The sequence below is a fragment of the Coregonus lavaretus genome (genome assembly GCF_964263955.1).
Source record: "Coregonus lavaretus genome assembly, chromosome: 12".
NCBI lineage: Eukaryota > Metazoa > Chordata > Actinopteri > Salmoniformes > Salmonidae > Coregonus > Coregonus lavaretus.
Window position 1 is genome coordinate 45,910,254 of NC_139999.1, and position 144,179 is coordinate 46,054,432.

General features: G+C 43.4%; 3 protein-coding genes across 7 annotated transcripts in view; all 3 read left to right on the top strand.

The window, feature by feature from the left end:
- The window catches only part of wnk2 (WNK lysine deficient protein kinase 2), a gene marked incomplete at both ends in the record, with an annotated part of 72,745 nt that extends 42,491 nt beyond the window's left edge, over positions 1 to 30,254 (top strand). The window contains 10 exons of the mRNA XM_084173236.1: positions 11 to 909; positions 1,259 to 1,316; positions 1,459 to 1,532; positions 3,382 to 3,989; positions 4,554 to 4,780; positions 5,078 to 5,296; positions 5,803 to 5,901; positions 8,350 to 8,394; positions 10,059 to 10,402; positions 29,910 to 30,254. Coding sequence (XP_084029362.1) covers positions 11 to 909; positions 1,259 to 1,316; positions 1,459 to 1,532; positions 3,382 to 3,989; positions 4,554 to 4,780; positions 5,078 to 5,296; positions 5,803 to 5,901; positions 8,350 to 8,394; positions 10,059 to 10,402; positions 29,910 to 30,254 — 2,918 coding nt within the window. The remainder of the gene's footprint in view (positions 1 to 10; positions 910 to 1,258; positions 1,317 to 1,458; positions 1,533 to 3,381; positions 3,990 to 4,553; positions 4,781 to 5,077; positions 5,297 to 5,802; positions 5,902 to 8,349; positions 8,395 to 10,058; positions 10,403 to 29,909) is intronic.
- Positions 30,255 to 43,990: 13,736 nt separating this feature from the next.
- On the top strand, positions 43,991 to 92,365 carry LOC311138524 (inter-alpha-trypsin inhibitor heavy chain H3-like). Of its 2 annotated transcripts, XM_084173237.1 has the most exons (24): positions 43,991 to 44,098; positions 60,017 to 60,180; positions 60,373 to 60,477; positions 60,854 to 61,016; positions 61,207 to 61,317; positions 61,605 to 61,733; positions 61,817 to 61,933; positions 62,096 to 62,264; positions 63,832 to 63,942; positions 64,072 to 64,253; positions 68,753 to 68,932; positions 69,157 to 69,278; positions 75,343 to 75,569; positions 75,894 to 75,926; positions 81,290 to 81,325; positions 86,924 to 86,953; positions 87,078 to 87,128; positions 87,216 to 87,281; positions 87,410 to 87,478; positions 87,683 to 87,790; positions 87,938 to 88,112; positions 88,457 to 88,605; positions 91,815 to 91,896; positions 92,063 to 92,365. In XM_084173237.1, the coding sequence occupies exons 1-24, from the start codon at positions 44,021 to 44,023 to the stop codon at positions 92,175 to 92,177; spliced, it is 2,772 nt and encodes a 923-aa protein (XP_084029363.1). In that variant the 5' UTR covers positions 43,991 to 44,020; the 3' UTR covers positions 92,178 to 92,365. The 2 variants fall into 2 exon arrangements, with proteins under 2 accessions (XP_084029363.1, XP_084029364.1); XM_084173238.1 differs by lacking the exon at positions 86,924 to 86,953.
- Positions 92,366 to 92,461: 96 nt separating this feature from the next.
- Positions 92,462 to 109,422, top strand: LOC311138526 (interleukin-17 receptor C-like). 4 transcript variants are annotated; one of them, XM_084173240.1, is made up of 14 exons: positions 92,462 to 94,198; positions 100,382 to 100,550; positions 100,734 to 100,843; positions 100,939 to 101,050; positions 101,149 to 101,190; positions 102,129 to 102,265; positions 102,375 to 102,431; positions 102,608 to 102,674; positions 102,816 to 103,048; positions 103,261 to 103,314; positions 103,465 to 103,516; positions 103,797 to 103,898; positions 104,366 to 104,404; positions 104,653 to 109,422. In XM_084173240.1, exons 1-14 carry the CDS (start codon positions 94,091 to 94,093, stop codon positions 105,279 to 105,281), a joined length of 1,911 nt encoding a protein of 636 aa, XP_084029366.1. In that variant the 5' UTR covers positions 92,462 to 94,090; the 3' UTR covers positions 105,282 to 109,422. The 4 variants fall into 4 exon arrangements, with proteins under 4 accessions (XP_084029366.1, XP_084029368.1, XP_084029367.1 ...); XM_084173242.1 differs by having other exon boundaries at positions 102,141 to 102,265; XM_084173241.1 differs by having other exon boundaries at positions 100,942 to 101,050.
- The last annotated feature ends 34,757 nt before the right edge of the window (positions 109,423 to 144,179 follow it).

Below are 144,179 nucleotides of genomic sequence, written 5' to 3' on the forward strand. Positions count from 1 at the left end.
TCTCCTGCAGTATCAGCGTCATCCTCCATAGCTAACTCAGTGTCTGGGGGGAGTGGAGGCTATGGCCTCTGTAGCCCTCCCATCCTGTCCTCCACAGACCCTCTCCTCCTGGCCATGTCCCATGTTCCAGCCCCCTCTGGCCCCCCATCTGTCCACCCAGGACCTCCTCCAGAGGGCCAGGCCCACAGCTCTACCCTGCCCAGGGTGCATCACACCCAGCCAGCCTCGGCTCCTCCAGCGGCCCCCTTTGGAGGTCTCCGCAGCTCCCTGTCCGGAGAGGAGCACCAGGGAGGAGGGCGTCTGGGTGCCATCTCCCCCATCCACGCCGCCCAGCAGATGGCAGAGATGGCGTGCGCTGCCTCCATGGTGGAGGAGGTGCCCTGTTGCCCGCTGGTCATGCCCCTGTCCCTGAACGTGAGTTGTGATGCCCAAGGGGGCTCAACTCCTCTCACCCCTCTGCCCCCCCAGGACCCCTCTACTTCCTCAGCCAGAGAGTCCCTACAACTCTCCTACCCCTCCATTTCCCGCAGCGACCGCTCCCAGCAGCCCGTGGTGCTCCAGCAGCCTTTCTCCTCAGTGGGCGGAGCCAAGGTCCCCTCGTTGCCCCAGAGCCCCGCCCCCCACCAGCACACGGCAGGGGGGCCCAGTGAGTCGGACGGGGAGGGTCGAGGGGTGGGGGGTCGGGGGGGCTTTGTGGACAGCACCATCAAGACTCTGGACGAGAAGCTGAGGAACCTGCTGTACCAGGAGTACGCCCCCATGTACCCATCAGGCACTGCTGCGGAGACACCTGGCTCAGGGACAGAGTACGTCCAGTCCCCTCCTGGGCCCGACAGTGCCACCCTGGGGTCAGGAAACAGCACCCCTGGACCCATGGGGGAAGGGCGCTACCGGACAGGGGAACAGCTGGTAAACACAGAACATGTCATCCATAGAACTCATAGAAAACATTCCAAATGGCACCATATTTTCTAAATAGTGCAGTACTTTTGACCAGAGCCCTATGGGCTCCATTTGGGACTCAAACATACTTTCCGTTCTGAGATTATATATTTTTTCTTTACCCACACCCCAGACTACATGTAAAGTAAATGCAATCTATCGATACCATTCATCCTTACATGTTGGCCATTCTCCCTTTAAAACGACTGCACTATATTCTCTCCCTGTCAACCCCCACTCCATACCCTCTCTTTCTCTGCTTCAATCTTTTACCTTCTCTCTTTTCTCAACCCTCCCTCACCACTCTTTCTTTCAGCCTCAGATTCCAGAGAGGATGGACAGTTTAAGCGCCTTGAGTGATTCTGCCGTGGGTGGTATGTACACTACTGTGTTGTATGTAGGCTACAATATTATAGTGATCCCTCTAACAGCTGTCTGGTGTGAAAGTGCAAAATCACAATATATTGTAGTTATAAAGAGAACCTAGACAATCTCTCTCATTCTCTCTGTCTGCAGTCCCCATGTCTAGGAGAAAGAACATACTCCACTCTACCTCCTGCTCTGGCTCGGGCTCCCGTGGCCGGTCTAAGGTACTTTACTGTATTACATATGTGACAGACCGCCTCGATTCGGTCTTATGTAGCAACATTTGAAATTGTGTTTTTTACATTGGATAAAAGTAGAGACTGTATAAATTGTATATCATACACTGCAGTTGAGGAACAATGGGAAAGTAATTCTGCTTTGAAAGTTGATAAACTTGTAACCCCACTTTTGAGAAAATGGCCCTTGAATGTTTTGGTAGACCTACTGGAGAGCTCTTCTTTGTCTACACCGATTCAGCATCGTTCACACCCTCTTAAGCCTTAGCCCCACTCATCTCTTTAAGGATTCACATGTGAGGCCATGTGGTAAACACACGCTGTATCAAATAAAAGTTTATTTGTCACATGCACAGGATACAGAAGGTGTAAACGGTACAGTGAAGTGGTTACTTGCATAGTAGCAATATCAAAAACAGAAAGTGTCCAGATAAAAATATTTTATACATATTTTATCATTATTAGATGACGCTTACCCGACACACTTGTCTAAATTGATGGGTCATGTGAAGGAAATGCTATAACCACACCCCAGCCACATCTAGCTAAGTGGATTGGTCACCATTGTCTAGACATGTACATCTGTTCATGAAATACAATAGATGGCTGTAATCAACCCCAGACACACCTGGCTAATTTGATGGGTCATGTAATAATCCGGCCGAAGGTGAGTATTTTGTTTAGACAGGTAGCTAGCTAAACAATGAACCGGCATAATCCCAACTCATACTACTACCAATACAAACATTGTCATAGCTGTAGTATGAATCTACAGGTAGCTAAAGCTAACAAACTAGGTTCAATGTTAGCTATGCAAATGGATTTCTGATTCGAATTATATTAATACACATATCATACACGTAACGTTAGCTAGCGAGCCAGCAAGCTAATGTTTGCTAGCTAACTAACAGTACGCTTTTTAACTTTCTGACAAAATTAGGAATTTATATCTGAAAATGTAGCTAGAGTCTTACCCATATACATGGATGAACTCTTCACGGTAGACTGGAACCATTTAACTCAGTTTTGTTTGGACCTACATCTTGTTTGGCCAGCATTGTGTCACGTCACTCCGGTTCACACTGACCGTGGCGTGTGCAGAAAGTAGCCCATCACTTTTTCCAACTGATCTGTCGATAGCGCCTGCTAAATTCAGGGCATCAATGTTGTTGAGAAAAGTAGCAACACTTTTGTAGTTCGATGGCTAACATTATATCTTTCAAAAACAGCGCGGTAGAAAGGACTGTCAACACATACTGAGCAGCTCCCATTATAAACAGAAGCATGCTACATGGCAGACCGATCCAAACTCATCTCCCGGCATGTCCAGCCCATCCATTATCTCAGCCAATCATGGCTAGCGGGAAGGTTGCTGTCTTTTCCGTGACTAAACCAACTAGGCTCCTAATTTAACAATTTTATTCGTATTCATGGATGGAATACAAGTTTGTTATTGAGACTCATGAAAGTTCACATGTTCCAGAAGCCTTTTCTGCCAAAAAACGCAGTTTACGTTTAAATGCCGCTCCTGTGAAGTAGTGAAGGGTGACATACGCCTAGTTTCCTGAAACAAGTCACATATTTGTTCCCAATAGTCATTATCCACTACTACCTCTAGAGGTGCAATACCTCTTAGTCACGCCTACATACAATGCCCGACTATTGGACGTTTTCAAATATAACTTATTTTTTAAAACGTCTTATAAAGTTTGTTTTGTAGAGTAAACGGCCAATGTGGTATTTTAGACCGATATTATAATTACCTGCAAAGGTATTAACTTGTAAGTGGCTCTTTAAACAATAACTTTGTCATTGCTGTTGTCATCCATGTCTTTAGATTATCATAAGCCCTCCTGACATGGTGACAGGAGGAGAGCTGAAGCAGAGGAGTTGGAGCAGCGCTGCCTCCCCGGCACACCCTGCTGGCCACTTATCAGACCACCGCAGCAGTGCCCAGGCAATGGCCATGGCCCCCTCCACCACCATCGGACGCTTCTCCGTGGTCAGCATCGAGGACGACGTCACCCTGAGGACCCGCGGCAGCCGCTACTCCGCCCCGCCCGATTTCTACCTGGATACACCCCCCTCCATGGCCAAACGGGGGTCGCTGCCTCGCGCCTCCATTACCACTTCCATGTCTGTTGATGTTACAGTCCACGCACACCCACGCTTCCTGTCATCGGACTCGGGGGCGGAGAGTAGTCCCGCCAAGCTGGCCCCGGCCACGCCTTCACGGCACGGCCGCTTGGGGGAGCGGAGAGGAAGTGACCTCATGAAGAGGGCGGTGGCCTTCCTGCGCCGTTCGGGCCGCAGTAGTAGTGTGCAAAGCTCTGATTCGCCGAGCCGGCAGGGGGGCGTGCATGGCTCGGCCTATGTCAGTAGTGATAACGACTCAGAGATGGAGGACTCGGATATGAAGAGAGAGCTGACCAGACTCAAGGAGAAGTAAGTTGTGTGTGTGTGTGTGTGTGTCTAGAACAGGGGTTCCCAAACTTTTTTGCTTCGTGACCCACCAATTGAAGTGTCTTTTGAGTCGTGACCCACATAGGGGTTGAGCGGTGAAAAAAAATACACAGACCAAAGAATAATAAAAACAAAATTGCAGTTTCAAAGCTAGTCTCTTGCAATTCCACACAATTCTATAAAAACATTTTTTAAGCTAATTTCGTACGGTCTACGCATTTTGACATGGCTAATGCTGTGTTCTTATTCTTAAACATTATAACAAAATCAATGAGGGACTGATTGTCTAGCTTTTACTTTGTTGATTGTAAATTCTCAAAGAATAGCTCCAATTATCTTTTCTACATACTTTCTATTTGGTTCTAGTCATTTATGTTTACACTGAAAGCGTTTTTCTTTCAGTTATTTTATTTATATTTTTGGGGGCAATGTCATCCCGCGACCCACTTTGGACCCCTGCCACGACCCAGAAGTGGGTCCCGACCCATAGTTTGGGAACCACCTTACCCTTTATCTAAACCTTTCTCTCCTCCCCCTCCCCACCAGGCATTTGAAGGAGATCTCGGAGCTGCAGACCCACCAGAGAGGGGAAATAGAGCTGCTGTACCGCAGGCTGGGTAAAGCCACTCCACCCCCCCTAGGTCTCTCCCACACAGCTCCCCCCAAGAGGAAGAGCAAGCACAAGCACAAACTGAAGGCTGGCAAACTCCTCAGTCCTCTGGTACAACAGCTGAGGAACGTCACCACCAAAACCAGTGATTCTAGCAAAACCAGTGAGTATGAGGGCATCGAAACCAGTCACTCCACTGATGGTGTTGAACTGAGAGATACGCCTGGGAATGAACCTGGCTTGAACCCAGCTTGTCTGCGCAACTTAAGATTGCATCAGCCAACTAAAGCCTGGGCAGGTCCTCAGGTCTCATGCAAGTGAATAGAGTAGCAGAGTTAAGTTGTAATATATGGGCCGTGGTCAAAATAATTGCACTAAATAGGGAATAGGGTGCAATTTGTGATGCACTTTGTCTATCTGTGCAGGTTTCTGTGTGTAGTATTTATATTGGTCTGTGTAGGTGAGCCTACAGTGAGTCTGAATGGGTCTCCAGCAAAAGCTCCAATCCAGTCAGACATCAGAGCCCGTTCAGGTACCAGTCACCTGGCTACCTCCACCTCTGAGTCCGTCCAGACCCAGCAGCCCTGCTCCCTCAATGGCTCCCTCTCCTCAGACAACATCTACGCTGGAGCTGGACTACACGGAGAGGGGACAGCTCCACCCACTCCACCAAGCCAAGGTGACCCACAAACTACATGTCCCAACATGCAAAAGGAGACACTATCAGTAGAGTTTCCAAATTCCGGTAACTTTCCCAAAATTACCAGGTTTTCCAGAAATGCTGGTTTGAGGATTTCAGATTTCCTGTTTATTCCCTCCTGATTCTGTGAATTTTCCAACCGGGAGTTCTGGAAAACCTGGGAATTTGGGGAATGTGATTGGAATTTTGCAACCCTAACTACCTGTTTTATTACATTAATTTCACCCAAATTACAAGCAACAGATACAGACATACTCATGTTTAGAGGAAGGGCTGCAATGGGATGCCTTAGCAAATATGTTTTATATGATGGAACACAAAGTTACATTGACCTTTATCAGGCATCTGCAGCCTTTAACATATGGTTCTGATAGGTTGCTGTTCAAACTCATCTCTAATGCAGGTTCTGGTCAGAGCTGTGTGCTCTTCTTACCCTGGTGTTCTGTGTCTTCTCTCCTCCTTTCCTCTTCTCCTCCTCTCCACAGGCTGGTCCGCTTACCCTCCACCGCCTGAGAGAGTGACCTATAAATCCAGTAGCAAACCACGCGCTAGATTCCTCAGTGGGCCTGTGTCTCTGTCTATCTGTTTGTATCTCCTCCTCTCCTCCATTGCTCCACCACTCCACCACTCACTCTGCTTCTCGTCCTCCTCCACTGCTCTCCTTCCTCTCCTCCTCTTCTCATGTCTTCCTCTTCTTCTCTCCTCCTTGCCTCTCTTTCTCTTTACCCAGAGTCAAATGACTTAGAAAATATGTTTTAAAAAAACACACACACAAAAACACTGTTTTCCAGACTTTGAGATTACGTTTATTTTCTGTTCTGAATGAAAGTTGAAAAGACGTATTTTCCGGACATTGAAAATACATTTTTTTCTGGGCAATGAAAATATGTATTTTTTGGGTTATTGTTTCTATGGCCATATTTCAACCGTACATAATTGTACTTATATGTAAATGTTAATGAAGAAAGCAATATATCACATTACAGGAAAATTGAGCAAAATGAAGATTGCAGTATAGAATGAGGTAGTCCCCTGGAATGTATTTCAATTAACAGGTGTGCCTTGTTAAAAGTTAATTTGTGGAATTTCTTTCCTTAATGCGTTTGAGCCAATCAGTTGTGTTGTGACAAGGTAGGGGTGGTATACAGAAGATAGCCCTATTTGTTAAAAGACCAAGTCCATATTATGGCAAGAACAGCTAAAATAAGCAAAGAGAAACGACAGTCCATCATTACTTTAAGACATGAAGGTCAGTCAATCTGGAAAATGTCAAGAACTTTGAAAGTTTCTTCAAGTGCAGTCGCAAAAACCATCAAGCGCTATGATGAAACTGGCTCTCCTGAGGACCGCCACAGGAAAGGAAGACCCAGAGTTACCTCTGCTGCAGGGGATAAGTTCATTGGAGTTACCAGCCTCAGATTGCAGCCCAAATAAATGCTTCACAGAGTTCAAGTAACAGACACATCTCAACATCAACTGTTCAGAGGAGACTGCGTGAATCAGGCCTTCATGGTCGAATTGCTGCAAAGAAACCACTACTAAAGGACAACAATCAGAAGAAGAGACTTGAGCTTGGGCCAAGAAACACGAGCAATGGACATTAGACTGGTGGAAATCTGTCCTTTGGTCTGATGAGTCCAAATTTGAGATTTTTGGTTCCAACCGCTGTGTCTTTGTGAGACGCAGAGTAGGTGAATGGATGATCTCCGCATGTGTGGTTCCCACCGTGAAGCATGGAGGAGGAGGTGAGGGAGTGCTTTTCTGGTGACACTGCCTGTGATTTATTTAGAATTCAGGGCACACATAACCAGCATTGCTACCACAGCATTCTGCAGCGATACGCCATCCCATCTGGTTTGCGCTTAGTGACCCAAAACACACCTCCAGGCTGTTTAAGGGCTATTTGACCAAGAAGGAGAGTGATGGAGTGATGCATCAGATGACCTGGCCTCCACAATCACCCGACCTCAACCCAATTGAGATGGTTTGGGGTGAGTTGGACCTCAGAGTGAAGGAAAAGCAGCCATCAAGTGCTCAGCATATGTGCAAACTCCTTCAAGACTGTTGGAAAAGCATTCTTCATGAAGCTGGTTGAGAGAATGCCAAGAGTGTGCAAAGCTGTCATCAAGGCAAAGGGTGGCTACTTCGAAGAATTTCAAATAAAAAATATATTTTGATTTGTTTAACACTTTTTTGGTTACTACATGATTCCATATGTGTTATTTCGTAGTTTTGATGTCTTCACTATTATTCTACAGTGTAAAGTAGGAGTGTCCAAACTTTTGACTGGTACTGTACGTCTATGATTGGTTCACATTTGGTATGATCAGGACTAAAATCAACGTCTATGGACGCTGAAATCAAGGCTGGTTCTGGGCCGGATCAAATAACGACGTCTGTGGATGTTGAAGTCAAGGCCTTGGTGTACTGACCATTTAAAAAATAAGAAGTCCGGATGTCCTCATCCTCTAGCTCGTTTTTTAAAGATTTTTTTCATCCCACCCTCTCCCCTGTGTCCCTCTGATTCTCTGAACTACAGTGAATTGTCTCTCTCTGTCTGTTGTGCTTGGCTGAAGAGTAGTGGATGTACGGTATAGTAGTAATGCACTGCAGCAGTACTGTGTGCTCAGCTCACTCTCACTCTCTGCTCCTGTCTGTCTGTCTGTCTGTCTGTCTGTCTGTCTGTCTCTGCCTCTCTGCCCTTGCAGTCCTGCCTAGTGGACCCTGTCTGCATGGCTACACACAGCCACTGTTATGTTGCGCCCTGTTGGTTACGAGCTCTCTCTCTCTTTTGTTCTCTCTCTCTCAGACCTCTCACCATTCTGTGGCTCACTTCTAGAGTGACTGCATGATAGGCTGTCCAGCCGTATTCAGATAGTTGTCTAAACCGTGCTTTCCCACAGTGTTATGTATATGATGATGTTGCATCTGGCTTTTGAGCAGATCTTTGTAGCAACGTGACTGTATGTTTGAACTCTATGTGTGTTTATGTCTTCATGCTGCATGGAGTCCTAACTCTGTTTGTCTCCTAGGGTCAACTCTGAAACGACTCTGCCTTGGTAAAGAGCGTGGTAGGGGTAAGTATAACTTGCAGCAAAGACATTAGCCATTTGGAGAATTCCTAACTATTTGTTGTATTTATTTATTCATTCATTTATTTATTATTGTAGCTAATCATGTACCCTGTTTTCTTTCCTCAAAGTTCCTCTCATAAGTAAGAGTACAAGGACATTTCATTAGATTAGAATGCATTTTATAAACAAGAGGAGCCATCTAGTGTTCATTTTAGCTACATTTACTTAGATAACATGTTTCAGCAACAGGGCTAGTTGGAACCAGAGTATGTGATCAGAGTTGAGCAGTCGGAAATCCCGCTCATCTCTCGCTCATGTCCTTTCCAACCGCTCCAACCACTCCGATAAAAACCGCTCCTCCCTTACAGGAAGAAAAGCTGCCGCTCCATTCATTAAAATCACCATTTAACCAACACCCATCCAATTCTGTGACTACCTGGACCTACCATTTGGTTTTGAAGTATTGAAACCAAACCATATGATTTGAATGAAAATTATTTTAATAAACAACATGAAAAGGTGACTGTAAGAAGTGCTCATCATTTGAAATAGGCTACATATACACACTGTAAATAGGTCAGGAGCCAGACAGGTCGCCTAAGAAGGAACGGAAATGTATTATTTAGGCTATATTATTAGCCTATTATTTCAAGGCTATAGCCTACAAAGAAATACATTGTGAAGCATTTGCGAGTACAACACACTAGGCTGGCAGGAATATTATAGCGCTCAGCATTTAAACTACATTTCGTTGTATTAAATCATTATAGTCTATAAATTGTGCATATAGGCTGTGACTTACTTAGAATTAAATCTAAATGAAGCGAAAAATGCCTTATTAGGCTCAGTCTACAGTGCCATTGAATTCATTTTTAGAAACACGAGTTTGGCCAAAGTCTGGCTTCAGGCTCATGCGATGGTGCTGTAGACTGAGAATACCCTCTCCACGCTTACAGAGCCACTGGGGATGCTACACACTCCTCAGGCCACTCTTGCCAGGCTGGGCAGGGATGCAGAGTTTTTAATGTATTTTTCTATAGGTAGGCCTAAAGGTTTTTAGGCAAAATAACCCTATCAAAACAGAAAGCTCCTTGAAATAGGTATTGTAATATGTCAGGCCTGTTGGGCCAAAATCAATTATAGCCTATTGTATAGATAATATGACTTTTAAGAGACTTTGCTACAATGACACACTTAGCTAGCTACCCACCTCATTCCTTTCTGTTAGCATGTGCACTTGGTAAGTACACCATCATGCTTTCGGGATACATGTCTTTTCAAATTCCAAAGTTATTCTTTAGTTGTGGACACTACATCACCACACTCTCTCTCTTGCTCTTGGTCCTCCTCATCTTTGTAAGTCACCTTGTTTTTGCACCTGTGTGTTTTATCAGTTTCTTTATAAAAATATTTACCGAACTCCATGACAGCAAGGGGCTATAGCAGCACACAAGTAGCCTACAAATGCATGCCAGGCCGGGCAAGCCCTGAGCTCCTGAAGCGAGCGGTAATGGAGAGAAATTGGAGCGGGTGAGATGGCCGACGCTCCAGCCTTTGGGAAACTCGCTCCGCGTTCCAAATTGCGCACTCCTAGCTCTGCTCCAGCTCCGCTCACATACTGTGGTTGGAACTTGAGGCAGGGTCTAAACAGTATGTCCATCTCCCAGGGACTGGATCAGGCCCAGGTGCATCCAACCAGCCGTCCCAACAACAGACAGCCAGCTCCACCCCTCCTCCCCACCAGCCAATAGCAGGGTTGGCCCAAGCCCAGGCCAACAACAGCAACAACAAGACAGGCACCTACACCGGCACTTACCCTGGCGCCTACACAGGCTCCTATGCAGGGTCCTTCACAGACGACCTCCACAGGCTGGTAGATGACTGGGCCATGGAGGCCCTGGCTGTCTCCTGGCGGCCGCGGCCCAGTTCCCTCAGCCTCAGTTGGCAGCCGCTTTGGAACGACGACCCCATGGGGCCCAGAACCATAGCCAGACTGGCCAGCACTCCAGATGTGAGTAGTTGTTGGATACGGTATGTATCTGTGTTTAACTGTTTATGTACTACGCATTATTTATTAGTAGGGGTGTAGCTAAATGGGTTCAAATAGTGTTTGTTTTCTTTAAAATTATAAAATTATTTAACTGCACTGATCATTTCTGGCACAATAGAACCAGGGTGGGAAATGTACTTTTTGGTCTACCAGCCACTGTGGTAGGTAGATGAAAAAATCTACCAGCCACTCAGATTTTTCACCAGCCAAAATATTTTCCTGCCATAATTACACACACACAAAAAAAAAATGATCACCATGCTTTGTAATATTTGTTAAACAAGAAATGTATTACCAGTAATAAGTAATGTGTTATATTGCTCAATTAAATTAAATGTTTGTGGCCAGAATATTTTATCCAATGTACAGTATGTTAAAATAAATAATTTCAAAATCAAATCAAATCAAATCAAATATTCTTTGTCACATGCGCCGAATACAACAGGTGTAGACCTTACCGTGAAATGCTTACTTAGAAGCCCTTAACCAACAATGCAGTTCAAGAAATAGAGTTAAGAACATATTTACTAAATAAACTAAAGTAAAAAATAAATTAAAAGTGACACAATAAAATAACAATAACAAGGCTATATACAGGGGGTACCAGTACTGAGTCAATGTGTGGGGATACAGGTTAGTCGAGGTAATTTGGACATGTAGGTATGGGTAAAGTGACTATGCATAGACAATAAACAGCGAGTAGCAGCAGTGTAAAAACAAAAGTGGGGGAGGTGTCAATGTAAATAGTCCGGGTGGCCATTTGATTAATTGTTCAGCAGTCTTATGTCTTGGGGGTAGAAGCTGTTAAGGAGCGTTTTGGACCTAGACTTGGCCTTCCTCTGACACTGCATAGTATATAGGTCCTGGATGGCAGGAAGCTTGGCCCCAGTGATGTACTGGGCCGTACGCACTACTCTCTGTAGTGCCTTATGGTCGGCTGCCGAGCAGTTACCATACCAGGCAGGATGCTCTCGATGGTGCAGCTGTATAACTTTTTTGTGGATCTGGGGACCCATGCCAAATCTTTTCAGTCTCCTGAGGGGGAAAAGGCGTTGTTGTGCCCTCTTCACGACTGTCTTGGTGTGTTTGGACCATGATAGTTTGTTGGTGATGTGGACACCAAGGAACTTGAAACTCTCTACCTGCTCCACTACAGCCCCGTCGATGTGAATGGGGGCGTGTTCGGCCCTCTTTTTCCTGTAGTCCACGATCACCTCCTTTATCTTGCTCAAATTGAGGGAGAGGTTGTTGTCCTGGCACCACACTGCCAGGTCTCTGACCTCCTCCCTATAGGCTGTCTCATCGTTGTCGGTGATCAGGCCTACCACTATTGTGTCATCAGCAAACTTAATGATGGTGTTGGAGTCGTGCTTGGCCACGCAGTCGTGGGTGAACAGGGAGTACAGGAGGGGACTAAGCACACACCCCTGAGGGGCCCCCGTGTTAGGATCAGCATGGCAGATGTGTTGTTGCCCACCCTTACCACCTGGGGGTGGCCCGTCAGGAAGTCCAGGATCCAGTTGCAGAGGGAGGTGTTTAGTCCCAGGGTTCTTAGCTTAGAGATGAGCTGTGTGAGCACTATGGAGTTGAATGCTGAGCTGTAGTCAATGAACAGCATTCTCACATAAGTGTTCCTTTTGTCCAGGTGGGAAAGGGCAGTGTGGAATGCGATTGAGATTGCGTCATCTGTGGATCTGTTGGGGCGGTATGCGAATTGGAGTGTGTCTAGGGTTTCCAGGATGAAGGTGTTGATGTGAGCCATGACCAGCCTTTCAAAACACTTCATGGCTACCGACGTGAGTGCTACTGGGCGTTAGTCATTTAGACAGGTTACCTTCGCTTCCTTGGGCACAGGGACTATGGTGGTCTGCTTGAAACATGTAGGTATTACAGACTCAGTCAGGGAGAGGTTAAAAATGTCAGTGAAGACACTTGCCAGTTGGTCCGTGCATGCTCTGAGTACACGTCCTGGTAATCCGTCTGGCCCCGCAGCCGTGAATGTTGACCTGTTTAAAGGTCTTGCTCACATCGGCTACGGAGAGCGTGATCACACAGTCGTCCAGAACAACTGGTGCTCTCATGCATGCTTCAGTGTTGCTTGCCTTGAAGCGAGCATAAAAGGCATTTGGCTCGTCTGGTAGGCTTGCATCACTGGGCAGCTCGCGGCTGGGTTTCCCTTTGTAGTCCGTAATAGTTTGCAAGCCCTGCCACATCCAACGAGCGTCAGAACCGGTGTAGTAGGATTCAATCTTAGGCCTGTTTTGACGCTTTGCCTGTTTGATGGTTCGTCTGAGGGCATAGCGGAATTTCTTATAAGCGTCCGGATTAGTGTCCTGCTCCTTGAAAGCAGCAGCTCCAGCCTTTAGCTTGGTGCGGATGTTGCCTGTAATCCATGGCTTCTGTTTGGGATATGTACGTACGGTCACTGTGCGGACGACTTCGTCGATGCACTTATTGATGAAGTGACTGAGGTGGTATACTCCTCAATGCCATTGGATGAATCCCGGAACATATTCCAGTATGTACTAACAAAACAGTCCTGTAGCGTAGCATCCGCATCATCTGACCACTTCCGTATTGAGCGATTCACTGGTACTTCCTGCTTTAGTTTTTGCTTGTAAGCAGGAATCAGGAGGATAGAATTATGGTTGGATTTGCCAAATGGAGGGCGAGGGAGAGCTTTGTATGTGTCTCTGTGTGTGGAGTAAAGGTGGTCTAGAGTTTTATTTCCCTCTGGTTGCATGTGACATGCTGGTAGAAATGAGGTAAAACGGATTTAAGTTTGCCTGCATTAAAGTCCCCGGCCACTAGGAGCGACGCTTCTGGATGAGCATTTTCTTGTTTGCTTATGGCCTTATACAGCTTGTTGAGTGCAGTCTTAATGCCAGCATCGGTTTGTGGTGGTAAATAGACGGCTACGAAAAATATCGATGAAAACTCTCTTCGTAGATAGTGTGGTCTACAGCTTATCTTGAGGTACTCTACCTCAGGCGAGCAATACCTCGAGACTTCCTTAATATTAGACATCACGCACCAGCTGTTAAAGACAAATAGACACACACCACCACCCCTCGTCTTACCAGACGTAGCTGTTCTGTCCTGCCGATGCACGGAAAACCCAGCCAACTGTATATTATCCGTGTCGTCGTTCAGCCACAACTCGGTGAAACATAAGATATTACAGTTTTTAATGTCCCGTTGGTAGGATAGTCTCGAATGGAGATCATCCAGTTTATTCTCCAGTGTTTGCACGTTGGCCAATAGAATGGATGGTAGAGGCGGGTTACCCACTCGCAGACGAATTCTCACAAGGTACCCCGATCTCCACCCCCCTGTATTTCCGTCTTTTCTTCACGCGAATGACAGGGATTTGGGCCTGGTCTCAGAGAAGCAGTATATCCTTCGCATCGGACTCATGTCGTGGAAATTCTTACACAGGGACACTCGAAGTCAATCTTAAATCAATCATTGTTTATTGTCAGCGCTGGAGAGGTTCCAACAAACTTAATGCACCATAGTGAACGTCTGTCAGAACCTCTAACGGGGCAGTCCCGTTAGTTCCCTTATATACTGACAAGTCATATTTGCATGATTTAGCTTATTCATCATTAATTAATCATTAACGTTTGCTTCATTCATGTGTTCTGACCAATACTGGGTCATACATGTGACCAATACCTCACAAGGCTTCTTCTCTCTAAGCTGAGACCTTGAAACTGAGATATCCCTTTCTCTAAACAAGGTTCTGGGCATAATGCCAAATTGCAGACACTGATAGTGAGGATTCGTTCAATCAGTCACTTGCATGAACACAGAAATTGGTTTATAGAAAAGTACAAACATAGAACATAGAAATTGGTAAATAGAAAAGCACCAACATAAACATTTCCATCACACTCTTTAAAGAAAAAATCTTTGTCCAGTTCGAGGTGAGTAATCGCTGTTCTGATATCCAGAAGCTATTTTCGGTCATAAGAGATGGTAGCAGCAACATTATGTACAAAATAAGTTAGAAACAATGCGAAAAAACACACAAAATAGCACAGTTGGTTAGGAGCCTGTAAAACGGCAGCCTTCCCCTCCGGCGCCATTCTCTCTATTAGATACAATCGTTTTTACTATTAGATACAATAGTGAAAACAGATAAACAGTTCTATAACTGAGCATTAAGAATCAACAAAGTGCCTGCCCTACCACACAATGCTGAGTGATACGTCTTATTTATTATTATAAACTGGGTGGTTCGAGCCCTGAATTCTGATTGGCTGGCAGCGGTGGTGTATCAGACTGTTTATGGTAACCAGTTTATAATAGCAATAAGGCACCTCAGGGGTTTGTGGTATATGGCCCATATACCACATCCCCTTGGGCCTTATTGCTTAATTATAGTCCAGGGCTAAGCTGCCATTTTTTACCAGGACTACATAAATTGAAATTTAGAAGCACACAAATAAGTATAGGAGCACAATAAAATTATTTTGGTGTTTTAATGATAGTCAAGCACAATGTACCCCCAAATATTTGAGTCATTAGGGGTGTGTTCGTAAATTCACTCTGGAGTGCCATAGTGCGCTCTGGCAATTCATAAATTCAGAGCTTTGTCAGATTGTCCATTAGTAAATTCAGTGCGTTTCACAGGGCCGGTCCTTGCCGTTCTGCCGACATAGGCGTGACAAAAAAATGCCGCACCCCGCAAAACTAGAATAGTCCCAGTAAGCAAAATGACGTTGAAAAACCCCCCCTAAAAGACGTATTTTCCAGACGTTGAAGTTAGGTTCAATTTAGGTTCTGAATGAAAGGTGAAAAGAAACTTGATGTACTGTAGTACAAGTCTGTCAGGAGCTCTCCCGGGGCAGTCCCGTTAGATCTCATATATACTGGTTACAGACACGTTAAATAGGCATAGTTCATAGGGTTGGTTCCGGCATGTGTCTGGCACCGTCTCCTATCTTAACTTAAATCAAATCAAATCAAATCAAATGTTTTTGGCCACATGAGCCAAATACAACAGGTGCAGACATTACAGTGAAATGCTTACTTACATCCCTGAACCAACAGTGCATTTATTTTTAATAAAAAAGTAAAATAAAACAACAACAAAAAAGTGTTGAGAAAAAAGAGAAGAAGTAAAATAAAATAACAGTAGGGAGGCTATATATACAGGGGGGTACCGGTGCAGAGTCAATGTGCGGGGGCACCGGCTAGTTGAGGTAGTTGAAGTAATATGTACATGTGGGTAGAGTTAAAGTGACTATGCATAAATAATTAACAGAGTAGCAGCAGCGTAAAAAGATGGGGTGGGAGTTGGGGTGGGGGGGCAGTGCAAATAGTCCTGGTAGCCATGATTAGCTGTTCAGGGGTCTTATGGCTTGTTGAAGCTGTTGAGAAGTCTTTTGGACCTAGACATGGCACTCCGGTACCGCTTGCCATGCGGTAGCAGAGAGAACACTCTATGACTAGGGTGGCTGGAGTCTTTGACAATTTTGAGGGCCTTCCTCTGACACCATATTGGTATAGAGGTCCTGGATGGCAGGAAGCTTGGCCCCAGTGATGTACTGGGCCGTACGTACTACTCTCTGTAGTGCTTTGCGGTCGGAGGCCAAGCAGTTGCCATACCAGGTGGTGATGCAACCAGTCAGGATGCTCTCGATGGTGCAGCTGTATACTTTTTTGAGGATCTGAGGACCCATGCCAAATCTTTTCAGTCTCCTGAAGGGGAATAGGCTTTGTCGTGCCCTCTTCACGACTGTCTTGGTGTGTTTGGACCATGATAGTTCGTTGGTGATGTGGACACCAAGGAACTTGAAGCTCTCAACCTGTTCCACCACAGCCCCGTCGATGAGAATGGGGGCGTGCTCAGACCTCTTTTTTTTCCTGTAGTCCACAATCATCTCCTTTGTCTTGGTCACGTTGAGGGAGAGGTTGTTATCCTGGCACCACATGGCCAGGTCTCTGACCTCCTCCCTATAGGCTGTCTCATCGTTGTCGGTGATTAGGCCTACCACTGTTGTGTCGTCTGCAAACTTAATGATGGTGTTGGAGTCGTGCTTGGCCATGCAGTCATGGGTGAACAGGGAGTACAGGAGGGGACTGAGCACGCACCCCTGAGGGGGCCCCCGTGTTGAGGATCAATGTGGCAGATGTGTTGTTACCTACCCTTACCACCTGGGGGCGGCCCGTCAGGAAGTCCAGGATCCAGTTGCAGAGGGAGGTGTTTAGTCCCAGGATCCGTAGCTTAGTGATGAGCTTTGAGGGCACTACGGTGTTAAACGCTGAGCTGTAGTCAATGAATAGCATTCTCACGTAGGTGTTCCTCTTGTCCAGGTGGGAAAGGGCAGTGTGGAGTGCAATAGAGATTGCATCATCTGTGGATCTGTTGGGGCGGTATGCAAATTGGAGTGGGTCTAGGGTTTCTGGGATAATGGTGTTGATGTGAGCCATGACCAGCCTTTCAAAGCACTTCATGGCTACAGACGTCAGTGCTACGGGTCAATTAGGCAGGTTATCTTAGTGTCCTTGGGCACGGGGACTATGGTGGTCTGCTTGAAACATGTTGGTATTACAGACTCAGTCAGGGACATGTTGAAAATGTCAGTGAAGACACTTGCCAGTTGGTCAGCACATGCTCGGAGTACCCGTCCTGGTAATCCGTCTGGCCCTGCGGCCTTGTGAATGTTGACCTGCCTAAAAGTCTTACTCACATCGGCTACGGAGAGCGTGATCACATAGTAATCCGGAACAGCTGGTGCTCTCATGCATGCTTCAGTGTTGCTTGCCTCGAAGCGAGCATAGAAGTGGTTTAGCTCGTCTGGAAGTCTTGTGTCACTGTGCAGCTCGCGGCTGTGCTTCCCTTTGTAGTCTGCAATAGTTTTCAAGCCCTGCCACATCTGACGAGCGTCAGAGCCGGTGTAGTACGATTCAATCTTAGTCCTGTATTGACTCTTTGCCTGTTTGATGGTTCGTCGGAGGGCATAGCGGGATTTCTTATAAGCGTCCGGGTTAGAGTCCCGTTCTTTGAAAGCGGCAGCTCTACCCTTTAGCTCAGTGCGGATGTTTCCTGTAATCCATGGCTTCTGGTTGGGGTATGTACGTACGGTTACTGTGGGGACGAAATCATTGATGCACTTATTGATGAAGCCAGTGACTGATGTGGTGTATTCCTCAATGCTATCTGAAGAATCCCGGAACATGTTCCAGTCTGTGCTAGCAAAACAGTCCTGTAGCTTAGCATCTGCGTCATCTGACCACTTTTTTATTAACCGAGTCACTGGTGCTTCCTGCTTTAGTTTTTGCTTATAAGCAGGAATCAGGAGGATAGAGTTATGGTCAGATTTGCCAAATGGAGGGCGAGGGAGAGCTTTGTATGCGTCTCTGTGTGTGGAGTAAAGGTGGTCTAGAGTTTTTTTTCCTATGGTTGCACATTTAACATGCTGGTAGAAATTAGGTAGAACGGATTTAAGTTTCCCTGCATTAAAGTCCCCGGCCACTAGGAGCGCTGCCTCTGGATGAGCGTTTTCCTGTTCGCTAATGGCCTTATACAGCTCATTCAGTGCAATCTTAATGCCAGCATTGGTTTGTGGTGGTAAATAGACAGCTATGAAAAATAATGATGAAAACTCTCTTGGTAAATAGTGTGGTCTACAGCTTATCATAACATACTCTACCTCAGGCGATCAAAACCTTGAGACTTCCTTAGTATTTGATTTTGTGCACCAGCTGTTGTTTACAAATATACACAGACCGCCACCCCTTGTCTTACCGGAGTCAGCCATTCTATCCTGCCGATTTGTAGCGTATAGCCCGCTAGCTGTATGTTGTCCATGTCGTCGTTCAGCCACGACTCGGTGAAACATAAGATATTACAGTTTTTAATGTCCCGTTGGTAGGATAACCGTAATCTTAGGTCATCCAATTTATTCTCAAATGATTGAAGATTGACTAATAGGATTGATGGGAGAGGCAGTTTACTCGCTCGCCGTCGGAGCCTTATAAGGCACCCCGACCTACGTCCACGATATCTCTGTCTCTTTCTCATGCGAATGACGAGGATTTGGGCCTTGTCGGGTGTCTGTAGGATATCCTTCGCGGCCACCTCGTTGAAGAAAAAATCTTCGTCCAATACGAGGTGAGTAATCGCTGTCCTGATATCCAGAAGCTCTTTTTGGTTATAAGAGACGATGGCAGAAACATTATGTGCAAAATAAATTACAAATAACGCGGAAAAACACACATAATAGTACAATTGGTTAGAGGGCTGTAAAATGGCAGCCATCTTCTCCGGCGCCATTCTAAATAAACATATTCTGGGCGTTCTGCCAGATGGTCTTAAGGAGGGGGTCATGTTTATCTTTACCAAGCACAGGCAGGAACCAAGGATTATTTATGAAACTAAAACAAGATTAACATTTTCAAGATACAATTTTCCATCACAGGCATCTTTTCCGGACATTAAAAAAATACGTATTTTCCAGACGTTGAAATCAGGTTCATTTTCAGTTCTGAATGAAAGTTCAAAATACTTATTTTCTGGATGTTGAAAATACGTATTTTACAGACGTTGAAAATATGTTTTATCCAGATGTTGAAAACAGACTAATTTTAGATTCTTGTAACATATACACAGAGAGTCAGGAAACAGGTGCAGAAGGTGAGTTGAATAATAATAATCATCATGAAGATAATACAAAACAGGAGAAGCGTACTAAATGTAACCAAAACCAATTTAGCCTGATGACTTAGGCTTAGTGAAGGCTATATGAAGGTAGAGTAATAAGGGTGGTGATGAAGTCCAGGTGTGCTAAACAATGGGGAGCAGGTGTGCGCAATGATGGTTGCCAGGTGTGCGCAATGTGGGTTGCCAGGACTGGGGGTTAGTAGACTGGCGATGTCGAGTGGGGGAGCAGGGGTAGATGTGACAGTACCCCCCGCATAGGCGGGGCTTCCCACAATGTCCAGGGGAGGCGGAGGGGTGTCGTGGGGGACGGCATCAGTCCAGGTGACCAGGAACCACCGGCCTGAGGAGGGAAACATGAAAAGAGTGTGAGATCCAGTAGTTAGTGGGGAGCTGTAATCTATATGTCACCTCGTTGACCCTCCGGAGGACCTTGAAGGGCCTCACAAACTGGGGGCTCAGCTTCTGGCAGGGCATGTGGAGCGGGAGGTTCCTGGTGGAGAGCCAGACGCGATCACCAGGATGAACACGGGGGCCTCAATGCAGTGGTCGTCCACCTGATCCTTATGACGGTAGATGGCGCGCTGGAGCCTTACGTGGGCGGAGTTCCACACCTCCTCTGCGTGCCGGAACCACTCGTCCACTGCAGTCTGGCTCGGAGTCCACGGAGCCAGGGCCGGCTGAAATCCCAGGACGCACTGGAAGGGAGTCAACCCGGTGGAGGAGTGACGAAGTGAGTTCTGGGTGTATTCCGCCCAGGGAAAGAACCGGGCCAACTCCCCCTGCCGGTCCTGGCAGGGCTCCTTAGGAACCTCCCCAGCTCCTGGTTGGTCCTCTCCACCTGCCCATTAGACTGAGGCTGATACCCGGATGTGAGGCTGACTGTGACCACCAATTTCTCCATGAAGGCTCTCCATACCCGTGATGTGAATTGGGGGCCACGGTCGGAGACTATGTCCTCCAGAAGGCAATAGTGCCGGAAGACCTGCTGGAACAGTGCCTCCGGGACCTGGAGAGCGGTTGGGAGACCAGGGATTAAACGGCAGGATTGAGGGAATATGTCCACAACAACCATAACAGGGGTGAAACCATCAGACGGAGGGAGATCCGTAACGAAATCAATGGACAGATGGGACCAAGGACGCTGAGGCACAGCCGTGATGGGGGAGGAGTTTCCCTGCTGGAGCGTGCCGGGAAGATTTGGTTTGGACACATAACGAGCATGAATTGACAAAGCGGGCGACATCCTGTGCCAAGGTGTCCCACCAGTACTTTGCAGAGATGGATCAAATAGTGTGGGTGATACCTGGGTATCCAGTGGCGAGGGATGTGTGCGCCCAGGTCAACAGCCGATCCTCCGTAGGGACGTAGATGCGCTCAGGAGGACAGGGAGTAGGCACGGGTTCCCTCTCCAGAGCCTGGCGGATGTCCATATCTACGTCCCAAAACACAGGACCAATGATATGCGAGGACGGAATGATGGGCTAAAGGGCACTCACAGGACTCTCAACCGACGTGGAACCACAAGGTAAGGGAAAGCAGGTCTTCCGACATCCGGGTGCCCAGGCGGTGATTTTCATCCTCGACCAGGATATGGTGGGGTATGACGTTGGAGCCACAGGAGGCCGAGGATGACTTTGTGTACAGGAGCAGTGATGATGAGGAAGGGAAGGCTTTCTTGGTGCATGGGTCCCACGGTGAGGGTGAGTGGTGCTGTGATGTGCATGATAGTACCGGATCCCAATGGTTGTTTATCCATGGCTTGGATTGGAAAAGGAGAGGAGAGCGGGTACACAGTGATGTTCAGGGAGGAGATAAGGGTTTGATCGATAAAATTCCCCGCGGCACCAGAGTCCACTAGAGCGGTAGAGACAACACCTGAGGGACAGCCAGCCAGTGAAATAGAAACCAGGTAGGGTATGGCGGAAAACGATGATGAAGGAATACTCACTTCTGGCCACCCTGGCTGGAGTTGGAATAGTCGCTCACCTCCCTCTCTGCCCATGGTAGATGGTCGAAGACCGCCCTGAACAGAGCCATGAAACCCTCGTAGGAACCCAGCTCTTCCTCTCCTCTCTCCCAGACGGCCGTAGCCCATTCCAACGCCCGCCCAGTCAGAAGGGAAATGACCGTGGCAACCTTGGACCTCTCGGTGGTGGGGGCTCCCGTCTGATGAGAGAAATAGAGGGAGCACTGGGGTAGGAAGCCACGGCATTTGGATAGAATCCTGTCATACTTGTCCGGGAGGGACAGATGGGCATCGCTGACCTGGGCGGACTGCTGGGTAGGCTGGGGGATTGGCTCGCTGGGACGACTCGTGGCAGAAGGCCCTCCGCTAGTTGGAGGTGAATCCTCTCGGGTGGTGTCGAGAAGGTAGGGCCTCATCCATAGCCGCACCCAGTTGTGCCAGTTGATCGTGGTGTTGGCGGATTAGGTGTCCTTGTTCGTCAACCATCTGAGAGATGTCCTTATCTTCTACTGCTTCCGTTTTTGAAGAGGCAGTATTCTGTAACTACTGCCTCTTCAAGGGCTATATGAAGGGAAAGTAATTAGGGTGGTGATGAAGTCCAGGTGTGCTAAACAATGGGGAGCAGGTGGGAACAATGATGGTTGCCAGGTGTGCGCAATGTGGGTTGCCAGGACCGGTGGTTAGTAGACCGGCGACGTCGAGCGCCGGAGTGGGAGTAGACATGACAGTTCTGAATGAAAGTTGAAAATAAGTAATTTATAGATGTCTGTGTTTGGGCCAATTCAAGGCTGGTCCTGACCTGACAAAATCGGAATCAAACATAGACGTCTATGCTTGGTTCAGATTTAGTCCGGACCAGAAAGCAATGTCCGTGGATGTGGAAATCAAGGCCGGTCCGGAACTGCACCAAAAAAAGACGTCCAAAAGGTGTCGGCGTCGGTCCGTGCTTACTGAAGTGGAGCCTACATTGTTGCTTGAAATTGAATGTTATGAATGCCCATTTATGTGGTAAGCCTACCATTTGTAAAACACCAAAAAACTACGTCCGGACAGGACCAAAAAAATATGTCCAAAAGACGTCAGCTTGTGCTTACTGGGGTGTAGCCTACTATGTCAGGCCCAATTTAATTTTATGAATGCCCATCCGTGTGGTAGGCCCACCGTTTGTAAAACAGGCCATTGCATTGGCTTTGTTAGTCCTGTTTCCTGTGACTAATCAATTTGACTATTTAAGCTCTGAATATCAGCTACCCAACTTTATCAGGAGTTATCGCGAGCCTATTTGCAATGTGTTTACACAGCGGGAAATGCAGAAGTATCTTCTTTTTCACTATGATCAGCTTGTCAAAAATTGACGGGTACAAACTTGAAACCACATATCATGAAAATGGGGTGACACTCCTGGACAACAGTTGTGATTGTCCATTCCATATTGTCCATGTTACTTTGACCTGTCCTGTTTTTTAGGGTATGTTGTTTGTTAACATAACGTTTTTATTTGATTGAGCGCCATTCAGTTAAGGCTATTTGATCGGAGAAACCTGCATGATTTAAAGTGTCTGTCTCATTACATTGTCATACATTTTATTTCCAGCCTGAAGGCTACAGAAAAGGCAATATCCTATATCTGCTACATGATTTATGTTTGATTATTTTTGACGGAACGTTGGTGGAGCGCTGCAGAGATGCATCTCTCCAACAGCACCCTGGAGAGGCGTGCTGGGAATGGACAAGCAAAATATTTTGCGCCCCTGCCTTTGAAAAAGTGGGCACAGCTTATCAAAGGGCAGGCATCATTGCTCACCTAAAAAGCCCATATGCCACTGGTTGAGAATTATGTGAGGTGTTATGTGTTGTTGTTGGAGGTGCGTCTTGGTCAGTTTAGCTCAGAAAATGCCGCCTTCTGCAATCTGCCGCCATAGGCTCAATCCTGCCTAATGAGCGGGCCGGCCATGGCGTTTCGCTCTCTGAGCGTTCAGAGCGCACACTGTAAGCTCTGGCTGAGGAGTAGGGTTGATCCGAGCGTTCTGACCTCACAACCGCAGTCAAGCACCCAAGCTAACTGGCTAAAGTTGACTAGCTTGCTAGCTACTTCCAGACACACATAAGAGAACACCTAACTCTGATCATTTTACTCACCCTAGCAAAGCTGGTTAGGCTGTTTTCATGTTATCTAGAGCGTTGGTGACTAACTGTGCTGCTGGCAACAATATAATAACTTTTTTTGCCTACGTTTACTAAACAGCGGTCATATTCAACGGGTGTTGCGCGTTCGTAAATTAATCAGTTATTCTGCACTCTTGCACACTCAGGCGAGAGTGCTCTAAAAATCGGAGTAGATAGCTAGAGTGAATTTACGAACGCACCCTAAGTGAGACAAAACATTTTTATCTGCCCCTTTAAGGGGCGGGCCGTTACCATCATAATAGGCACTCGGTGTCTGTCACAGATGAGAATCTCTGCATAGTCCCAGTCAGTGTTGACGTTTTTGTGGTTTTGTAGTCAAATTGGGCTACTTTGAAAACTATGTTGCGGGTGAAAATGTATTCGTGGCGGGTTTTGGGGCCACTTCTAAATTGCACCGTGGCCACCATGCCATTCTCTTTAAAAAAATATATATATATTTCACTGTTACCTGCTGCTGCTGACTATCAGGCAGTGAGCAGGCTGTTACTGAGTGAGTGAGTGAGTGAAGGTGTGAGTGAATGAATGGTGGGGAGGGGCGGGGGGGGTGTGTGTGCGTTGAGAGCAGAGGCAGCTGAGCCACGGAAACAGAGCAGCACGCGCGCACTTCGTGACAGCTGGTTACCAGTTGTAGGTAGGCTATTTAGATTGGTCATTATGGAGACACCCTTTTTCCATAAATCATATTAACGCGCAAGAACTGATATAACATCAACAAAGTATTGGTAAACGACTTTAGGTGCACTAGGTGGTTTAAAGTAAACTGAAATTCTAATGTCGACTCTTCTTATTGATAACCGTATCAAGCGATGGGTTTTACTCATGCTCAGTTCTAGGGTCTGGAGCGCTGCGCAAGTGGAAATTTGAAAAGAAAGTTATGGAACTCCCTCGCATGCTTCTGTTATGGGAGTAAGTCCACAATGAAATGATATTAAATGTGGAGAATGATATGGTACATTTGCTTCTGTTGGCCTTCAAGTTAGCTATTAATTTCTATGCCATTGTAGGCTACTGTAGCCTACCATTTGATACAATAAATATGTTGAAATGACAAAATCAAAGGAGTCATTGCAAATACATTTGTCCCACGTGTGTAGCCTACCTGGAGCTGGCAAACTGATTTAATAAATAGCCTATAACTCAGTTTGTTGTTGTAGCCTTGTGTTATTATGCAATTATTAATGGCCATGTTTAGTTAATTCAATTAAAAGTTATTCATTGGGATCAGGGGCGCAACTTTGGTTTTAGACGTGGGGGGGACATAATATATTTATATATACACTACCATTCAAAAGTTTGAGGTCACTTAGAAATGTCCTTGTTTTCGAAAGAAAAGCATTTTTTTTTTGTCCATTAAAATAACATCAAATTGATCAGAAATACAGTGTAGACATTGTTAATGTTGTAAATGGCTATTGTAGCTGGAAACGGCTGATTTTTAATGGAATATCTACATAGGCGTACAGAGGCCCATTATCAGCAACCATCAGTCCTGTGTTCCAATGGCACGTTGTGTTCGCTAATCAAAGTTTATCATTTTAAAAGGCTAAGTGATAATTACAAAACCCTTTTGCAATTATGTTAGCACAGCTGAAAACTGTTGTGCTGATTAAAGAAGCAATTAAACTGGCCTTCTTGAGACTAGTTGAATACAACATTAACAATGTCTACACTGTATTTCTGATCAATTTGATGTTATTTTAATGGACAAAAAAATGCTTTTCTTTCGAAAACAAGGACATTTCTAAGTGACCCCAAACTTTTGAACGGTAGTGTAAATATATTTTAAAATATTTTTTTATCCAATCGGATAAACACTCCAAACAGCCTACCCGACCACTCGGAGGCGTCCGCATGGTACTAAAGCACACCGTTGCCTCGTTTTGTATCACATTCCAATTATAAAACTGGGGGGAGGACAAAAATGCAATATCAGAATGTGTTTGGGGGGGGGGGGGGGGTTAGGCACGTCCCCAGTGAAAGTTGCGCCCCTGATTGTGATCATGGTCACAGCTCTATCACAAATGTAACATTCTCCACATTTAATGTCAGTTTCATTGTGGACTTTTCCCTGAAATGAGATGTTGGCCTATCAGGAGCTATAGGCTACCTGCATCTAGCTCAGCAAACCATGGCAAAGTTGAATTGCAATTATAAACACAGATTTTAGTCAGTAGCCTATGCCTGTTGAAATAACAAGTCAATCTCGCAAATAGGGCATTTATAACGGTTTGTAGTCTTAACATCTGGCACATAATAACGGCACAATTGCCCGAAAATAGCCTAACATTCATCCAAGTTTCTTGCACAGAGATTTCGAGATCCTCTGTCCAACTTTCATCACTCAAACTCTCCTGTCAGATTTATCTCTAGTTATACACATGTGAAAACAAGATTTATTTACAATTATAAACTGGGTGGTTTGAGCCCTGAATTCTGATTGGTTGAAAGCCATGTACCACGGGAATGACCAAAAACAATTTTTTACTGTTCTAATTACGTTGGTAACCAGTTTATAATAGCAATAAGGCACCTCAGGGGTTTGTGGTATATGGCCAACATACCATGGCTAAGTGCTATGTCCTAAGAACAGCCCTTAGCCGTGGAATATTGGCCATATACCACACCTCATCTGGCTTTATTGCGTAATCATAGCAGTCAAAACAAGTTGAATGGACATCCTTTGATGGAAAAGGATCTGGAGAGTTTAATAAGGGCAATTTATATTTTAGCTAGACCTGGCAACCGTGGTCCCAGTTGGATAGAACATCCTTGACCTGCTCGCCTTTTGGAAAACAACATGTGGTTACCGAGGTTACCCCATTGGTTCACAACAGAAACTTGACCTTTTTCAAAAACAATTTTCTTGTTGTCTGCATGTTTTAGTCAATTACAAAACTACATTTAAGAAAAGTACAACATGTCTAAAGATTACTTTTCAACATTTCCCTCTCTCCCACACCGAATAGCCTGATGCCACAGGGCTCTTCTTGCAGGCTCTATTTCCCTGTATGTAGGAGCATTGCGAACCGACCTGTAGGTCGGGATTTCTGACCTGGTTACATGTACATTGAACAACACAGCAGCTTTTCTGCATGTTTTGTTATTTCTGTATAACAAAAAATTGACTACGAAGTTGGCTCTTTCACAATGGAAGTCAATTGGAAATAATGTTTGTTTTCCCCAATTTGTGGGTGTGGTCGAGAACAATTCCTTGTTATTGTGGGAATATTGACTCAGACTATTTTTTTGTATACATATTTTTGAAGGGGGTTGATCAGCTTTAATATTGCAGATAAATGGTGGCTTCTATCAATGTAATTGTCTGCATAATTTCCAATCTCCCATATACAGTGGGGGAAAAAAGTATTTAGTCAGCCACCAATTGTGCAAGTTCTCCCACTTAAAAAGATGAGAGAGGCCTGTAATTTTCATCATAGGTACACGTCAACTATGACAGACAAATTGAGAAAAAAAATCCAGAAAATCACATTGTAGGATTTTTTATGAATTTATTTGCAAATTATGGTGGAAAATAAGTATTTGGTCACCTACAAACAAGCAAGATTTCTGGCTCTCACAGACCTGTAACTTCTTCTTTAAGAGGCTCCTCTGTCCTCCACTCGTTACCTATATTCATGGCACCTGTTTGAACTCAGTATAAAAGACACCTGTCCACAACCTCAAACAGTCACACTCCAAACTCCACTATGGCCAAGACCAAAGAGCTGTCAAAGGACACCAGAAACAAAATTGTAGACCTGCACCAGCCTGGGAAGACTGAATCTGCAATAGGTAAGCAGCTTGGTTTGAAGAAATCAACTGTGGGAGCAATTATTAAGAAATGGAAGACATACAAGACCACTGATAATCTCCCTCGATCTGGGGCTCCACGCAAGATCTCACCCCGTGGGGTCAAAATGATCACAAGAACGGTGAGCAAAAATCCCAGAACCACACGGGGGGACCTAGTGAATGACCTGCAGAGAGCTGGGACCAAAGTAACAAAGCCTACCATCAGTAACACACTACGCCGCCAGGGACTCAAATCCTGCAGTGCCAGACGTGTCCCCCTGCTTAAGCCAGTACATGTCCAGGCCCGTCTGAAGTTTGCTAGAGTGCATTTGGATGATCCAGAAGAGGATTGGGAGAATGTGATATGGTCAGATGAAACCAAAATATAACTTTTTGGTAAAAACTCAACTCGTCGTGTTTGGAGGACAAAGAATGCTGAGTTGCATCCAAAGAACACCATACCTACTGTGAAGCATGGGAGTGGAAACATCATGCTTTGGGGCTGTTTTTCTGCAAAGGGACCAGGACGACTGATCCGTGTAAAGGAAAGAATGAATGGGGCCATGTATCGTGAGATTTTGAGTGAAAACCTCCTTCCATCAGCAAGGGCATTGAAGATGAAACGTGGCTGGGTCTTTCAGCATGACAATGATCCCAAACACACCGCCCGGGCAACGAAGGAGTGGCTTCGTAAGAAGCATTTCAAGGTCCTGGAGTGGCCTAGCCAGTCTCCAGATCTCAACCCCATAGAAAATCTTTGGAGGGAGTTGAAAGTCCATGTTGCCCAGCGACAGCCCCAAAACATCACTGCTCTAGAGGAGATCTGCATGGAGGAATGGGCCAAAATACCAGCAACAGTATGTGAAAACCTTGTGAAGACTTACAGAAAACGTTTGACCTGTGTCATTGCCAACAAAGGGTATATAACAAAGTATTGAGAAACTTTTGTTATTGACCAAATACTTATTTTCCACCATAATTTGCAAATAATTTCATTAAAAATCCTACAATGTGATTTTCTGGAGAAAAAAAATCTCATTTTGTCTGTCATATTTGACGTGTACCTATGATGAAAATTACAGGCCTCTCTCATCTTTTTAAGTGGGAGAACTTGCACAATTGGTGGCTGACTAAATACTTTTTTTCCCCACTGTATATATTTTTTGTAAATATATTATTTTAAATATGTACATACAAAACAAAAAATCCTTCTTTATTATTTTCCCCTAACCCTATCACCCCTCCCGTAATTGGAGTAAACTAATGGACAACAATACTTAGGCTTCTACTTCCAGTCTATACATACTATATACCAGGGTTATCCAACCCTGTTCCTGGAGAGCAACCCTCCTGTATGTTTTCGCTCCAACCCCAGAACGCTGCAGCCCATCTGGTGTCCAACCTTCCCAAGTTCTCTCATGTCACCCCGCTCCTCCTCAGACTCCACTGGCTTCCAGTTGAGGCTCGCATCTACTACAAGACCATGGTGTTTGCCTACGGAGCTGTGAGGGGAACGGCACCTCCTTACCTTCAGGTTCTGATCAGACCCTACACCCAAACGAGGGCACTACGTTCATCCACCTCTGGCCTGCTAGCCCCCCTACCTCTACGGAAGCACAGTCCCGCTCAGCCCAGTCAAAGCTATTCACTGCTCTAGCACCCCAATGGTGGAACAAGCTCCCCCACGACGCCAGGACAGCAGAGTCACTGACCACCTTCCGGAGACACTTGAAACCCTACCTCTTTAAGGAATACCTTTAATAGTATAAAAGTAATCATTCTACCCCTCCCTCCCCCACCCCCCCATAAAAAAAAAGAAAAAGTGTTTGTCCCACGGCTATAATAAGTTGAATGCACCAATTTGTAAGTCGCTCTGGATAAGAGCATCTGCTAAATTATGTAAATGTAAATGTAAATGTGTTACTAACCTGATTAATCTTATCAACCTGCTAATTATTAGAATCAGGTGTGCTAGATTAGGGTTGGAGGAAAAATCCTACAGGACGGTACCTCTCCAGGAACAAGGTTGGGCAGTCCTGCTATTTACATTTTACGGACAGTATATTTTACAATACTTATCTTTTGTTTGTTTTTAGTCCCATCCTTCAGCTACCCTCAACCCCTCCCATCTGTCTCTGAAGACCATCCAGTTTAGGTTTCTAGCTGCCATATATTTTTCTGCTGTGCTGTGATGTTTCACAAAAGTTCTGAAACTTTCTATTCTCATAGTTTCTACAGATTGTAAATTAAAGAGACATTTTTTTGCTAAGAGTATTATTATATTTTGATCAATTGACTATGACTTTTCAAATCACCCAGTAGTGCTATTTGCAGAGTTAGCTCCATGTAAATGTTGTAATTTTTCTGCCATTCGGACTATCTTATTGCTAGCAGCAGACAGTTCCAGAAAACTCAAACCAATATTGAAAAACATAATAGCGTGTGAACAAAACACTGTAACTAGCCAAGAATACGAGGACAAAGTCACACTTTAGTAGCCTTTCGGGTCAATTTGACCAACTTCTACATTTCGACTTTTCATTGAAAGAAACTGTTCCCAAATGCTCTTTGTGACCACCCGCCAATGTGGCTCGTGAAATAGGCATTCTTACCCGCCAATGCCAAAATCTACCTGCATTTGGCAGCTGGCGTGTGTAAATTTCCCACCCAGAATAGAACCAATGGACTAGTCCCAAAAGTGCAAACCTCACCAGCTGGCACTCCAGACAGACTTAATCATATGTTTAATGAATTTTAAAGAAAACAAATACTATTTGTAGCCATGTCTGGAATAGTTAAGATGAAAGCCTGTCGTGACTGAAAGCTCACCTCTATATGTTTCTCCTCAGGTACCTGCCAGGACAGCCCCTGGCTTTGAGGGCCCCCAGCTCTCCCTGTCATGGCCGATGATTGACAGCCAGGCCCAGGGGTCAGGGATGAGGACCAGCTCCCCGGGACAGGCAGGGTTCCATCCTGGCTACATGGTGGCCCATCCAGGCCCAGACCTGTTTGGGGGGCTGCCACCTTCGCCCCTCTCACCCTTCTGTGTGAGCCAGTGGCCTGAGCTGCTGTCCTCCTTGGATTCAGGGGTGTTTGCTTTCCCTGTCGTGCCCCCAGCCTGGGGCACCCCCACCTCCGCCCCTGCCCCTGCTCCACCCTACGAGCCCCCCGACCCTAAAACCAGGACCCTCTAATCCTCTAACCCCTGTAGCATCATGTCTTCCAACTATGTTACCAAAAGATAAGTCATATGTAGTTAGAGTTGTGGTCTATTCTACGCACAGTATGTAAACTGTATATATTTAACCAGCATGTATGTATATAGTAAGCATTTGTATATATAGCCCATTTATGTTGTTATCAATGTGTGTGACATTATCAACCTCTATTTACAGTACATACCTCATATATATGTACATAAAGGACATATGTATATTTTATCACCTGTGTGAATGGGCTGTAGTGTATATAAGGTGTGTAATACATTCATTTTATCTGCATAATCCATTAATTTGTTTGTGCATATAAGCTTTCTGTGTATTTACATGATCTATTTCTATATTATATTATTCATTCCTACTGTAAGTCTTTGTACATAAACTGTTCATGTTTGTGTGTTTATCACCCATATGTGTGTATGTGTACCCCTGTGTGTTTGTGTGTGAGACAGGGTGTGTACAATATGTTATCCATATGTACAGTAGGTGCTGCAGGGCTCTGTCCTAACCCAGCAGAGAGCCATTCACCATCTTGCCATCACTGTGAAGCCTTGTCTACCTGGTTACCAGCCTGGTCTCCCTGGTTATGAGCCTTGTTACCCTGGTTACCAGCTGTGTCACCCTGGTTACCAGCCTGGTCACACTGCTGGTCTCCCTGGTTACCCTCTGTGTCACCCTGGTTACCAGGACCGTCTGCTTTATAACTCAGATATTTATGTTGTAATATACTTTTTTTTTTTTTTTTTTTTTTTTGTGTAATATACTTACTTCATTTTCATTGAAACTCTTACAACACTAGTGCTTGAAATAGTCCTAAGAAATGTGGAAGAGCTTGAACTTAATCTTCAGGAGAAATATCCTGCAAGAGTGCCTTGAACAGTAGTTTCAGTTAATTCTGGAGACAAGCATGAGGCCATTTGAGATAAATTAGGATACTGTGGTCATATTATGTATATGGTTTTGACTATAAAGGTACTCGATATATTTGTGTGATTCACATATGAATGTTATATTTAGGAAAAAAACAGGTTGGTTATATTCAGGTTGCCAATTTAGAATGTTGGGAGTCTGACCATGTCATTGGTTGTCTTGTGAATATTATAATAACAGATGGTACATTATCTAATTTAGTACTGTAAGATTCACACAGTGCACTGAAGCTATGTGTTGGTCTCTTTGTCCAGAGGCTTCAACAAAGCAGTAGCTACACGATTTTGCTCCACTAACCACAGCCTGCATGAACACACAATAAAGCTTGCACAGGATAGCAGTCGGAGCGTTAGACTTTAGGGCATTCTCTGGGTGATAGCTAGTGTTACTTGGCTGTCACAAACAGTGGATATTTCATACTGTACAGTATGAGTAGAACTAAAGGGTTTCTCAGTATGGACATTCCTACAGTATGCCTTATTGTAGGTTTGAATCATTCACTTGTGTGGTTTCAGCGTTAAGGGGTCATTCCACGAATAGTGCCTTTCATGTCCTTGTGACATTATGTGTGTGTGTACATCTTTATAAAACACTCAGTTTAACAGTTGGATCACATACTTGTCCGCTCTTACTAAGCTAAACCATGTTAAAATTCCAATAGTAGCATGTTTTCATGAAAGTAAATACGTTTTTTCCTCTGAATATTCCCATTTTGGCATGTCCCACATCATGTTTGACAGTTTTAACCCATCATTGTAAAGCCTTAGTTATTTTGTTGCTTTGACCAAGTCATTTCTGACAATTATTATGTATTTCATGTGATTAATAAAAATGTGTCCCTCAGGGTTAAGGTCAGCCCTGTTACATGAACTGAACTCTCGTTTTAATACAGTAAAACTATTCCTTTAAAGAACATTATTTGAAAAATAAAAATGTAACATCTAATAGTCAAATCATAGTGTAAAAGCAGGTGAGCTGGTTCCACTCTTTTTGGCCATTTCCGGTGTTTTGTGGTGGAAAACTGAGCGAGTCGAGCATAACACGTCAACCCCGTTACCCCTAGATAGACAGGCTAGACATTTTTTAACAAGTTCACATTTTTGGTTAACCTTGCATTGAATTGCGCCTCTCTGTTCCATACCTCCTCTTCACAAGGGGAGTTATGGCTGAATTAAGATGAAACCGTCAACACTGTTACTTTAATTGGCCCTTTTAAGCCATTTTTCTTAATTTAACCCCTGAGATGGGAAAACATGTTTTTATGTAGTTTAACATTTACTCTTTATGACAGAAATAAATCGTTTTTTTTATTTTTTTATTACACTACCGACAAGGCACTCTATTCGTGGAATGACACAAGTATGGGTTTTGTATATTTATTTTAGGGTTAATGCACAGTACCGTATGACATATATGAATGTTAGAGGCCAGTATGATATATAATGATATGTCATTTATTGCAGGACCTAAGCAAATTGACTCGTCTAAAGCCCATGTAGTATCTATCGGATAAAATGTGCATTTCATACGGTATCTGTGGAGGTTGTTGGTTAAAAAAGTAATAATGTTCAATAAGGAGTATGATCATTGATGTAAGATCAGTCATAATCTGTATTATAAGGATAATAAGTATACAGTTATACAGTAACTCATGTAGTGCTGTGTGTTGATGACAGAGAAGGGGCTATATCTTCTAACTGCACAGTTCTTCCACTTTAGTGTTCTGAGATTATCAGAATCACAAGACCAGCCTAGTGTGTATCAATCAATACTTATTTCATTTTGGTTTTGTGTTGTATGCCGCAATCATTTAAATCCAATATAACACACATCATCTTGTACAATAATACAATAATATCTATCAACACAGTTCAGAAATCACATGACCCTAACAATCCCAGCGAAGGCTCCATAGCCTGATTGTAAGATAATTAATGTCTGTCACTACTACTTGCATACAGCCAATAGCTTCATTTGCAAACCAGTTGGCAATTATTTGATATAACTAATTTACTTGTTATGGTTTGAAGCCCTTTCCTAACTGTTCAGTCAATTCAGTCTGAATTGAACTTTTGTAGACGAATAGTGCAGAATGTTCTGCTCTGAATCCAATCTTCCATCCCATGCAAAGCGAGACTTGTGTTCTCTTTAAACAGCATCTGGCCTATGCAGCTATTGACCAGACTCATCATGCGCTCACTATACACAGCAAGGCTTTCTCTGAACTCTGATCTGTGACGCTTGCACTAGAAGCTCTGCTCTGTGTATGATTGCTTTTGCCTGCTCTAGCTTTTACTCTCCCTGCACTTTCCTGACCACTGGTCAGTAGCGCTCATCTCGCTCACAAAGATTGTACATATTTGAAGACAGAAATAAATAATAAACTTGTTTTTGCTTGACAACATGTTTTCTCTGCGTCTGTTGTATTCAGTAGCGGTACGTGGGTAAAATCGCTGGGGAAGGTTCTGATTTCTCTGTGTGTGTGTGTGTGTGTGTGTGTGTGTATGTGTGTGCATTCGTGCAAGTAGAAAAACATGTTGACTCACCCTACTTGTAGAGAAATGCCAATGCCCCCTCCTCTCTTTGATGTTGACGAAACGGTCTGTCACTCTGTCATACAGTACACTCTATTATTTTTTGTTGTCCTAGGCTACCTGGCTAAAATGCTTGCTCACTAGCCTAACTTCCATTCATGGGCAACGTTAGCTAGTTAACATTAGCCTTCTACATCTAGCTACATATTGAACTTCCTTCGTCTCAGGCCAGGGACACAACAATGTTTGAATTAATGGTTGGATCAGAATCGCTGTTATAATCATTGGCCAGTACGGAGAATTAAGTAAAGTCCAAATCCCTATCTCCATCCATGGCTAATTTAGTAAAGGGCCAATTTTAGCTTGCTAGCTAGCCACCGGAGGACAACAACACAATGAGATGCAACAATTCAAGTCGTTTCTTTCAATGATGTATGCTCTCAATGCGATTTGACAGGAGAGATGCCAAATCCAAGCTGGCTTCCCTTGACACTTATTTTTTGGTGCACCAGGACCATTCACATTTGAGCTCGCTCAGTTTAGCTGAACGCTGATTGGCTAATTTTTTTATACTTTTTTTGTCAAGGGAGGCCAAATTCTCACTGGCTTCCCTTGCATTCAATGCTATGGGCGGCAACAATGTCATACTCGTTTGGACCAGACAGCATCAGATAGATGGCCTACACGTAGAGAGACAAAGGGGCGCTGTTTCGCTGGCTCGGATGCTTTCTCCTGTGAGATACATTCAGCCTCTTGTGAATTGAAGGAAAATTATGAAACACAGAGAGACGAAAGTTTTTATTTGATTTTTCTTGGTCAATGTTTGGGGGAAGCCTGGCTTCCCTTGGCATCCGTGAATATACGCCACTGGTTGTATTACTTCTGTAGTCCAAGTTTACACCCCAAGTGGCACCCTATTACCAAAAGTAGTGCACTATAATGGGTCATTCTACGGAAGTGGTTTAAATTGGGGGCTGGAAAAAAAATCATATTATGTCCTATTTTAATCAAACTTTCAGCACATATCTTTTATGTCAGATAGACATATCTATTGCATATTTTTTATATTTTATTGAATACCTTACCAGGCACAAAATGTGTCACTACTGAAACATAGTGAAGACGTTGCACTAAAGGGTGAAGCATTCACAGGATTGATCATTTTGACACTTATATTACAGATTAATTTGGGACATTTTATTTGCTTTCAAAATTTACAAAAAATGAATCATTTAAAAACTTGATTTTTAACTTGATTTTCAAAACCTTTAAACTGAATTTAGAGAAATATAATCTCTATTGTTCTCTGTAAAATGTTCAATGTTGATAGTAGCAATCTGAAATGTATTGATTGATGGAATTACTTATGCATCTAATCAATTATGTTGTTAGATGTTTAAATTGTCTCTTTTCCTATCTTTATTTTGGCAAAACAAGAGGTGTTTCGGTAGTGACCTGGTATACTGTATACATTGTGAACTTAGTTGCTTACTTAATTGATACCATAACTAATGGGGCACATGTGATTGACATATTATTATCACAATCAATAAAAGACATTAGTCTTTCTGCCCTAACCTGCTTCCTTGTGTTGTCTTTGACTTTACCTCCATCTTGCTCTTGTAGACCTCTGCTCCCTCTAAGATAAATATTGGTCTTTCCCTCTTCCTGTCTTTGTCACTGATGCCGCCGAGGCTGCTCCTCCTCCTTGCTCGGGCAGGCTTCGGCGTTCGTCGTCCCCGGAGTACTAGCTACTACCGTTTTATGTTTTCGATGTTTGTTTTGTCATGTCTAGTTAGTGCACCTGTTTCGTATTCTGTATTGATTATGTCACCTATAAGTTCCCCTATGTTATGTTTGTATTTTGTGTGTTATTGTCCGCCTGTCATGAATGTATAGGTTCGGTACCTTGGCATTGCGTGTGATTTTACGCACTCGCGTATTTGTTTTGCCTCTTGTGTTTTTGAGGTCGTTTATTTGTGTGTACCTATAGAGGTGATTAGTAAAGTCGTCATGGACTTATTCCTCTGTGTCCTGCACTTGACTTCACCACCGCATCCACATCAGCACCTTGACGGTCTTTTAGTATTTCCCATACCTTTTTTCAGATATTCTTAATATCGCACAGTGTGAGTGTGATGAGGTGATGTCGTAGGAGTCAGGCGCAGGAGGTTAAAGACTCCTGGAGCGGACCAGCCACCACCGGCCTGAGGAGAGACACATGGAACGATAGGTTAATACGGTAATCTGGAGGGAGTAATAACCTATATGTAACCTTGTTTATCCTCCTCAGGACTTTGAAAGGCCCCACAAATGGCGGTCTCAGCTTCCGGCAGGGCAGGCGGAGGGGCAGATTCCGGGTCGAGAGCCAGACCCGATCACCCGGTACTAAGTCCGGGGCCTCACTGCAGTGGTCAGCGTTGGCCTTCTGGCGACGCACGGAACACTGGAGGTGGACGTGAGCAGCGTTCCATGTCTCCTTCATGCACCGAAACCAGTCATCCACCGCAGGAGCCTCGGTCTGGCTCTTGTGCTACGGTGCCACAACCGGTTGGTAAACTAAAACACATTGGAATGGCGTTAGGTTAGTGGAGGAGTGACGGAGAGAGTTCTGGGCATATTCGGCCCATGGCAAGAACACCGACCACTCCTCCGGCCGGTCCTGGCAGGACCGCAGGAACCTACCCACATCCTGATTCACCCGTTCCACCTGCCCATTACTATCGGGGTGAAACCCAGAAACCCCCAGATGTTCCATGAACGTCTTCCAGACCCTGGATGTAAACTGGGGACCCCGGTCAGACACTATGTCCTCTGGTACCGCGTAATGCCAGAAGACGTGAGTTAACAGGGCCTCCGCAGTCTGCAGGGCCGGGGGGAGACTGGGCAGAGGAAAGAGGTGGCAGGCTTTTGAAAAGCGGTCCACAACGACCAGGATGGTGGTGTTACCCTGAGAGTGGGGAAGATCTGTGAGAAAGTCAATACACAGGTGGGACCATGGCCGTTGTGGAACTGGTAAGGGCTGTAACTTACCCGCTGGGAGATGCCTAGGTGACTTACTCTGGGCGCACACCGAGCAGGAGGAGACATACACACTCACGTCCTTAGCCAAGGTAGGCCACCAGTACTTTCCAGTCAGGCAACGCACTGTACGACCGATACCTGGGATACCAGAGGAGGGGGACGTGTGTGCCCAATAGATCAGACGGTCACGGACAAGAGACGGCACATACTGCAGCCCAGCTGGACACTGAGGTGGAGATGGCTCTGTGCGTAACGCCCGCTCTATGTCCGTGTCCATTGCCCATACTACTGGCGCCACATTGCAGGAGGCCGGGAGTATGGGGGTGTTGTCTATGCGCCTCTCCTCTGTGTCGTACAGCCGTGACAGTGTGTCTGCCTTCACGTTCTTCGTACCCGGAATGTAAGATAGTGTAAAATCAAACCGGGTGAAGAATAGAGCCCACCTGGCCTGGCGAGGGTTCAGCCTCCTCGCTGCCCAGATGTACTCCAGGTTACGGTGGTCCGTCCAGACGAGGAAAGGGTGTTTCGCCCCCTTGAGCCAGTGCCTCCAAATGGTCAGGGCTCGGACAACAGCCAACAGCTCCCGATCACCAACGTCGTAGTTCTGCTCCGCCGGGCTGAGCTTCTTGGAGAAGAAGGCACAGGGGCGAAGCTTGGGTGGCGTGCCCGAGCATTGAGATAGGACAGCACCTATCCCTACCTCGGATGCATCCACCTCCAATACGAACGGTACTGATGGATCGGGATGGGCCAGTACCGGGCTGAGGTGAACAGAACCCTCAGGTTGCTGAAGGCCCTGTCAGCCTCAGCAGACCAGCGAAGCTGGGACGGCCTACCCTTCAACAGAGATGTGATGGGAGCTGCGACCTTGCCAAAACCCTGGATAAACCTCCGATAGTAGTTGGCAAAGCCAATAAAGCGCTGCACCTCCTTAACCGTGGTTGGAGTCGGCCAATTGCGCACGGCTGAAATGCGATCTCCCTCCATCTCCACACCTGAGGTGGTAATGTGGTATCCAAGGAAGGAGTTGGACTGTTAGAAAAACAGACACTTTTCTGCCTTGGCATAAAGGTCATGTTCCAACAGTCAAGCCAGCACTTTGCGAACCAGGGACACATGCTCGGCACACGTAGCGGAATACACCAGAATGTCATCGATGTAGACCACTACACCGCGACCAAGCACGTCCCAAAACACCTCTTTCACAAAGGACTGGAAGACGGAAGGAGCATTCATCAAACCGTAATTCATCACCAGGTAGTCGTAATGCCCCGTGGTTGTGCTGAATGCTGTCTTCCACTCATCCCCTTCTCGGACGCGCATCAGGTTGTACGGACTCCGGAGATCTAATTTTGTGAAGAAGCACGCCCTATGCATTGACTCGATCACAGATGGAATGAGGGGTAGAGGATAACTATAACGTATGATCCCCTTGTTCAGTGCTCGGTAATCAATGCAAGGGCGCAGACCTCCGTCTTTCTTCACAAAAAATAAACCCAAGGAGGACGTATGAACCCCTGGTGCAGGGACTCGGAGACGTATGTCTCCATCGCCTCTGTTTCAGCCTGCAACAGGGGATACACATGACTCCTGGGAGGCACAGAGTCTACCCGGAGGTTTATCGCGCAATCCCCAACCCTCTGCGGCCATGAAAAGGTGGGGTTTTGTAATGCTAACCAGGGAAGACCTAACACAACAGGAAAATTAGGAGACTCAATAATAAAAAAAAGTGACTTGCTCTCTATGGGTCTCATGTGTAACCATGGTGACTGGTGCTGTAACTTCCCAAAGAACCCGGACCCTAATGGTCGACTGTTAAGCGCTCTGATGGGGAGTGGAATGGATACGGGAACCAATGTAATACCTAGATACAGTGGGGAGAACAAGTATTTGATACACTGCCGATTTTGCAGGTTTTCCTACTTACAAAGCATGTAGAGATCTGTAATTTTTATCATAGGTACACTTCAACTGTGAGAGACGGAATCTAAAACAAAAATCCAGAAAATCACATTGTATGATTTTTAAGTAATTAATTTGCATTTTATTGCATGACATAAGTATTTGATACATCAGAAAAGCAGAACTTAATATTTGGTACAGAAACCTTTGTTTGCAATTACAGTGATCATTCGTTTCCTGTAGGTCTTGACCAGGTTTGCACACACTGCAGCAGGGATTTTGGCCCACTCCTCCATACAGACCTTCTCCAGATCCTTCAGGTTTCAGGGCTGTCGCTGGGCAATACGGACTTTCAGCTCCCTCCAAAGATGTTCTATTGGGTTCAGGTCTGGAGACTGGCTAGGCCACTCCAAGACCTTGAGATGCTTCTTACGGAGCCACTCCTTAGTTGCCCTGGCTGTGTGTTTCATGTCGTTGTCATGCTGGAAGACCCAGCCACGACCCATCTTCAATGCTCTTACTGAGGGAAGGAGGTTGTTGGCCAAGATCTTGCGATACATGGCCCCATCCATCCTCCCCTCAATATGGTGCAGTCGTCCTGTCCCCTTTGCAGAAAAGCATCCCCAAAGAATGATGTTTCCACCTCCATGCTTCACGGTTGGGATGGTGTTCTTGGGGTTGTACTCATCCTTCTTCTTCCTCCAAACACGTCGAGTGGAATTTAGACCAAAAAGCTCTATTTTTGTCTCATCAGACCACATGACCTTCTCCCATTCCTCCTCTGGATCATCCAGATGGTCATTGGCAAACTTCAGATGGGCCTGGACATGCACTGGCTTGAGCAGGGGGACCTTGCATGAGCTGCAGGATTTTAATCCATGACGGCGTAGTGTGTTACTAATGGTTTTCTTTGAGACTGTGGTCCAAGCTCTCTTCAGGTCATTGACCAGGTCCTGCCGTGTAGTTCTGGGCTGATCCCTCAACTTCCTCATGATCATTGATGCCCCACGAGGTGAGATCTTGCATGGAGCCCCAGACCGAGGGTGATTGACCGTCATCTTGAACTTCTTCCATTTTCTAATAATTGCGCCAACAGTTGTTGCCTTCTCACCAAGCTGCTTGCCTATTGTCCTGTAGCCCATCCTAGCCTTGTGCAGGTCTACAATTTTATCCCTGATGTCCTTACACAGCTCTCTGGTCTTGGCCATTGTGGAGAGGTTGGAGTCTGTTTGATTGAGTGTGTGGACAGGTGTCTTTTATACAGGTAACGAGTTCAAACAGGTGCAGTTAATACAGGCAATGAGTGGAGAACAGGAGGGCTTCTTAAAGAAAAACTAACAGGTCTGTGAGAGACGGAATTCTTACTGGTTGGTAGGTGATCAAATACTTATGTCATGCAATAAAATGCAAATTAATTACTTAAAAATCATACAATGTGATTTTCTGGATTTTTGTTTTAGATTCCGTCTCTCACAGTTGAAGTGTACCTATGATAAAAATGACAGACCTCTACATGCTTTGTAAGTAGGAAAACCTGCAAAATCGGCAGTGTATCAAATACTTGTTCTCCCCACTGTATGTGCAAATGACCTGTCCATGAAGTTCCTAGCTGCGCCTGAATCTAACAGCGCCTTACACTGGGGAACTACCGTGTAATCAGGAAAGTCGATGTGTAGGGTACAGTGTGCAGCAGAGGGCTCTGAACGAGTGTGGGTGTTCGATACCTGGGGTGACGCGAGGGTGCCCTGCCTGCCGACTCCAGACCCAAAAGAATGCCGACGACAGCGTGCAGGAGAATGAGCCGGGCTGATGTTCGAGAGGTATAACTCCAGTTGTAGGAGGAATCCCTGACATTTACATTTACATTTTAGTCATTTAGCAGACGCTCTTATCCAGAGCGACTTACAGTTATTGAGTGCATACACTATTCTACATATATATATATATATATATATATATATATTTTTTAAACATACTGGCCCCCCATGGGAATCGAACCCACAACCCTGGCGTTGCAAACGCCATGCTCTACCAACTGAGCTACATCCCTGCCGGCCATTGCCTCCCCTAACCTGGACGACGCTGGGCCAATTGTGCGCCGCCCCATGGGTCTCCCGGTCACGGGCAGCTATGACAGAGCCTGGATTCGAACCAGGATCTCTAGTGGCACAGCTAGCACTGCGATGCAGTGCCTTAGACCACTGCGCCACTCGGGAGACTAGACAGAGGGCAGCTGTCCTGTCAAAATCCCGTGGTCGGGATATATGAATCCCTCTGGGTGCTGGGGTGTGGGTTGCTGGATCCGGTCGCTCAGCTGGTCCCGAAAGATCCATTGCTTCTCCCAAGCTGGCTAGTGTTGTTGAATGCTCTCGGACCCGTGCCACGGCTCCAGGCATGTGCTCCTCTCCTGCTGACTCCATGTCTTGGGTGTGTGATTCTCTGATGAGGTGATGTTGAAGGAGTCAGGCGCAGGAGGGTAAATCACAGAATAACAGGCTTTATTCCGCAACCACAGACTTACGCAGTAACGCGTTAAAAACACTCCAGTGTGCAAGACATGCGCACTGGAAAATACAAGGCACATGGGGAAATATCCCGGCGATACAAAATACAAGGAGCTCCACCGAGCTTCACTATCCTCCACAATAAACAATCACACACAAAGACAAGGGGGCAGAGGGAACACTTATACAGGTACTGATGAGGGGATATGAACCAGGTGTGTGTAATAAACAAGACAAAACAAATGAAGTGATAAGATGAGGAGCGGCAGTGTCTAGAAGGCCGGTGACGATGAACGCCAAAGCCTGCCCGAACAAGGAGAAGTGGCAGCTTCGGAGGAAGTTGTGACAGTGAGTTTATTCTCTCTCTGTACTTTCTGTCTTTCTGCAATACTTTTCGGCAATATGGATGGCCCTGTCCTTCAATTACTCTACAATTAATCCAACATATAAATACTTATCTATGTGTTTAATGTAGATTATCATATCAGATGGGTTTTTTCTTCAATAAATGTAAAGAAATACAGTGGATTAATAAGCAAGTGTCAATACCAAAACAAAGCAAATTGTTTCGGTTGTGACCATTTCGGGTTGGACAATTTAGACTTATTTTGGTCTTTAATGAATCCCCATAGCTAGCATATGGCTAGCTAGCTATCCTTTGGACATATATACATCCCCAAAAACATATTCTAGTCCCACAACCATTCTTTTAATAATTTCTGAAATATATGTTCGGTATTGAATAGGGCTGTTACGGTGAACATATTACCATCACACCGGCGGTCACGAGTCATGACGAAAGTCAAATTCCATGTGACCGTTTAGTCACGGTAATTAGGCTTCTCCAAGCTAATCAAACACTTCATGAGCTCATGTTGCGCAACATTTCTATAGGCTATGCAATTGTGTGAGAAAACAGAGTTTTGATGTTCTCTATTAAAAAGAGGAGGATCCCGTCAGCTTTCTATAGGCTTACTATATTTATTTCTCAACTTTCCTAATATTAAGCACGTTGCTTCTCTTTACAACAGGAGTTTAACCTACCTGGCTTGCATGAAAATGAACTATGGGAAAAGCGTCCTCCATTCGCTATTTAAGTGCATAGATTACATGTATTTTTTCCCCCTGCCTCTTTTTCAAGACAGGTGCATGATAATGGTCCATTCTAAATCAAAGCAAATTTCACACATATATTATTTAGTATATGTAAAGACATTTACATTTTAGTCATTTAGCAGACGCTCTTATCCAGAGCGACTTACAGTTAGTGCATACATTTTCATACTGGCCCCCCGTGGGAAACGAACCCACAACCCTGGCGTTGCAAGCGCCATGCTCTACCAACTGAGCTACAGGGGACTACAAGACAAGATTAAATCAAGAATAGTCTGATGGGTGACAATATTAGCCTATCACTTGTGAATTATATATTATCACTTGTGAATGATGCCTAGCTTGTGTGCAGTAAGGCAAGAAACAGCGCATGTCTTTTTTGTTGTTGACTTTTTCAAATCATAGTCGCACACCTCATGTAGCCTAGCCCAAAGGCCTATATGTTTTGATAAGGTTTGTATCACAACTAAAGTGGCTAAATAACTTCTTAAAATTAACCACATTAATCTGCTTTACAACAGGTGTAGAGCCTAACTGGCATACATAAGCAGCGCGTGAGTTTTATGTTTGGGGAAGATTATTTTCCCCATAAAAATGCACCTTTATATATAAAAGCATTACATGCATAATTGCATTTGCAGTCACTTTTGAGAATGGTGTTTTCCTGCTAACATGACTGCATTTTGGAACATTTGCGCTTATAGCCTACTGCCATGTGCGCATTGCTGCACTTATAATGTGAAGACATAGCCTAATAGTTTATCAACATTTGAAGCTAAACATTGTGATCTGTTGCGTCAGCCTCATTGCTTTTAAAAGATTTTGATGCTAGTGGTTGTCTTAATTTGGGATCTATCGCATCCCACAACTTTCCCAGACTATGCTTGGAATATTTATTTCTCACACAGAATAGAATAGGTTAACTTTTGTACTATGGGGGATAGTAGACTGACATAGGCTAATGCTTTTGCTGTTCATTAGGCCTACTCATCTTTTTGGCTGATGAAAAGTAAATGTGGACCATTCTTCCAACATCTTCAATACGCGCCTTGGAATTTGTTAAGGACACGCGCAGTTGTAAATCAATATCCTAAGTTTGGACACATCTATAAAAAAAAAATAGTTGCTTTGATTGGGGACAGCAATTTGAACCACTTATGTATAATGACCCATATAGAGAGTAGGGTGCCATTCAGGACAGGCCCCACATCTCCAGCACAAATGCAAACTGAACAAATTGAAACTGATTTCTGGCGTGTTTATTGACTTCTTCCAAAAACACATGCTGAGTTGATCTGTTGTGTGCAGGTTTCACAGTGGTGTTTCTCAACCTCTGGTATGTGGACTGGCTTACCCCTCTCTAACCCAATAAATGAGAAGGGTTATAGAAAACCCATCCCCTTATCTGAATTCAGTTAAATACTATTGATCCATTCTCACTTCTCCAGAAGTTTGACCTCTTGTTGCCAGCAGACTTCCCATAAGCAGTGATGTGATCACCTGAAAGAATGCAAGAAAATGGAGGGTGGTTTACGGGAGTAATGTTCAGTGGATTAGATTTCCCCTCCCACCTTTTAAGATGTTACTGCTACATTTCAACATGAGCACGTCATTGTCAGTAAATGGTGGATGAATAACTGACTGCTGTGTACTCTCTGTGTGTTGGCCAATAATATCCCGTGCTCTTCTTTAAAAGGCTGTGTGTGTTTTGTGGGGCTTCATTTCTGCGGAGGTCATGATGAAGGGAGTCTCAGTAGGAGTCGGCCTCCTTGGGCTGCTGCTGGCCTGCGTTACCACAGCACCGACCAATAAGGTAGGGTCACACACAGGTCACAGTGGGGAAGGTACTCTGCCTAGCAGTTAAGAGTGTTGGGCCAGTAACCAAAAGTTTGCTCGGGAATCCCCGAGCCGACTAGTTGAAAAAATCTGTCGATGTGCCCTTGAGCAAGGCACCTAACCCTAATTGCTCTTGTAAGTCGCTCTGGATAAGAGCATCTGCTAAATTACTAAAATATAAATGAAATATTGTGTGCTATTGTGTTGATTTGCCTGCATGCAAATGTGACTGTGTGTGTTTGCTCAGATGTGTCTTTTGACCACAGCTTTGGGTGCACAGAAAGCACAAAATAGAATAGTTCAAGATCACCAGAAGTTTAAGGGGTCAGATTGAGTTAGACTGTGTTAGACTGAGTGAAGTTGGTTGCTCTGTTTCTCTAACCCGACCAATCACTTGAAAACAGACAAGCACCATGTCTCCTAGCTAGACAAACAAACGCCTGGGGTGAAAGAACGACTGGTCAATGCTTTCTTCTCATTTGAGAGTATGTGGGCATGTATGAGTCTAGAGGGCAGTCAAACAAAAAGTAGGTGTAACCAGCACTGGACCAATCAGGTTACAGATATACTAGTCTTGAGTTCTGCTGGTTATTATGTATTTGTAAATGGTGGGATTGCTTGTGTGTACAGTGTGTGTGCGTGCGTGTGTCTGTGTGTGTGTGCGTGTCATCAACTAGCTCTCACACCCTCATCAGAATTAGAAGTTCAGCCATGTTTCTCAAACGTCAAATTTCGAAGTTGTTGCAAACGTCAAATTTCGAAGTGTAAAAAAAATCAGGTTAGGGTTAAGTTTAGGCATTATCTCCAAAATCTTAAGGTTAGGAATTAACTCTGAATGGTTACGGTAAGGGTTAAGGTTTGGGATAGGCTTTAAACAAAAATTAAAATAAAAACGTTCTATCACTGGATTGGAACTTGCAACCATGAATGAATGGCGCCGGAGAAGATGGCTGCCGTTTTACAACCCTCTAACCAATTGTACTATTATGTGTGTTTTTCCGCGTTATTTGTAATTTATTTTGTACATAATGTTTCTGCCATCGTGTCTTATAACCAAAAAGAGCTTCTGGATATCAGGACAGCGATTACTCACCTCGTATTGGACGAAGATGTTTTCTTCAACGAGGCGGCCGCGATGGATATTCTACAGACACCCAAATCCCCGTCATTCGCATGAGAAAGAGACGGAGATATCGTGGACGTAGGTCGGAGTGCCTTGTAAGGATCCGACGGCGAGCGAGTAAACTGCCTCTTCCATCAAACCTATTAGCCAATCTTCAATCATTTGAGAATAAATTGGATGACCTAAGATTACGGGAACGTGTACATCGTTTCGGAAAAAGAGGACAGAAATATGAGCGCCCAATCGTTGCCAAATTTGCTTTTTTTAAGGACAAAGCTATGGTGAAAAGCCTGGGAAAAAGACTTGCTGGCACGAAAATAGGCATGAATGATCAGTTCCCGAAGGAGATTGTAGAAAGGCGCAAAGTTCTGTATCCAATCTTCAAGGAAAACAGATTAAAAGGGAAACGTGTTGCACTAGTGGTGGATAAATTATATATTGACAACCAAATGTTCAGAGACACAAAGACTACTCCATGGCTATTCTAAAAGTTGTAATGGAGGAGTCAAATATTGGAGCACCTGATACTAGCAATGATAGGGATTGTAATATTAAATAATATTTATAGTAAGTATAGTATTTTATAAATGGATAAAACGATATAACAAGCAGAATAATACATCTTTATATACAAATAATTAGAACATGGATTTTTTGGCGGGAGGTTGTTGTTTTGGCGGATGGTTGTTGTGGTTGGTCCTGTGTTCTCCCTGGCGTCCTTTCCCCCTTGCAGCAGATGTGGATGCGGGTGCGTTTGCACGCTCGGCCCATTTCTTCCGCAGTCAACCATGTGGTGTGCATTTTTGTGTTTGAAAAGGTACGGCGTTAAGTGAGTGAGAGGGGAAATGGTTGCATATCCCAGAGCCGACCGGGGGTCTATGAACAGGGGTAGTGAGAGAGAGAGCTTTCAATTTTGTGTAGATGAGGGATATACATTTTTAAATATAGTATACATCTAATCTAATTATTCATTGTCATATCATGATGGAAAGATCCCTAACCCTATAACCTGGACACCCACCTGAGCGACCCATACACCAAAGAGAAGTTCCCATCTATTTTATGGACCTGCTGTGAATATGCAGCCTAAATAGAGAAATAAATGCGGTCAGAGACCTACTTGAGCAGCACCGCCCCCTCAAGATTCTGAGCCTGCCTGGCAGGGTTGGTCCTACAAAGCCAGAGCCCCCTGATGGGAGAGCATAATATACAAGGAAATTCTCAAAGCTGCTAATGAGAACCTTGACGACCTTTTACCTAGCCGGTGGGGATTCCGGTGGGGTACGCCCACCCAGGTAGTGGCAGTGCTGGCAACACTGGCTGCAGTAACCCATGGGGAGGGGGTCACACTCGGACAATCAGAGAGGGGGTTTATCATTGTGGCCCAGGTGGCACAAAATAATCAAAGGTCTGACCGCATGGAGATGCTTGGGAAAATGGTTACAACAGGGGATCAGAGTGTTTGTGTCTCAGGTGAAGAGGGTGGATCTGATCTCCATCACCTAGGACTTGACATAGATTAAGTAGATTAATCAAATCTCACATTGTTGTCAATTTCTGCTCAATTTGCATGCTTTCTCAATCAGCTTTAACTGTATGTGCACTCGTAGATCAAATTATTTCTCGAGTTGGGCTCTGGGATATAACAGCCGTTGAGTATCGGATTTTATGGTGGATTGTGGAGGAGGGGGGTTGAGTGTGTTGGAGTATGTGAGTATGTGCGTGTGTGCTGGTCTGGCATCTGTTGTGGGGGGGGTGGGGATGTTGGGGGGGGGGGGGGTATGGGATGGACCGCGGGAATTATTTGCTAGGATAATAATTGCTTGTCAATGAATTAAATGTAATACAATGGCAATCCTGGTTATATGTTAGAATCCTATGCGTGAACTGCCGACATTATTACGCATATTAATTGATAATGATGGAAAATAGGATATGCATAATAAAAATAAAAAAAATAGTTATATAGATATATATATATATAGAGGTGAAAGCATTGGAAATGCTTTTGGCGGTTAACCTGCTTCTGTTTTGTGGGTGGCACTGTGTGCTGTTTTCGATGGATGGGTCCTGGCCTCTCGGGGCCTTAGGGATACGGAGGGACGTGGGGGGGATGCTGATCACTGGGATGACGGCTCAACTTGGGATGGGGAGGGGCTTTAGCGGGGGAATTAGTGGAGAACAATTGAAGGGTTACTCCGTAGCAATGCAAATATCACGGTACAGCTATATGGACACTCAATCATTACGCTATTTTTTATTGGTAAATTTACAAACATATATAATGATAAATAGACTTGAAACTTGTATCTCATTATGGTGTATGGTGAAATAAGTATAGCCAGTTATAATTGTAATGGCTTAGCTGATAATAACAAAAGAAGAACAATATTTACATGGCTCAAAGAGAAGGAATATAATATCTATTGTATACAGGAAACTCATTCAACAATTCGAGATGAAGTAGCGTGGAAAAAAGAATGGGGGGGGGGAAATATACTTCTCCCATGGGCAAAGAAATTCAAAAGGGGTGATGATATTAATTAATAGTAATTTCGATCCGAATGTGCAAATTGTCCAAATAGATACGCAAGGTAGATGGATTATTTTAAATATGGTATTGGACCATAAACAGATATGGCTCATTAACCTTTACGGACCAAATAATGATGATCCACAATTCTTTGACAATATATATAATAAATTATCAAGCCTGCAAGCAACTCAAGACAATATTATTATGGTGGGGGATTATAATACTGTTTTAAATAGCTCAATGGACCGAAAAGGAAATCACACCACAAACAATCACCCACATGCTCTTAAGGAAATTGTGAATGTCATGGATACATTAGAACTAGTAGATATATGGAGGCTTAAATATGCTGATCTAGTGAGATATACATGGCGGAGACTGAATCAAGCTAGTCGTCTTGACTTCTTTCTTATCTCATTCTCGTTGGCACCAAAAGTAAAAAAAGTGTTGATAGGGGACAGAATGCGGTCGGACCATCATATAATAGGCATATACATTACTCTGACTGAATTTCCACGTGGGCGAGGATATTGGAAATTTAATCAAAGCCTATTAGATGATAATTTATTTATAATTAGAACAAAGGAATTTATAACTGACTTTTTCCAACATAACATAGGTACAGCGAATCCCCTTATTGTATGGGACACCTTTAAATGTGCCTTTAGAGGCCATGCAATTCAGTACTCATCTCGAAAACAAAAGCAATTTAGGTCAAAAGAGTTTATACTAAGAAAGGAAATAGAAAGTCTAACAGAACAGATAGATGGCAATAAAAACTGTAACATAGAGGCTCAGAATAAATTAGAGGAAAAACAAAAAGAAATTGAAAAACTTATTCAAGAAAGATCAAGTGTAATATATTATAAAAATAAAGCAAACTGGATGGAATATGGGGAAAAATGCACAAAATTCTTTTTTAATCTTCAACATAGGAATGCTACCAAAAAGAACTTAATGAAACTGGTTACAATTGACGGAGTCACCCATAATTCACCTAATGATATTTTGAAGGAAGAAACAAAGTATTTTAAGCATATGTTTTCTTTTCAGTCGCCTCCATCTCCTCTAACTGAAGCTAATTGTAGAGATTTTTTTCCTATTGATAATGTCAAATTAACAGCCACACAGAAAGACTCATGTGAAGGTGAAATTACAGAGGAGGAACTTCTGGATGCAATTAAAGACTTTAAGTCCGGGAAAACTCCAGGGTTGGATGGCATACCAATCGAGGTATACCAAACCTTTTTTGATATACTAAGAGGACCGTTATTAGCATGTTTTAACCACTCCTATGTAAATGGTAGATTATCTGACACTCAAGAAGAAGGTCTGATCTCATTATTACTGAAACAGGATACAAGTGGAAAATATAAAGATCCAGTCCATTTACAAAATTGGAGGCCCCTTACACTTCAGTGTTGTGATGCAAAAATCCTAGCAAAATGTATAGCGCATAGAATTAAAAAGGTATTGTCGGATATTATTCATTCTAATCAGACAGGTTTTTTACATGGAAGATACATTGGAGATAATATAAGGCAAGTATTGGAAACAATAGAACACTATGGAAAATATGGGAAACCAGGCCTGCTATTCATAGCAGACTTCGAAAAGGCATTTGATAAAGTTCGACTGGAATTTATATATAAATGCCTGGAGCATTTCAATTTTGGAGAATCTCTTATAAAATGGGTCAAAATCATGTATAGTAACCCTAGGTGTAAAATAGTAAATAATGGCTATTTCTCAGAAAGTTTCAAACTGTCAAGAGGAGTGAAACAAGGTTGTCCACTATCGGCATATCTATTTATTGTGGCCATCGAGATGTTAGCTATTAAAATCAGATCCAATAATAATATCAGAGGATTAGAAATACAGGGCTTAAAAACAAAGGTGTCATTGTACACAGATGATTCATGTTTTCTTTTAGATCCACAACTAGAATCCCTCCACAGCCTCATAGAGGATCTAGATACATTTTCTAACCTCTCTGGATTAAAACCAAATTATGACAAATGTACTATATTACGTATTGGATCACTAAAAAATACAATTTTTACATTACCATGTAGTTTACCAATAAAATGGTCTGATGGTGATGTGGATATACTCGGAATACATATCCCAAAGGAAATAAATGATCTCACTTCAATAAATTTTAATAGAAAGTTAGCAAAAATAGATAAGATTTTACTACCATGGAAAGGAAAATACCTGTCAATTTGTGGGAAAATCACCCTGATTAACTCTTTAGTATTATCCCAGTTTACCTATTTGCTTATGGTCTTGCCTACGCCTAGCAAACAGTTTTTTAAATTATATGAGAAAAAAATATAAAATTTTATTTGGAACGGCAAGCCAGACAAAATTAAAAGAGCATATTTATATAATGAATATGAATTCGCAGGACAGAAATTATTAAATATTAAAGCATTAGACCTATCACTAAAATCTTCAGTCATCCAAAAGTTATACTTAAATCCGAACTGGTTCTCAAGCAAATTAGTAAGATTGTCTCACCCACTGTTCAAGAAAGGCCTTTTTCCCTTTATTCAGATTACAACCTCTCACTTTCAGTTATTTGAAAAGGAAATAATCTCCCAAATGTCACTATTTCTAAAACAAGCCATAGAAAGTTGGTTGCAATTTCAATTTAATCCTCCAGAAACGACAGAACAAATAATGCAACAAATATTGTGGTTAAATTCAAATATACTAATTGACAAAAAACCTTTATTTTTTGACAGAATGTTTAGAAAAGGTATAATCTTCGTAAATGATATCATCGGTAGGACTGGTGGAGTTATGTCGCACATGCAGCTAACAAAAACATATGGAAATGTCTGCTCTACCCAAAATTACAACCAAATAATTGCAGCCTTACCGCAAAAGTGGAAGAGGAAAGTTGAAGGGGGAGAAAGTAAGGAACTTGTCTGTCGGCCTTGCATTAAAGAACATAATTGGTTAAGGAAAACTGTGATAAATAAAAAAGTATATCAGTTTCACTTAAGGACCAAAGGATTGACAGCAGTCCCATATAGATTGCAAAATAGTTGGGAAGAGATCTTTGACGTACCGATCCCATGGCATAGTGTTTATGAACTGACACGCAAAACGACACCGGATTCAAAAATTAGAATCTTTCAATTTAAATTATTATATAAAATTCTTGCTACCAATAGAATGTTATTTATATGGGGGATACAATCTTCCCAGCTCTGCAGATTTTGCTGTGAAGAGATAGAATCATTAGATCATTTGTTTTGGTTCTGTCCATTTGTAGCTTGTTTTTGGACACAGGTCCAGGAATGGCTAAAGGATTGCAATATTTACCTGGAACTAACCTTGCAGATAGCATTACTGGGTGATCTGAAAAGTCATAGTCAATCAATCAATAATATAATAATACTTTTAGCAAAAATGTTTATTTTTAATTCACAATCTGTAGAAGCAATGAGAATAGAAAGGTTCAGAACTTTTGTAAAACATCACAGTATGGTTGAAATATATATGGCAAATAGAAATCCTATATGGATGGTGTTAAGAGATAGATGGGAGGTATTGAATAGAGTTGAAGGATGGGACTAATAACAAATAACAACAAATAATAACAAAGATAGCTAATAATGTAAGCATACTGTGTCCATAATAAGTATATAGGTTGTATGTTGGGAGCTTTTGGGAAAGAGCACAGTTAGAAAGATATGGCATTTAGAAGCAAACCGGATGGACATCATGAAAATGATCGGAGAGGTTGAGAGTAGAAGAAGTTCAGGACCAAAAAAAAAAATATATATATATATATATATATAGATATAGAATTATTGTAAAATTAACTCTGTCCATAAGGTGTAGATAGTAAGTATAGACCGGAAGTAGAGGCCTGGGCGTTGTTGTTCACTAATTTACTCCAAGTAGGGAAAGGATGGTGGGGTTGAAAAGTAATAAAGGGGAATATATATATAAAAAATAAAAAAAACATGGGGGATTGGAAGTGATGCAGACAATTACATTGATAGAAGATACAATCTATCTGCAATATTAAGCTGATCCATCCCCCCCCCCAAAAAAAAAAAAAAAAAAAAAAAAAAAAAAAAAAAAGATTACGGTTATCCTACCAACGGGACATTAAAAACTGTAATATCTTATGTTTCACCGAGTCGTGGCTGAACGACGACATGGACAACATACAGCTAGCGGGCTATACGCTACATCGGCAGGATAGAACGGCTGACTCCGGTAAGACAAGGGGTGGCGGTCTGTGTATATTTGTAAACAACAGCTGGTGCACAAAATCAAATACTAAGGAAGTCAAGAGGTTTTGCTCGCCTGAGGTAGAGTATGTTATGATAAGCTGTAGAGTTTTCATCTATATTTTTCATAGCTGTCTATTTACCACCACAAACCAATGCTGGCATTAAGATTGCACTGAATGAGCTGTATAAGGCCATAAGTGAACAGGAAAACGCGCATCCAGAGGCAGCGCTCCTAGTGGCCGGGGACTTTAATGCAGGGAAACTTAAATCCGTTCTACCTAATTTCTACCAGCATGTTAAATGTGCAACCAGAGGAAAAAAAATCTAGACCACCTTTACTCCACACACAGAGACGCACGCATACAAAGCTCTCCCTCGCCCTCTATCCTCCTGATTCCTGCTTATAAGAAAAAACTAAAGCAGGAAGCACCAGTGACTTGGTTAATAAAAAAGTGGTCAGATGACGCAGATGCTAAGCTACAGGACTGTTTTGCTAGCACAGACTGGAACATGTTCCGTGATTCTTCAGATAGCTTTGAGGACTACACCACATTAGTCACTGGCTTCATCAATAAGTGCATCGATGATGTCGTCCCCACAGTGACCGTACGTACATACCCCAAGCAGAAGCCATGGATTACAGGCAACATCCGCACTGAGCTAAAGGGTAGAGCTGCCGCTTTCAAGGAGCGGGACTGTAACCCGGACGCTTATAAGAAATCCCGCTATGCCCTCCGACGAACCATCAAACAGGCAAAGAGTCAATACAGGACTAAGATTGAATCGTACTACACCGGCTCTGACGCTCGTCGGATGTGGCAGGGCTTGAAAACTATTACAGACTTCAAAGGGAAGCACAGCCGCGAGCTGCCCAGTGACACAAGACTTCCAGACAAGCTAAACCACTTCTATGCTCGCTTCGAGGCAAGCAACACTGAAGCATGCATGAGAGCACCAGCTGTTCCGGATGACTATGTGATCACGCTCTCCGTAGCCGATGTGAGTAAGACTTTTAAGCAGGTCAACATTCACAAGGCCGCAGGGCCAGACGGATTACCAGGACGTGTACTCCGAACATGTGCTGACCAACTGGCAAGTGTCTTCACTGACATTTTCAACATGTCCCTGACTGAGTCTGTAATACCAACATGTTTCAAGCAGACCACCATAGTCCCCGTGCCCAAGGACACTAAGATAACCTGCCTAAATGACTACCGACCCGTAGCACTGAAATCTGTAGCCATGAAGTTCTTTGAAAGGCTGGTCATGGCTCACATCAACACCATTATCCCAGAAACCCTAGACCCACTCCAATTTGCATACCGCCCCAACAGATCCACAGATGATGCAATCTCTATTGCACTCCACACTGCCCTTTCCCACCTGGACAAGAGGAACACCTACGTGAGAATGCTATTTATTGACTACAGCTCAGCGTTTAACACCGTAGTGCCCTCAAAGCTCATCACTAAGCTAAGGATCCTGGGACTAAACACCTCCCTCTGCCACTGGATCCTGGACTTCCTGACGGGCCGCCCCCAGGTAGTAAGGGTAGGTAACAACACATCTGCCACACAGATCCTCAACACGGGGGCCCCTCAGGGGTGCGTGCTCAGTCCCCTCCTGTACTCCCTGTTCACCCATGACTGCATGGCCAGGCACGACGCCAACACCATCATTAAGTTTGCAGACGACACAACAGTGGTAGGCCTAATCACCGACAACGATGAGACAGCCTATAGGGAGGAGGTCAGAGACCTGGCCATGTGGTGCCAGGATAACAACCTCTCCCTCAACGTGACCAAGACAAAGGAGATGATTGTGGACTACAGGAAAAAAAGGAGGACTGAGCACGCCCCCATTCTCATCGACGGGGCTGTGGTGGAACAGGTTGAGAGCTTCAAGTTCCTTGGTGTCCACATCACCAACGAACTATCATGGTCCAAACACACCAAGACAGTCGTGAAGAGGGCACGACAAAGCTTATTCCCCCTCAGGAGACTGAAAAGATTTGGCATGGGTCCTCAGATCCTCCAAAAATTCTACAGCTGCACCATCGAGAGCATCCTGACTGATTGCATCACTGCCTGGTATGGCAACTGCTCGGCCTCCGACTGCAAGGCACTATAGAGGGTAGTGCGTACAGCCCAGTACATCACTGGGGCCAAGCTTCCTGCCATCCAGGACCTCTATACCAGGCGGTGTCAGAGGAAGGCCCTCAAAATTGTCAAAGACTCCAGCCACCCTAGTCATAGAGTGTTCTCTCTGCTACCGCACGGCAAGCGGTACCGGAGTGCCAAGTCTAGGTCCAAAATACTTCTCAACAGCTTCTACCCCCAAGCCATAAGACTCCTGAACAGCTAATCATGGCTACCCAGACTATTTGCACTGCCCCCCCACCCCATCTTTTTACGCTGCTGCTACTCTGTTAATTATTTATGCATAGTCACTTTAACTCTACCCACATGTACATACACTGCTCAAAAAAATAAAGGGAACACTTAAACAACACAATGTAACTCCAAGTCAATCACACTTTTGTGAAATCAAACTGTCCACTTAGGAAAAAACACTGATTGACAATAAATGTCGCATGCTGTTGTAAAAATGGAATAGACAACAGGTGGAAATTATAGGCAATTAGCAAGACACCCCCAAAAAAGAAGTGTTCTGCAGGTGGTGACCACAGACCCCTTCTCAGTTCCTATGCTTCCTGGCTGATGTTTTGGTCACTTTTGAATGCTGGCGGTGCTTTCACTCTAGTGGTAGCATGAGACGGAGTCTACAACCCACACAAGTGGCTCAGGTAGTGCAGCTCATCCAGGATGGCACATCAATGCGAGCTGTGGCAAGAAGGTTTACTGTGTCTGTCAACATAGTGTCCAGAGCATGGAGACGCTACCAGGAGACAGGCCAGTACATCAGGAGACGTGGAGGAGGCCGTAGGAGGGCAACAACCCAGCAGCAGGACCGCTACCTCCGCCTTTGTGCAAGGAGGAGCAGGAGGAGCACTGCTGGGCCACAACCAGCAGGCCACAAATGTGCATGTGTCTGCTCAAACGGTCAGAAACAGACTCCATGAGGGTGGTATGAGGGCCCGACGTCCACAGGTGGGGGTTGTGCTTACAGCCCAACACCGTGCAGGACGTTTGGCATTTGCCAGAGAACACCAATATTGGCAAATTCGCCACTGGCGCCCTGTGCTCTTCACAGATGAAAGCAGGTTCACACTGAGCACATGTGACAGACGTGACAGAGTCTGGAGACGCTGTGGAGAACGTTCTGCTGCCTGCAACATCCTCCAGCATGACCGGTTTGGCGGTGGATCAGTCATGGTGTGGGGTGGCATTTCTTTGGGGGGCCGCACAGCCCTCCATGTGCTCGCCAGAGGTAGCCTGACTGCCATTAGGTACCGAGATGAGATCCTCAGACCCCTTGTGAGACCATATGCTGGTGCAGTTGGCCCTGGGTTCCTCCTAATGCAAGACAATGCTAGACCTCATGTGGCTGGAGTGTGTCAGCAGTCCCTTCAAGAGGAAGGCATTGATGCTATGGACTGGCCCGCCCGTTCCCCAGACCTGAATCCAATTGAGCACATCTGGGACATCATGTCTCGCTCCATCCACCAACGCCACGTTGCACCACAGACTGTCCAGGAGTTGGCGGATGCTTTAGTCCAGGTCTGGGAGGAGATCCCTCAGGAGACCATCCGCCACCTCATCAGGAGCATGCCCAGGCGTTGTAGGGAGGTCATTCAGGCACGTGGAGGCCACACACACTACTGAGCCTCATTTTGACTTCTTTTAAGGACAAGTTGGATCAGCCTGTAGTGTGGTTTTCCACTTTAATTTTGAGGGTGACTCCAAATCCAGACCTCCATGGGTTGATAAATTTGATTTCCATTGATAATTTTTGTGTGATTTTGTTGTCAGCACATTCAACTATGTAAAGAAAAAAGTATTTAATAAGATTATTTAATTCATTCAGATCTAGGATGTGTTGTTTAAGTGTTCCCTTAATTTTTTTGAGCAGTGTATTACTTCAAGTACCTCAACTAGCCGGTGCCCCTGCACATTGACTCTGCACCGGTACCCCCCTGTATATATTGCCTCCCTACTGTTATTTTATTTCACGTCTGCTCTTTTTTTCTCAACACTTTTTTGTTGTTGTTTTATTTTACTTTTTTATTAAAAATAAATGCACTGTTTGTTAAGGGCTGTAAGTAAGCATTTCACTGTAATGTCTGCACCTGTTGTATTCGGCGCATATAATCAGAGGCAGATATTTTCATCAATTCGCCATCCCCATCCACAACACCCTAGCAAAACTGAAACCTACTTAAAGGTAAGAGCGCTCATTGTTGCCCCTAGTGGTCGGTTTCCACATCATCTTCCGATGTCCTCAGACATGGATGGAAGTCAAGTACTGACTTGTATCACGGGTGACCTGGCTGGTGTCATTGTGATCATAAAATACTCCTTTATCTTTAGGGGTCTTTGGTGTGAACACCCCCCCCCCCTCCCTCTTTGTCTACACCCATTCAGCATCGTTCACACCCTCTAAAGCCTTAGCCCCACTCATCTCTTTAAGGATTCACATGTGAGGCCATGTACTAAACAACCAAAGATTTCAAGACGAAAGGCTGGTTTGTACCGGGGTGTGTTCATACATTTTAGAGTGCCAGAGTGTACTCACTAATGTTAGCTAGTAAGCCAGCCAGCTAACGTTAGCTAGCTAGCTACAAGTACACTTTAACTTGAAATGAAAATGTCTTTCTGACTAAATTAGAAATGTGTAATATCTGAAAATGTAGCTAGCTAGACTGTCTTACCCGTATACATGGATGGACGCTTCTCCCTCTCTGTCATGGATGCCATGGTTGCCCTTAGTTTGAAGATGTAATCCAGAGACAGGTGTTTTATACAACAGCCTTCTTTTCGACTCCGTCTGCGTATTTGCAATCAAACTGCAGAATTTTCTCCATCTCCTTAGCTATCATACTTTAATTCCACTGATTTCAAAACTCGGTCCTCCAGAAAGTGGAGAGCAAGACTTATGCAGTTCTACTACGTGATATCTTTCAAAAAAGCCAAGTTAGAAAGGATTACCTACACATACTGACTAGCTCATGTTATAGAGAGTAGCGTGCTACATGGCAGACCAATCTGAACATCTCTCCAGCCACTCAATATCTCAGCCAATCATGGCTAGCGGGAAGGTTGCTGTCTTTTTCTGTGGCTAAACCAACTAGGCTCGAAATTTAACAATTGTATTCGTATTTACAGATGGCATACAAGTTTGTTATTAAGGCACATGAAAGTTCACATGTTCCAGAAGGCATTTCTTCCAAAAAACGCATTTTGATTTAAAAAAAGTTTAAGTTCAAATGGCTCTCCTGTGAAGTAGTGATGCGCGACATACACCTAGTTTCCTGAAACTAGTCACATAGGGAGAGTAAGGGGCAGATATAGCAAATCAGGGAGGAAGTAGAGAGAGGCGGAGTTAGAACGCAAGACATAGAGACAGAGGTGAAAAGAAAAGGGAAAAAAGGAGAGTAAAGGGTAGAGAAAGATAGAGTAGAGAGAGAGCGAGCGAGAGATAGGTGGAGTGGGCCTACTGAAGGCTAGGAGCTGGGGCCGTGGAGGGAGGGAGGGGTGGAGGGGGGTAATTATCAGAGTGTATGGGTGTCAGATGCTGAAAGGTGGAGGTGGAGAGAGTGACAGGGCCGCCGATACGCCCTTGTTCACACGGACAGAAATAGAACAAGGAGAGAGAGAGAGAGAGAGAGAGAGAGAGAGAGAGAGAGAGAGAGAGAGAGAGAGAGAGAGAGAGAGATCCCTTACTGAGGCGGTGGGAATAATGATGACTAGAAAGAAAGGCATATGAGTAAACAAAGAAAGGAGTGAAGGGGGAGACCCTTTTTTATCCCACCATGACTGGACATACAGTAGTAGGATTGTTATGCCAGCCACACACACACACACACACACACACACTTAATGCAAACATATGGAGCGGGATGGCATTGTGAATCAAGGGACGTTTAATCAATGTCAGAGCTCAATCAATATGGAGTCCCATGTGACAGTGTTCTCCTCTCCTGCACTTGGCACTCGTCTCACCTTCCCTATGCCCTAGTCATAAGGACATAAGAGGGGTCAATATGTCCTCCCCAAAGATTCTCTAACAACACAAGAAATCCAGACACTGCCTACACAGAAGGGTCTACATAAAGTAGTGTTTACATGGTATATTTACGTGTGTGCATAGTGAATGTGTGTAAGTACATGCATATATCCCTGTGTGTGAGAAACATTAGGCTCTGCCTGCCTGCCCAGGTCCTCTTAATTACAATCATACAGGAGATAGTTTAAACAAACACCCTCTGCTGGCTCCTCACACACACATTCACACGTGAGTGTATAGATGCAGTATGCCAACGTATTATAGAGGGTTATCAGTGCTAATTCTACAATGCAATCTTTAAATGCTAAATTGGGATGCAAAAATTATAAATGCAGTCATGAAATGCTCATTTGTGATTGTAATTGATAAATGAAATGCTTAAATACTACATTGGAATTCCAATTAAGCATTTTGTTTTAGAAATAATGCTGTGTCATGCTGTGACGTGACACACACACAATAAAAAGACTGCATCTGTATTCAAATGTTGTCTGATAGTAAACAGTGTGCCCACTGGGCACAAACTGGGTGAATCAACGTTGTTTCAATGTAGTTCGTCAATTAATTGTGACATGGAATCTATGTACATTGGATTTGAAAAAAGTAATCAACGTACACAGTTTTGAGGGGGAAATTTCAACCATAGGATAATATCATCATGGTAACCAAATTTCAACATAGACAAACCTTGTATAAAATATGTAGAATTTGTACCTTTAAAACAACGTCAGATCTTCAACGTTATATCCACTGTCAGAAAAAAACAATAGGCTAGGCAGCACCTCCTACTGGATAATTGATCTATCTACTGCTACTCTCCCATCCAGGGTTTTAACAAAGCCCAGCTATGATATTTGTCACTGACTATTGCCAATGTGCTATCGTGAGAATGATTGTTGAGAGATCTCCACTTAACAACGAAATAGATTCACTGTTGCTATCAAAGTCATTCCGAAGGTAGGTTTAGCAGAGCAAATTAAACGTGACATACTTTATCACTCATATAACATCAATGATGCTATTTAGGCCTATATATCATTTGCAAAGTCATCAACAGCTATTGTTTCAATTCAATCCTGAATTCAACAAAAATAAACAATACAATATGCATTGGGTTTCAAGCTCTGGTTGATTTCAAATGTTATGATATTTAGTGATATCAAATTGTGTTTGGTTGTCAACGCAACCAAATATGGACATTTGAAGGAGATGTATTTTCTGCTTTGAAGTTCCATCTGTGCCACTCACTTAGTCTGGCTTTAATTCCAGTTTGTCTATAAATTAATTGTCACGACTTCCGCCGAAGTTGGTGCCTCTCCTTGTTCGGGCGGCTTTCGGCGGTCGTTGTCACCGGCTTTCTAGCTGCCACCAATCTACGTTTCTTTTTCCATTTGTTTTGCCTTGATTGTACACACCTGGTTCCCATTACATGTTAATATTTCCCTATTTAACCCTCTGGTTCCCACATGGTTTTGTGCATGTTTGTTCTTGGTCTTGTGTCAAAGACTTATGTGACCTGGTGTGTTTTCCCTGCGTGGAAATTAGTGTTGTTTATTTTTCGAGTAAAGTACGTTGTTTACTCAGTTCTGTGTCCTGCGCCTGATTACGTCCTACCGCTGCACATTGACACATTACATCACTAATTGATATGTTGGATTCGCATCTCCGTCTCAACCAAAACTCAAACTGTATTTAAAGTGCATTTAAAGTTTGATTTGATTAAGTCCAATTCTTTAACTTAACATTTTTGGTGTGCCCAGTGGGTTGATGGTGCTTCATTATCCTTTATAGGACAGGGACTGGGACATCTACAGCTTTCACATCAACTCCACAGTGACCAGTCGCTATGCAACCACTATCATCACCAGCCGGGTGGCCAATTGGAATGACCAGTCACAGGAAATAGAATTCCATGTCAAGATTCCCAAGAATGCTTTCATCAGTAAATTCAAAATGTAGGTCTACATGAATGTTTCACTGTCTAAGATGAGTTTACACACATATTACACAAATATTACACATGGTCACTCATACAGTAACCCTACCTCCTCTCTCTCTCTCTCTCTCTCTCTCTCTCTCTCTCTCTCTCTCTCTCTCTCTCTCTCTCTCTCTCTCTCTCTCTCTCTCTCTCTTCCTGTCTTTCTCAGGACCATTGAGGGGCAGACGTATGATGGGGTAGTGAAACAGAAGGAGGAGGCTCAGCAGCAGTACACTCAGGCAGTGTCTCGTGGCCAAAGTGCTGGCATAGTCAGGTGTGTGTGGGTGTGCGCAGGACTATCTAAACCTTGTAATATTGTAATCATGGCCGAATTACTGACCAGGCACCCAGGGCACGTATCCAGGGGCCCTGACCTCTAGCGGGCCACCATTGATTTTGTAAGTCACTCTACACATTTTGCCATGACTAATGCCATGTTCAAAATTTATGAACATGGCATTAGTCATGGCAAAATGTGTATAATTGTAGGAAATTAGCTTTAAAACTGCAACATTTTCTCTCTACCCCATCGCAAAAACAAACTGCAAAAAAGGCTAGGGCCGGCCCTGTGTGTGTGTTTGTGTGTATCTGTGTCTACAGTATGCATGTGTTGTTATGTATTAGACTATACCCCTTTTTTGTCTCCTCAGTTCGGTGGGGAGGACCCTTGAGGAGTTTAAGACATCTGTGACTGTGGCCGCGCTCAGTAAGGTGACCTTTGAACTGACCTATGAGGAGATGCTGAAACGCCGACTGGGCAAGTACGAGCTGCTGATCCATGCTCGACCCATGCAGCCTGTTGCTGACTTCAAGGTGAGAGAGGGAGGGAGGGAGGGAGAGAGAGAGAGTGGGAGAGAAGAGAAGAGAAGAGAAGAGGAGAGAAGAGAAGAGGACAGAAGAGAAGAGAAGAGAGAAAGCATTGATCAATGATTGATGAGTTGTTTGATATGAGGTTGATGTTGTATTTTCTTTCTCCTTTTTTCTGTCTCTTCCTTATGGCCAGATTGACGTGTACTTCAATGAGCGACCAGGCATTAACTTCCTGGAGATAACAGGAGGGCTGAGCACCAAAGCACTGGCAAATGCCATCACCAAAACGCATGCTTTTAGTGAGGTAATGTCCACAACAGGGTAATGTAGAGCTAACCTACAGAAAAGACCAGACCCCAATACATTACATGGTAAAAAAATCTGTCAATGAGTCTTTGAGCAAGGCACTTAACACTAATTGCTCCTGTAAGTTGCTCTGAATAAGAGTGTCTGCTAAATTACTAAAATGTAAATGTAAAATTTCACATCTCTGGAGATGTTGATGCTATTACGAATTAGCTCATTCTAATGAGGTAGGCTAAAGCAGGTGTGTTTTTAAAAGCAGAACCATAAACTACCACCCCTCCCCAGGCCTGGGTACATTTCTACCCCAGCAAGGAGCAGCAGAGTCAGTGTGACAGCTGTGGAGAGCAGGGCCTGAATGGAGACCTGGTCATCGCCTATGATGTCCACAGAAACACGTCCAAGGGAGATCTCCAGGTACATTTCTTCCATCCTCTTTCTGGCATTATTTCTTAATCTCTACCCTGTCCTTTAATCACTGTCTCTCATTCCCTCTTCAGGAGTCAGAGGGGTATTTTGTCCATCACTTTGCCCCCAGTGACCTACCACGCATTCCAAAGAACGTGGTCTTCATCATCGATCGAAGTGGCTCCATGCATGGCAGGAAAATGGAGCAGGTTTGTGTGTGTCTGTGTATCTGTGTATTGTAATGCAGTTAAATGTTTAGCGATTAAGCAATGTACACATACACCACATGTTTATATTCAATGAACGGGACAATGAATACTGATTGATTGGTTGCATTTTGATTGTATTTTGATGGCACTGTGATCTGTCAGACCCGTGAGGCCTTGTTGAAGATCTTGGGAGACCTGGCGGAGGACGACCACTTTGGCCTGATCACCTTCGACAGCTCAGTGTCTACCTGGAGGAAGGAGCTGCTGCCGGCCAACCAGGAAAACCTGGAGGCTGCCAAGAGCTTCGCACGACACATCCGCGACAGAGGAGGTACAATTATCACTTACTGTTGTGAAAAGGCCTAGTCAATATGACCTGGTGACTCCCCCAGTCCCCCGACAAGACTCTGGTAACACTGCAACAAGATTAGATAAGAATAAGTGGAAGAAGGAGAGGAAGAGGCCTTAACCACAAGCAGCTGCAGCCAGAGCGGCAGGACCCAGTCTAATGCAGAGAATAAATGTTGGGTGCAGGTAGACTGTATGCAGATGTTCCTCTGTTGGAAGGCGGAGGTTCATCTTATATGGCGATATAAAAAAAACAATAAAAGCCATCAGTTGTGAAACTGTGGAACCAAAAGAGAAGTGTTACTGGTTTTCATTAACTAGTTAAATTATTTGTTGAATAAAGTGCTGAAGAAGAAGAGTAGCATTGTAACATCTACAGGCTCAGGGGGTTCACCTTAGGTGTCCCGCGGCTAGACCATATTGTGGGCTGAAACCACATGGGAGCCCGAGGGTAACTGTATAAAATACACACAAAAGGAGCACTGGGTATCTATAGTTTGTCCTTACTCAGGCGAAGTGTCAAACCCCTGCTTTCAGCTAAATTAGGTTTAGCTGAATCCCTATACCCGGGATTTAGCGAGTGTTACTCACCCGTGAGGGTGTTGTCCGGTCAACTAGAAAGGGAGGACCAGCCGCTAGCAGGAATGTCTGAGACTATGCCGCACAAAATAGTAAAACCCCGTGGTTGAACATTTCCTGTGTGAAAGGCGAGATAACACGTAGTAAGCTGGGCCACGTTAAAATAGCGCAGAGCGGACTATAAATAAATATTGGATTGCTCGTTAGTGTTGTACACAAAAATAGCCCCCGCTGACGGGTAGTATACTGTGTCACAAACTACCCATGGAAGGACTGAGCTAACCTCTGTGGCAAGCAGAGATAGACCAAGAGGGGTGACCCGGGTTGAAAAAGTGGAGCCTAGGGCTTTACTGCTAACTCAGCCTAGGGTAGGAAGACAGGGAGGCCCACTCACCGGGAAAGAGGCTCATACAGTGATAATCCAGGCCTACGGCGCACAGTTGTGGTCAAGAGAAGATCCACAGGCAAAGACTCCCGTGCATTAGTGACCCTAGTAGGACCGTCTGGGAGGCGGCCCGTACTAGTCACCTCCACATTACCTACAGTGTGTACTTACTTATTTTCAAAGATTTCCAAAGCTGACAGTACAGTTACGGTGTAGCAGCATTTTGTAGCACTTAAAGGGATTGTGAGATTTTTGCAAGATGAACTCATGAGTCAGATGAACTCATGGATACCATTTTTATGTCTCTGCGTCCAGTATGAAGGAAGTTAAAGGTCGTTTCGCGAGCCTATGCTAACTAGCGCAATGACTGGAAGTAAACTGGAACAGCTAGCATGCAAGAGACATTAAAATGGTATCCATGAGTTTCTGACTCTGGGCAAGTAGATAAAGGGATTATTTGACAAAGTCTCGCACTAACCCTTTAAAGGGCACACCGGGTAAAACAATGGGAGATATGAACAACAGCCTACTTGGTGACAATAGCAGCTAATCCATAGATGTGTTGTCCTCTCTCTTCTCTTCTTAGCCACCGACATCAATGCTGCTGTGTTGGAGGGCACAGCCATGTTGAACCGACACCCACAAGAGGGCTCAGTCTCCCTCCTCATACTACTCACTGATGGAGACCCAACCACAGGTACACACACACACACACACACACACACACACACACACACACACACACACACACACACACACACACACACACACACACACACACACACACACACACACACACAATGAAAGCCAATCTCACTTTCCTCAGGTGAGACCAACCTGGAAAAGATCCACAAGAATGTAAAAGAGGCTATTGGTAAGAAATTCCCCCTTTACTGTCTTGGCTTTGGAATGGATGTCAACTTTGACTTCCTGGAGAAGATGGCACTGGAGAACAGTGGTGTGGGACGCAGAATATATACGGACTCTGATGCTGCTCTGCAGCTGCAGGTAAGGTAACACACAGTGGATTATGATTATTTCTTACAAATCTCAGCATAAGTCATTTGAGCCTGTAACAAAAACATTTAAAAAATTCCCAACTGAGCTTTTTTAGCTGGAATATAAAAGTGCTGAACCAACCTTTTAGGGCTTTATTTGAACAAACCTAACGCAATGGTAAATCTAAGCACTGGGGGTAGCGCTATAAGTTCGGGGGTGTGTCAGAAATATTTGTGTTATTTTCACAACCAGAATTATGAGCCCAGTAGCTGGCGGTGGCACGAAAGGGCTGGGTTTTGATGAATAAACAAGTTGAAGGTGTGTAGAGGCTTTACCCCTCACTGGCCAATCAGAATGTGCCCCATGATTAAATATGTGGTTGCTTCAAGTTGTATATTTACAGTCTTTTATGTACTGCATTGTCATCAACTCCAATTCGAATGTTAGTCCATTATAGCGTAGTTTGTTAAATAGCCTACATAATCAAAATAACAAAATGTAGGCCTATCCCATATTTGCTAAATATATTGAACAGTAATTGCATGGGTTCAATATGGAAATATATTATTAACATTCACACTGATATAGGCTTACTGTAAAATGCACCATGTCTGAGCCATGGATAAATGTTGTCAATAAGAAAGATTAAATTCACTATTGATAAGAGCTAAAAAGACAGTGAATAATTCTAATACAATTCTAATAAAATGAAACAACTACTTGTCTAAATACAGGCGCCATAATTGCTCGCCGTGGGCTTATGATATTAGGCCATAAAACAACGTAGACTATGGAGGTTTTTATACACATCAAAACTTTTCACAGGAGCAGGAAAAATATCCAATATAAAGAGTAAGGGGGAATGTCCACTCACCGTTACTGTTCCCAAATATACAGTTGAAGTCGGAAGTTTGCATACACCTTAGCCAAAAACATTTAAACTCAGTTTTTCACAATTCCTGACATTTAATCCTAGTAAAGCTTCCCTATCTTAGGTCAGTTAGGATCACCACTTTATTTTAAGAATGTGAAATGTCAGAATAATAGTAGAGAATTATTTATTTCAGCTTTTATTTCTTTCATCACATTCCCAGTGGGTCAGAAGTTTACATACACTCAATTAGTATTTGGTAGCATTGCCTTTAAATTGTTTAACTTAGGTCAAACATTTTGGGTAGCCTTCCACAAGCTTCCCACAATACGTTAGGTGAATGTTGGCCCAATCCTCCTGACAGAGATGGTGTAACTGAGTCAGGTTTGTAGGCCTCCTTGCTTGCGCACGCTTTTTAAGTTCTGCCCACACATTTTCTATAGGATTGAGGTCAGGGCTTTGTGATGGCCACTCCAATACCTTGACTTTGTTGTCCTTAAGACATTTTGCCACAACTTTGGAAGTATGATCCCGAGTGGCGCAGCGGTCTAAGGCACTGCATCTCAGTGCTTGAGGCATCACTACAGACCCCCTGGTTCGATTCCAGGCTGTATCACAACCGGCCGTGATTGTGAGTCCCATAGGGCGGCGCACAATTGGCCCAGTGTCATCCGGGTTTGGCCGGTGTAGGCTGTCATTGTGAATAAGAATTTGTTCTTAACTGACTTGCCTAGTTAAATAAAAAAATGCTTGGGGTCATTGTCCATTTGGAAGACCCATTTGTGACCAAGCTTTAACTTCCTGACTGATGTCTTGAGATGTTGCTTCTATATATCCACATAATTTTCCTTCCTCATGATGCCATCTATTTTGTGAAGTGCACCAGTCCCTCCTGCAGCAAAGCACCCCCACAGCATGATGCTGCCACCCCTGTGCTTCACGGTTGGGATGGTGTTCTTCGGCTTGCAAGCCACACCCTTTTTCCTCCAAACATAACGATGGTCATTATGGCCAAACAGTTCTATTTTTGTTTCATCAGACCAGAGGACATTTTCCAAAAAGGACAATCTTTGACCCATGTGCAGTTGCAAACTGTAGTCTGGCTTTTTTATGGCGGTTTTTGAGCAGTGGCTTCTTCCTTGCTGAGCGGCCTTTCAGGTTATGTCGATATAGGACTTGTTTTACTGTGGATATAGATACTTTTGTACCTGTTTCCTCCAGCTTCTTCACAAGGTCCTTTGCTGTTGTTCTGGGATTGATTTGCACTTTTCGCACCAAAGTACGTTCATCTCTAGGAGACAGAACGTGTCTCCTTCCTGAGCGGTATGACAGCTCCGTGGTCCCATGGTGTTTATACTTGCGTACTATTGTTTGTACAGATGAACGTGGTACCTTCAGGCGTTTGGAAATTGCTCCCAAGGATCAACTAGACTTGTGGAGGTCTACCATTTTCTTGGCTGATTTCTTTAGATTTTCCCATGATGTCAAGCAAAGAGGCACTGAGTTTGAAGGTAGGCCTTGAAATACATCCACAGGTACACCTCCAATTGACTCAAATGATGTAAATTAGCCTATCAGAATCTTCTAAAGCCATGACATAATTTTCTGGAAATGTCCAAGCTGTTTAAAGGCACAGACAACTTAGTGTATATAAACTTCTGACCCACTGGAATTGTGATACAGTGAATTATAAGTGAAATAATCTGTCTGCAAACAATTGTTGGAAAAATTACTTGTGTCATGCACAAAGTACATGTCCTAACCGACTTGCCAAAACGATAGTTTGTTAACAAGAAATTTGTGGAGTGGTTGAAAAACCAGTTTTAATGACTCCAACCTAACTGTACGTAAACTTCCGACTTCAACTGTATATAGCTATAACCTACCATCACCATTGATATGGCCATTAATGAATTTCCCACGTGAAAGTAGAACAAATCAACAGGTAAATATAGCCTACAAGTGGATTCACCACCACAGACAGCGATCAGAATTTCCATGATTTGACAGTTAGTGAAAGATGAATTATTTTACAGAATGATAAACGAAAAACAATAACCAGTATTTTAAAAGAACTGAATGTTTCTAAACAGGCTTTCTACAATCACTGACACCTTTCATACAATGGGCATCCAAACATTTCACAGAAGCTGGACAAAACTAATGTCCATTATAAATAACAAAAGGGGAATACAGTGCCTTCATACCCCTTGAGTTATTCCAAATGTTGTTGTGTTAAAGTTTGAATTCAAAATTGATTAAATAGTTTTTTCTCTCACCAATCCACACACAATACCCCATAATGACAAAGTGAAAACATGTTTTTAGAAATCTCTCATTTACATAAGTACTCATACCCCTGAGTCAATACTTTGTAGAAGCACCTTTGGCAGCTATTACAGCTGTGAGTCTTTCTAGGTGAGTGTCTGAGAGTTTTCCACACCTGGAACATAACATTTTGTATTTAGGACAAAAAGTGAATTGCTTTGCCACATTTTTAGCAGTATTACTTTAGTGCCTTGTTGCAAACAGGTTTTAGAATATTTGTTATTCTGTACAGGATTCCTTCTTTTCACTCTGTCATTTAGGTTAGTATTGTGGAGTAACTACAATGTTGTTGATCCATCCACAGTTTTCTCCTATCACAGCCATTAAACTCTGTAACTGTTTTAAAGTCACCATTGGCCTCATGGTGAAATGCCTGAGCGGTTTTCTTCCTCTCCGGCAACTGAGTTAGGAAGGACGCCTGCATCTTTGTAGTGACTGGGTGTATTGATACACCATCCAAAGTGTAATTAATAACTTCACCATGCTCCAAGAGATATGTAATGGCAATATGTGCCCTTCTTAAACACTATTATTGCACACATAATAAGTCCATACTACTTATTATGTGACTTGTTATGAAAATGTTTACTCTTGAACTTATTTAGGCTTGCCATGACAAAGGGATTGAATACTTATTGACTAAAGACATTTCAGCTTTTCTTTTATAATTAATTTGTAAACATAATTCCACTTTGACATTATGGGGTATTGTGTGTAGGTCAGTGACAAACAATCTCAATTTAATCCATTTTAAATTCAGGCTGTAACACAATAAAATGTGGAACACTTTCTGAAGGCACTGTATCTGGTGATTGTTTTGTGATATCTTAATAAAACAGTGGTGATGTACATAATGCTACTGTGTGCGCCACTGGCAAAATCAATACCAAAGCCAATTGCGTTACTGCTAGGATCAGCTTTTGGTCAATCTTAATTATACCTAGCTGCACTCACTGAAATTGTTGCATTGGCGCACGTTTTTAAGGACACACCTCAATTCTTTCCACACCTCCCACCTCAGCGCAAGCGAGCTGGTGTTAGACAGGTAAATTGCTGAATCTGGCGTTAGGGCTGGAAAATGCCAGTGCGACAGTTTTTACATGACAAAATTGCAAACTAACGTGTGTTTGACACTTGCGCCTCCTTACTGCCAGCCGAAAATATTGCCCTTAATAAAGTGCAATAAAATCCTATCTCATCTAAGCAGGCTTAACGGTTGTTTTATGTTTTCCTGACTGTTGTTGATGTGGGAGGAAACAAGGAGGAGCAGGGGGTGGGACCAATGGCCTCTGTACTGTATGATTGACAGGGCTTTTATGAAGAGGTGGCCACACCCCTATTGACTGATGTGCAGATGATATATCTGGGTGGGGCTAACCTGACCCAAACCAACTTCAACCAGTATTACAATGGCTCCGAGATCGTGGTGGCTGGCCAGATCACCGACAACAACATAGAGATCTTTACCGCAGAAGTCATAGCTATATCGGTGAGTTCACATCTACTCTACCCCCCTTACAAGTTCATAGGTCAGATCACTCAATACTGTCCTGTACTTTGTTTTGTATGTTCTTTTGTTTTTAAAAACAATACAAAATGATTTTAAAAAGATCACTCCATATCAGTACTTTAGAGACAGTATAGTCAAATGTCAAAATATACAATAAAGTTAATGTTTAGTATTGTGATGTGAGGATGCCTTGATTATTTCAGAAAAGCAATAGGGTGATGTACTCTGACACATTACCAATGGAGGAGCCCATTGAAGCCAGGTCTAACAGCCACATCCAGAGGCTGTGGGCCTACCTCACTGTAAAGCAGCTCCTGGACAAAGAGTGAGTTCACTTTGCATGGCATTTTCTGTGATTGGGTGTGTTTGCACCTATGTCTATGAAGACTGGTATCCTTCGAAGCAAGCTAGATTTACTTAAGGTTTTATAAAGCTAACCAGCTTCAGTTAGCTTCACATACCAGCTCAGGCTTCATCCGTTCTACGACGGTGGATATTGCTCGTCCGCCTGCCACTAATTCTAACAGGCTTGTAACTGCACGTGCATGTCGCACATCGAACTCCAAACATCGAACTCCAAACTCTTCATTGAGACAATGCTAAAACATCAATCCATGGGCGAGTCAGTGCCACATTTTCATTTGTGCCAACAAAAAAAACATTCTATAAATATCTTGCAAATTCAGCAGGCTATGGTGTGGTATAGTGTTTTATAAGCGTAGTCTTTTTTTTTAATGACTTATCGTTAATACCATCTTTGGTCTGCTTATCAATGCAGAAGCAGCTTTTTTCCCACTCGTATCAATATTTTTGTTATTATCAAGTCATACAAAAGTGTTACATTGAGAAAAGCTTAAAATGAATTCTGTGATATATTTATACATTAAATGTTTACAGAAAAAAAACATTTGATTAATAAAATATGTAATCAGTCATCTTCCTCAAATGAAGGGGATGATGATGCAATCTTTGCAAGACGGAGGGAATCTGATTTCATTGGTCCTCAACTCATGGCTCAGTCATTTCATTCAGGGTAAGTGGAGTTTGCCATGAGTTCGCCTTCCCCGGAGCAGGTTAGTTCTGAAGGATTCGTTGCCACAGAAATGTACCTGGCTAAAAGGTGAGCCACTTCTGATGACCGGTTATCCCAAGTTGAACTCAGAGTTGACCAAAGTTACCTCGCTAACTCCTCAAACCTTCTTCGTAGGATACCCCTCTGGTCTCCATCTGTTTGTGTCTCTACACCTGCGTGTATGTGTGTGTGTATGTTCATGTACACTACCGTTCAAAAGTTTGGGGTCACTTAGAAATGTCCTTGTTTTCAAAAGAAAAGCAAATTTTTTGTCCATTAAAATAACATCAAATTGATCAGAAATACAGTGTAGACATGGTTAATGTTGTAAATGGCTATTGTAGCTGGAAACGGCTGATTTTTTATGAAATATCTACATAGGCGTACAGAGGCCCATTATCAGCAACCATCAGTCCTGTGTTCCAATGGCACGTTGTGTTTGCTAATCCAAGTTTATCATTTTAAAAGGCTAATTGATCATTAGAATTTTTTTTGCAATTATGTTAGCACAGCTGAAAACTGTTGTGCTGATTAAATAAGCAATAAAACTGGCCTTCTTGAGACTAGTTAAGTATCTGGTGCATCAGCAATTGTGGGTTTGATTACAGAATCAAAATGGCCAGAAACAAAGAACTTTCTTCTGAAACTCGTCAGTCTATTCTTGTTCTGAGAAATGAAGGCTATTCTATGCGAGAAATTGCCAAGAAACTGAAGATCTCGTACAACGCTGTGTACTACTCCCTTCACAGAACAGCGCAAACTGTCTCTAACCAGAATAGAAAGAAGAGTGGGAGGCCCCGGTGCACAACTGAGCAAGAGGACAAATACATTAGAGTGTCTAGTTTGAGAAACATACGCCTCACAGGTCCTCAACTGGCAGCTTCATTAAATAGTACCCGCAAAACACCAGTCTCAACGTCAACAGTGAAGAGGCGACTCCGGGATGCTGACCTTCTAGGCAGAGTTGCAAAGAAAAAGCCATATCTCAGACTGGCCAATACAAATAAAAGATTAAGATGAGCAAAATAACACAGACACTGGACAGAGGAAGATTGGAAGAAAGTGATATCGACAGACGAATCGAAGTTTGAGGAGTTCGGATCGCAAAGAAGAACATTTGTGAGACGCAGACCAAATGAAAAGATGTTGGAGGAGTGCTTGATGCCATCTGTTAAGCATGGTGGAGGCAATGTGATGGTCTGGGGTTGCTTTGGTGGTGGTAAAGTGGGAGATTTGTACAGGATAAAAGGGATATTGAAGAAGGAAGGCTATCACTCCATTTTGCAACGCCATGCCATACCCTGTGGACGGTGCTTGATTGGAGCCAATTTCTTCCTACAACAGGACAATGACCCAAAGCACAGCTCCAAACTATGCAATAACTATTTAGGGAAGAAGCAGTCAGCTGGTATTCTGTCTATAATGGAGTGGCCAGCACAGTCACCGGATCTCAACCATATTGAGCTGTTGTGGGAGCAGCTTGACCGTATGGTACGTAAGAAGTGCCCATCAAGCCAATCCAACTTGTGGGAGGTGCTTCAGGAAGCATGGGGTGAAATCTCTTCGGATTACCTCAACAAATTGACAACTAGAATGCCAAAGGTCTGCAAGGCTGTAATTGCTGCAAATGGTGAATTCTTTGACGAAAGCAAAGTTTGAAGGACACAATTATTATTTATTTTCAAAATCGTTATTTCTAACCTTGTCAATGACTACATTTCCTATGCATTTTGCTACATTTACATAAGTATTCAGTTACTCAGTACTTTGTTGAAGCACCTTTGGCAGCGATTACAGCCTTGAGTCTTCTTGGGTATGATGCTACAAGCTTGGCAGACCTGCATTTGAGGAGTTTCTCCCATTCTTCTCTGCAGATCCTCTCAAGCTCTATCAGGTTGGATGGGGAGCGTCGCTGCACAGATATTTTCAGGTCTTTCCAGAGATGTTTGATCAGGTTCAAGTCCAGGCTCTGGCTGTGACACTCAAGGACATTCAGAGACTTGTCCCGAAGCCATTTCTGCATTGTCTTGGCTGTGTGCTTAGCGTCGTTGTCTTGTTGGAAGGTGAACCTTTTCCCAAGTCTGAGGTCCTGAGCACTCTTGAGCAGATTTTCATCAAGGATCTCTCTGTACTTTGCTCAGTTCATCTTTCCCTCAATCCTGACTAGTCTCCCAGTCCCTGCCACTGAAAAACATCCCCACAGCATGATGCTGCCACCACCATGCTTCACCATAGGGATGGTGCCAGGTTTCCTCCAGACGAGACGCTTGGCATTCAGGCCAAAGAGTTCAATCTTGGTTTCATCAGACCAGAGAATCTTGTTTCTCATGGTCTGAGAGTCCTTTAGGTGCCATTTGGCAAACTCCAAGCGGGCTGTCATGTGCATTTTACTGAGGAGTGGATTCCGTCTGGCCACTCCACCATAAAGGCCTGATTGGTGGAGTGCTGCAGAGATGGTTGTCCTTCTGGAAGGTTCTCCCATCTTCACAGAGGAACTCTGGAGCTCTGTCAGAGTGACCATCAAGTCCTTGGTCACCTCCCTGACCAAGGCCCTTCTCCCCTGATTGCTCAGTTTGGTGGTTCCAAACTTCTTCCATTTAAGAATGATGGAGGCCACTGTGTTCTTGGGGACCTTCAATGCTGCAGACATTTGGGTACCCTTCCTCAGATCTGTGCCTCGACACAATCCTGTCTCGGAGCTCTACGGACAATTCCTTCGACCTCATGGCTTGGTTTTTGCTTTGACATGCACTGTCAACTGTGGGACCTTATATAGACAGGTGTGTGCTTTTCCAAATCATGTCCAATGAATTGAATTTACCACAGGTGGACTCCAATCAAGTTGTAGAAACATCTTAAGGATGATCAATGGAAACAAGATGCACCTGAGCTCAATTGTGCATCTCATAGCAAAGGGTCTGAATACAAAGGTGTTTCAGTTTTTTATTTATTTTTTATGTGCAAACATTTCTAAAAACCTGTTTTTGCTTTGTCCTTATAGGGTAACTGTGTGTAGATTGCTGAGGATTTGTATTTATTTAATCAATTTAAGAATAACAAAATGTGGAAAAAGTTAAGGGGTCTGAATTCTTTCTGAAGGCACTGTATATGCCAGGTCACAACCGAACCAATGATGTCACTACCGAAACGCCTGTTATTTTGCCAAAATAAAGATAGGAAAAGTAACAATTAAAACATCTAACAACATTATTAATTAGATGCATAAGTAATTCCATCAATCAATATTTTTCAGATTCATACAATAATCATTGGACATTATAAAGAGAATAATAGAGATTATATTTATTTAAATTCAATTTAAAGGAATAATACACCTGTTGTGGGAATTCTACACAGGGACACTCAAAGTCAATATTAAATGAATCATCCTTTATTCTCAGCGCGCTGGAGAGTTTCCAACCAACTCAATGCACCAAGTACACAAGTCGATCAGGAGCTCCAATGGGGCAGTCCCGTTAGTTCTCTTATATACTTACAGAGAAAGTAATAATAACATGATTTAGCTTATTCATTATTCATAATTAATTAATCATTCATGTTTTCTTCATTCATGTGACCGACCAATACTGGGCCATGCATGTGACAGACCAATACCTCATAAGGCTTCTTCTCTCCAAGCTGAGACCTTGAAACTGTGATATCGTTCTCAAAACAAGGGTCTGGGCGTACTGCCAAATTACAGATACTACAGTGAGGATTTCTCCCAGGCACGTTCAATCAGTCATTTGCATGAACACAGAAATTGGTTATTAGAAAAGCACAAACATAAAACACGAAATTGGTTATTAGAAAAGCACAAAAATACAAATGTCCATCACATTACACCCAAAACTGCTAATTCCTGTGATTTACAGTGTTAAATAACGCAAATATATGATAACAATATTGCTTGTTAACAAATGTTTCATTTTGTCGTTTTAATAAGGTTGAGAGCAACGTGTGAAAATCGTTGTGGAAATCTTTTGCAGCTCAAATCGACTACAAAACCCACGATGCATTGCTCTCTCTCTCTCTCTCTCTCTCTCTCTCTCTCGCTCTCTCTCTGGGCAGGCTTTCTAGCTACCTAGTGTAGCTACTGTGCACACAATAATACCAAATATAGTACAAGGAGCCAGATGTTTCACCGGATGTATAAATCTGAAGCATCCGGTTGGAATTTTCACTCCCCACCAAATATGGTGAGGAGACGAAGCCCAGTGGGAGAATATGGAGCGAGATGGAACTGGGCCTACATTCTGCAGATTTCCTCATCGAAGAAAAGCCCGATCTCAATACAGTTTTCTGTTACCAAAACTAGAATCTATTACAAATAGAGTGCATTAAGTTTTGTAGACGTGACCCTTTGCCAAAGTTTTAAAAAATGGTGTTGTTTACAAAATGTGCAAGGGTGAATTTAGTTATTGCACACATGCACTTCACAGGGAAGGCGTTCCTTAACAACAATATGCAAATACATGCTAGAACATGATAGTAGGATCTCGCTAGCTCGTGCTTGGCTCTGCCCACGTCCTTGCTTGTTCTGCCAACTATGCTTAATTTGCTAACATTGAAAACAACACAGGTTAACTATCTTGGGTTAGTTATAAATATCTTTGATAATACACTATGAAAGTCCCGCCTACTTCCTGGTTCAAGTCCGTACTGTTTTTGAATGGGCTTCAAGCTTATATCATAAAATTCATGAAAATGGAGTCATTTAAATGTATGTTAAAATGGTATTCATATTCCTGGGTTAATTTACCTTCATCCAATACACACACACAGGGCGAGGGGGGAGAAGAGGAAATGGCGTTGTGTGATGGTAGTTGAAGCAAAAACTGAGTTTAATATTTGGTCCACTGTTTAGTTTGAGCACATCTTAGCAAAATATATACTTTGTAATGACGATCTAAACGGATGGAAGTGTTCTAGACAAGTATGCCCATACCATATATTGGCTAATATGGTGATCAGGAGTGCAGGTAATGTTTTAAAAAGCATTATGAAATGTGATAGTTTGTTACTCCCTATCTCCATTGACGAGAACCTTATTGTGATGACGTGGCACAACACGATTTCCTGATTTCAGACGGACCACTTAGATGTTAAATTACGGTGAAAATACATGTTTTACCCAACTCATAGAACATAGACTATCACTAAATTGACAGGAGTTTCATTCTGTAATGGTTTATCCCTTTAAAGGTTTTGAAAATCAAAAAAGAAAATATATATATACATATTTTGTAAATGTTGTATGCAAATACAATTATCATTGTATTTAAATAATAACTGTGTGTGTGTGTCTTTGTTTCAGGGTGCAGTTGAGCGGGAAGGCGAAGGAGAAGGTGAAGAAGGAGGCCCTGGATCTTTGTCTGAAGTATGGCTTTGTGACTCCTCTCACATCCATGGTGGTCACCAAGCCCCAGGGAGAGGACTCACAGGTGGCCCACAAGCCCAAGGAGGGGGAAAAGCCCACACGATCCAGTCAAGTCCTCTCCGGATCAAGAGTACAGTTCACGGCCCCCCAAACCGGAGTCCACAGTGAGCAAAACTACCATCATCACCACAAACACACACACACACACACACACACACACACACACACACACACACACACACACACACACACACACACACACACACACACACAAAGGCAGGCATGCGCACAGGCACATGCACACACACACCACAGGCACACACACGTGTACGTGCGCATGCACAAACACACACTGTCTACAACAGTGTGACAATTACTGTAAGGTGTGAGTCAATGGCGTAAATAAAAGACCAAAGGCTGTCAATCTACAGTATATACTTTACATTATAAACTGTATATGAACTTTAAATATATGTTCTGTTCACCAGGGGCCCTTACAATACCAGCTCCAGATCATTATCGTAAGACATACCTCTAATTTTACTCAATCTTCTATTTTGGCCGGGATTAAATCCGAAACTGCGATGAAGCGAGTTTGACATTGAAAGGTAATTTCCAATTGAGCCAGTATTTGCAACGTTTACTTTGAATGTGATCTCCGCAAGCACGGTTAAATTGCCTATGAAATCTGCCTACAAGCGCGATCGGATTGAATCCCGGCCCTTGTCTAGGTTTAATTCAGAAGTCACTACTGACTGTACCCAAAATGTTCTCTCTATCTTTATCCTTGTCTCTCTTTCACTCTTGTTCTCTCATCTATTTTTAGTTGTTTTTTTTCTCAGATGTTTAGGTGAAATACAAGTTTGTCTGTGCAGTATGTGTTTTTTAAATTTTTTTATTTATTTATTCAATCTTTTTATTTTTTGGAGGTAGATCAATGTCACGTTCGTTTAAGGACGGGTCAGACCAAGGCGCAGCGTGAAATGCGTACATGTTTATTGCACTGAAGAACTACCGAACAAAACAACAAACAAACGAAACGTGAAGTCCTAAGGCTACACACAAAACAAGCCTCAAACACGGAACAAGATCCCACAACTAATGAATGCCAATAGGCTGCCTAAGTATGATCCCCAATCAGAGACAACGAGCGACAGCTGCCTCTGATTGGGAATCACACCCGGCAAAACATAGAAACACACAACCTAGATCTAAACATAGATCTGCTAACATAGAATCTCCACACCCTGACTCAACATGCCATGAGTCCCATGAGTCAGGGCGTGACAATCAACTTTAATATTGCAGATAGATTTTAACTTCCATCAATGTAATTGTCTGCACCACTTTCAATCCCCCATATGTTTTTTTCTCGCATATATATATATATATATATATATATATATATATATATATATATATGTATATACACATACATACATATAAATACATATATATATATATATATATATATATATATATATATATATATATACAGTGAGGCAAAAAAGTATTTGATCCCCTGCTGATTTTGTACATTTGCCCCCTGACAAAGAAATGATCAGTCTATAATTTTAATGGTAGGTTTATTTGAACAGTGAGAGACAGAATAACAACAAAAAAATCCAGAAAAACGCATGTCAAAAATGTTATAAATAGATTTGCATTTGAATGAGGGAAATAAGTATTTGACCCCCTCTCAATCAGAAAGATTTCTGTCTCCCAGGTGTCTTTTATACAGGTAACGAGCAGAGATTAGGAGCACACTCTTAAAGTGAGTGCTCCTAATCTCAGTTTGTTACCTGTATAAAAGACACCTGTCCACAGAAGCAATCAATCAATCAGATTCCAAACTCTCCACCATGGCCAAGACCAAATAGCTCTCCAAGGATGACAGGGACAAGATTGTAGACCTACACAAGGCTGGAATGGGCTACAAGACCATCGCCAAGCAGCTTGGTGAGAAGGTGACAACAGTTGGTGCGATTATTTGCAAATGGAAGAAACACAAAAGACCTGTCAATCTCCCTCGGCCTGGGGCTCCATTAAAGATCTCACCTCGTGGAGTTGCAATGATCATGAGAACGGGGAGGAATCAGCCCAGAACTACACGGGAGGATCTTGGCAATGATCTCAAGGCAGCTGGGACCATAGTCACCAAGAAAACAATTGGTAACACACTACGCCATGAAGGACTGAAATCCTGCAATGCCCGCAAGGTCCCCCTGCTCAAGAAAGCACATATAGAGGCCCGTCTGAAGTTTGCCAATGAACATCTGAATGATTCCGAGGAGAACTGGGTGAAAGTGTTGTGATCAGATGAGACCAAAATGGAGCTCTTTGGCATCAACTCAACTCGCCGTGTTTGGAGAAGGAGGAATGCTGCCTATGACCCCAAGAACACCATCCCCACCGTCAAACATGGAAGTGGAAACATTATGCTTTGGGGGTGTTTTTCTGCTAAGGGGACAGGACAACTTCACCGCATCAAAGGGACGATGGACAGGGCCATGTACCGTCAAATCTTGGGTGAGAACCTCCTTCCCTCAGCCAGGGCATTGAAAATGGGTCGTGGATGGGTATTCCAGCATGACAATGACCCAAAACACATGGCCAAGGCAACAAAGGAGTGGCTCAAGAAAAAGCACTTTAAGGTCCTGGAGTGGCCTAGCCAGTCTCCAGACCTTAATCCCATAGAAAATCTGTGGAGGGAGCTGAAGGTTCGAGTTGCCAAACGTCAGCCTCGAAACCTTAATGACTTGGAGAGAAGATCAGCAAAGAGGAGTGGGACAAAATCCCTCATGAGATGTGTGCAAACCTGGTTGCCAACTACAAGAAACGTCTGACCTCTGTGATTGCCAACAAGGGTTTTGCCACCAAGTACTAAGTCATGTTTTGCAGAGGGGTCAAATACTTATTTCCCTCATTAAAATGCAAATCAATTTATAACATTTTCGACATGCGTTTTTCTGGATTTTTTTGTTGTTATTCTGTCTCTCATTGTTCAAATAAACCTACCATTAAAATTATAGACTGATCATGTCTTTGTCAGTGGGCAAACGTACAAAATCAGCAGGGGATCAAATACTTTTTTTCCCTCACTGTATATATACAGTGGGGAGAACAAGTATTTGATACACTGCCGATTTTGCAGGTTTTCCTACTTACAAAGGATGTAGAGGTCTGTAATTTTTATCATAGGTACACTTCAACTGTGAGAGACGGAATCTAAAACAAAAATCCAGAAAATCACATTGTATGATTTTTAAGTAATTAATTTGCATTTTATTGCATGACATAAGTATTTGATACATCAGAAAAGCAGAACTTAATATTTGGTACAGAAACCTTTGTTTGCAATTACAGAGATCATATGTTTCCTGTACGTCTTGACCAGGTTTGCACACACTGCAGCAGGGATTTTGGCCCACTCCTCCATACAGACCTTCTCCAGATCCTTCAGGTTTCGGGGCTGTCGATGGGCAATACGGACCTTCAGCTCCCTCCAAAGATGTTCTATTGGGTTCAGGTCTGGAGACTGGCTAGGCCACTCCAGGACCTTGAGATGCTTCTTACGGAGCCACTCCTTAGTTGCCCTGGCTGTGTGTTTCGGGTCGTTGTCATGCTGGAAGACCCAGCCACGACACATCTTCAATGCTCTTACTGAGGGAAGGAGGTTGTTGGCCAAGATCTCATGATACTTGGCCCCATCCATCCTCCCCTCAATACGGTGCAGTAGTCCTGTCCCCTTTACAGAAAAGCATCCCCAAAGAATGATGTTTCCACCTCCATGCTTCACGGTTGGGATGGTGTTCTTGGGGTTGTACTCATCCTTCTTCTTCCTCCAAACACGGCGAGTGGAGTTTAGACCAAAAAGCTCTATTTATATCTCATCAGACCACATGACCTTCTCCCATTCCTCCTCTGGATCATCCAGATGGTCATTGGCAAACTTCAGACGGGCCTGGACATGCGCTGGCTTGAGCAGGGGGACCATGCGTGCGCTGCAGGATTTTAATCCATGACGGCGTAGTGTGTTACTAATGGTTTTCTTTGAGACTGTGGTCCCAGCTCTCTTCAGGTCATTGACCAGGTCCTGCCGTGTAGTTCTGGGCTGATCCCTCACCTTCCTCATGATCATTGATGCCCCACGAGGTGAGATCTTGCATGGAGCCCCAGACCGAGGGTGATTGACCGTCATCTTGAACTTCTTCCATTTTCTAATAACTGCGCCAACAGTTGTTGCCTTCTCACCAAGCTGCTTGCCTATTGTCCTGTAGCCCATCCCAGCCTTGTGCAGGTCTACAATTTTATCCCTGATGTCCTTACACAGCTCTCTGGTCTTGGCCATTGTGGAGAGGTTGGAGTCTGTTTGATTGAGTGTGTGGACAGGTGTCTTTTATACAGGTAACGAGTTCAAACAGGTTCAGTTAATACAGGTAATGAGTGGAGAACAGGAGGGCTTCTTAAAGAAAAACTAACAGGTCTGTGAGAGTCGGAATTCTTACATACTTATGTCATGCAATAAAATGCAAATTAATTACTTAAAAATCATACAATGTGAATTTCTGGATTTTTGTTTTAGATTCCGTCTCTCACAGTTGAAGTGTACCTATGATAAAAATTACAGACCTCTACATGCTTTGTAAGTAGGAAAACCTGCAAAATCGGCAGTGTATCAAATACTTGTTCTCCCCACTGTATATATACAGTGAGGGAAAAAAAGTATTTGATCCCCTGCTGATTTTGTACGTTTGCCCACTGACAAAGACATGATCAGTCTATAATTTTAATGGTAGGTTTATTTGAACAATGAGAGACAGAATAACAACAAAAAAATCCAGAAAAACGCATGTCGAAAATGTTATAAATTGATTTGCATTTTAATGAGGGAAATAAGTATTTGACCCCTCTGCAAAACATGACTTAGTACTTGGTGGCAAAACCCTTGTTGGCAATCACAGAGGTCAGACGTTTCTTGTAGTTGGCAACCAGGTTTGCACACATCTCATGAGGGATTTTGTCCCACTCCTCTTTGCTGATCTTCTCCAAGTCATTAAGGTTTCGAGGCTGACGTTTGGCAACTCGAACCTTCAGCTCCCTCCACAGATTTTCTATGGGATTAAGGTCTGGAGACTGGCTAGGCCACTCCAGGACCTTAAAGTGCTTTTTCTTGAGCCACTCCTTTGTTGCCTTGGCCATGTGTTTTGGGTCATTGTCATGCTGGAATACCCATCCACGACCCATTTTCAATGCCCTGGCTGAGGGAAGGAGGTTCTCACCCAAGATTTGACGGTACATGGCCCTGTCCATCGTCCCTTTGATGCGGTGAAGTTGTCCTGTCCCCTTAGCAGAAAAACACCCCCAAAGCATAATGTTTCCACTTCCATGTTTGACGGTGGGGATGGTGTTCTTGGGGTCGCAAAATCGTCAGTGTATCAAATACTTGTTCTCCCCACTGTATTGATATCCTTTTAAAAAATATATTTCCCTTTATTACTTTCCAAACCCACCACCCCTTCCCTAATTGAAGTAAACTAGTGAACAACAATGCTTAGGCCTCTACTTCCAGCTTATACTTACAATATACATTTTATGGACACTGTCAATTCTACAATAATTCTATTTTGTTTGTTTTTACTCCTGAACTTCCTCTACCCTCAACCTCTACGATCATTTTCATGATGTCCATCCGGTTTGCTTCTACATGCCTTATCTTTCTAACTGTGCTCTTTCACAAAAGCTCTCAACCTATAACCTATATATGTTTTACAAAAGTTCTGAACCCTTCTATTCTCATTGTTTCTACAGATTGTAAATTGAAAATAAACATTTTTGCTAAAAGTATTATTATTTTATTGATCGATTGACTATGACTTTTCAGATCACCCAGGAATGCTATCTACAATGTTAGCTTCAGGTAAATATTGCAATCCTTTAGCCATTCTTGGACCTGTGTCCAAAAACAAGCTACAAATGGACAGTACCAAAACAAATGATCTAATGATTCTGTCTCTTCGCAGCAAAATCTGCAGAGCTGGGAAGATTGTATCCCCCATATAAATAACATTCTATTGGTAGCAAGAATTTTGTATCATAATTTAAATTGAAAAACTCTAAGTTTTGAATCCGGCGTCGTTTTGCGTATCAGTTCAGAAACGCTATGCCATGGAATCGGTACGTCAAAATAACTGAACAAGTTCCACAGACATGTGACTAACAGAAATTGAATAATGTGTCCCTGAATAAAGGGGGGGTCAAAATCAAAAGTAACAGTCTGGATCTGGTGTGGCCACCAGCTGCATTAAGTACTGCAGTGCATCTCCTCCTCATGGACTGCACCAGATTTGCCAGTTCTTGCTGTGAGATGTTACCCCACTCTTCCACCAAGGCAAATGCAAGTTCACCTGACATTTCTGGGGGGAATGGCCCTAGCCCTCACCCTCCGATCCAACAGGTCCCAGACGTGCTCAATGGGATTGAGATCCGGGCTCTTCGATGGCCATGGCAGAACACTGACATTCCTGTCTTGCAGGAAATCACGCACAGAATGAGCAGTATGGCTGGTGGCATTGTCATTTATTATTATAATTTTTTTTTTTTTTTCGTGGCGCCAGAGAAGATGGCTGCCGTTTTACAGCCCTCTAACCAATTGTACTATTATGTGTGTTTTTTCGCGTTGTTTGTAATTTATTCTGTACATAATGTTTCTGCCACCGTCTCTTATGACCAAAAAGAGCTTCTGTAAATCAGGACAGCGATTACTCACCTCGTATTGGACAAAGATTTTTTCTTCAACGAGTTGGACACAAAGGATATCCTACAGACACCCGACAAGGCCCAAATTTTACCAAGAGAGTTTTCATCTATATTTTTCGTAGCTGTCTATCTACCACCACAAACCGATGCTGGCACTAATATTGCACTCAATGAGCTGTATAAGGCCATAAGTAAACAGGAAAACGCTCATCCAGAGGCAGCGCTCCTAGTGGCCGGGGACTTTAATGCAGGGAAACTTAAATCCGTTCTACCTAATTTCTACCAGCATGTTAAATGTGCAACCAGAGGGAAAAAAACTCTAGACCACCTTTACTCCACACACAGAGACGCATACAAAGCTCTCCCTCGCCCTCCATTTGGCAAATCTGACCATAACTCTATCCTCCTGATTCCTGCTTATAAGCAAAAACTAAAGCAGGAAGCACCAGTGACTCGGTTAATAAAAAAGTGGTCAGATGACGCAGATGCTAAGCTACAGGACTGTTTTGCTAGCACAGACTGGAATATGTTTCAGGATTCTTCAGATAGCATTGAGGAGTACACCACATCAGTCACTGGCTTCATCAAAAAGTGCATCGATGACGTCGTCCCCACAGTGACCGTACGTACATACCCAAAGCAGAAGCCATGGATTACAGGCAACATCCCCACTGAGCTAAAGGGTAGAGCTGCCGCTTTCAAGGAGCAGGACTCTAACCCGGACGCTTATAAGAAATCCCGCTATGCCCTCCGACGAACCATCAAACAGGCAAAGAGTCAATACAGGACTAAGATTGAATCGTACTACACTGGCTCTGACGCTCGTCGGATGTGGCAGGGCTTGAAAACTATTACAGACTACAAAGGGAAGCACAGCCTCGAGCTGCCCAGTGACACAAGCCTACCAGACAAGCTAAATTACTTCTATGCTCACTTCGAGGCAAGCAACACTGAAGCATGCATGAGAGCATCAGCTGTTCTGGATGACTATGTGATCACGCTCTCCGTAGCCGATGTGAGTAAGACTTTTAAGCGGTTCAACATTCACAAGACCGCGAGGCCAGACGGATTACCAGGACGTGTACTCCGAGCATGTGCTGACCAACTGGCAGGTGTCTTCACTGACATTTTCAACATGTTCCTGACTGAGTCTGTAATATCAACATGTTTCAAGCAGACCACCATAGTCCCTGTGCCCAAGGACACTAACATAACCTGCCTAAATGACTACCGACCTGTAGCACTCACGTCTGTAGCCATGAAGTGCTTTGAAAGGCTGGTCATGGGTCACATCAACACCATTATCCCAGAAACCCTAGACCCACTCCAATTTGCATACCGCCCCAACAGATCCACAGATGATGCAATCTCTATTGCACTCCACACTGCCCTTTCCCACCTGGACAAGAGGAACACCTACGTGAGAATACTATTCATTGACTACAGCTCAGCGTTCAACACCATAGTGCCCTCAAAGCTCATCACTAAGCTAATGATCCTGGGACTAAACACCTCCCTCTGCAACTGGATCCTGGACTTCCTGACGGGCCGCCCCCAGGTGATAAGGGTAGGTAACAACACATCTGCCACGCTGATCCTCAACACGGGGGCCCCTCAGGGGTGCGTGTTCAGTCCCCTCCTGTACTCCCTGTTCACCCATGACTGCATGGCCAGGCACGACTCCAACACCATCATTAAGTTTGCCGACGACACAACAGTGGTAGGCCTGATCACCGACAATGATGAGACAGCCTATAGGGAGGAGGTCAGAGACCTGGCCTTGTGGTACCAGGAGAACAACCTCTCCCTCAACGTGATCAAGACAAAGGAGATGATTGTGGACTACAGGAAAAGGAGGACCGAGCACGCCCCCATTCTCATCGACGGGGCTGTAGTGGAACAGGTTGAGAGCTTCAAGTTCCTTGGTGTCCACATCACCAACAAACTATCATGGTCCAAACACACCAAGACAGTCGTGAAGAGGGCACGACAAAGCCTATTCCCCCTCAGGAGACTGAAAAGATTTGGCATGGGTCCTCAGATCCTCAAAAAGTTCTACAGCTGCACCATCGAGAGCATCCTGACTGGTTGCATCACCGCCTGGTATGGCAACTGCTCAGCCTCCGACCGCAAGGCATTACAGAGGGTAGTGCGTACGGCCCAGTACATCACTGGGGCCAAGCTTCCTGCCATCCAGGACCTCTATACCAGGCGGTGTCAGAGGAAGGCCCTAAAAATTGTCAGACTCCAGCCACCCTAGTCAAGCGGTAATGGAGCGCCATGTCTAGGTCCAAAATGCTTCTCAACAGCTTCTACCCCCAAGCCATAAGACTCCTGAACAGCTAATCATGGCTACCCGGACTATTTGCAATGCCCCCCCACCCCACCCCATCCCCCTCTTTTACGCTGCTGCTACTCTGTTTATTATTGATGTATAGTCACTTTAACTCTACCCACATGTACATGTTCCCTCAATTACCTCGACTAGCTGGTGCCCCCGCACATTGACTCTGTACCACTATCCCCCTGTATATAGCCTCTCTACTACCATGACGGACCCTCCACCTCCATATCGATCCCGCTCCAGAGTACAGGCCTTGGTGTAACGCTCATTCCTTCGACGATAAACTCGAATCTGACCATCACCCCTGGTGAGAAAAAAACGCGAATCGTCAGTTAAGAGCACTTTTTGCCAGTCCTGTCTGGTCCAGCGACGGTGGGTTTGTGCCCATAGGGGAAGTTGTTGCCGGTGATGTCTGGTGAGGACCTACCTTACAACAGGCCTACAAGCCCTCAGTCCAGCCTCTCTCAGCCTATTGCGGAGAGTCTGAGCACTGATCGAGGGATTGTGCGTTCCTGGTGTAACTCGGGCAGTTGTTGTTGCCATCCTGTACATGTCCTGCAGGTGTGATGTTCAGATGTACCGATCCTGTGCAGGTGTTGTTACACGTGGTCTGTCACTGCGAGGATGATCAGCTGTCCGTCCTGTCTCCTTGTAGCGCTGTCTTAGGTGTCTCACAGTACGGACATTGCAATTTATTGCCCTGGCCACATCTGCAGTCCTCATGCCTCCTTGCACCATGCCTAAGGCGCGTTCACGCAGATGAGCAGGGACCCTGGGCATCTTTCTTTTGGTGTTTTTCAGAGTCAGTAGAAAGGCCTCTTTAGTGTCCTAAGTTTTCATAACTGTGACCTTAATTGCCTACTGTCTGTAAGCTGTTAGTGTCTTAACGACCGTTCCTCAGCTGCATGTTCATTAATTGTTTATGGTTCACTGAACAAGCATGGGAAACAGTGTTTAAACCCTTTACAATAAAGATCTGTGAAGCTATTTGGATTTCTGCAAATTATCTTTGAAAGACAGGGTCCTGAAAAAGGGACAATTCTTTTTTTGCTGAGTTTATTTTGCAAACTATATGGGACGGCTGTCAATCCTTTGGTCCTTTGGTGCAGAATGTGTGTTTGTAGTTGGACAGAATGGAAAGAAAAGAACTACAGTAAAAATATACACTCACCGGCAAGTTTATTAGGTACACCACCCCGTTCACGAAAATTGATCGCTCCTACAGACAGTGAGTCACGTGGCCGTGGCTTGCTATATAAAGCAGGCAGACGGGCATCGAGGCGTTCAGTTACTGTTCCATTGAACATTAGAATGGGCAAAATAAGTGACCTAAGAGACTTTGAGTGTGGTATGATCGTCGTTGCCAGGCGCGGCAGATCCAGTATCTCAGAAACGGTGCCCTCCTGGGCTTTTCACGCATGACAGTATCTAGGGTTTACCGAGAATCCAGTCAGCGGCAGTCCTGTGGACGAAAGCAGTTAGTTGATGAGAAAGGTCGAAGGAGAATGGCCAGAAAGGTCGAAGGAGAATGGCCAGAAAGGTCGAAGGAGAATGGCCAGAAAGGTCAAAGGAGAATGGCCAGAAAGGTCAAAGGAGAATGGCCAGAAAGGTCGAAGGAGAATGGTAAGAATGGTAACAGGCAGGCCACAAACAGACAAATAACGGCGCAGTACAACAGTGGTGTGCAGAACGACATCTCGGAAATGCACAACTCGTCGATCCTTGTCACGGATGGACTATTGCAGCAGACGACCACACCGGGTTCCACTCCTATCAGCTAAAAACAAGAAGAAGTGGCTCCAGTTGGCACGCGATCACCAACACTGGACAGTTGAGGAATGGAAAAATATTGCCTGGTCCGACGAATGCTGTTGCATCATGATGATGGCAGAGTCAGGATTTGGCGTAAGCAGGTATGAGTCTATGGCCCCATCCTGCCTGATGTCAACTGTACAGGCTGGTGGCGGTGGTGTAATGGTGTGGGGAATGTTTTCCTGTCACATGTTAGGTCCCTTGATACCAATTGAGCAACGAACGTTTCAGACACCTTGTAGAATCAATGCCCCAAAGATTTCAGGCTGTTCTGGAGGCAAAGGGGGGTCCGACCTGATACTAGATGGGTGTTCCCTAATAAACTGGCCGTGAGTGACTAAAACCGGTATAAATAGTATCAAGATCAGTGGGATCAGGTTTAGATTAGTACATTGATTTAATCAAATCAAATGGACATTCATTTAAAGTGTAATTTTTCAAAAAATTTCGTCCCAATACACTTTTACAAACAAAACAAAAAAGATGGGGAAGAGAGAAAAAAGGAGTAAAGGGGAAAACCGTCAAATCTACAACAATAAAGAGATACTACATCAGTGGATTCTCCCAGCACTATTAACTCAATGAACTTTCCTCCTTCCCTAGCTGGTCTTTCCCCAAAACAAGGACTAAGAGGCAAGTGTGTCAAGTTCAACTGCTGTGAAAGTGTAGTGCAGAAGAAAACAATATCCGCAATGATAGAATTCTGACCAATTCCCAATATTCTGTGATGAGTTTTACAACTGCTCCTGCTTTACAGGAAATGCTAAGACAAGGGGACTGGAAAGAAGAGTAATCCCGACAAGACACGGCAAGTGACTCTCTTTCCCCTATATCACAGCTGTACTTGTTGAACATCAGTTTACGTGTGCTCAATTTGTGTTGTTTTTTGTCATAGGCTTGATGTTTGATGCTGATTATGATGTTGGTCATGCCATACAGTCATTTCCTGACTTTGTCCTGGGTAATTCTTCCACATTAAAGAAATCATTGTTTGATATTTTGTGTGTCTGTATCTGTGTGTAGGATTATTTGTGTTCATGTTCTGACTGTGTGTAGGACTCTCTCTGTGAGTTTTCTCTCATGTTACAGTTTCAGAGTCTTATGATCCTCCACAAACTCGCTCAATTAAAACTACAATGAGAACTACAACTACAACTGGTACTGCAATATTTATGTCGCTCTCAAAATGTATTTTTCGTGTATTTAAGATGTTGTATACGGTTATTGCTGTTTTCTCACAACCTAAGTATCTTACGCTCCCTTCTGCATTCTCTTTATCTGTCCCTCTCCCTCTCGCCATCCCTTTCTCTATTTTCTCTCTCTCTCTCCCTCTCTCTCTCTCTCTCGCTCTATCTCTCTCAGTGAGTCCTCTCCTGAGGTTCTTGTTGCCGGCTGAGGGTCAGGCTCTGCCACTGTGCTATGACATCCCTGCGTCTCTCTCTCTCAGACTGCTAATGGACCCCAACAATGGTGACTTGACCTTAGAAATGGATTCTAATTTTAAATCAAAATTGTATTTAATTCATTAATTCATTCAATTGTTAATTGTCCTGTCCTCATCATCCACTCACTCCTCAAACATTGTTGAATGAATGAACGGTGTCCGTCTTTCACCAGAGTTGTCTATGAACGGTCAGCTTGGACAATCAGCCAGTGCAGGCTACCAGAAGATTGTGATCCATTACAAAAGTGATCAACATATTGAGTTCGACACCACTGGCATCACTTTCAACGATGGACAGAATGCAACATACTTCTACTGGAGCCTGGAAATCAACCACGAAACAGACAAGTGCTGAATCATATACCAACTACATACTTTCTGATAAAAGTCATTTTGTGCTATTGTTTTGTTTCTGTGATTAGAATTCTGCTTTTGCCTTTTGTGCAGTGCTAGGTGTTTTATGTTTTTCAGCCTGGTTAAACCAAGTGAAGTGAGACAATAGTGAGCGTAGCGTTCAGTCTGGTTTAGAATGTAGTATTGTGTGGGGACATAAAGAGCTCTAGAGTGTATATTACTAAAGTTGCATAATGACTGGAATTGTTATACAGTAGCTATATAGGGTACTTTATAGGGTGGTGTTTTTCAGATGATTGAATTGATACATCGGAGTCTTGTTATGTCTCTTCCTGCAGTGTGTCTCTGTTCCTAAGGGACAGGGAGATGGATGTCACCATAGCGTCAACACGGGTCATCATCATGTTCTACAAGAGGAATGGAATCAAGTTCCTGTGGCCCGTCCTGAGGCAGCGCACAACAGGAGACAACATTACCGGGATCATGGGTGAGTGAAACATAATCAGTCACTCCACTTCATGTTCTTATGGTCTATTCAATAGTCATGACATCTTCTCTTTGTTTCTATATGTGATGAGACACTTTTGAAAACAATATTTGTTTTGATTTTTGACATTAATTGTTTTGTATGACACAGATGAAAGTATGTTATTTAGTGACGCGGTATAATATAATATATGATAACATATGCCGTTTAGCAGACTCTTTTATCCAAAGCGACTAATAGTCATGTGTAAGGGTTGGTGTGAGGTGTGACCCAGGTGTGGTGGAGGATATACAGTAGGCAGTATGCAGAGATGGTGAAACAAGGATCTTTACTGGTGGTCCAGAAGCCAAAATACTAAATAACAGACTTATCACGATAAAAGAAAGACGGAGCAAGTACAGTTGAAGTCGGAAGTTTACATACACCTTAGCCAAATACATTTTAACTCAGTTTTTCACAATTCCTGACATTTAATCCTAGTAAAAATTCCTTGTCTTAGGTCAGTTAGGATCACCACTTTATTTTAAGATTGTGATATGTCAGAATAATAGTAGAGAGAATGATTTATTTAAGCTTTTAGTTATTTCATCACATTCCCAGTGGTTCAGAAGTTTACATACACTCAATTAGTATTTGGTAGCATTGCCTTTAAATTGTTTAACTTAGGTCAAACGTTTCGGGTAGTCTTCCACAAGCTTCCCACAATAAGTTGGGTGAATTTTGGCCCATTCCTCCTGACAGAGCTGGATTAACTGAATCAGGTTTGTAGGCCTCCTTGCTCGCACACGCTTTTTCAGTTCTGCCCACAAACCTATAGGATTGAGGTCAGGGATTTGTGATGGCCACTCCAATACCTTCACTTTGTTGTCCTTAAGCCATTTTGCCACAACTTTGGAAGTATGCTTGGGGTCATTGTCCATTTGGAAGACCCATTTGCGACCAAGTTTTAACTTCCTGACTGATGTCTTGAGATGTTGCTTCAATATATCCACATAATTTTCCTTCCTCATGATGCCATCTATTTTGTGAAGTGCACCAGTCCCTCCTGCAGCAAAGCACCCCCACAGCATGATGCTGCCACCCCCGTGCGTCATGGTTGGGATGGTGTTCTTCGGCTTGCAAGCAAACCCCTTTTTCCTCCAAACACAACGATGGTCATTATGGCCAAACAGTTCTATTTTTGTTTCATCAGACCAGAGGACATTTCTCCAAAAAGTATGATCTTTGTCCCCATGTGCAGTTGCAAACCGTAGTCTGGCTTTTTTATGGCGGTTTTGGAGCAGTGGCTTCTTCCTTGCTGAGCGGCCTTTCAGGTTATGTCGATATAGGACTCGTTTTACTGTGGATATAGATACTTTTGTACCTGTTTCCTCCAGCATCTTCACAAGGTCCTTTGCTGTTGTTCTGGGATTGATTTGCACTTTTCACACCAAAACTACGTTAATCTCTAGGAGACAGAACGCGTCTCCTTCCTGAGTGGTATGACGGCTGCGTGGTCCCATGGTGTTTATACTTGCGTACTATTGTTTGTACAGATGAACGTGGTACCTTCAGGCGTTTGGAAATTGCTCCCAAGGATGAATCAGACTTGTGGAGGTCTACAATTTTTTTTCTGAGGTCTTGGCTGATTTCTTTTGATTTTCCCATGATGTAAAGCAAAGAGGCACTGAGTTTGAAGGTAAGCCTTGAAATACATCCACAGGTACACCTCCAATTGACTCAAAAGATGTCAATTAGCCTATCAGAAGCTTCTAAAGCCATGACATTATTTTCTGGAATTTTCCAAGCTGTTTAAAGGCACAGTCAACTTAGTGTATGTAAACTTCTGACCCACTGGAATTGTGATAGAGTGAATTATAATTGAAATAATCTGTCTGTAAACAATTGTTGGAAAAATATTTGTGTCATGCACAAAGTAGATGTCCTAACCGACTTGCCAAAACTATAGTTTGTTAACAAGAAACTTGTGGAGTGGTTGAAAAACGAGTTTTAATGACTCCAACCTAAGTGTATGTAAACTTCCGACTTCAACTGTAAGTCTCCAAAAACCATCTGACAGCCAAAATACGAAATACTACCTAAGAGTGAAACAAATAACGAAAACAGGGAGAACACTTCTCAAGCACCTGTACATAGGTCTCCGATCAGACACTGAGTAGTACTGCTGGACATAGAGAAACTAGCAGAGAAAACTGAGCAAGGGAACACAGGGAAGTGAGGGCATAAATACACTGGTGAACAGGTAGACACAGGTGACACCAATAGGATAATGATTAGTCCAGACTGTGAGTGAGGAGGTGCCTAAGGTTGTCGGAGGATAACACCTAGTGGGTCGCTCCGGAACTGCGACCCCCTCCTGTAACAGTCAGGTGTGCATACATTTTACGTATGGGTGGTCCCGGGAATCAACCCCACAATTCTGGTGTTGCAAGCGCTATGCTCCACCAACTAATCTACAGAGGACCACTCCTGAGCTACAGAGGACCATCTCTTCATAATGGCCTTTTGGTTTATGGTGACAGTTCAATCGAGTACAGGCTTAACTGAATGACAACAGAGACAGAATATAATAATACATTTTATTGAATAGTTTGGGGTAGGCCTTGTCTCTGAGGAATGCTCCTCAGAGCCAGATGCTGATGACAGGTTGCCCTATGCTGGGCAGCTGGCATCGAAACCCCACTCTCTAGGGGAAAGGAGTTCCAATGACGGGCCTTAAGGTTATTATGCTGTTGATGGAAGGTCGTTGGAAGACTGTTGCTGCAAAACAACAAGTGGGAGACACAAGGTTTGAGTTGACATATAAATACTCCCCTAGATTCATGCCCATTGGTTAAAAGAAAGGATAGTGATCATTGCACAAATGAGCCAATAGGTTCATCAGCAACCGTGGTGCAATTGCTATAGTGTGCCATGCTTATAGGTTGAAGTTTAATAGGTGAATGACAATCCGCACGCTTGCTAATAGGAAAGGAGGAAGAGTGACGTGACGCTAAACTGATAAGGTAACATTATGACCTATAAATACCTGCCACGCTGACGAGGTAACATTATAGAAACTACCATATAGAACACCTGCTATGCTGATGAGTGAGATAGGAAGCGATGTGAATTATGAGTTTTCTAGATGAATGAAAAGTGATGATCCATTCAGACCTTCCTTTCTGATTGAACTTTCGTAACTACATTATTTGTACTGTGTGTTGCAGCCCGTCCACCTGTTGCCTATGAGGAGGTCCAGGGAACAACAATGAAACTTAAGATTCAGGACAAAGAAGTAGACGTCTCCAGGTAAGTTGAACTGTCTATCAGACACAAACTGCAGTGATCTGACTGGTCATAGGTTGTGTGTGATACTACTGTGTATCTATATCAAGGATGTGTATTTGGTATTCTGTTTATGCTATTATATTAAGAACCTTGTTGTGGATTGTGTGTGTGTGTGTGTGTGTTGTAGGGACTCTGCTGTGGATCTCAGTGCTCGCTCTGCCCCCACCGTGGCATGCTGGTTGCTGCCGCTTCAGTCTGCCCTACAGGGGGAGCTAGCTGACTTCACCGTCACACAACTCTAACTGACCATGTAGTTGCTCCCACCACCAACTCATGAACACTAAACATACAATAATTGTGTTCTAGAATTAAGAAGAGCAACAATTAAGACTGAGGTTTCTTTATATAGTTCTAGGAGTTCACATAATAGCACAACTAAGATCTCCTGTGACCAATTCATTGTAGAATAAATATCATTTTCTGAACAGTTTGACGACTTTTGTGTTTGCATTCCACCCTCTTTAATGCTGTCTTTCTGACGAAACTCAAGCTGACAGAGGATCAATATAGAAAAAGACAATAATTGCCACCATGAACATACAAACACACTCGCTCTCTCTAACACACACACACACACACACACACACACACACACACACACACACACACACACACACACACACACACACACACACACACACACACGCATACAAACACACACACACACACACACGCATACACACAAACACACACGCACACACACACACATATGCATACACACACGCACATACACACACAGGCCTATTGTGTGCCTGTGTTTACATTCAGGTTTGACTCTCTGACCTCCATCTACAAGGCAAAGGGTGTTTGCACTTGGTGGGTCTGGGAGGTGGTTGTTACCAAGTGGGCCACCAAGTACATAACATGGAAATAAAACATTCTCTATTGACATACAACTAACCATAATTGTGTGTATGTGAGTCATGCTTCGATCCGTGTGTATTGTCCCAACCAGAGAAAAAAGCTATTACGCAATCCAGGAATGCATTTCTGTAATAGTTCTCATGACGTGAGGTGACTAACTTGTTTTACAGGACACGCTGCTGAATGAAACAAACTGAACAGGGAAGCTGACATTCATGTGGACTCAACCATTGAACTCAAACTAGTATCATTTACATTTTCAGTAAATCTACAATCTAATTGTCCCGGCTCTTCAGTAGGTCTTGACATGACTATGCTTATGTAAATAGACAGACATATGCTATGTAGGTTTTACATTTGCTTTATGCTTAACTGATAATACACAAAGCCCAAGGATATAGACTTTGATCCGCCTGAGCGCTTTGGGTATACTTTTACCATAATAAACATTCAGGGTTCTTGGATATTACTTCTGTATTGCTTCTGTAATACTTTGTGTTTCGTGTCACTGTGTTTTTTGTTTGATTGAGGCTGTGTGGGTGTGAGCGAGAGAGAGACAGAGAGGGGAGAGAGAGACAGAGAGGGGAGAGAGAGACAGAGAGGGGAGAGAGTGTGTGGGCTGGACAAGGACACAGAGGGGAGGGATCATGCCATGGTTAAGACATTCACTACATGACTCAACCTACCATATACCAGTTACCTAGCAATGACAGAATACACTAACATCAAAACTGTTGGATTTTACTGAATACTTAATTACCATATTCCCTAACCGTGAAGAGTTTTAGCTTTTTCAACCAAGGAAACTCTGACATATGGGTGTGAAGATGAAGTATCTATGCTGTAAGTATTACACATGTATGCTCATCTGAAATTACATGGTTAGGCTTTTCTAACATGGCTGGGCTATCATTCATTTTCACTGTAGCAGTTTAAATTAAGCAAGGCATTTCACAAATGTCTTATCTAATCTTAGCTATAATAGGCAGCACCTTGCACTCTAACCATAACCCTAACCCTCAGGTATTCACCTCCATTCCTTGATACTGCCTGCAGTCTGATATCAGGACGTTGGTTTCAGTCCAGACTTCTACCGAAGCCCATTGACAGGAAATAGGACTCGTTCAACTTGTTCTCCATGTGTCACCAGAAATACAGAGGCGTACTGATGGAGTTGTGTGTGGATATATCTGACAACAGTTGGCACATCATAATCCCAGAAGAAAGAAGCACTAGTGCTTGAGGATCCAAATGGTACAAACCCCTGAATGTGGCCAATTTGAGGACAATTATGAAAGCAATGTTTTTTGGGTGGTCGCTGCTCTCCATACAGCTTTTGGTTTTGGCTTTGGAGTTGGAGATGATTGACTATGAGAGTCAACACGTCACCTGCTCAAAGGTAATAAGCTAATAATCCAATTAACGAGAGGTCAACAATCACTGTGTGTGTGTGTGTGTGTGTGTGTGTGTGTGTGTGTGTGTGTGTGTGTGTGTGTGTGTATGTGTGAACGAGAGAGAGAGAGAGAGAGAGAGAGAGAGAGAGAGAGGGACAGAGAGAGAGGATGCAGAGGGGGGAGAAAGATAATTCATTATGCCACATCACACATTCAATTTCCTTTATGTAATGTGTGCCACCATCTGTTATCAATCATTTCATATTGAAAAATGTCATTATTTATACCTTGCACATCACTTATTTAATTTATTCAAATATTTGAATATCATATGTCTATTGTACAAATATTGAATGACTATGTAATAAGATCAGAAGCTCACAATAAGGTCTATATACTACAGAGCACACTTTGACAAAAGATGTGTCGTATTTACTGATGCATTTATTGTAGTAACAGCACACAAGGAGATCACATTGGGGAAAGAACGATGAGACTTTAAATCCATGGCTCACCAACACCTGTCACCTCAACAGTATCCTATTTTCCACAAGTAGGCCTACACAGCTCTCTAGTCTCTAGGGCCTTGGGAATTAAGGAGCAGTGTAGAGAGAGAGAGAGACATGAGAACACAGAATGTCAGTCATGATTATAACTGATCCCACAACAGGTGTGTATGTGTATATAGTTCTGCAGTCACCGTGTATCTATGCATGTATGTACACTACCGGTCAAAAGTTTTAGAACACCTACTAATTGAAGGGGTTTTCTTTATTTGTACTATTTCTACATTGTAGAATAGTAGTGAAGAGATCAAAACTATGAAATAACAAATATGGAATCATGTAGTAACCAAAAAAGTGTTAAACAAATCAAAATATATTTTATATTTGAGATTCTTTAAATAGCCACCCTTTGCCTTGATGACAGCTTTGCATTCTCTCAACCAGCTTCACCTGGAATGCTTTTCCAACAGTCTGGAAGGAGTTCCCACATATGCTTAGCACTTGATGGCTGCTTTTCCTTCACTCTGTGGTCCGACTCATCCCAAACCATCTCAATTTGGTTGAGGTCGGGGGATTGTGGAGGCCAGGTCATCTGATGCAGCCCTCCATCACTCTCCTTCTTTGTAAAAATAGCCCTTACACAGTCTTGAGGTGTTTTGGGTCATTGTCCTGTTGAAAAACAAATGATAATCCCACTAAACCCAAACAAGATGGGATGGAGTATTGCTGCAGAATACTGTGGTAGCCATGCTGGTTAAGTGTGCCTTGAATTCTAAATAAATCACAGAGAGTGTCACCAGCAAAGCACCCCCACACCATCACACCTCCTCCTCCATGCTTTATGGTGGGAAATACACATGCAGAGATCATCCGTTCACCCACACACCGCGTCTCACAAAGACACGGCGGTTGGAACCAAATATCTCGAGTCTAATGTCCATTGCGCATGTTTCTTGGCCCAAGCAAGTCTCTTCTTATTATTGGTTTCCTTTAGTAGTGGTTTCTTTGCAGCAATTCGACCATGACACTTATCTCCCTCACTAACTTTAGGCATCAGTTGTCAGAGCACCTTACCGATCACTGCACCTGTACACAGCCCATCTGAAATTAGCCCGCCCAACTACCTCATCCCTATATTGTTATTTATTTTGCTCATTTGTACCCCAGTATCTCTATTTGCACATCATCTCTTGCACATCTATCATTCCAGTGTTAATACTAATTGTAATTATTTTGCACTATAGCCTATTTTATTGCCTTACCTCCATAACTTGCTAAATTTGCACACACTGTATATATATGTATTTCTGTTGTATTTTTTATTTATTTTTTTACTTTGTTTTGTTTTACCCCATATGTAACTCTGTGTTGTTGTTTTTATCGCACTGCTTTGCTTTATCTTGGCCAGGTCGCAGTTGTAAATGAGAACTTGTTCTCAACTGGTTTACCTGGTTAAATAAAGGTGAAATAAAAAAATAAAAAAATAAAATGAAGGCCTGATTCACATTGTCTCCTCTGAACAGTTGAGGTTGAGATGTGTCTGTTACTTGAACTCTTGAAGCATTTATTTGGGCTGCAATTTCTGAGGCTGGTAACTCTAATGAACTTTTCCTCTGCAGCAGAGGTAACTCTGGGTCTTCCATTTCTGTGGCGGTCCTCATGAGAGCCAGTTTCATCATAGCACTTGATGGTTTTTGCGACTGCACTTGAAGAAACTTTCAAAGTTCTTGAAATGTTCCATATTGACTGACCTTCAAGTCTTAAAGTAATGATGGACTGTTGTTTCTCTTTGCTTATTTGAGCTGTTCTTGCCATAATATGGACTTGGTCTTTTATCAAATAGGGCTATCTTCTGTATACCGCCCCGCCTACCTTGTCACAACACAACTAATTGGCTCAAATGCAATAAGAAGGAAAGAAATTCCACTAATTAACTTTTAAGAATGGACACCTGTTAATTGAAATGCATTCCAGGTGACTACCTCATGATGCTGGTTGAGATAATGGCAAGGGTGTGCAAAGCTGTATTTGAAGAATCTCAAATATAAAATATATTTTGATGTGTTTAACAATTTTTTGGTTACTACATGATTCCATATGTGTTATTTAATAGTTTTGATGTCTTCACTATTATTCTACAATGTAGAAAAATAGTTTAAAAAATCAAGAAAAACCTTTCTTCATGTAATAGCTTATGACAACAAACAGTATTTATTTTTTATTTTTATTTCACCTTTATTTAACCAGGTAAGCCAGTTGAGAACAAGTTCTCATTTACAACTGTGACTTGGCCAAGATAAAGCAAAGCAGTGCGATAAAAACAACAACACAGAGTTACATATGGGGTAAAACAAAACATAAAGTCAAAAATACAACAGAAAATATATATACAGTGTGTGCAAATGTAGCAAGTTATGGAGGTAAGGCAATAAATAGGCTATAGTGCAAAATAATTACAATTAGTATTAACACTGGAATGATAGATGTGCAAATAGAGATACTGGGGTGCAAATTAGCAAAATAAATATCAATACAGGGATGAGGTAGTTGGGCGGGCTAATTTCAGATGGGCTGTGTACAGGTGCAGTGATCGGTAAGGTGCTCTGACAACTGATGCTTAAAGTTAGTGAGGGAGATAAGTGTCTCCAGCTTCAGAGATTTTTGCAATTTGTTCCAGTCATTGGCAGCAGAGAACTGGAAAGAATGGCGGCCAAAGGAGGTGTTGGCTTTGGGGATGACCAGTGAGATATACCTGCTGGAGCGCATACTACGGGTGGGTGTTACTATGGTGACCAATGAGCTAAGATAAGGCGGGGATTTGCCTAGCAGTGATTTATAGATGGCCTGGAGCCAGTGGGTTTGGCGTACAGGTCACAGTGGTGGGTAGTATATGGGGCTTTGGAGACAAAACGGATGGCACTGTGATAGACTACATCCAATTTGCTGAGTAGAGTGTTGGAGGCTATTTTGTAAATGACATCGCTGAAGTCAAGGATCGGTAGGAGAGTCAGTTTTACGAGGGCATGTTTGGCAGCATGAGTGAAGGAGGCTTTGTTGCGAAATAGGAAACCGATTCTAGATTTAACTTTGGATTGGAGATACTTAATGTGAGTCTGGAAGGAGAGTTTACAGTCTAACCAGACACCTAGGTATTTGTAGTTGTCCACATACTCTAGGTCAGACCCGTCGAGAGTAGTGATTCTAGTCGGGTGGGCGGGTGCCAGCAGCGTTCGATTGAAGAGCATGCATTTAGTTTTACTAGTGTTTAAGAGCAGTTGGAGGCTACTGAAGGAGTGTTGTATGGCATTGAAGCTCGTTTGGAGGTTTGTTAACACAGTGTCCAATGAAGGGCCAGATGCATACAAAATGGTGTCGTCTGCGTAGAGGTGGATCTGAGAGTCACCAGCAGCAAGAGCGACATCATTGATATACACAGAGAAAAGAGTCGGCCCAAGAATTGAACCCTGTGGCACCCCCATAGAGACTGCCATAGGTCCAGACAACAGGCCCTCCGATTTGACACATTGAACTCTATCTGAGAAGTAGTTGGTGAACCAGGCGAGGCAGTCATTTGAGAAACCAAGGCTATTTAGTCTGCCAATAAGAATGCGGTGGTTGACAGAGTCGAAAGCCTTGGCCAGGTCGATGAAGACGGCTGCACAGTACTGTCTATTATTGATCACGGTTATAATATCGTTTAGGACCTTGAGCGTGGCTGAGGTGCACCCATGACCAGCTCGGAAACCAGATTGCATAGCGGAGAAGGTACGGTGGGATTCGAAATGGTCGGTGATCTGTTTGTTAACTTGGCTTTCAAAAACTTTCGAAAGGCAGGGCAGGATGGATATAGGTCTGTAACAGTTTGGATCTAGAGTGTCACCCCCTTTGAAAAGGGGGATGACCGCAGCAGCTTTCCAATCTCTGGGGATCTCAGACGTTACGAAAGAGAGGTTGAACAGGCTAGTAATAGGGGTTGCGACAATTTCGGCGGCTAGTTTTAGAAAGAAAGGGTCCAGATTGTCTAGCCCAGATGATTTGTAGGGGTCCAGATTTTGCAGCTCTTTCAGAACATCAGCTGTCTGGATTTGTGTGAAGGAGAAGCGGGGGGGGCATGGGCAAGTTGCAGCGGAGGGTGCAGAGCTGGTGGCCGGGGTAGTGGTAGCCAGGTGGAAAGCATGGCTAGCCGTAGCAAAATGCTTGTTGAAATTCTCGATTATTGTAGATTTATCGGTGGTGATAGTGTTTCCTAGCCTCAGTGCAGTGGGCAGCTGGGAGGAAGTGCTCTTATTCTCCATGGACTTTACAGTGTCCCAAAACTTTTTGGAGTTAGTGCTACAGGATGCAAATTTCTGTTTGAAATAGTTAGCCTTTGCTTTCCTAACTGCTTGTGTATATTGGTTCCTAACTTCCCTGAAAAGTTGCATATCGCGGGGGCTATTTGATGCTAATGCAGTACGCCACAGGGTGTTTTTGTGCTGGTCAAGGGCAGTCAAGTCTGAGGAGAACCATGGGGCTATATCTTTTCTTAGTTCTGTATTTTTTGAATGGGGGCATGTTTATTTAAGATTGAGAGGAAATTACTTTTAAAGAACAACCAGGCATCCTCTACTGACGGAATTAGATCTATATCCATCCAGGATACCTGGGCCAGGTCAATTAGGAAGGCCTGCTCGCTAAAGTGTTTTAGGGAGCGTTTGACAGTGATGAGTGGTGGTTGTTTGACCGCGGACCCGTTACGGACGCAGGCAATAAGGCAGTGATCGCTGAGATCCTGGTTGAAGACAGCGGAGGTGTATTTAGAGGGTAAGTTAGTCAGGATGATATCTATGAGGGTACCCATGTTTACGGATTTAGGGTTGTACCTGGTAGGTTCGTTGATAATTTGTGTGAGATTGAGGGCATCTAGTTTAGATTGTAGGATGGCCGGGGTGTTAAGCATATCCCAATTTAGGTCACCAATTAGTACGAACTCTGAGGATAGATGGGGGGCAATCAATTCACATATGGTGTCCAGGGCACAGCTGGGGGATGAGGGGGGTCTGTAGCAAGCGGCAACAGTGAGAGACTTATTTCTGGAAAGGTGGATTTTTAGAAGTAGAAGCTCAAACTGTTTGGGCACAGACCTGGATAGTATGATAGAGCTCTGCAGGCTATCTCTACAGTAGATTGCAACTCCACCCCCTTTGGCAGTTCTATCTTATGAATACAGTATAGTACTTACCGACATTTGTGTAGTCACTCTGTATGTATGGATGAATACAGTATACAGGTGTTGGAGCTTAATTTCAGCCAGTTTGCTACAGTAGGAAAATAATCTTGCAACAACAGGCAATGTTTAAATAATGGACAATTTTGTAGGGGTTGATACATTAATCGTTAGGGCAAATCAAGTCTGAATTTGAAAGTGGAAATTACAAACTTTAGAAACCTTTAAAAAATTCAAATACACTACAAGTTTGCATTTCCTGCTGTGCAGGAACATTCTCAGCAACAGAAGAGTGATCAAATTAAGATCCTACATATGTAGTACTTACCGGTAGTTGTGTATTGATCTTTTTTGTATGGATGACTACACTACAGTATAATACTTTTCGGTAGGTGGTCATCAATGTGTCTGTATGGATAAACACAGTATAGTACTTACATACAACTGTAGAAATTGTTTACCTTGTTTCTCATCAGGGTCTCTCTAACTGCACAGTGAAGGCAGGTCCTGGGATTCTGATCCAAGGGTGTCCTGTGGATGAAAAAGGTCTGGCGGTGCAGCCTGTGCTGTGCTGCAGACAGGGCACAGCATGCAGACCTTGCCTACACATTCGCCTTGACATCCAGCCCAGAAACCACCAGACAGGTGTGTGAACACTACACAACCTTTTTTCAATTTCAACCTCTGCGGATACAATGTGAAACACAATGTGGAAAGTGCACCCATATTAGCTTCAAATGCATGGTTTATTGCTTATCCCCTCATCTTGTGTCAGTAAGTCATGCCATCCTCACTCCTGCGGCCAACTGGGTTCTCTCTGTGTTTCAGCATCGTATGTGAGTGTGTGTTACATTGTGCCAGAGCTAATAATGCCTCTGTGCAAAAAGCTCGAGTTCACAGTGATCCCTGCTGCTCTGGATGAGCAAGCTTCATCCAAGGTATATTCCATATGAATTTGCATGTGTGTGCGTGAGTGTGTGTGTGTGTGTGCTTGTGTTTTGTGATTCATGTCCATGCTCTCCTATATACCCAGCAGGCATGGCTGTCACTGCTGATTGAGTCTGAAGCAGTGTCCTTCAGCAGTCAGGTGACTGTGTATGGTTGCATCTTTCACTCTACTGTGGTGCTTCCGTCAGTGGATGAAGGTATGGTGTAGGAATTCCCATAGTGATCAGACAGCTTATGTCAGCACATATTTGTTAGTAAGTCATCCTCTGACTGATTAAAATCTATCTGTCCTTAGTGTGTTCATCCGCCTCACAGGGAGTTGTAGAGGAATGTGAAGGTGAGTTACGTGTTCTATGTTTGTTTGTTTCTATGGTTTCCATGTTGTTATTGCCATAGAAAAATAATTACTAGAATGGTTGTGCCTATTCAGGAGTGTACCCATAGCAGGAAGTAAAAGCAGGACGTATAGCATTCAATCTGGTTTTATCCCCATTCTAATCATTCAAATTATATGATTCTTACACCTCATGAGTCCTGTGTGCAGACATATTGGTCTTACTTTAATGGAATGTCCCCAATAGATGGTCTATAGATGCTCAGACGATCAACACACTATCAATTGCATCCCTGTTGAAATGCAACAGCTTTCCTAGGGGTAGGGTTAAGGCTAGGCAAAGGGTTAGTGGCGCAGTGGTCTAAGGCACTGCATCGCAGTGCTAACTGTGTCACTAGAGATCCTGGTTCGAATCCAGGCTCTGTCGCAGCCGGCCGCGACCGGGAGACTCATGGGCGGCGCACAATTGGCCCAGCGTCGTCCAGGGTAGGGGAGGGAATGGCCGGCCGGGATGTAGCTCAGTTGATAGAGCATGGCGTTTGCAACGCCAGGGTTGTGGGTTCGATTCCCACGGGGGGCCAGTATAAAAAAATATGTATTCACTAACTGTAAGTCGCTCTGGATAAGAGCGTCTGCTAAATGACTAAAAATGTAAATGTTAGGGTTAGGGTTTAGGCTAGGGTTAGAGTTAGGGTCAGGGTTAGGGTTAAGACTAATGTTAGGGCTAAAAGATAGTTGAACATTTGTTGCTAGTCAGATGAGCCTATATTAACCATCTGTAGGGGACTATCCAAAGTCCAAACCGAGAAATATTTTATTCATGACCATTTGTTCTGTTTTTCCATAATGATTATGGTTTATGAAGTGAGAGACATTGTTAGACATATGCAATTCTAGAATTACAGTAAATGGCTGAGTTATGTTTCTTTCTAATTTGCCAGTGTGTCTGTCAGTCCCCAGTTTCAGCACTCTGATTGATCAGGAGAGACGTGAGGTGATGCTGCAAGTCGCCAAGGAAAAGGACAGCCCCCACCCACTAGAAATGTGCCTACAACATGAAGATAATGGAGTCTGCAGGGTCCGTGTCGTACTTGGCTTCCTCCAAACTCAGTTATTTATATGCAATCTTTTTCTCAGAGTTTCACTCTTCACTCTTCCATGATAACATGTTGTTTGTTGTCCTACAGGCCTGGAAAGAGAAGCCAGTTCCACTGCACTCTGTCACCCCCTGCATGTGCTTCCAGGTACTGTTGCTATTTCCCCCATTAACAATCTGGATTGGGCCTACTTTTGTCAGTTGTGATATTACTACACACTCACACATCCAACTCATTGTAGCTGACAACATTATCCCCTTTGTGTTGTTCATCCGAGTTCTCTGGTTTTGTGTGTCTTCGGTGTGTGTGTGTGTGTGTTTCAGTTGTGGTGGGATAAAGGAGATGAGAGATCTCGTCGATCTATGAGCTGTCCTTTTAGGAACAACACCGGTAAGAGAAGAACCATGCAGCGTCCTCCTTGTTACACCTGTGTTTCACTATGACAGTCATGAATGTGAGCCATGGAGTTGATTCCCATTGCTTATGTAACTCTGCTATAAAGTATCTTATACCTTTATCTCTCTCTTCCAGAGATGTTCCAGAGGAACGTATGGGAGAATGTGTCAGTATCTGTGGTGCAGCGCCAGATGAACAGTGGCGGTGCAATGCTGTCCTGGAACCTAACTGCCCCCTGTAGGCTGGAGGCTGAAGTGTGGCCCTGCCAGAGAGATGCAGGCGTGGACAAGGACAGATGCACAGAGCTTGGGGATATTAGGCAGCGTCTGTCAAATGACATATGGAGGGAAAATGACAGGGGACACTGGGTACGTATACCGGAGCATTTGATTGGTGCCTCAAATGTTGTATTGGTGTATCTTTAGTTACCTTTTTGTCGTTGGGATGTACTCATCATTTGTATTAATTGGTTTTGTGTTTTTACTTGTGGCATTTTTATGGTTTGGTGATATTATGGGATAAGGTATATTATTTTTGATTGAATGCTTGATTCTTTTATGGATTTTTTTCCCTGTTTCAGCTGATGCCAGGTGTGTTTGAGGATGTCAAACCTGGTCTTGATCTCTGTGTGATGGTAAGACACTTCTACTGGGTTGACTCCTCTTGTTCCCCAGTATTGAACTTGGATCCTGTTGTAACATGATGGGAGCTCATCTTATTGTAAATGTGTGTGTGTGTGTGTGCATGTGTGCATGTGTGTGTGTGTGTGTCTCTGTCCTTGCAGGTGAAGGTAAAAGGGAAGAACAGTGAGCTTGGCCCCTTCTGTCCCATTGACTGTGAGTATTTTAGGAGAGGGCTGAAGTATCAAAGTTGATATGGATCCTACTAAAACTGATACATGTACCATTTCCTGACCACTTCTCTGATTTTATGTGTGTGAAAAGATGGCAATTATGTTTAATTCTGTATCATCAATCAAGTATTTATCTGTATGCTTAATAAAACAAATGTTCACAAAAAAAGTTGACCGTTCTATTTTGCCTACCAGTAGGGACTGATAATAAGAAATTCTATGAGGATTGGGAAATTATTCATATCTGTACTTCTCCCTCTCAGCCAGTAGGTGGCACTGGCGCTGGAGTCTGCTTATCCTGGTCTCCCTGATGCTGGCAGGCCTAGCAGTAATATGTCTCTATTTCCTGCATTGCAAACTGAAACGTGAGTCATTCTGGTCCGATCTCCCCCAACCAGACACAGGCAATGGCACTGTGTGTAGAGACAGAAAAGTCACAAAGTGTTACATTTGTGTTAGGTTTGTGTTATTGCGCTACACTGTGGTGAAGTGAGTGCAAGGCTTTTCTCACCACAAATATGCTCTCTGCCTCCCACCAAATTATTTTTTATAGTGGAGAAAGGGGAGTTTTAAAGGAGATGAAAATGTAGAGAAAGAGAATAAATCTGATATCTTTCCTACTGTGTGTATTCTTCAGGCTCCCACTTCTCTCAATAGCTCTATTCATGTGTATCGCCGACTGACTTTTTTCTTGTGGGTGTTGTTCACTACAGTTAGGAATTTGGGGGGGGGGGGGACAATTTGCAAAGGGTTTCTGTAAAGGACACAAGGGCCTCTGTGTTACAGAACCATGTCAGTGTGTATCATGTTACATTTCTGTCTCTCCAAACAGGGTGGGCATGGGAATGGCACCAGAAGGAGTGGGATCAACGTAAGCAGGTTTCTCATAGTCCAAATGTACAATATGTCAAATAAAGAAGATACATATTTATCTAGCAATAATCATTGACAAAACAATGGAAAATGTATGTCACTAACTCCCCCTGCCCTTCACCTTCCTTCCTTCCTTCCTTCCTTCCTTCCTTCCTTCCTTCCTTCCTTCCTTCCTTCCTTCCTTCCTTCCTTCCTTCCTTCCTTCCTTCCTTCCTTCCTTCCTTCCTTCCCTCTCTCCCTTTGTAGTACCTATAAGGGGTCATGTGGTGCTGCTGAGCCCGCCGGATGTGGATGGCTCTGTGTCAGAGCTGGTGTGTGAGCTTGGCTCCTCTCTGCGTGCCAGGGGCCTCAGTGTGTCTGTGGACCTGTGGAATCGGGCTGAGATGTGCTCTCTGGGGCCCCTGCCCTGGCTGCACTCCCAGCTGCAGCCCTTGAACAGCCAGGGGGGCCGGGCCTTACTGGTACTGACGCAGGCAGCCTGGAAGAAGGCAGAGGACTGGGGCCGACAGTGGGACCAGCAGGGCCAGCAGGGAAGGGACATAGCCCAGGGAGTGGAGGAGGAGAAGGGGGACGAGGAAGTAGAGGGGGAGGATAAGAGGCTTCTCCAGGGCTTGTCCTCCCCATACGCGGACGTGTTCAGTGCCGCTCTGAGCTGCATCAAGGTGGACCACCAACAAGGCTGCGCTGGAAAGCGTTTCCTCCTGGTCCATTTTGAGTCCCATTCTGCCAAGCCCCTCAGCAGTGAAAGGGGTCTCCCAGAGCTGTTCCAAGGGCTGCCCTTGTTTCACCTGCCCTCCCAGAGCCAGGGGCTCCTCGTTGAGCTGGCCATAGGGTCTAAAGGGCCTGGAGCTGGTATAGGTGGACAGAGGGGCTGAAGGAGGCTACACACGGACTGTCTGGGAAAGGCATCGGGATACCTGATGAAGGGGTTTCCCCATAAGTATGTTGTCACTGGAGTGGAGAACAGCTTGGAGACTGTGCTCTTACAGCAGAGCAGTCACCCTGAGGTCTAATTCCTCCCAACCATCCAAGCCTGCTCACATCATTACACCAACACCCCCAGCCATTCACTTTACATTAGCACTGCAATACACTGGACGCAACGTGTTGGATGCAGAATCATTGGATTATATGTGGTGATGTTATGAGGGCTACTATTATTGAGCGTGTTTGAAACAACAACACAGCTGTCACCTGCAGTACACCTTGAGGATGGACTTCTATGTGTGAAACTATTATATAGGTTAGGAGAGACCGTGGAACAAAGTAACAGTTTTAGGCTTTTGTTTAGTATGAAAATAATATTAGAGGTAGATTCATAATCTTTTTATACAAACATACATATCTTAGCTACCATTACACACTGTAACTAAGTTTTACATCTGTAGAAACTATCAAAATAGAAAGGTTCAGAACTTTTTTGAAACATATATGGCAGCTAGAAATCAAAACTGGATGGTCTTCAGAGAGAGATGGGAGGGGTTGAGGGTAGCTGAAGGATGGGACTAAAAACAAACAAAAGATAACCAATGTAAAATATTCTGTGTCCGTAAAATGTATATAATGTAGTATGTATAAGCTGGAAGTAGAAGTCTAAGTATTGTTGTCCATTAGTTTACTCCAATTAGGGGAGGGGTGGTAGGGTTAGGGGAAAATAATAAAGAAGGAAAATATTTAAAATTATATATACAGTGCTATGAAAAAGTATTTTCCCCCTTTGTAATTTTCTCTACTTTTGCATATTTGTGATACTGAATGTTATCAGATCAGAAACCTAATATTAGATAAAGGGAACATAAGTGAACAAATAACACAACAATTACATATTTATTTCATAAACAAAGTTATGCAACACCCAATTCCCCTGTGTGAAAAAGTAATTGCCCCCTTTCACTCAATAACTGGTTGTGCCACATTTAGCTGCAATGACTCCAACCAAATGCCTCCTGTAGTTGTTGATCAGTCTCTCACGTCGCTGTGGAGGAATTTTGGCCCACTCTTCCATCCAGAACTGCTTTAACTCAGTGATGTGTGGGTTTTCAAGCATGAACTGCTCGTTTCAAGTCCTGCCACAACATCTCAATTGGGATTAGGTCTGGACTTTGACTAGGCCATTCCAAAACTTCCAATTAGTTGCTTTTTAGCAATTTTCATGTAGACTTGATTGTGTGTTTTGGATCATTGTCTTGCTGCATGACCCAGCTGCGCTTCAGCTTCAGCTCACAGACGGATGGTCTGACATTCTCCTGTAGAATTCTCTGATACAGAGCAGAATTCATGGTTCTTTCTATTAAGGCAAGTCGTCCAGGTCCTGAGGCAGCAAAGCATCCCCAAACCATCACACCACCACCACCATGCTTGACCTTTGGTATGATGTTCTTACTGTGGAATGCAGTGTTTGGTTTTCGCCAGGCATAATGGGACCCATCTCGTCCACAAAGTTGACTCAAGTTTGCCAAAAAGCACCTGGATGATCATCAAGACTCTTGGAAGAACGTTCTATGGACAGATGATTCAAAAGTATCACTTTTTGGACAACATGGTTCCAGTAATGCCTGGCGAAAACCAAACTCTGCATTCCACAGTAAGAACATCATACCAAAGGTCAAGCATGGTGGTGCAGCTAAATGTGGCACAACCAGTTATTGAGTGTAAGGGGGCAATTACTTTTTCACACAGGGGAATTGGGTGTTGCATAACTTTGTTTATGAAATAAATATGTAATTGTTGTGTTATTTGTTCACTTATGTTCCCTTTATCTAATAGTAGGTTTTGGTTGAAGATCTGATAACATTCAGTATCACAAATATGCAAAAGTAGAGAAAATTAGAAAGGGGGCAAATACTTTTTCATAGCACTGTATATATACAGTACCAGTCAAACGTTTGGACACACCTACTCAGTCCAGGGTTTTTCTTTATTTTTACTATTTTCTACATTGTAGAATAATAGTGAAGACATCAAAACTATGAAATAACAAATATGGAATCATGTAGTAACCAAAAAAGTGTTAAACAAATCAAAATATATTTTATATTTGAGACTCTTCATATAGCCTTTGCCTTGATGACAGCTTTGCACACTCCCATCTGGATTTATTTTCCAACAGTCTTGAAGGAGTTCCCACATATGCTGATCAGTTGTTGGCTGCTTTTCCTTCACTCTGCCGTCCGATTCATCCCAAACCATCTCAATTGGGTTGAGGTCGGGGGATTGTGGAGGCCAGGTCATCTGATGCAGCACTCCATCACTCTCCTTCTTGGTAAAATAGCCCTTACCCAGCCTGGAGGTGTGTTTGGTCATTGTCCTGTTGAAAAACAAATGATAGTCCCACTAAGCCCAAACCAGATGGGATGTCTTATCACTGCAGAATGCTGTGGTAGCCATGCTGGTTAAGTGTGCCATGAATTCTAAATAAATCATAGACAGTGTCACCAGCAAAGCAGCCCCACAACATAACACCTTCTCCTCCATGCTTTACAGTGGGAAATACACATGCGGAGATCATCCGTTCACCCACACAGCGTCACACAAAGACACGGCAGTTGGAACCAAAAATCTCAAATTTAGACTCCAGACCAAAGGACACATTTCCACTGGTCAGATGTCCATTGCTCATGTTTCTTGGCCCAAGCAGGTCTCTTCTTCTTCTTGGTGTCCTTTAGTAGTGGTTTCTTTGCAGCAATTCGACCATTAAGGCCTGATTCACACAGTCCCCTCTGAACAGTTGATGTTCACTCTGAGAAGCATTTATTTGGGCTGCAATTTCTGAGGATGGGAACTCTAATCAACTTATCCTCTGCAGCAGAGGTAACTCTGGGTCTTCCATTCCTGTGGCGGTCCTCATGAGAGCCGGTTTTATCTTAGCGCTTGATGGTTTTTGTGACTGCACTTGAATAAACTTTAAAAGTTCTTGAAATGTTCCGCATTGACTGACCTTTATGTCGTTTCTCTTTGCTTATTTGAGCTGTTCTTGCCATAATATGGAGTTGGTCTTTTATCAAATAGGGCTATCTTCTGTATACCCACCCCTACCTTGTCACAACACAACTGACTGGCTCAAACGCATTAAGAAGGAAAGAAATTCCACAAAATAACAAGGCACATCAGTTAATTGAAATGCATTAACAAAAGGCACCTAAAGTACTCTCAGATCATGAGAAACAAGAATCTCTGGTCTGATAAAACCAACTCTTTGAACTCTTTGGCCTGAATGCCAAGCGTCACATCTGGAGGAAACCTGGCACCATTCCAACGGTGAAGCATGGTGGTGGCAGCATCATGCTGTGGTGATGTCTTTCAACTGCAGGAACTGGGAGACTAGTCAGGATCGAGGGAAAGATGAACGGAGCAAAGTACAGAGAGATCCTTGATAAAAACCTGCTCCAGAGTGCTCAGGACATCAGACTGGGTTAATTGTAAAAGGCTGCAGGGTTCATTGTAACACTGTTTTCAATGTTAAAAATGTGGGGTAATTGAAAAACTACTGATTTGAAACTGATGTTTGCATGAAAATTACTACACTAAAGTGACAAAATGTATATATTTTATATAGGATACTTTTAGCATTCAAAAGTGTGAATTTGAATTCTTAAATGGAAGAAGTTTGGAACCACCAAGACTCTTCCTAGTCAGGATTGAGTGAAAGATGAACAGAGCAAAGTACAGAGCGCTCAAGACCTCAGACTGGGGCGAAGGTTCACCTTCGAACAGGACAACGACCCACAGCCAAGACAACGCAGGAGTGGCTTCGGGACAAGTCTCTGAATGTCCTTGAGTGGCCCAGTCAGAGCCCGGACTTCAACCCAATCGAACATCTCTGGAGAGACCTTATGTGCAGCAACGCTCCCCCATCCAACCTGACAGAGCTTGAGAGGATCTGCAGAGAAGAATGGGAGAAACTCCCCAAATACAGGTGTGCCAAGCTTGTAGCATCATACCCAAGAAGACTCGAGGCTGTAATCACTGCCAAAGGTGTTTCAACAAAGTACTGAGTAAAGGATTTCTACAAACCTGTTTTTGCTTTGTCATTGGGGTAGATTGATGAGGGGGAAAAACAATTCAATCAATTTCAGAATAAGGCTGTAACGTAACAAAATGTGAAAAAAATGAAGTGGTCTGAATACTTTCCGAATGCACTGTATATAGTTATAGTTGATAAAGACCTTAAAGAATTTAAAGTTTAGGATAGCCTGAATGTTTTACAGTTGTCTTACAGGTTAATTGTTCAAGGAGCAGGACCATTTTAAATAGCTACCACTGTATTAATGTGGTTGTAATTCAAACCCATGTTAATTTATTTAAATGTTAAATGCTTATAGTTTAAAAAGTATAAATAGTATAAAAAATCTGAATGCAAACAATCTAAGTTAGGTCAGTCTGAACATTTCAACGTTGGTTTGGAGTTAATAGCTTCAACGGTGAAAGAGGAGATGGGTGTAGAATATTATTTTTATTTTTTTAAGTCAATGGACCGTTATTCCCCATTGAAATGCATTGGGAGCTCATTTAAATATTGTTAGGGTAAAAAAATATCATAAATTCTATGAAAAGTGTTTTCTCAAGCAATCTAAATTGGAGCATTCTGCACATCTGGAAGTTGGTTTCGTGTTAATAGCTTAAATCATTTAAGGGCTACAGAGCAAGGCGAAGAAATCAAATAATAATAATACTAATACTACTACTAATAATAATGAGTATGTAAGAAATCAAGAGTTGTGCATTGTTTTGCATGCACACCTAATTATTGTCATCAACTATACCAATCAAAATACATTCTTACTGATCAAAATTAGATATGATTAGATACATGAGGAATGTTCCGCAGGTCAATAATCAAGAAAGAGAAGAGGCAAGAATATTTAGAATTCGACCTGAAAAATATTTTTGGGGTCAACACAACACAATATAATTTATGGGTTTAAGCAAAACTTCCTAGGCATGTAGATAACCAAGCATTAGCACATTGAATAACAGCTTTCAATGTGCTAATGCTTGGGCTGTCAGTCTGGCCACTCTACCATAAAAGCCTGATTGGTGGAGTGCTGCAAAGATGGTTGTCCTTCTGGAAGGTTCTCCCATCTCCAGAGAGGAACTCTGGAGCTCTGTCAGAGTGACCATCGGGTTCTTGGTCACTTCCTTGACCAAGGCCCTTCTCCCCCGATTGCTCAGTTTGGCTGGGCGGCCAGCTCTAGGAAGAGTCTTGGTGGTTCCGAACTTCTTTCATTAAAAGTGAACTGAACGTTTGCCCCTAAGACTTTCAAGAGCTTCATTGTATAGATGAGAGGTGTCTTAAATAGCACAGAGATCCTATTCAATTTAACATTTTATAATTCTATGTTCAATACAATTTCATTCAGAATCCTTAAGATTTATATTTATATATTGTGAAGAATGGAGTGGGTACAGTGCCTTCAGAAAGTATTCACAACCCTTGTCTATTCACCAACAGCGCCGGAAGAAGATGGCTGCCGTTTTACAGCCCTCTAACCAATTGTACTATTATGTGTGTTTTTCCGCGTTATTTGTAATTTATTTTGTACATAATGTTTATGCCATCGTCTCTTATAACCAAAGAGAGCTTCTGGATATCAGGACAGCGATTACTCACCTCGCGTTGGACGAACACTTTTTTTTCAACGAGGCGTTCGCGAAGGATATTCTACAGACTCCCGACAAGGCCCAAATCCCCGTCATTCGCGTGAGGAAGAGACGGAGATACCGTGGACGTAGGTCGGGGTGCCTTGTAAAGATCCGACGGCGAACGAGTAAACTGCCTCTCCCATCAATCCTATTAGCCAACGTTCAAGCTTTGGATAATAAAATGGACGATTTAAGATTACGGTTATCCTACCAACGGGACATTAAAAACTGTAATATCTTATGTTTCACGGAGTCGTGGCTGAATGACAACAATGACAACATTCAGCTAGCAGGCTATACGCTACATCGGCAGGACAGAACGGCAGACTCGGGTAAGACGAGGGGTGGCGGTCTCTGTATTTTTGTAAACAACAGCTGGTGCACAAAATCAAATACTAAGGAAGTCTCAAGGTTTTGCTCGCCTGAGGTAGAGTATCTTATGATAAGCTGTAGACCACACTATTTACCAAGAGAGTTTTCATCTATACTTTTCATAGCTGTCTATTTACCACCACAAACCAATGCTGGCATTAAGATTGCACTGAATGAGTTGTACAAGGCCATTAATCAACAGGAAAACGCTCATCCAGATGCAGCGCTCCTAGTAGCAGGGGACTTTAATGCAGGGAAACTTAAATCCGTTCTACCTCATTTCTACCAGCATGTTAAATGTGCAACCAGAGGGGAAAAAACTCTAGACCACCTTTACTCCACACACAGAGACGCATACAAAGCTCTCCCTCGCCCTCCATTTGGCAAATCTGACCATAACTCTATCCTCCTGATTCCTGCTTATAAGCAAAAACTGAAGCAGGAAGCACCAGTGACTCGGCTAATAAAAAAGTGGTCAGATGACGCAGATGCTAAGCTACAGGACTGTTTTGCTAGCACAGACTGGAACATGTTCAGGGATTCTTCAGACAGCATTGAGGAGTACACCACATCAGTCACTGGCTTCATCAATAAGTGCATCGATGATGTCGTCCCCACAGTGACCGTACGTACATACCCCAACCAGAAGCCATGGATTACAGGAAACATCCGCACTGAGCTAAAGGGTAGAGCTGCCGCTTTCAAGGAACGGGACTCTAACCCGGACGCTTATAAGAAATCCCGCTATGACCTCCGACGAACCATCAAACAGGCAAAGAGTCAATACAGGTCTAAGATTGAATCATACTACACTGGCTCTGACGCTCGTCGGATGTGGCAGGGCTTGAAAACTATTACAGACTACAAAGGGAAGCACAGCCGCGAGCTGCCCAGTGACACAAGCCTACCAGACGAGCTAAACCACTTCTATGCTCGCTTCGAGGCAAGCAACACTGAAGCATGCATGAGAGCACCAGCTGTTCCGGACGACTATGTGATCACGCTCTCCGTAGCCGATGTGAGTAAGACTTTTAAGCAGGTCAACATTCACAAGGCCGCAGGGCCAGACGGATTACCAGGACGTGTACTCCGAGCATGTGCTGACCAACTGGCAAGTGTCTTCACTGACATTTTCAACATGTCCCTGACTGAGTCTGTAATACCAACATGTTTCAAGCAGACCACCATAGTCCCCGTGCCCAAGAACTCTAAGATAACCTGCCTAAATGACTACCGACCCGTGGCACTGACGTCTGTAGCCATGAAGTGCTTTGAAAGACTGGTCATGGCTCACATCAACAGCATAATCCCAGAAACCCTAGACCCACTCCAATTTGCATACCGCCCCAACAGATCCACAGATGATGCAATCTCTATCGCACTCCACACTGCCCTTTCCCACCTGGACAAGAGGAACACCTACGTGAGAATGCTATTCATTGACTACAGCTCAGCATTCAACACCATAGTGCCCTCAAAGCTCATCACTAAGCTAAGGATCCTGGGACTAAACACCTCCCTCTGCAACTGGATCCTGGACTTCCTGACGGGCCGCCCCCAGGTGGTAAGGGTAGGTAACAACACATCTGCCACACTGATCCTCAACACGGGGGCCCCTCAGGGGTGCGTGCTCAGTCCCCTCCTGTACTCTCTGTTCACCCATGACTGCATGGCCAGGCACGACTCCAACACCATCATTAAGTTTGCCGACGACACAACAGTGGTAGGCCTGATCACCGACAACGATGAGACAGCCTATAGGGAGGAGGTCAGAGATCTGGCCGTGTGGTGCCAGGACAACAACCTCTCCCTCAACGTGACCAAGACAAAGGAGATGATTGTGGACTACAGGAAAAAAAAGAGGACTGAGCACGCCCCCATTCTCATCGACGGGGCTGTAGTGGAACAGGTTGAGAGCTTCAAGTTCCTTGGTGTCCACATCACCAACGAACTATCATGGTCCAAACACACCAAGACAGTCGTGAAGAGGGCACGACAAAGCCTATTCCCCCTCAGGAGACTAAAAAGATTTGGCATGGGTCCTCAGATCCTCAAAAAATTCTACAGCTGCACCATCGAGAGCATCCTGACTGGTTGCATCACCGCCTGGTATGGCAACTGCTTGGCCTCTGACCGCAAGGCACTACAGAGGGTAGTGCGTACGGCCCAGTACATCACTGGGGCAAAGCTCCCTGCCATCCAGGACCTCTATACCAGGCGGTGTCAGAGGAAGGCCCTCAAAATTGTCAAAGACTCCAGTCACCCTAGTCATAGACTGTTCTCTCTGCTACCGCACGGCAAGCGGTACCGGAGTGCCAAGTCTAGGTCCAAAAGACTTCTCAACAGCTTCTACCCCCAAGCCATAAGACTCCTGAACAGCTAATCATGGCTACCCGGACTATTTGCACTGCCCCCCCACCCCATCCTTTTTACGCTGCTGCTACTCTGTTAAGTATTTATGCATAGTCACTTTAACTCTACCCACATGTACATATTACCTCAACTAGCCGGTGCCCCCGCACATTGACTATGCAACGGTACCCCCCTGTATATATAGCCTCCCTACTGTCACTTTATTCTATTGTATATATAGCCTCCCTACTGTCACTTTATTTTTTACTTCTGCTCTTTTTTTTCTCAACACTTTTTTGTTGTTGTTTTATTCTTACTTTTTTGTTTAAAATAAATGCACTGTTGGTTAAGGGCTGTAAGTAAGCATTTCACTGTAATGTCTGCACCTGTTGTATTCGGCGCATGTGACCAATAAAATTTGATTTGATTTGATTTGATTTGATTTGACTTTTTCCAAATGTTGTTGTGTTACAAAGTGAGATTAAAATAGATTTTTGGCAACGATCTACATAAAATACTCTGTAACATCAAAGTGTAAGAAACATTCTAACATTTGTAAAATATATATATATCATATATTCATTAGATAAGACACACCCCTGAGTCAATACTTTGTAGAAGCACCTTTGGCAGCTGTGAGTATTTATGGGTAAGTCTCTAAAGCCGGGTGTACACGACTTTCAAAATCCTAACATCGCTAAACCTCTCACATTAAACAACCATCTTTCCTGTAGTTTGCTTTGTCTTGCCAACGTAGTGGTGCGCACATTAAACGATGTGGCACCGACGGGGGTCACACACTACAAGATTCTTCACTTGGTCTTCAGGATTGTCGATACCACACTGTCTCGCGAAAACAATGATGTGATTAGATTTAACATACTGTAGCTACAACGAGCTGTGGCTCAAAGCAGCCTCAAACATTTTCAGTCAGATATTCATACATACATAAATGAAATATCTAGCCAACATTTAGAATTGAATAATATTGCTTGTGAACTTCAGAGCTGTAACGATTTGACGCTTTTGGCTTTGATTAAAGGCAAGTACAAACGCATTCTAGTAGTAGTCATCGCTCCTTTTCAAGAGTCTACACATCTCACTGTCTTCTTCTCTGGTTAGATCTCATTGGTTATTGCTCATCACCGTTCTCAAAACTTGTTGTTGCACATCTCACACTAAAAGAGCATTGCAGACTTTGTGCTAATAAAATCAAACATGTTTGAAAATATCAGGACGTCTGGGACTGCTCATGGACGAGATTGGTACCCCTCAGATTGCATCTCTGACCCGCTCACATTAAACGAGCGACAGTGACGGCTGCGCGCCCCGGATTGTGCAACATTTGCCCATTATTATTTTAAACATTTTTCAAGCTTTGTCAAATTGCAACACCTGGATTGTGCAACATTTGCCCATGATTATTTTCAACATTTTTCAAGCTTTGTTGAATTGGTTGTTGATCATTGGTAGACAACCATTTTCAGGTCTTAAATAGATTTTCTAGAAGATTTAAGTCAAAACTGTAACCCTGCCACACAGGAACATTCACTGTCTTCTTGGTGTTTTAGGTTATTGTCCTGCTGAAAGGTGAATTCATCTCCCAGTGTCTGGTGGAAAGCAGACTAAAACAGTTTTCCTCTAGTATTTTTCCTGTGCTTAGCTCCATTCCGTTTCTTTTTTATCCTGGAAAACTCCCCAGTCATTAAACCCCCTAAGGTTGATGTCTGTGCCCCCATGGAAATCTAATTAGCATAATAAAAAAATACCCATACAAATCTGTCAGTTTAAGCTAGAGATATATTTGCATTGGATGTGTATCAATCCACCGCATCCTCATATGTCGCACTTCCTCATCTACGGTGAAAGGTGACAGAGCTAGAGCGGTGTTTGTCAAACCATGAGACATCGCTAAAATCGGTCTTCTCACAAAATCGTTTGTAGCGCCGAAGGGTAGTTACTCCACAATCGTCTGTAGTTACTCAGCAATACTAACCTAATTCACAGAGTGAAAAGAAGGAAGCCTGTACAGAATACAAATATTCCAAAACATGCATGCTGTTTGCAACAAGGCACTGCAAAAAATATACTGTCAAATCCTCCCAAGTTTCTAGTTTGAGCAGCTGTTATCAGCAACTGATATTTTTGAATGCGGTTGTCATATTGGCATGTTTGCTAGCAACAAACGATTTAGATACAGTGAGGGAAAAAAGTATTTGATCCCCTGCTAATTTTGTAAGTTTGCCCACTGACAAAGAAATTATCAGTCTATAATTTTAATGGTAGGTTTATTTGAACAGTGAGAGACAGAATAACAACAAAAAAATCCAGAAAAACGCATGTCAAAAATGTTATAAATTGATTTGCATTTTAATGAGGGAAATAAGTATTTGACCCCCTCTCAATCAGAAAGATTTATGGCTCCCAGGTGTCTTTTATACAGGTAACGAGCTGCGATCAGGAGCACACTCTTAAAGGGAGTGCTCCTAATCTCAGCTTGTTACATGTATGAAATACACCTGTCCACAGAAGCAATCAATCAATCAGATTCCAAACTCTCCACCATGGCCAAGACCAAATAGCTCTCCAAGGATGTCAGGGACAAGATTGTAGACCTACACAAGGCTTGAATGGGCTACAAAACCATCGCCAAGCAGCTTGGTGAGAAGGTGACAACAGTTGGTGCGATTATTCGCAAATGGAAGAAACACAAAATAACTGTCAATCTCCCTCGGCCTGGGGCTCCATGCAAGATCTCACCTTGTGGAGTTGCGATGATCATGAGAACGGTGAGGAATCAGCCCAGAACTACACGGGAGGATCTTGTCAATGATCTCAAGGCAGCTGGGACCATAGTCACCAAGAAAACAATTGGTAACACACTACGCCGTGAAGGACTGAAATCCTGCAGCGCCCGCAAGGTCCCCCTGCTCAAGAAAGCACATATACATGCCCGTCTGAAGTTTGCCAATGAACATCTGAATGATTCAATGATTCAGAACTGGGTGAAAGTGTTGTGGTCAGATGAGACCAAAATGGAGCTCTTTCGCATCAACTCAACTCGCCGTGTTTGGAGGAGGAGGAATGCTGCCTATGACCCCAAGAACACCATCCCCACCATCAAACATGGAGGTGGAAACATTATGCTTTGGGGGTGTTTTTCTGCTAAGGGGACAGGACAACTTCACCGCATCAAAGGGATGATGGACCATCAAATCTTGGGTGAGAACTTCCTTCCCTCAGCCAGGGCATTGAAAATGGGTCGTGGATGGGTATTCCAGCATGACAATGACCCAAAACACACAGCCAAGGCAACAAAGGAGTGGCTCAAGAAGAAGCACATTAAGGTCCTGGAGTGGCCTAGCCAGTCTCCAGACCTTAATCCCATAGAAAATCTGTGGAGGGAGCTGAAGGTTTGAGTTGCCAAACGTCAGCCTCGAAACCTTAATGACGGAGAAGATCTGCAAAGAGGACTGGGACAAAATCCCTCCTGAGATGTGTGCAAACCTGGTGGCCAACTACAAGAAACGTCTCACCTCTGTGATTGCCAACAAGGGTTTTGCCACCAAGTACTAAGTCATGTTTTGCAGAGGGGTCAAATACTTATTTCCCTCATTAAAATGCAAATCAATTTATAACATTTTTGACATGCGTTTTTCTGGATTTTTTTGTTGTTATTCTGTCTCTCACTGTTCAAATAAACCTACCATTAAAAGTATAGACTGATCATTTCTTTGTCAGTGGGCAAACGTACAAAATCAGCAGGGGATCAAATACTTTTTTCCCTCATTGTAGCTTCTAGCCCAGTGTTTGATATGCAATGCGATCTCCTCATAATTAACAGTTGACGAGTGTCCTGACGAGAAGGCAAACTTTTAAAGCTATGCCAGGCAAAATCGGGCATTATCAGCTCATATTGTTATGGATGTATTCGAATGAATTTCAATAGAAAACAGCTACTTTGCTGTTTTTCTGTCTGCAGAGGTCGTGACTGTGTTAGCTGTAGCTAGCTGGCTAGCTAGCAAGCAAGGGATAAGTACGTTGCCAGAGCGCATGGCAACGGAACATAAAGAACGAACGACTGGGTCGAGTCTCTATCAACCGAAAGATGAGAAAGTATGAATTATCTTACATAAATGAATATATCAACAAAAAATGTAATTTCTACCAGTAAATGTGTGCTTATAGTATTGTTTTCTTTGGCAGCTGTGGTATAAGTGGGATAAACAGCTTAAACAACTGCAATGGAATAAACTTCACTGTTATTCTGGCAGCAGAGGTCATATGACTGTGTAGCCGTAGCTAATTGGCTAGCTAGCCAGCGAAAAAATAGTATTTATGCTTTCATATTTTCTTTATTTTTTGTATTATTCTAATTCGATTTCCACATCGACTCTAGGGGGTTAAAGATTAATATTATTGCTAAGAGTATTATTATATTGTTGATTGATTGACTGTCTTTCCAAATCTCCCAACAGTAGTATTTGTAGGGTTAATTTTAAGTGAATGTTGTGATTTTTCAGCCATTCCTGAAACAAGCTACCTGGGGGCAATACCAGACTAAATGGTCTAATGATTCTTTCTCTTCACAGCAAAATCTGCAGAGCTGAGACGGTTGTATGCCCCATATATTTAACATTTTGTTGGTAGCAAGAATGTTATACAGTAATTTAAATGGAAAAAGTGTTGAATCTTGCGTCGTTTTGTATATCAGCTCATACACCTTGTACCAGTGAATGGGTACATCAAACGTTTCTTCCCAGCTATTTTTGCAACCTGTATGGCACAGCTGTCAACATTTTGGTCCTCAAATGAAACTGGCATATTTTTCTATTTATGCAAATGTTTTTTTTTGCCAGTTTTGGTCCTTAATATAGGGCAGATAGACCAGTTCCCTACTTCCTCCCTCTTCCACTTACCTCCTCCATTTCTGCGGTAGTGCTTCAATCAATTGGTTGTAACTTTGGATTGAGCAACCCTTCCCATATATTTCCATTAGCTGCAGGTGTGACATAATTCTACCATTCCTATTTATAATATCATAAATATAATACCCTTTTTAATCATTTTATGCATAAAGAGAGGTTTTATCAATCAGTATATTTGAGTTTAACCATAATATCTGTTGTAATGTACTTTGAACAAGGTTTAATTTTCTGAAAATGAGAAGTAGCAATCTGTATAAAGGCAAAAAGGCCATTTTTGAACAAGGGATAAGCCTTTCTTATGAATCTACTGGAGAACAAGTTCGGGTTTAAGTTAAGCTTTTGTATGAGTGAGGCTTTTAGTGAGAGGTTTAATGCTTTAATATTTAATCATTTCAGCCCCCCAAACTGATATTAATTATATAAATAGGCATGTTTCATCTTATCTGTCTTAGCATTCCAGATAAAGCGAAATATGTTTTGCTCATATGATTTGAAAAACAAATCATCTGGAGTAGGCAACGCCATAAGTAAGTAACTAAACTGTGATATGAGTTTATCAGTGTAATTTTTCCATAAATAGAAAACAGTGGAGGCTGCTGAGGGGAGGACGGCTCATAATAATTGTTGGAACAGAGCAAATGGAATGGCATCGAACACATGGAAACCATGTATTTAATGTATTTGATACCATTCCACTCATTTCGCTCCAACCATTACCACGAGCCCATCCACCCCAATTAAGGTACCACCAACCTCCTGTGATAGAAAAGTATTTACCTCTCCGTGGTTGCAGGATCATGTCTATTTTTGTTACCTTTCTATTTACAATTTTTTTTTTTACATTTAAGTCATTTAGCAGACGCTCTTATCCAGAGCGACTTACAAATTACTATAGCCAGTGGTTGTTTTTTTTTTTTTTGGGGGGGGGCTAGAAGGATTACTTCATCCTATCCCAGGTATTCCTTAAAGAGGTGGGGTTTCAAATGTCTCCGGAAGGTGGTGAGTGACTCCGCTGTCCTGGCGTCGTGAGGGAGCTTGTTCCACCATTGGGGTGCCAGAGCAGCGAACAGTTTTGACTGGGCTGAGCGGGAACTATGCTTCCGCAGAGGAAGGGGAGCCAGCAGGCCAGAGGTGGATGAACGCAATGCCCTCGTTTGGGTGTAGGGACTGATCAGAGCCTGAAGGTACGGAGGTGCCGTTCCCCTCACTGCTCCATAGGCAAGCACCATGGTCTTGTAACGGATGCGAGCTTCAACTGGAAGCCAGTGGAGTGTGCGGAGGAGGGGGGTGACGTGAGAGAACTTGGGAAGGTTGAACACCAGACGGGCTGCAGGGAGCCCAGCCAACAGCGAGTTGCAGTAATCCAGACGGGAGATGACAAGTGCCTGGATTAGGACCTGTGCCGCTTCCTGTGTAAGGCAGGGTCGTACTCTCCGAATGTTGTAGAGCATGAACCTGCAGGATCGGGTCACCGCCTTGATGTTAGCGGAGAACGACAGGGTGTTGTCCAGGGTCACGCCAAGGCTCTTCGCACTCTGGGAGGAGGACACAACGGAGTTGTCAACCGTGATGGCGAGATCATGGAACGGGCAGTCCTTCCCCGGGAGGAAGAGCAGCTCCGTCTTGCCAGGGTTCAGCTTGAGGTGGTGATCCGTCATCCATACTGATATGTCGGCCAGACATGCAGAGATGCGATTCGCCACCTGGTTATCAGAAGGGGGAAAGGAGAAGATTAGTTGTGTATCGTCAGCGTAGCAATGATAGGAGAGGCCATGTGAGGATATGACAGAGCCAAGTGACTTGGTGTATAGGGAGAAAAGGAGAGGGCCTAGAACTGAGCCCTGGGGGACACCAGTGGTGAGAGCACGTGGTGCGGAGACAGCTTCTCGCCACGCCACTTGGTAGGAGCGACCGGTCAGGTAGGACGCAATCCAGGAGTGAGCCGCGCCGGAGATGCCCAGCTCGGAGAGGGTGGAGAGGAGGATCTGATGGTTCACAGTATCAAAGGCAGCAGACAGGTCTAGAAGGACAAGAGCAGAGGAGAGAGAGTTAGCTTTAGCAGTGCGGAGAGCCTCCGTGACACAGAGAAGAGCAGTCTCAGTTGAATGACCAGTCCTGAAACCTGACTGGTTTGGATCAAGAAGGTCATTCTGAGAGAGATATCAAGAGAGTTGGCTAAAGACGGCATGCTCAATAGTTTTGGAAAGAAAAGAAAGAAGGGATACTGGTCTGTAGTTGTTGACATCAGTGGGATCGAGTATTGGTTTTTTGAGAAGGGGTGCAACTCTCGCTCTCTTGAAGACGGAAGGGACATGGCCAGCGGTCAAGGATGAGTTGATCAGCGAGGTGAGGTAGGGGAGAAGGTCACCGGAGATGGTCTGGAGAAGAGAGGAGGGGATGGGGTCAAGCGGGCAGGTTGTTGGGCGGCCTGCAGTCACTAGTCGCAAGATTTTATCTGGAGAGAGAGGGGAGAAAGAAGTCAAAGCATAGGGTAGGGCAGTGTGAGCAGGACCAGCAGTGTCATTAGACTTAACAAACGAGGATCGGATGTCGTCAACCTTCTTTTCAAAGTGGTTGACGAAGTCATCCACAGAGAGGGAGGAGGGGGAGGGGGTGGGGGGGAGGATTCAGCAGTGAGGAGAATGTGGCAAAGAGCTTCCTAGGGTTAGAGGCAGATGCTTGGAATTTAGAGTGGTAGAAAGTGGCCTTAGCAGCAGAAACAGATGAAGAAAATGTAGAGAGGAGGGAGTGAAAAGATGCCAGGTCGGCAGGGAGTTTAGTTTTCTTCCATTTCCGCTCCGCTGCCCGGAGCTCTGTTCTGTGAGCTCGCAATGAGTCATCAAGCCACGGAGCTGGAGGGGAGGACCGAGCCGGCCGGGAGGATAGGGGACACAGGGAGTCAAAGGATGCAGAAAGGGAGGAGAGGAGGGTTGAGGAGGCAGAATCAGGAGATTGGAGGGAGAAGGATTGAGCAGAGGGAAGAGATGATAGGATGGAAGAGGAGAGAGTAGTGGGAGAGAGAGAGCGAAGGTTGCGGCGGCGCGTTACCATCTGTGTAGGGGCAGAGTGAGTAGTGTTGGAGGAGAGCGAGAGAGAAAAGGATACAAAGTAGTGGTCGGAGACATGGAGGGGAGTTGCAGTGAGATTAGTAGAAGAGCAACATCTAGTAAAGATTAAGTCAAGCGTATTGCCTGCCTTGTGAGTAGGGGGGGACGGTGAGAGGGTGAGGTCAAAAGAGGAGAGGAGTGGAAAGAAGGAGGCAGAGAGAAATGAGTCAAATGTAGACGTAGGGAGGTTGAAATCCCCCAAAACTGTGAAGGGTGAGCCATCCTCAGGAAAGGAACTTATCAAGGCGTCAAGCTCATTGATGAACTCTCCAAGGGAACCTGGAGGGCGATAGATGATAAGGATATTAAGCTTAAATGGGCTAGTGACTGTGACAGTGTGGAATTCAAATTGAAATGTATTGTGGTAAATTATTTTCTCCCTCCCTCCCTCCCTCCCTCCCTCCCTCCCTGCAGGTGTGGGTGAGAAGGGTCTGTTTGAGGACATCCAGGATGAAGAGGTGGAGGTTCTCCAGCAGATGTTTTTTGGGGTGCTGCTCTGTGCTTTGGCCACTCTGGCTGCTAAAGGAGACATGGTCTTCACCTCCATCTTCATGGGTGGAGTGGCGGCCATAGCTGGATACTGGCTCTCAGACAGGGGAGACCGCGTACTGGACAGCTTTCTGAAGGGACGCTAGAACTACACTGCTATCAAGGACTTATTACCATACCCGGTTGATGGGTATATGTATATAGGAAATGTATAATTGACATTAAGACCAATCAGACACTAGCCTGTGTGCCAGACTGTTTATGCTCTCTTGCCAACTCCTTATGAAATTGTCTAAACATGGCAATTTCATAAGGAGTTGGCAAGAGAGTACAAACAGACTGGCACCCAGGCTAAACAGACTATTACATATTATTTGTAAATAAATAAAGATCCCTGTGACAAACTGTTATTTGAAAAGCTTTAATAATAAACACTGCTGTGTGCAACTTGCCTTCAACACTATCATGCACTCAATTTCAACAGAAAGATTATAGAAAGGACGCTCGATCGCATAAAAAAAAAAAAAAAAGGTAAAATAAAATGTGTCTGTGCGTGTATGCGTTAGTTCGTGAATGTGTGCAAATGTATGTGTGTATGTATGTGTGTATGTATGTATGTATATCCACTGAGTGTACAAAACAAAATAAAACATGCTCTTTCCATGACATAGACTGATCAGGTGAATTCAGGTGAAAGCTATGATCCCTTATTGATGTCACTTGTTAAATCCACTTCAAGCATTGTAGATGAAGGGGAGGAGACAGGTTAAAGAAGTATTTTTAAGCCTTGAGACAATTGAGACATGAATTGTGTATGTGTGCCATTCAGAGGATGAATGGGCAAGACAAAATATTTAAGTGCCTTTGAACGGGGTACGAGGTGCCAGGCGCAACGGTTTGGTGTCAAGAACTGCAACGCTGCTGGGTTTTTCACCCTCAACAGTTTCCCGTATGTATCAAGAATGGTCCACCACCCAAAGGACATCTATCCAACTTGACACAACTGTGGGAAGCATTGGAGTCAGCATTCCTATGGAAAACTTTCGACACCTTGTAGGGTCCATGCCCCGATGAATTGAGACTGTTCTGGGGGGTGGAAGGTGTTCATAATGTTTGGTGTACTCAGTGTACAGTATGCCATAGTGTGAAATATTCCTTTCTTCTGATCTCACATGTGACAAATTTATTTTATACTATAGGTATACTATATTTTAGTATTACATTATAGTGTATTATATTGTTTTATAAGTGTATAATTTTTTAATCCACCTACTTACCCTGAACAGTGACTGAGACTGTATTTAGTATTTAGTCAGCCACCAATTGTGCAAGTTCTCCCACTTAAAAAGATGAGCGAGGCCTGTACACGCCAACTATGACAGACAAATTGAGAAAAAAAAATCAGAAAATCACATTGTAGGATTTTTAATGAATTTATTTGCAAATTATGGTGGAAAATAAGTATTTGGTCACCTTCAAACAAGCAAGATTTCTGGCTCTCACAGACCTGTAACTTCTTCTTTAAGAGGCTCCTCTGTCCTCCACTCGTTACCTGTATTAATGGCACCTTTTTGAACTTGTTATCAGTATAAAAGACACCTGTCCACAACCTCAAACAGTCACACTCCAAACTCCACTATGGCCAAGACCAAAGAGCTGTCAAAGGACACCAGAAACAAAATTGTAGACCTGCACCAGGCTGGGAAGACTGACTCTGCAATAGGTAAGCAGCTTGGTTTGAAGAAATCAACGGTGGGAGCAATTATTAGGAAATGGAAGACATACAAGACCACTGATAATCTCTCGCGATCTGGGGCTCCACGCAAGATCTCACCCCGTGGGGTCAAAATGATCACAAGAACGGTGAGCAAAAATCCCAGAACCACACGGGGGGACCTAGTGAATGACCTGCAGAGAGCTGGGACCAAAGTAACAAAGCCTACCATCAGTAACACACTAGGCCGCCAGGGACTCAAATCCTGCAGTGCCAGACGTGTCCCCCTGCTTAAGCCAGTACATGTCCAGGCCCGTCTGAAGTTTGCTAGAGTGCATTTGGATTATCCAGAAGAGGATTGGGAGAATGTCATATGGTCAGATGAAACCAAAATATAACTTTTTGGTAAAAACTCAACTCGTCGTGTTTGGAGGACAAAGAATGCTGAGTTGCATCCAAAGAACACCATACCTACTGAGAAGCATGGGGGTGGAAACATCATGCTTTCTGCAAAGGGACCAGGATGACTGATCCGTGTAAAGGAAAGAATGAATGGGGCCATGTATCGTGAGATTTTGAGTGAAAACCTCCTTCCATCAGCAAGGGCATTGAAGATGAAACGTGGCTGGGTCTTTCAGCATGACAATGATCCCAAACACACCGCCCGGGCAACTAAGGAGTGGCTTCGTAAGAAGCATTTCAAGGTCCTGGAGTGGCCTAGCCAGTCTCCAGATCTCAACCCCATAGAAAATCTTTGGAGGGAGTTGAAAGTCCGTGTTGCCCAGCGACAGCCCCAAAACATCACTGCTCTAGAGGAGATCTGCATGGAGGAATGGGCCAAAATACCAGCAACAGTGTGTGAAAACCTTGTGAAGACTTACAGAAAAGGTTTGACCTGTGTCATTGCCAACAAAGGGTATATAACAAAATATTGAGAAACTTTTGTTATTGACCAAATACTTATTTTCCACCATAATTTGCAAATAAATTCATTAAAAATCCTACAATATATATGATTTTCTGGAGAAAAAAAATCTAATTTTGTCTGTCATAGTTGACGTGTACCTATGATGAAAATTACAGGCCTCTCTCATCTTTTTAAGTGGGAGAACTTGCACAATTGGTGGCTGACTAAATACTTTTTCCCCCCACTGTATACATTACTTAATTTCTTCATGTAATAGCTTATGACAACAAACAGTATTTTTTTATTTTTTTTATTTCACCTTTATTTAACCAGGTAAACCACTTGAGAACAAGTTCTCATTTACAACTGCGACCTGGCCAAGATAAAGCAAAGCAGTGCGATAAAAACAACAACACAGAGTTACATATGGGGTAAAACAAAACAAAGTCAAAAAATACAACAGAAATACATATATATACAGTGTGTGCAAATTTAGCAAGTTATGGAGGTAAGGCAATAAAATAGGCTATAGTGCAAAATAATTACAATTAGTATTAACACTGGAATGATAGATGTGCAAAAGATGATGTGCAAATAGAGATACTGGGGTACAAATGAGCAAAATAAATAACAATATAGGGATGAGGTAGTTGGGCGGGCTAATTTCAGATGGGCTGTGTACAGGTGCAGTGATCGGTAAGGTGCTCTGACAACTGATGCTTAAAGTTAGTGAGGGAGATAAGTGTCTCCAGCTTCAGAGATTTTTGCAATTTGTTCCAGTCATTGGCAGCAGAGAACTGGAAGGAATTGCGGCCAAAGGAGGTGTTGGCTTTGGGGATGACCAGTGAGATATACCCGCTGGAGCGCAGACTATGGGTGGGTGTTGCTATGGTGACCAATGAGCTAAGATAAGGCGGGGATTTGCCTAGCAGTGATTTATAGATGGCCTGGAGCCAGTGGGTTTGGCGACGAATATGTAGTGAGGACCAGCCAACAAGAGCGTACAGGTCACAGTGGTGGGTATTATATGGGGCTTTGGAGACAAAACGGATGGCACTGTGATAGACTACATCCAATTTGCTGAGTAGAGTGTTGGAGGCTATTTTGTAAATGACATCGCCGAAGTCAAGGATCGGTAGGATAGTCAGTTTTACGAGGGCATGTTTGGCAGCATGAGTGAAGGAGGCTTTGTTGCGAAATAGGAAACCGATTCTAGATTTAACTTTGGATTGGAGATTCTTAATGTGAGTCTGGAAGGAGAGTTTACAGTCTAACCAGACACCTAGATATTTGTAGTTGTCCACATACTCTAGGTCAGACCCGTCGAGTGTAGTGATTCTAGTCGGGTGGTCGGGTGCAAGCAGCGTTCGGTTGAAGAGCATGCATTTAGTTTTACTAGTGTTTAAGAGAAGGAGTGTTGTATGGAATTGAAGCTCGTTTGGAGGTTTGTTAACACAGTGTCCAATGAAGGGCCAGATGTATACAAAATGGTGTCGTCTGCGTAGAGGTGGATCTGAGAGTCACCAGCAGCAAGAGCGACGTCATTGATATACACAGAGAAAAGAGTCGGCCCAAGAATTGAACCCTGTGGCACCCCCATAGAGACTGCCATAGGTCCAGACAACAGGCCCTCCGATTTGACACATTGAACTCTATCTGAGAAGTAGTTGGTGAACCAGGCGAGGCAGTCATTTGAGAAACCAAGGCTATTTAGTCTGCCAATAAGAATGCGGTGGTTGACAGAGTCGAAAGCCTTGGCCAGGTCAATGAAAACGGCTGCACAGTACTGTCTATTATCGATCGCGGTTATAATATCGTTTAGGACCTTGAGCGTGGCTGAAGTGCACCCATGACCAGCTCGGAAACCGGATTGCATAGCGGAGAAGGTACGGTGGGATTCGAAATGGTCGGTGATCTGTTTGTTGACTTGGCTTTCAAAAACTTAGTATGATAACATAACCCAAGATTAACATGGTAATGATGGCACAACAGTACATTGTTTACAACCATTAAAAACAATCTTCTTACCCTGAATTGTGACTGTGGAAGGCTTACTGTATATGGATCTAAACTGATAACCTGTAGCATTGTACTGACATTGTATTTTGACCTCAGCTGGTTAACTTTGACCTGTTCATGTCACCAGTAGAGTTCCTGTGAGTGTCTGCTGACAGGTTAAGGTAAGGGTATATTCCTCTCTGCCTTTTAAGTAAAAATAACTCTGAGCTTCAGAGATGGATGGAGGAGTTTGACAGCTCAGCTGAACGGTGTCTCTCTCTCTGATGACTGTAGAACTCACTGTCAGACTGGGCTGAGGAACGTCTGTGAGATGAAGAGGGTGGATGAAGAGTGAGGTCAGAGGGATGGAGTGTGACACTTTGGGCTGGTTTCCCAGACACATTAAGCTTAGTCCTGGATTTAATTACACTTTCAAGGAAGAGTATATTTAAACCATGGATTATACTTAAAGTAGCCGGCCTACAATGTAATACATTTAAACATTTGAATAAACAATACTCAATTATACACAACTATCTGTCTTCTGATCTTCTCTTCTACTTAACTTTGATTGAATGACGATACTGACCTTGTGCTTTGATGAATTGGAAGGTGTCTAGAAATAACAAAACAGGGTCACCATGCAAATTAGCCATTGTTGAGGAAAGTGCATCAGTCAAAGTGCAATAATAACACCATGTTAGTAACTACCAACTGGCCAAGACCTGGTTGAATCAAAGTTGTTTCCAAATCAAATCAACCAAAACATTCAATGTGATGACATTGAATCAATGTGGAAAACTGATTGGTTTGAAAATAGTAATCAATGTAAGGGAATTTCAAAATTTTTACACTCAACTTTTTACCTAAATCCAATTAAATCTGTGAAATGTTTTGTTGTTTTCACGTAGAATTCACATTAGTTGACGATTCAACCAAATGTAAATCAAAACTAGACGTTGAACTGACGTCTGTGCCCAGTTGGTATTCACACAAGTTTGTGACAGAATTACGTCAGATCAGACATATTTCTATTTATCTCACACCTAGTATGAGCAATGGCAATATCTTCCTAATATTGAGTTGCACCCCTCCGTTTTGAACTCAGAACAACCTAAATTCCATTGGGCCATGGACTCTACAAGGTGTCGAAAGCGTTCCACAGGGATGCTGGCCAATGTTGACTCCAATGCTTCCCACAGTTTTGTCAAGTTGGCTGGATGTCCTTTATGTGGTGGACCATTCTTGATACACACGGGAATCTGTTGACCGTGAAAAATCCAGCAGCGTTGCAGTTCTTGACACTAACCGGTGCGGCTGGCACCTACTTCCATAACCCATTCAAAGGCACTTCAATCTTTTGTCTTTCCCAATTACCCTCTGAATGGCAGACATGCACAATTCATGTCTCAATTGTCTCAAGGTTTAAAAATCTTTATTTAACCTGTCTCCATCCCTTCATCTACATTGAATGAAGTGGATTTAACATGTGACATCAATAAGGGGTCATGGCTTTCACCTGGATTCACCTGGTCAGTCTATGTCATGGAAAGTTCTTAATGTTTTGTTTACTCAGTGTACAATATTTACATGAGCAGTGGAGGCTCCTCAGAGGAGGAAGGCGAGGACCATCCTCAGTGAATTTCATAAAAATAAAAATAGTGAAACATTAAAAAAGTTGTACTTTTTAGATAACACTACACTAAATATATTCACGTCACCAAATAATTGATTAAAACACACTGTTTTGCAAAGGTCTACAGTAGCCTCAACAGCACTCTGTAGTGTATTACCATGATGTAGCCGGAGGACAGCTAGTTTCTGTCCTACTATGTGTACATTGACTTCAATACAAAACCTAGGAGGCTCTTGGTTCTCACCCGCTTCCATAGACTTACACAGTAATTATGACAACTTCCAGAGGACGTCCTCCAAACTATCAGAGCTCTTGCAGCATGAACTCACATGTTGTCCACCCAATCAAAGGATCAGAGAATTAATCTAGTACTGAAAGCATCAGCTACAGCAAGCTAGCACTGCAGTGCATAAAATGTGGTGAGTAGTTGACTCAAAGAGATAGAAAGACATTAGTTGTGACTCGCATATGAAACTAGGCATATGTCGCAAGTCACGACTTCACAGGAGAGGCATTTGAATGTTTATTTAAATGTTTTATCAAAATGTGTTTTTTTGGCAGAAATGCCTTCTAGAACATTTGAACTTTCATGTGCCTTAATAACAAACTTGTATGCCATCTGTAAATATGAATAAAGTCGTTAAATTACGAGCCTACTTGGTTTAGCCACAGAAAAAGACAGGAACCTTCCCGCTAGCCATGATTGGCTGAGATACTGAATGGGCTGGAAATGCCGAGAGATGAGTGTCGGATTGGTCTGCCGTGTAGCATCTTCTGTCTATAAATTGAGCTGCTCGTTATGTGTTGATAATCCTTTCGACTGCAGTGCTTTCGAAAGATATAACGTTAGCCATGAAGAACTGCAAATGTGTTTCTACTGGTCTCAATAACATTGCTGCCCTGAATTTATCAGGCGCTATCGACAAAGTTCAGTGTGAAAAGGTTGTGATGGACTACTTTCATGAGGCGATCGTACCATGCTGATTCTCTCTGACTCTGAAAATGAATCAGACATAGAGGAAATTCCTGATTTAGGTAAAAACATTTTCATTGAAGAAGACATTGTAGAGTCTTCTGATGACAGTGACGGCGATCAACAGTATTGCTGTCACAGAAGAAGTTGACCGAGTTTTGAAATCAGTGGTCCTCTGTAGCTCAGCTGGTAGAGCACGGCGCTTGTAACGCCAAGGTAGTGGGTTCGATCCCCGGGACCACCCATACACAAAAATGTATGCACGCATGACTGTCAGTCGCTTTGGATAAAAAGCGTCTGCTAAATGGCATATTATTGTTATATATCTCAGAAAGCCATTTGAATCGCTAGTTATAGCCTAGTGTTAGCTAGCTAACTAATTTGGTTAACTTTAGCTAGCTATGACAATCGGTTTGTATTGCTAGTACTCATTGTTTAGCTACAGTGGGGAGAACAAGTATTTGATACACTGCCGATTTTGCAAGTTTTCCTACTTACAAAGCATGTAGAGGTCTGTAATTTTTATCATAGGTACACTTCAACTGTGAGAGAAATCCAGAAAATCACATTGTATGATTTTTAAGTAAATCATTTGCATTTTATTGCATGACATAAGTATTTGATCACCTACCAACCAGTAAGAATTCCGGCTCTCACAGACCTGTTAGTTTTTCTTTAAGAAGCCCTCCTGTTCTCCACTCATTACCTGTATTAACTGCACCTGCTTGAACTCATTACCTGTATAAAAGACACCTGTCCACACACTCAATCAAACAGACTCCAACCTCTCCACAATGGCCAAGACCAGAGAGCTGTGTAAGGACATCAGGGATAAAATTGTAGACCTGCACAAGGCTGGGATGGGCTACAGGACAATAGGCAAGCAGCTTGGTGAGAAGGCAACAACTGTTGGCGCAATTATTAGAAAATGGAAGAAGTTCAAGATGACGGTCAATCACCCTCGATCTGGGGCTCCATGCAAGATCTCACCTCGTGGGGCATCAATGATCATGATGAAGGTGAGGGATCAGCCCAGAACTACACGGCAGGACCTGGTCAATGACCTGAAGAGAGCTGGGACCACAGTCTCAAAGAAAACCATTAGTAACACACTACGCCGTCATGGATTAAAATCCTGCAGCGCACGCAAGGTCCCCATGCTCAAGCCAGCGCATGTCCAGGCCCGTCTGAATGTTGCCAGTGACCATCTGGATGATCCAGAGGAGGAATGGGAGAAGGTCATGTGGTCTGATGAGACAGAAATAGAGCTTTTTGGTCTAAACTCCACTCGCCGTGTTTGGAGGAAGAAGAAGGATGAGTACAACCCCAAGAACACCATCCCAACCGTGAAGCATGGAGGTGGAAACATCATTCTTTGGGCATGCTTTTCTGCAAAGGGGACAGGACGACTGCACCGTATTGAGGGGAGGATGGATGGGGCCATGTATCGCGAGATCTTGGTCAACAACCTCCTTCCCTCTGTAAGAGCATTGAAGATGGATCGTGGCTGGGTCTTCCAGCATGACAACGACCCGAAACACACAGCCAGGGCAACTAAGGAGTGGCTCCGTAAGAAGCATCTCAAGGTCCTGGAGTGACCTAGCCAGTCTCCAGACCTGAACCCAATAGAAAATCTTTGGAGGGAGCTGAAAGTCCGTATTGCCCAGCGACAGCCCCGAAACCTGAAGGATCTGGAGAAGGTCTGTATGGAGGAGTGGGCCAAAATCCCTGCTGTAGTGTGTGTAAACCTGGTCAAGACCTACAGGAAACGTATGATCTCTGTAATTGCAAACAAAGGTTTCTGTACCAAATATTAAGTTCTGCTTTTCCAATGTATCAAATACTTATGTCATGCAATAAAATGCAAATTCATTACTTAAAAATCATACAATGTGATTTTCTGTATTTTTGTTTTAGATTCCGTATCTCACAGTTGAAGTGTACCTATGATAAAAATGACAGACCTCTACATGCTTTGTAAGTAGGAAAACCTGCAAAATCGGCAGTGTATCAAATACTTGTTCTCCCCACTGTGTAGCTAGCTAGCTACATGTCTAAACAAAAGACTCTACTTTGCCAGATGATTACATGACTCATCAAGTTAGCCAGGTGTGTCTGACAGTGATTATGGCTATCTATTGTATAATAATGCTAAAATATTTGTGTCACCAGTCATACAAGGAGAATGGTTTAATGCCTCCCATCAAAAAGAGAGCCGGCCCAAGCAAGAACAGGTTACACCTGAAGCATGATGACTTGCAGAGAGTTGTGAACTTCATCAACAAGTACGCAGAGGATAATGCAATAGTATTACCAGGTCGCCACCCAGGACACAAACATTTTGGTGGAAAGCTGCTGCCATCTCATGTGACAAAAGCAGCGGTGTGACAACACTTTGGAATGGATGACAACACTTTGTATGTGAAGCATAAACAACACGTTTTGGTTATTTAATTTCCCTCCAACATGATTGCCACTACTTTTATTGATCTCACATTATTTTTGTATTTTCCAGAGGTACGTGTAGTTCTTCAGGAATCTGTGGAGATAATTGCTGCCCCACATCTCAAGCACTAAGCCCAGGACAGACCTGGGATTGCAGATTGCTGGTGTTGTGAAGGACAGCACTGTGACATGGGTCAACATCCTACAGCTGGTTGGACTGGAGGATGGTACGGTGCTGACCATTCAATTTAGACAAGTGTGTCTGGGTAAGCGTCATCTAATATTTATAAAATATTTTTATCTGGACACTTTCTGTTTACCTGGAATTTTTCCTTATTGTAGGCTACTACTTTTATCACTTTTAGTCTTAATCTTTACCACACTACATGACCTTAGGCACATGACGTCACATGTGAATCCTTAAAGAGATGGGTGGGGCTAAGGCTTAAGAGGGTGTGAACAATGCTGAATGGGTGTAGACAAAAGAGATCTCCAGTGTGTGTACCAAAACATTCAAAGACAATTTTCTCAAAAAGTGTTTATCAACTTTCTAAGCAGAATTATTTTCCAATTGTTCCTCAAATGCATATACCATTTTGTAGCTCTGAGTTTCTACTTTTATTCAATGTAAAAAACACAATTTCAAATTTTGCTACATAAGACCGAATCAAGATGGTTGGTCACAATAGTTTAACAGTTTTTTTCACTTTCACTTACTTAGCTAGCGAATGCTGCTAGCTAGTTTAGCCTACTCAAACACCAGGCTCAAACAGAGAGTGATGCTATGCTAGCTAGCTAGCTGGCTATGGCTATCCAACACTGGAACTCTTCCAAGTCAAGGTAAGCTTTTGGCTTTTGGTTTTATTAATTTATTCCTACCGGGGCCCGCCGGTGTATCTGCTAAAATGCTTGCTGCTGACTGTCACAGAAAGCTGATGTGTTGTGGACTGAAGTCCACAAGCGAAGGGAAAAGGTTAGAGGAGGAGAGCGTTTAGATGCGAGAAGGAATACAATGATCAAAGGGATCATGCTTTTTGTATGTGGTTGCTATGAAAGTGAACTGTGTTTGAGTGTGATCAGAGGTGTATTCATTCCGCTGACACTCTTGAAATGTTTCTTAAATGGAATCAAACGGAACGAAACAGGGATAAACATACCTGAATTTGTCCAATAAAAACTATTGTTTGCAAATGTTGGACTAATGATTACACCCTAGATCAGCTAGATGCAGGCAAGAGTGTACAAGGCAGTATTGAATGTGGCAATGTCTGTCACCTTGATTACTCAAATTTCTCTTGACCTGTGCACCTATGTTGTAAACTTTCATTCATAGGCTAGGTTGTAGCAACCTAATGATGGGTATAGGGAAAATTCAAGTACAGTGCATTCGGAAAGCATTCAGACCCCTTGACTTTTTCCACATTTTGTTACGTTACAGCCTTATTCTGAAATTGATTAAATTGTTTTTTTTCCTCATCAATCTACACCCCATAATGACACAGCAAAAACAGGTTTTTAGAAATGTTTGCAAATGAATAAATAAACAACAACTGAAATATCACATTTACATAAGTATTCAGACCCTTTACTCAGTACTTTGTTGAAGCACCTTTGGCAGCGATTACAGCCTCGAGTCTTCTTGGGTATGACACTACAAGCTTGGCCCACCTGTATTTTGGGAGTTGCTCCCATTCTTCTCTGCAGATCCTCTCAAGCTCTGTCAGGTTGGATTGGGAGCATCACTGCACAGCTATTTTCAGGTCTCTCCAGAGATGTTTGATTGGGTTCAAGTCCGGGCTCTGGCTGGGCCACCCAAGGACATTCAGAGACTTGTCTTGAAGCCACTCCTGCGTTGTCTTGGCTGTGTGCTTAGGGTCGTTGTCCTGTTGGAAGGTGAACCTTCGCCACAGTCTGAGGTCCTGAGCGCTCTGGAGCAGGTTGTCATCAAGGATCTCTCTGTATTTTGCTCCGTTCATCTTTCCCTCAATCCTGACTAGTTTCCCAGTCCCTGCCGCTGAAAAACATACCCACAGCATGATGCTGCCACCACCATCCTTCACCGTAGGGATGGTGCCAGGTTTCCTCCAGACGTGACACTTGACATTCAGGCCAAAGAGTTCAATCTTGATTTCATCAGTTAGTTGCCTTTTGACAGCCCACTTGGAGTTTGCCATTTGCCTTTTACTGAGGAGTGGCTTCCGTCTGGCCACTCTACCATAAAGGCCTGGTTGGTGGAGTGCTGCAAAGATGGTTGTCCTTCTGGAAGGTTCTCCCTTCTCCACAGAGGAACTCTGGAGCTCTGTAAGAGTGATCATCGGGTTCTTGGTCACCTCCCTGACCAAGGCCTTTCTCCCCCTATTGCTCAGTTTGGCCAGGCGGCCAGCTCTAGGATGAGTCTTGGTGGTTCCAAACTTCTTCCATTTAAGAATAATGGAGCCCATTGTTTTCTTGGGGATCTTCAATGCTGCAGAAATGTTTTGGTACCCTTCCCCAGATCTGTGCCTCGACACAATCCTGTCTCGGAGCTCTACGGACAATTCCTTCAACCTCATGGCTTCGTTTTTGTCAACTGTGGGACCTTATGTAGACAGCTGTGTGCCTTTCCAAATCATGTCCAATCAATTGAGTTTACCACAGGTGGACTCCAATCAAGTTGTAGAAACTTCTCAAGGATGATCAATGGAAACAGGATGCACCTGAGCTCAATTTCGAGTCTCATAGCAAAGGGTCTGAATACTTATGAAAATAAGCTTTTGTTTTATTTTATTTTATTTTAATTTCCCAAAATGTAGAAAAAACTGTTTTTGCTTTGTCATTATGGTATATTGTGTGTAGATTGATGAGGGAAAAAAATATTTAATCAATTTTAGAATAAGGCTGTAACGTAACAAAAATGTGGAAAAATTCAAGGGGTCTGAATACTTTCCGAATGCACTGTATATAGTAGTGTGACCTTCCTGGTCCCGTCCCTCAAGTCCGTGAGTCAACACAGGAAGGCGCAATGGATGGATAGTTCATTTTTTCCCAAAGCTACAATGATGGGATGAATGATCAGTAGTCGACGGGATATAAATAGCACTCAATTTTATTCTGGTTGTTCACAAATTCATCAATATTATCCAAGTAAAGGTCATCGATTTTGCAATTAATGTACCTAACTAGTCGATAACTCTTCTACCTCCGTTTCGGTTTAAGGCGAGAAGGGTCGTGTAGAAATCTTGGAGTAGGATATACAGTGGGGAGAACAAGTATTTGATACACTGCCGATTTTGCAGGTTTTCCTACTTACAAAGCATGTAGAGGTCTGTAATTTTTTATCATAGGTACACTTCAACTGTGAGAGACGGAATCTAAAACAAAAATCCAGAAAATCACATTGTATGATTTTTAAGTAATTAATTTGCATTTTATTGCATGACATATGTATTTGATCACCTACCAACCAGTAAGAATTCAGGCTCTCACAGACCTGTTAGTTTTTCTTTAAGAAGCCCTCCTGTTCTCCACTCATTACCTGTATTAACTGCACCTGTTTGAACTCGTTACCTGTATAAAAGACACCTGCCACACACTCAATCAAACAGACTCCAACCTCTCCACAATGGCCAAGACCAGAGAGCTGTGTAAGGACATCAGGGATAAAATTGTAGACCTGCACAAGGCTGGGATGGGCTACAGGACAATAGGCAAGCAGCTTAGTGAGAAGGCAACAACTGTTGGCGCAATTATTAGAAAATTGAAGAAGTTCAAGATGACGGTCAATCACCCTCGGTCTGGGGCTCCATGCAAGATCTCACCTCGTGGGGCATCAATGATCATGAGGAAGGTGAGGGATCAGCCCAGAACTACACGGCAGGACCTGGTCAATGACCTGAAGAGAGCTGGGACCACAGTCTCAAAGAAAACCATTAGTAACACACTACGCCGTCATGGATTAAAATCCTGCAGCGCACGCAAGGTCCTCCTGCTCAAGCCAGCGCACGTCCAGGCCCCTCTGAAGTTTGCCAATGACCATCTGGATGATCCAGAGGAGGAATGGGAGAAGGTCATGTGGTCTGATGAGACAAAAATAGAGCTTTTTGGAATAAACTCCACTCGCCGTGTCTGGAGGAAGAAGAAGGATGAGTACAACCCCAAGAACACCATCCCAACCATGAAGCATGGATGTGGAAACATCATTCTTTGGGGATGCTTTTCTGCAAAGGGGACAGGAGGACTGCACCGTATTGAGGGGAGGATGGATGGGGCCATGTATCGTGAGATCTTGGCCAACAACCTCCTTCCCTCAGTAAGAGCATTGAAGATGGGTCGTGGCTGGGTCTTCCAGCATGTCAACGACCCGAAACACACAGCCAGGGCAACTAAGGAGTAAGAAGCATCTCAAGGTCCTGGAGTGGCCTAGCCAGTCTCCAGACATGAACCCAATAGAAAATCTTTGGAGGGAGCTGAAAGTCCGTATTGCCCAGCGACTGCCCCGAAACCTGAAGGATCTGGAGAAGGTCTGTATGGAGGAGTGGGCCAAAATCCCTGCTGTAGTGTGTGCAAACCTGGTCAAGACCTACAGGAAACGTATGATCTCTGTAATTGCAAACAAAGGTTTCTGTACCAAATATTAAGTTCTGCTTTTCTGATGTATCAAATACTTATGTCATGCAATAAAATGCAAATTAATTACTTAAAAATCATACAATGTGATTTTCTGGATTTCTTTTAAAAATTCTGTCTCTCACAGTTGAAGTGTACCTATGATAAAAACTACAGACCTCTAAATGCTTTGTAAGTAGGAAAACCTGCAAAATCGGCAGTGTATCAAGTACTTGTTCTCCCCACTGTATGAGTATTGACTGCAGCTGAAATGATTCCTGAAGAGACTATAGATGGCATCTGGGTTAGCTAGAATGTCAATGTCACTATTCCTGATTCCGATTTTGACTACATCTTTTGCTCTTCCCTTGAGATGGATGAGAATCTCTTCGGCCTGTTCCTCTATTTTCATGTGTCCCTTTTTAATAAAGTTTCTCATGGCCTCTTCCCATTCATCAAAGGTAATTGTGTCTGATCTCTCCCCTCTAAAGGAAGGTGGTTCTTTGACTTTTCTTTGGGCGACTACTTGGACTTGGGAGAAGTCTAGAACTTGGCTAACTGGAGGGTCAGGTCTGTGTCTTGGTTCCCTTTGGATAGTGGCTGTAGCTCCTGTTGGGCTACTAGAGTTGAAGTGCATGATAATGCTATCAGCTAGCTGCTGTCCTATCTGTTGGGCTATGGTACTCATCTGGCCTATTAGCACTGCATCATCATTGGGGTTAGGAGTGGAGGTGCTAACAACCTGGGGCCTAGGTGAGTTGACTGCATGATGACCATGAGAAGCTGCATTGTCCCCACTGACTAAAGAAACTTCCCCTGCAATTTCACTACCATTGACATCACCACACACACTAGGACTACCATTAGTGACATCACCCACTCTTCTGTGGACAGTATGAATGACTTTCCCATCTCTGAGCCTGCCCAATATAATGACCACTCAGAAGCATCCATTGACAAACCAGAGGCTGTAGTTTGTATTCAGCCTGCTTCAGCCAAAACAAGAGTTGGTAGATCTATTAGACCTCAAAAAAGGCTTATCTGTGAAATCAATGACCAAGTCATAGATGATTCAGATTCATCAGTTAGCACTTTGCTTTCCTTCGTCAGAAGCGTGTTTGCAGTGAAGAGGAGTAGAGAATGTGTCAGGAGCAGAAGCCAAGCTAACACAAAGCAAGTTCTTTCCAAGTACTTAAAGTATAGAGCTACGTCATAGTGGGAGAGGTGTAAAAGGCATCTCTTTAGTCTGCTTTAGGTTTGGGGCCTGGTACCTCCCCATTATCACGCACTTCCTAAAGAAGAGTTTTACAATTCTGATCAATGAGACACACATTGTTTTTTTTTTCTATTTTCTTTTCTATTCTCTCTATGGTCTGAGGATGGTCAGGGATGTGTTTCCCCAATTTTGCAGAATTTAAGGGGGGTGTAATGAAGTTGTTAAATTCCTGCATAAAATGGGTATTATGCCACCTCCTGGTAGATTAGTGTGTTTACATTGTCTAATACACTCAGCGATAAAGGCATGGGATTCTGGGTAATCCACAGCAGATTTATGGAGAATTGCTGTGGGTGAGTTGAAAATGAAATGGTCCCGGATAGAAATGTATAAAGTTGAAATTACATCATAAAATCCACCTTTTACATCGTACATTAAATGTATGTTATTAGTAACTACTATTGTTGGTTTGATGTCAAATAAGCCACTCTTTATGTTATTTGCCGAATCTCCGTTTTCCATATGGGTTTTATGTAAATTGTCCATTGAACATGCTTTTTAGTCCAGGACTAGACATAATCTGTCTCTGGGGAACCGGCCCAAAGAGGTTCTGCTTCGATGACAAGGTAGTTATATGGACTGAAATAAATATTTAGGGAAAATAGCACCTTGATCTTCACTATTGGCCTGAAAACGGGGGCATACATAACAGTACATATTTTTTGCATTATCTTGAATAATCAAGATCAAAATCAAATAATGTAAAATACTAACAAAGACGAGGGAATGGTTGAAGTCAATTTATTCTGCTTACTTTTTTGTTTTACAGAAGACAGCATTTAAAACAGAGCAAAACAACATAGGATTTTGTATTCACTGTACCTCAAGGGTCTTATTTGTTTTGGTTTCAGACTTTGAGGTTTATCACTTCCGTTTTGAGGGTGTCGCTTGTCTCCGTGCTACGCTGTTTGTTGCTGCTTGGCTACCTGCCAAATTTGACAGTTTTTACTTTTTTAAACTGTTTAATCTATCTTCATTTAACACATTTTACCAACGTCATAGTTATTTTTTACTCGCTCTACTTTTTTCATTCAACTTTTTCACCCCGGACGCTTTATCTGGACATGGTTCTACAGGACCTCCACCAGCCGAAGCTAAGTAGTAACATTAACACTATGCCATCTAATTGCAGTCGCTGTACTCATAATATACAGGAGAACTATCGCCTTACGGTGAGGATAGCTGTGCTGCAAGCATCAGACGTAATCGTTAGGCAAGGGCAATGTAAATGTAGGAAAGGATGAAACCGCGTCTGTGCCACCAGTAAGAACAGATAGTAGTATAAATCCCCTCTCACAGTCCCCGCATCCGGACAATTTTCTCAAGGCTTCTGGAAAGAAATGCTGTCAGCATGCTCAACTGGTGTCGCTCATTCAGCCGACAGAAACGTTCAACCGGTTCTCCCCATTAAGCAATGAGTCGGAGTCAGAGGCCGAGTCTTCTCAGGTCTCTCCTCCACCCGTTACGGGGTCTGAGCTACCGAAGCCTCCCTCCATTACTTTTGACAAATTGAAAACCTGAGTAATTGGCGACTCCATTACCCGCAATATTAGACTTAAAAATAATAATCCAGTGACCATACACTGTTTACCAGGGGGCAGGGGTGCTCTCATCTTATCTACCAACATTGACAGGGCTCTAATTCCTCTAGCTCCACAATGAGATAGGGTGTAGGACAGGCAGCAGGCTTTTAGCCAGCCTGCCAGCTTAGTGGAGTCTGCCACTAGCACAGTCAGTGTAGTCAGCTCAGCTATCCCCATTGAGACCGTGTCTGTGCCTCGATCTAGGTTGAGCAAAACTAAACATGGCGGTGTTTGCCTTAGCAATCTCATTCCTGTCATTGAAAGAGATTGTGATATCTCACATCTCAAAATAGGGCTACCTAATGTTAGATCCCTCACTTCCAAGGCAGTTATGGTCAATTAACTAATCACTGATCATAATGTTTACAGGCCTCCTGGGCCGTATACAGAGTTCCTCACTGAGTTCCCTGAATTCCTACCGGACCTTGTAGTCATGGCAGATAATATTCAAATTTTTGGTGACTTTAATATTTACATGGAAAGGTCCACAGACCCACTCCAAAAGGTTTTCGGAGCCATCATCGACTCAGTGGGTTTTGTCCAACATGTCTCCGGACCTACTCATTGCCACAGTCATACCCTGGATCTAGTTTTGTCCCATGGAATAAATATTGTGGATCTAAATGTTTTTCCTCATAACCCTGGACTATCGGATCCACCATCTTATTACTTTTGGAATCGCAACAAATAATCTGCTCAGACCCCAACCAACGATCATCAAAAGCCGTGCTATAAATTCTCGGACAACCCAAAAATTCCTAGAGGCCCTTCCAGACTCCCTCCACCTACTCAAGGACGTCGGAGTACAAAAATCAGTTAACAACCTAACTGAGGATCTAAATCTAACCTTGCATAATACCCTAGATGCAGTTGCACCCCTAAAAACAAATAACATTTGTCACAAGAAATTAGCTCCCTGTTATACAGAAAATACCTGAACCCTGAAGCAAGCCTCCAGAAACTTGAACGGAAATGGCGCTCCACCAAACTGGAAGTGCTGCTCGATCATCCTATTTTCCCAACCTAATTGAGGAGAATAAGAACAATCCAACATTTCTATCTGAGACTGTCGCAAAGCTAACAAAGGATGCCTTTCACTTCAGCAGTGATGAATTCATGAACTTCTTTGACGAAAAGATCCTGATCATGAGAAAGCATCCTCTTTGAATCTGCGTATTTCTCCAAAGCTCAGCTGTCCTGAGTCTGCACAAAACTGCCAGGACCTAGGATCAGTGGAGACACTCAAGTTTTTTAATCCTATATCTCTTGACACATTCATGAAAATAGTCATCCGCCTCTAATCCGTCAAGCTGCGTACTGGACCCTATTCCAACTAAACTACTGAAAGAGCTACTTCCTGAGCTTGGCCCTCCTATGTTGAACATAATAAATGGCTCCCTATCCACTGGATGTGTACCAAACTCACTAAAAGTGGCAGTAATAAAGCCTCTCTTGAAAAAGGCAAACCTTGACCCAAAAAATGTAAAAAACCATCGGCCTATATTGAATCTCCCATTCCTCTCAAACATTATCGAAAAAGCTGTTGTTTAGCAACTCACTGCCTTCCTGAAAACAAAAAATGTATCCGAAACGCTTCAGTCTGGTTTTAGACCCATCATAGCACTGAGACGCATTCGTGAAGGTGGTAAATTACCTTTTAATGGCGTCAGATCAAGGCTCTGCATCTGTCCTCGTGCTCCTAGACCTTAGTGCTGCTTTTGACACCATCGATCACCACATTCTTTTGGAGAGATTGGAAACCTTGATGGAAAAGTTCTTGCCTGATTTAGATCTTATCTGTTTGAAAGATATCAGTTCGTCTCTGTGGATGGTTTGTCCTCTGACAAATTAATTGTACGTTTTGGTGTTCCTCAAGGTTCTGTTTTAGGATCACTATTGTTTTCACTATATATTTTACCTCTTGGTGATGTCATTCGGAAACACAATGTTAACTTTCATTGCTATGCGCACGACGCACAGCTCTACATTTTGATGAAACACGGTGAAGCCCCAAAATTGCCTACCTTGGAAGCATGTGTTTCAGACATAAGGAAGTGGATGGTGGCAAATGTTTTACTTTTAAACTCAGATAAAACAGAGATGCTAGCTCTAGGTCCCAAGAAACAAAGAGATCTTCTGTTGGATATGACAATTAATTTTGATGGCCTCCCGAGTGGCGCAGTGGTCTAAGGCTGTGCCACTAGAGATCCTGGTTCGAATCTAGGCTCTGTCGTAGCCGGCCGCGACCGGGAGACCCATGGGGCGGCGCACAAGTCGTCCAGGGTAGGGGAGGGAATGGCCGGCAGGGATGTAGCTCAGTTGGTAGAGCATGGCGTATGCAACGCCAGGGTTGTGGATTCGATTCCCATGGGGGGCCAGTGTGAAAAATATAAATAAACAATGTATGCACTCACTTAACTGTAAGTCGCTCTGGATAAGAGCGTCTGCTAAATGACTAAATAAAACAAATTATAATGGTTGTGCAGTCATCTAAAAAAAAACTTTTAAAAATGTGAAGGTCCTCGGCGTTACTCTGGACCCTGATCTCTCTTTTGACGAACATATCAATAATATTTCAAGGACAGCTTTTTTCCATCTTCGTAACATTGCAGAAATCAGAAACTTTTTGACCAAAAATGATGCAGAAAAGCTAATCCATGCTTTTGTCACATCTAGATTAGACTACTGCAATGCTCTACTCTCCGGCTACAAGGATAAAGCACTAAATAAACTTCAGTTAGTGCTAAACACGGCTGCTAGAATCTTGACTAGAACCAAAACATTTGATCATATTACATTGGCGTCCTGTTAAGGCTAGGGCTGATTTCAAGGTTTTACTGCTAAACTACAAAGTATTACATGGACTTGCTCCTACCTATCTGTCCGATTTGGTCCTATACAGCTGATGCCTGCTGGACTGTTCCTTTATACGGTGCCGCATCCTGTTTATGTTTAGCCTCAGCCCAAACTTTGACGCCATTACCAGCTGTTGTCTTAGCTCTCTCGAATAACACCTGTGATTGCTTTATGCCTCTCTCCCATGTCAATATGCCTTGCTTATTGCTATTTCTTATAGTACTATTTCACTGTAGATCCCCCAGCCCAGCTCAACCTGCCTTAGATAGCTCCTTTGTCCCATCCCCTATACACATGGAGACCGACTCAATCGGTGCCTCCAGTGATGCTATCTCTTTCATCGTTACCCAACGCTTAGGTTTACCTCCACTGTACTCATATCCTTCCATATCGTTGTCTGTACATAATGCCCTGAATCTATTCTACAACTGCCCTTTTTTTCTCTGTACCCAACGCACTAGAAGACCAGTACTTAAAGCCTTTAGCCGTATCCTTATTCTACTCCTCTGTTATTCTGGTGATGTAGAGGTTAACCCAGGCCCTGTAGCCCCCAGTATTACTCCTACTCCCCAGGCACTATGGTGGCACATGTCATTTGTTGATTTCTGTAACCGTAAAAGCCTTGGTTTCTTTCACGTTAACATCCGAAGCCTCCTCCCTAAGTTTGAGTTATTCACTGCGTTAGCACACTCCGCCAACCCTGATGTTCTAGGAGTGTCTGAATCCTGGTTTAGGAAGGCCACCAAAAATTCAGAAATGTCCATCCCCAACTACAACATTTTCCGTCTCGATAGAACTGCCAAAGGGGGTGGGGTTGCAATCTACTGTACGTCTCCCGAGTGGCGCAGTGGTCTAAGGTCTAAGGCACTGCATCGCAGTGCTAGCTGTGCCACTAGAGATCCTGGTTCGAATCCAGGCTCTGTCGTAGCCGGCCGCGACCGGGAGACCCATGGGGCGGCGCACAATTGGCCAAGCGTCGTCCAGGGTAGGGGAGGGAATGGCCGGCAGGGGATGTAGCTCAGTTGGTAGAGCATGGCGTTTGCAACGCCAGGGTTGTGGGTTCGATAAAAAAATAATGTATGCGCTAACTGTAAGTCGCTCTGGATAAGAGCGTCTGCTAAATGACGTAAAATGTAAATGTAAAAGATAGCCTGCAGAGCTCTATCGTACTATCCAGGTCTGTGCCCAAACAGTTTGAGCTTCTAAACTGGGATATGCTTAACACCCCGGCCAATCTACAATCTAAACTAGATGCCCTCAATCTCACACAGATTATCAACGAACCTACCAGGTATATCCTTAAATCTGTAAACGTGGGCACCCTCATAGATATCATCCTGACAAATGTACCCTCTAAATACACCTCCGCTGTCTTCAACCAGGATCTCAGCGATCACTGCCTTATTGCCTGTGTCCGTAATGGGCCCCCTCATCACTGTCAAACGCTCCCTAAAACACTTTAGCGAGCAGGCCTTTCTAATTGACCTGGCCCGGGTATCCTGGATGGATATTAACCTCATTCCGTCAGTAGAGGATGCTTGGTTGTTCTTTAAAAGTGCTTTCCTCTCAATCTTAAATAAGCATGCCCCATTCAAAAAATGCAGAACTAAGAACAGATATAGCCCCTGGTTCTCCTCAGACTTGACTGCCCTTGACCAGCACAAAAACATCCTGTGGCGTACTGCATTAGCATCGAACAGCCCCCGCGATATGCAACTTTTCAGGGAAGTCAGGAACCAATATACACAATCAGTTCGGAAAGCAAAGGCTAGCTTTTTCAAACAGAAATTTGCATCCTGTAGCACTAACTCCAAAAGTTTTGGGACACACCGCTTTGCAATCCGGTTTCCGAGCTGGTCATGGGTGCACCTCAGCCACGCTCAAGGTCCTAAACGATATTATAACCGCAAT

Bases quoted from the DNA above. Each gene is read 5' to 3' on its own strand.
- LOC311138524 (XM_084173237.1), top strand. From the start codon at position 44,021: ATGATGAAGGGAGTCTCAGTAGGAGTCGGCCTCCTTGGGCTGCTGCTG. The intron at 44,099-60,016 runs GTAGGGTCACAC...TATCCTTTATAG, and splicing joins CCACAGCACCGACCAATAAG to GACAGGGACTGGGACATCTA. The intron at 91,897-92,062 runs GTAAGTTGAACT...TGTGTGTTGTAG, and splicing joins AAAGAAGTAGACGTCTCCAG to GGACTCTGCTGTGGATCTCA.
- LOC311138526 (XM_084173240.1), top strand. From the start codon at position 94,091: ATGAAAGCAATGTTTTTTGGGTGGTCGCTGCTCTCCATACAGCTTTTG. The intron at 94,199-100,381 runs GTAATAAGCTAA...GTTTCTCATCAG, and splicing joins AACACGTCACCTGCTCAAAG to GGTCTCTCTAACTGCACAGT. The intron at 101,191-102,128 runs GTGAGTTACGTG...CTAATTTGCCAG, and splicing joins AGTTGTAGAGGAATGTGAAG to TGTGTCTGTCAGTCCCCAGT.